General features: G+C 40.4%; 1 protein-coding gene and 1 pseudogene across 9 annotated transcripts; one reads left to right on the top strand and one right to left on the bottom strand.

Moving 5' to 3' along the window:
• The first annotated feature begins 31,628 nt into the window (after positions 1–31,628).
• LOC112207274 (small nucleolar RNA U3) lies at positions 31,629–31,708 on the top strand (annotated as a pseudogene).
• A 3,747-nt stretch (positions 31,709–35,455) lies between these two features.
• On the bottom strand, positions 35,456–114,233 carry VAMP7 (vesicle associated membrane protein 7). 9 transcript variants are annotated; one of them, XM_054676966.2, is made up of 8 exons: positions 114,040–114,175; positions 105,873–106,027; positions 99,791–99,848; positions 97,229–97,366; positions 94,887–94,977; positions 75,341–75,408; positions 55,436–55,528; positions 35,456–35,772 (listed from the first exon to the last, which is right to left on the bottom strand). In XM_054676966.2, the coding sequence occupies exons 2-8, from the start codon at positions 106,016–106,018 to the stop codon at positions 35,728–35,730; spliced, it is 639 nt and encodes a 212-aa protein (XP_054532941.1). In that variant the 5' UTR covers positions 106,019–106,027; positions 114,040–114,175; the 3' UTR covers positions 35,456–35,727. The 9 variants fall into 9 exon arrangements, with proteins under 9 accessions (XP_054532941.1, XP_063660846.1, XP_016800134.1 ...); XM_016944645.3 differs by lacking the exon at positions 35,456–35,772 and adding an exon at positions 51,461–53,343 and having other exon boundaries at positions 114,040–114,233; XM_016944650.4 differs by lacking the exon at positions 35,456–35,772 and adding an exon at positions 51,461–53,343 and having other exon boundaries at positions 105,852–106,027; positions 114,040–114,191.
• Positions 114,234–126,594: the final 12,361 nt, after the last annotated feature.

Genomic DNA, 126,594 nt, shown 5'->3' with positions numbered 1-126,594 from the left:
TTTCATCTTTGCCAATCTGATAGGCTAAGATATTTCAATGTGGTTCTAATTTGTACTTCCTTGAGTATTAGTCAAGATAAGCATCTTTTCATGTATTTATTACTTGTGTGTTCTTTGGGGTTGAATTTTAATCAGCTTGGCTCCAGTCTTATCTGCTACAAGCATATACTGTTCTACTCACTGGAGCCATCCCTGCACTAGTGTCCTTACCAAGACAGCTTCTTTCTGTCAGTGTGCCTTCTATCTTGCTGAAGCCAGAATTTACTAACTCAAGACCAGCAGACCACACTACCCATATCATAACCTCAGAAGCAGAGACCACAAGGGCTGGATAGGGAGAAAGGAAATTCTCAAAAGAAAAACCAGAGAAGAGAGGCCCAAATTCTACATCTAAATTCTACCCAAATCTCTGGATGACCCTTGAACTATACATCTGCCAGCTAACTCCAAGGAGCCCAGCTAAGGTTAAATAACCTGAACAGAAGTTTCAGCTGTTCACCTCAGGACACAGAGTTTTCTGCCTGCTAAAATAACAAACAAACAAAAACAAAATTAAAAAAAAATTTTAAACACCCTCCAGAGAAATATAACAGAACACACAGTCTCAACAATGTATACCATTCACAATTTCTAAGATAAAAACAAATTTATCAAACACATGAAGAAAGAGTACTATGTCACCCATGCTTAAGAGAAAAGATAATCAATGAAGATTGACTTCCAGGAATAAGTTGTTGGAAATAGCAAAGGTTTTAAAGCAGATACTCTTACTATGCTCAAATAGATAAAGGAAAATATGCTCCCAATGAATACATAGGAAATCTCAGAGGAGAAATAGAAACTATACAAAAGAACCAAGGCCAGGTGTGGTTCTATACAAAAGAATCAAGGCCGAGGCAGATGGATCCCTTGAGGTCAGGAGTTTGAGACCAGCCTGACCAACATGGTGAAACCCCGTCTCTACTAAAAATACACAGATTAGCTGGGCATGGTGGTGCACACTTGTAATCCCAGCTACCTGGGAGGCTGAGGCAGAAGAATCACTTGAACCCGGGAGGCAGAGGTTGCAGCGAGCCAAGATCATGCCACTGCACTCCAACCTGGCTGACACAGAAAGACTCTGTCTCAAAAAAAAAAAGAAAGAAAGAAAAAAGAAAGAAAAGAAAATATATAAGCAAAAAGTGCATCTTAAATAAAAGGAATAGGCCAGGCATGATGGCTCATGCCTGTAATAACACCACTTTGGGAGGCTGAGGTGGGTGGATTGTTTGAGCCCAGGAGTTCAAGACCACCCTGGGCAACATGGTGAAATCCCATTTCTACAAAAAAAAAAAATACAAAAATTAGCTGGGCATCGTGGTATGCACCTGTAGTCCCAGTAGGAGGCTGAGGTAGGAGGATTACCTGAGCCCGGGGAGATTGAGGCTGCAGTAAGCCATGATCAGGCTACTGCACTCCAACCTGGGCAACAGAGTGAGACCCTGTCTCAAATATGGAATAAATTATAACAATGCATACAAGAAGAAGAAACATTAACCTCTCTGAGCCTCAGTTTCCTTATCTGTAAGATGGATACAGAGAGGACTTGTTATATGTTAAACTACATAAATTGTCACAGCCCTATGAGGTAGAACAGAGGTCAGCAAATGACACGGGCCAAATCCAGCCTAATTTTTAAAACCTGTGAGCTAAGAATGGTTTATACATTTGTATGGATCCAGCATGCTTCCACTGGTTTATACTTTTTTTTTTTTTTGAGACAGGCTGGAATGCAGTGATGCAATCATAGCTCACTGCAGCCTCAAACACCTGGGCTCAAGCGATCCTCCTGCCTCAGCCTCCTGAATAGCTGGGACTACAGGTGTCCACCACCACACCTGGCTAATTTTTTGCTTTTATTTTAGAGAATGGGTCTTACTGTGTTGCCCAGGCTGGTCTTGAACTCCTAGCCTCAAGTGATCCTCCTGCCTTGGCCTCCCAAAGTGCTGGAATTACAGGCATGAGCCACCATGCTTGGCCATCTTAACCATTTTTAAGTGTACAGTTCAGTGATATTAACATATTAAGTACTATTATATTGTTGTGCAACCATCACCACCACCCATCTCCACAATCCTTTTCATCTTGCAAAACTGGAACTTTGTACCCTTAACCAACAACTCTCCATTCCCTCCTCCCCTCAACTTGACAACCACCTGTTAACCACCATTCTACTTTCTGTCTCTATGAATTTGACTATGCTAGGTACCTCATATAAGTGGACTTATATAGTATTAATTTTTTTTTCCAAAGTTTTTTTTTTTTTTTTTTTTTGAGACAGAGTCTCTCTCTGTCGCCCAAGCTGGAGTACAGTGGCACGATCATGGCTTACTGAAACCTCCACCTCCCAGGTCCAAGTGATTCTTGTGCCTCAGCCTCCCGAGTGGCTGGGATTACAGGCATTCGCCACCACACCTGGCTAATTTTTGTGTTTTTAGTAGAAACAGGGTTTCATCATGTTGGCCAGGCTGGTCTTGAACTCCTGGACTCAAGAGACCTGCCCGCCTCAGTCCCCCAAAGTGCTGGGATTCCAGGTGTGAGCCACCGCACTCGGCCTATACAGTATTAATCTTTCTGTGATTGGATTATTTATATATGGCCACTCCTGATCTCTTCTGGTTACTATCTGCATGACATGTCTTTCCCTATCCTTTTACTTTCATCCTATTTGTGTCTTTAGATCTAAAGTGACTCTTGTAGACAGTGTATACTTGGATCATTTTTAAATGTTATTTCTGTATTTATTTTTTGAGACAGGTCTTGCTCTGTTGCTCAGGCTGGAATGCAGTGGTGCAATCACAGCTCACTGACATCCTGGGCTCAAGTGATCCTCCCACCTCAACCTTCTAAGTAGCTGGGACCATAAGTGGGCACCACCACACCTGGCTATTTTTTCTTTTTGTATGTTTTGTAGGGACAGGGTTTTGCCACATTGCCCAGGCTTGGATCATTTCTTTAAGTGGTACATTGACAAATTATAATTGTATATGTTTACGGAGTACAATGTTATATTAGAATTTAGGAATATAAGGTGAAGTGCTTAAATCAAAGTAGTTAACATATCCATCACCTCATATACTTTTTCTTTGTTGTGAGAACATTTACTCTTAGCAATTTTGAAATGTGCAATAAATTACATTTATGGCTGGGCAGGAAGGCTCACGCCTGTAATCCCAACACTTTGGGAGACCAAGGCGGGAGGACTACTTGAGGTGAGAAGTTCAAGGCCAACCTGGTCAACACAGCAAAACCCCATCTCTTACAAAGTTAAAAATTAAAAAACAGTCAGGTGCGGTGCCTATAGTCCTAGTTAGTCAAGAGGCTGAGGTGGGAGGATCACTTGAGCTCATGAGTTCAACGTTACAGTAAGCTGTAATTGTGTCATTGTACTCCATCCTAAGCAAAATAGTGAGACCTTGTTGCAAAAAAGGCAAAAAAAAAAAAAAGCAAACAAAACCCTACATTCACCATGCGACCATGCTGTGCAATAAATTTCAAGTAAAACACTTTATTCCTCCCATCTGAAACTATACTCTTTGACCAATATCTTCCCCATTCCACCACCCACCTGGATCATGTTTTTTTAATCCATTCTGCCAATCTCTATCTTTCAATTGGAGAGTTTATCCACTTACATTCAAAATAATTACTGATAAGGAGAGACTCACTTATGTGATTTTGCCATGTGTTTTCTATATGCCCTATGGCTTTTTTTTGTGGTCCCTTACATCCTGCATTACTGTCTCCTTCTGTGTTTAGTTGATTTTTTTTTACAGTGAAACATCTAAATTCTCTTCTCATTTCATTTTGTGGATATTCTATAGCTAAGCTATTTTCTTTGTGGCTACCACGGGATTACATTTAACCTCCTAATATTAAGACACTCCAGTTTGAATTTATATCACTTAACTTCAATAACATACAAAAACCAGGCCAGGAACAGTGGCTCATGCCTGTGAGAACTTTGGGAGCCCGAGGCAAGATGATCACTTGAGCCCAGGAGTTTTTCGACCAGCCTGGGCACTATGGTGAAACCCCGTCTCTACTAAAAAATACAAATATTATCCAGGTGTGGTGGCATTCACCTGTAATCCCAGCTACTCAGGAGGCTGAGGCATGAGAATCTTTTAAACCAGGGAGGTAGAGTTTGCAGTGAGCCAAGATCGCGCCATGGCACTCCAGTCTGGGTGACGGAGTGAGACTCCATCACAAAAAAAAAAAAAAAAAAACAACCAGCCGGGCATGATGATGCACGCCCGTAGTCCCAGCTATTCGGGAGGCTGAGGTGGGAGTATCAGCTAAGCCCGAGAGGTTCAGGTTGCGATGAGCCATTATTGCATCACTGTACTCCAGCCTGGGTGACGGAGAGAGACCCTGTCTCCGAAAAAAAAAAAAAAAAAAAAAACTATGCCCCTGTACAGTTCCATCCCCACTCCTTTTCAGTTACTGATGTTACAAAATTACATATTTATACATTGTATGTCCAGAAATATAAACTAATAATTTTAAATTCATTAATCTCCTACATTATGTAGAAGACAAAATGTGAAGTTACAAATCAGTTACAGTAATACTAGCTTTTACACTAATACTCATTATCATGTATTAGGCTCTTAAATCAAGTAAAATAACAAAAAATAGAATTACAACCCAAAGTTAATAGTAGCTTTTATAACTGCTCTTGTATTTACCTTTACTAAGATCTTCATTTCTGGCCAGGTGAGGTGGTTCACGCCTGTAATCCCAGCACTTCGGGAGGCCGAGGTGGGAGGATCACCTGAGGTCAGGAGTTCAAGACCAACCTGGCCAACATGGCAAAACACTGTCTCCACTAAAAATCCAAAAATTAGCTGGGTGCAGTGGCGCTACTCGAGAGGCTGAGACAGGAGAATTGCTTGAACCCGGGAGGTGGAAGTTGTGGTAAGCCGAAATCACACCATTGCACTCCAGCCTGGGCAACAGAGCAAGACTCTGTCTCAAAAAAAAATTTATTTCCTTTTATGGCTTCAAATTACTGCCTAGTGTCCCTTCATTTCAACCTGAAGGACTCCTTTTGGCATTTTTTGCAGGGCAGGCCTAGTGGTAATGAAATCTCTCAGCTTTTGTTTCTGTGGGCATGTCTTAATTTCTCCCTCACCTTTTAAGTACAGGAGTCTTGGTTGACAGCTATTTTCTTCCACTGCTTTAAATATATCAGCCCACTACCTTCTGTTCCCCAAAATTTATGATTAGAAATCTGCTGATAGCCAGGTGCAGTGGCTCACACCTGTAATCCCAGAAATTTGGGAGGCCAAGGCAGGTGGATCATGTGAGGTCAGGAGTTCGAGACCAGCATGGCCAACAAGGTGAAACCCGTCTCTACTAAAAATACAACAAAAAAAAAATTAGCCTGGCGTGGTGGTGTGCACCTATAATCTCAGCTACTCAGGAGGCTGGGGCAGGAGAATTGCTTAAACCCAGGAGGTTGAGGTTGCAGTGAGCCCAGATCGCACCACTGCACTCCAGCCTGGGTGACAGAGCTAGACTCAGTATCAAAACAAACAAACAAAACCTAAAACTCCATCTCTACAAAATAAAAAAATAAAAAAATAATAATTAGCCATTTGTGGTGGCAAGTCCACTTTCACTGAACACTCTGTAACCCATGCCTTGGAAACAATAATCTCAACTCTTCACATTCCACTGGTTGTGGACACAATTTTGGATTCAACATCAGAGGCACCATATCCCAAGTTACGGGTGAGTTCTCCTTCCCATTAGGTTTGAGTTGACCACTCAAACAAGGGCACACCTGGCCTGGTCATCCAGGCAAGGGCAAGCCTTCTTTCCATGGTGGGACACCCTGGAATAGAGTGGGCCACAGGGAAAAGGGAGGTCCAAATCCCTCAGGGACACCTCAGGGATCTTGTAATCCCTTATCTAAACCCAACATGGGTCCAATTCATTCTTCAATTCATTCCTACTCGCCCTTGGGTTGCAGTCTTAAAAAGTGACCCCATTTTAACCCACAAACTCCCAAAAAGAAGTGTATACTTTTTTTTTGCATTCAGAGGTCCCACATGTTGAGGTCTTTTTGGCTTTATCCCCAAATCCCCAAATAAAAATTATCATATATGCTTCCAAGGAACTTCCTCTCTCCCTGATTCTGATGTCTTAGACGATCCTTCCTTTTGCATACCACACTCTCCTCAGCCTGCTCCTGCTTCACCTACAACCTCTCCATCTGCTCCATCCCCTAATCAACCCTTCCCATAACCAGATACTTTATCCCCCTCACATACTCACTCGGGAGTCACATATGCAACTCTAAGATTCCTCCAAAAATCCCAAAAATGTTTTGCCTGTCCACAAGATGGCAAATAGAGATTTGGGAACAATTTGAGTTCATGTCCCTTTTCCAATGTCTGATCTTTCACAAATTCAACCCACATTGGATTCATTTAGCCAGGATCCCTCTAAGTTCACTCAAGAACTCCTTTGATTTAACCTGACAAGACATATTCGTGCCATTCCCACAAAGAAAAATCACACATATGGTCTTTAGCTCAAGCGCAGACAAATAAAGTTCATGCTCATAATCCTAATGATAAAAGGGTTGAGGCAGAAGCTGTCCTCGACAGAGAACCCAATTGGCAATAACAAACGTTATCTCATCTGCCGATGAGATTATATAATAACGTGCTTGATGGAAGGAATGAAAAAGGCTGTGATAAAACCTGTTAATTTTTCTAAGTTACAAGAAATCACTCAGGAACCATCTGAGAACTCCACCCTTTTCCAAGCTGGACTGGTGGAGGCAATGCATAAATATACAAATTCACACCCTGAAAGCCCTAAGGGCCAATCCATTCTGGCTGTACAGCTTATAGGTCAGGCTTCCCCAGACATCAGACAAAAACTCCAAAAATTAGAGCAAGGCACTCACATTCCCTTCCCTACTTTACTAAATACAGCCTTTAAGGTTTTCAATGACTGGGAGGCAACCTCAAAAATAAAAAAAGGCTCAATTGGAGGAGGAAAAATGCCATTGCCAAGCGAATTACATGGCAATGGCATTGATACATTATTTTTTGTTAGCTAATAAACCCAAGACTCATCCCTATACTACTAACAGAATGGGGGCCTATCATCGCTGCAGGAATCCAGGACACTAGAGTAGAGAATATCCCAAACCTCCAAATTACAAGCTACCCCCAGGACCCTGTCCTCATTGCAAACAAGAGGATCATTAGAAGAGTAAGTGTCCCTCTCTCTCTCAGGAGAGGGCCACCTCTTCCTTCTAGGCTGTTACAGCCACAACCTCACCAACCTATCTGACAGGGGTGTCATGCAGGACAAGGATGAGGGCAAGGGCAAGGACAAGCACCTCTAACTCTATTCCTGGATTATGATCAAGCCTCTGAAAGTCATCCTCTAGATAACTGATGGGACATTGAGGCCTTCCAGGCTCCTATCTTTTCCATCTGTATGGATGAGCCTCAGGCAAATCTGATTGAGACTGAACTAGAGGTAATGTTCATTATAGATATGGGGGCCAGTTATTCAGCTTTAAATGTTTATTAAGGCCCAATGTGCTAGTCCTTCATTTTCCTCACGGGTATTGCATTAGTCCATTTTCACACTGCTATAAAGAACTACCTGAGGCTGGGTAATTTATAAAGAAAAGAGGTTTAATTGATGCACAGTTCCACACGGCTGGGGAGGTCTCAGGAAACTTACAATCATGATGGAAGGTGAAGGGGAAACCAGGCACATCTTACATGGTGGCAGGAGAAAGAGCAAATCAGGAAGTGCCACACTTTTAAACTATTAGATCTCATGAGAACTCACTATCACAAGAACAACATGGAGGAAATCTGCCCCCATGATCCAATCACCTCCCACCAGATCCCTCCCTGACACATGGGGATTACAATTTGACATGAGATTTGGGTGGGGACAGAGGCAAATAATATCATTCTTCCCTGGCCTCTTCCAAATTTCATGTCCTTCTCACATTTCAAATCTAATCATGCCTTCCCAATAGTCCCCTAAAGTCTTAATTCATTTCAGCATTAACTCAAAAATCCACAGTACAAAGTCTCATCTGAGACAAAGTAAGTCCCTTTTACCTATGAGCCTGTAAAATAAAAAACAAGTTTGTTACTTCAAGATACAATGGGAGTACAGGCATTGGGTATATGTTCCCATTCCAAATGGGAGAAATTGGCCAAAACAACGGGGCTACAGGCCCCATGCAAGTCTGAAACCCAGCAGGGCAATGATTAAATCTTAAAGCTTCACAATGATCTCTTGTGACTCCATGTCTCACATCCAGGCCACACTGATGCAAGGGATGGGCTCCCAAGGCCTTGGGCAGCTCTGCCCCTGAGGTTCTGCAAGGTACAGCCCCCACAGCTGCTTTCATGGGCTGGTGTTGACTGCCTGCAGCTTTTCCAGGTGCATGGTGCAAGCCATCAGTAGATCTACCATTCTGAGGTCTGGATAATGGTGGCCCTCTTTTCACAGCTCCACCAGGCAGTGCACCATTAGGGACTCTGTGTGGGGATTCCAATCCCACATTTCCCCTCCACACTGCTCTAGTAGAGGTTCTCACACTGCTCTAGTAGAGGTTCTCCATGAGGGCTCTGCCTGTTGGGAGAAGCTGAGTGTTGGGAGAGAAGCTGAGGCAGGGCTTGCATGTCTGACATAATGTAAAAGAGTCTTGGAACATTTCCAGGGTCCAAGGTCTAAAACCCCTCGTGGCCTTTGGAACACCAAGCTCTGTGGTAAAGGGTAGAAGGCTACCCTGATGCACCATAATCTAAGCCCAGGGCATAAAACCCCTCAGGGCCTCTGGAATGTGTCTAGACTTGCTGGCTCCTTGCTCCTTGCTCTCCCAGGATTGATTGTATCTTGAGTTAAAAGAACCTGCTCTCCATTATCTCAAGTAGCAGAGCATATTCTAAACCATCACAGCTGTAAATCTTGTGCTTAATGCAATGCGCCCTTTCAACCCCACATTCTCACCACCTGTTTCTTTGATCACCAATAAATAGTCTGGGCTTCCAGAGCTCAGGGCCTTCACAGCCTCCATACTCACATTGGCCCCCTGGACCCAGTTTCTCTCTCAAACTGTCTTTTCTCATTCCTTTGACTCCACCAGACTTCGTCACCCCCATGACCTCGTGTTGGGTCTGATCACCCCAACATCTGCCCCTGCAGCAGATTTATGCCTGGACGCCCAGGTGTTTCCATATATCCTCTGAAATCTAGGTGGAGGCTTCCAAGCCTTAACTCTTGCCTTCTGCATACCTGCATGCCCAATACCATGTGGAAGCCACCAAGACTTGGGGCTTTCACCTCTGAAGCAATGGCCCAAGCTGTACCTTGGTCCGTTTTAGCCACAGCTGAAGCTGGAGCAGCTGGGATGCAGGGTACCATGCCTCAAAGCTGCACAGACCAGCAGGGCCCTAGGCCCAACCCATGGAACCATTTTTTCTTCCTCGGCCTCTGGGCCTGTGATGGGATGGGCTGCCACAAATATCTCTGAAATGTCCTGAAGACTTTTTTCCCATTGTGTTGGCTATTGGCATTTGGCTCCTTGTTACTTATGCAAATTTCCACAGCCAGCTTGAATTTCTCCCCAGAATATGGCTTTTTATTTATTTATTTATTTTTAGATGGAGTCGTGCTCTGTCACCCAGGCTGGAGTGCAGTGGCACAATCTCAGCTCACTGCAACCTCTGCCTCCCAGGTTCAAGCAGTTCTCCTGCCTTAGCTTCCCGAGTAGCTGGGATTACAGGCGTGTACCACATGCCCAGCTAATTTTTGTATTTTTAGTAGAAACAGGGTTTCACAATGTTGGTCAGGCTGGTCTTGAACTCCTGACCTCAAATGATCCACCTGCCTCGGCCTCCCAAAGTGCTGGGATTACAGGTGTGAGCCAACATGCCTGGCTGGCTTTTTCTTTTGTACCACATGCTCAGGCTGCAAATTTTCCAAACTTTTATGCTCTGCTTCCCTTTTAAACATAAGTTCCCATTTCAGACCATCTCTTTGTGAATGCAAATGACTGTATGCCATTGGTAGCAGCCAGGCAACATCTTGAATGCTTTGCTGCTTAGAAATTTCTTCCACCAGATACCCTAAATCATGTCTCTCAAGTTGAAAGCTCCATGGATCCCTTAGAGCAGGGGCATAATGCTGCCAGTCTTCTTGCTAAAGCATAGCAAGAATGACCTTTGCTCCAGTTCTCAATAAGTTTGTCATCTCCATCTGAGACCACATCAGCCTGAACTTCACTGTCCATATCACTATCAGCATTTTGGTCAAAACCATTCAACAAGTCTCTAAGAAGTTCCAAACATTCCCACATCTTACTGTACTCTTCTCAGCCCTCTAAACTGTTCCAACCTCTGCCTGTTACCCAGTCCCAAAGTCACTTCCACGTTTTCTGGTATCTTTATAGCAGTGCCCCACTTTCCTGGTACCAAATTTCTGTATTAGTTCATTTTCACGCTGCTATAAGGAACTACCTGAGGCTGGGTAATTTATAAAGAAAAGAGGCTTAATTGGCTCACAGTTGTGCATGGCTGGGGAAATCTCAGGAAACTTACAATTATGGCAGAAGGCATCTTACATGGTGGCAGGAGAGAGACAGAGTGAACAGGGAAGTGCCACACTTTTAAGCCATCAGATCTCATGAGAACTTATTATCATGAGAAAAACATGGGGGAAATTCACCCCCATGATCCAATCACCTCACTAGGTCCCTCCCCTGACATGTGGGGATTACAATTGGACATGAGATTTGGGTGGGGACACAGAGACAAACTATATCAGGTATTGATGGAAAACCCCAACGAGGCTGTTTCACACCACCAGTCTCTCGTAAAAGGGAAGGTTATGTCTTTAGCCACTCCTTTTTAGTCATGCCAAGCTCTCCTGTTCCATTATTAGGTCATGACTTACTCACAAAATTACAAGACAATTTATAGCTAAGGCCCCACTTTCTAACTGTATGAACTCACACTTCACTAAAAGAGCTGCTACAGTCTATAGAACCTCACATTCTAAAACAAGTGCCGTTTGAGGTCTGGAATACTTCTATTTCTGGCCATTCAATATCAGCTGCTCCCATTATCATTCAGCTTAAAAATCCCAGTAAGTTCCCAAGAACCGCCAATACCCCTTGAAAACCAGAAGCCCAAAAAGTGTTAAAGTCCCTAATAACAAAATGTTTAACCCATGGATTATTGTGCCCTTGCAACTTGCATTGCAGCACTCCCATTTTTGCTGCAAAAAAACCAGATGGCTCCTACCAGCTAGTACAGGACCTTAGAATTATTAATGAAGCTGTTATTCCTATTCATCCTATTGTCACAAACCCTTAGTCTCTTTTGGACAAATTTCCTCCACTGCAGCTTGGTTTACTGTACTTGATCTTAAGGATGCCTTTTTCTGCATTCCGTATACAAGATAGCCAATTTTTGTTTGCTTTTGAATAGCAAGACCTAGATACACAAATAACTTAATAGTTAACTTGCACTATTCTGTCCTAGGAATTCAGAGATAGCCTCCACCGTTTTGGACAGGACTTAGCTAAAGACCTGTCCACCCTGCAGCTTCTCCCAGATAGCAATCTACTCCAGTATGTGGGTGACCTGCTGTTCTGTAGTCCTAACAAGGCTGTTTTAGAGCAAAATACAGTACGAGTACTGAATAAAATTGCTGATTGTGGATATGAAGTATCTCCTTCTAAGGAACAAATATGCACATAAAGGGTTCAATCTGGGGGTATTTTAACCCCTGGTACAGAGGGCCTCTCTAGCACTTGTAAAGATCTTATTTTACACATGACAACTCCAGTAAATAAATAACAGCTTCAGTCCTTTTTGGGTAGGGCCAAGTTTTGCAGAATATGGATTCTTTCTTTCAGATTAATTGTAAAACCTTTATATGAAGCCCTTAGGGGTTCTTATAACCCTAACCCTAACCCTAACTCTAATACCTAACCAAATCCCAACCCTAAACCCTGTAAACCCAGAAAATCCGAGACAGGTCTCAGTTAATTTAGAAATTTTATTTTGCCAAGGTAGAGGATGCGGGCCCCTGACACAGCCTCAGAAAGTCCTGATGACATGTGCTGAAGGTGGTCAGGGCACGGCTTGGTTTTATACATTTTAGGGAGACAAGAGACATCATTCAATATATGTAGGAAGTACAGTGGTTCCGTCTGGAAAGGCAGGGACAACTTGAAGCAGGGAGGGGCTTCTAGGTCACAGGTAGGTGAGAGAAAAATGGTTGCATTCTGTTGAGTTTCTGATAAGCCTTTCCAAAGGAGACAATCAGAATATTCATCTACCTCAGTTAGCAGAGGGATGACTTTGAAAAGAATGGGAGGCAGGTTTGTCCTGAGCAGTTCCGAGCTTGACTTATCCCTTAGCTTAGTAATTTTGGGGCCCAAGATATTTTCCTTTCACAACCCTGACCCCTAACTTTAACCCTAACCCTAACCCTAACCATAATCTCTAATTCTAACCCTCACCCTAAGCCTAATCTTTGCTCTGACATTCTAACTCCTTAACCCTAATCCCCAACGTCTATCCTACACTTAACCTTAGCCCATAATCCTTCAAAAATTCTGGGTTTTTTTTTTTTTTTTTTTGGTATAACCTCTAACCCTCTAACTGCTAACCCCTAATACCCTAAATAGTACACCAAGCCATACCTTTTTCTAACCCCAATCGAGTACTGACTCAAACATATGATGTCACCAGGACAAAAAAACTAAACGTTAATAAATCTCATAATGATAGACTTAATAATGTTTAACCAAATCATAGTAAGTGGAATTTGGTACATAGCGAAAACATTATACACCACAATGAAGAGGTCTTTTTTTTTTTTTCAGAAAATCAAAGGTTTTTCAACATACTAAAGCCATTCCTCTTCCGTATACTATATAATTAAAATGATGGAAAAAACACGTTTATCTCAACTGTTACAGAAAGTACTTAAAGATAATCAACGTATTTAATGATAAAAACCACCAATAAGCTGAAGATTCGAATTTTCTTCACATGATAAAACACCTTTATGCAAAACCCATAACAATCACCACCTGAATTGTTGGCACCCAAAGCTTTAAGATCAGGAACACAGCACTGATGCTCACTTTCATCATTGTATTCAACACTGTACTAGAAGTTCCATCCAGAACAATTAGAAAAAAAAAAAAAATATATATATATATATATACAAAGTCATTCATATGTGAAAGAAAAAAGTAAAACTACCTACTCACAGATCCCATGATCTCATACACAGAAAATCATAAGGAACCAACAAGAAAATGTTAAAACTAGTAAAGAAATTAAGCAAAGTTACAGAACAAAATATTAATACACAAAAATATATTTCTGTATACTAGCAATAAACGATATGAAAATGAAATTAAGACAACAATTTCATTTCTGAAAACTAACAGGCTGGAATACCTCCAACTGCCCTGGAACACACAGGGCAGGCAGCTTGGGGTGGGGGACAGCCTTGGAATAGGGGCTGTGGTGCTACATGGGGACTTGGCTGCAGTGGCTGCAGGGCTGACAAGAAACAACTGAAGTTCCTAGAGAATCAAAGTAGAATTCCTTAAGAACATAATGGATGAAGAGGAGAAAACGTACAGTGGCTGTGAAAGCCCTGATGCCAAGATGTCAAATGAATATCTTCTGAATCATAAATATGTTGTAAAAAGAGAACACGCCCAAACATCAGGAAGAAGGAAACCCATGTTGAGTGGCCCAGGTCATTTTGCTGAGAATGAAACCAATTAGGTCAATTTGAGAGAGATCTCTTCACAAGTGCTGCCAAAAGCAGGCACGTATTTTACCTAAAAGTTTCGCTATACCTACAGCTCCACAGAGATTCTTAAATTCCCATTTCACCTGAAATGACACTAGAACTCCTGAGGCTGTGAACTTCCTAGATTGTTAATAAAATAAATTGTAATAAACTGTTAGTTCTTTCAGTGTTTAAGACCTGTACTTGAGTTACTATTTTGTTTCATATATAGCATGTTCCTTGTATGCAATGGAGCTACAAAATTCATTGCAAAGAAGATTGTCTTCTGTTTTTTGCATGGCAGAGTTGAAATCTGTTTGCAACATCAACAAATTAAGGACATTTTCACAAACTGAGAGATAAACAAATATGTCAATTCATAGGTGGTTTTGCCTTATCCTTTGGATATGACTTTTAAAATCAGAGCAATGATGACATAGTGAATGCTGAAAATTAGTCATAAATGAACATGGTCTACAAGTAAATAATGGGGATAAGTGTTTTTATGTATTTAGTATTTTCTTTAGAAAACTATTTCGATCTTATAGCTGTCCATAGCATTACTAGAGTTATGCAAATAATTGCATTATAAACATATTAGTAACTTAGCCAAAAAATCGATTTGTATAACTTTCCAGAAATAAGTGTTGAGGCTGGGTGTGGTGGCTCATGCCTGTAATCCCAGCACTTTGGGAGGCCAAGGCAGGTGGATTTCTTGAGCCCAGGAGTTTGAGACCAGCCCGGGCAACATAGCAAATCCTCGTTTCTACAAAAAATACAAAAAAATTAGCCGGGTATGGTGGCTGAGGCTAAGACAGGAGGATTGATTGAGCCCTGGAATTAGAGGCTGCAGTCAGCCGTGATGGCACCACTGCACTCAAGCCTGAGCAACAGAGTGAGACCCTGTCTTAAAAAAATAAAAGGGAGGGGGGGGGAAGAAGAGTTGAAATTTCTTATGTCCTTTGATAAGCTTCAGTATTTTTTAAATGTGTCCTGTCATTTTTATTGCTACAATTTAAGAAGTTTATTTAAAAACAATTCTGGAAGGTTATTAGGTACAACTTGAAGAGGTAACTAAACTGTAGCCAGATGGTCAGTGAGTCAACTATACAACTTAGAGTTCTTATGCATTATGCCTCTTTTGGGCAATTCAAAAAGTACTATATTTTCATTGACTATAAAGCATCCTTTGGAATTTTCAAAACAGAAAGCAAAAAAAAAAAAAAAAGGCTGGGTGTGGTGGCTTATATCTTTAACCCCAGTACTTTGGGAGGCCAAGGTGGGAGAATTACTGGAGCCAAGGAGTTTGAAGCTGCAGTGAGCTATGATCACCCTACCACACCCTACCTGGGCAACAGAATAAGGCCCTGTCTCAAAAAAACAAAAAAAATCAACAGTAATAATGTTTTAAGAATAAATTTAACCAATATTCAAGACTTAGACATGGAAAATTACAAAATATTGCTGAAATAAATTCAAGAAACCCTAAGTAAATGTAAAGACACTCCATGTTTATGGATTAGAACACAAATATTAATAATTCATCTGCTTAAATATCTAAGCTTACTTTACTAATTGTCCATTGTATAGAGAAAGATATTTGCAAATATTTCTGTAGCTTGTCAAGATATACGCTAGCACTTTTGTCAGTTAACTGTACCTTTTGATTACATAAACATAAGTGTTTAAGCCTGAAATCCCTTGCAACTGCTAATTACTGGTGCATGCAGCCCCCAGTCACGTACTCCCTGCTTGCTCAATTGATCATGACCCTCTCACATGTACCCCGTTAGAGTTGTGAGCCCTTAAAAGGGACAGGAATTGCTTACTTGGGGAGCTCGGCTCTTGAGACAGAAGTCTTGCTGATGCTCCTGGCCGAATAAACTGCTTCCTTCTTTAACTCGATGTCTGAGGGGTTTTGTCTGCGGCTTGTCCTGCTACATTTCTTGGTTCCCTGACTGGGAAGTGAGGTGATTAACGGATGGTCAAGGCAGCCCCTTAGGTGGCTTAGGCCTGCCCTGTGGAGCATCCCTGCCGGGGACTCCAGCCAGCTTGAGCAACACAGATCCTGAGAGCGCTCCCGGGTAGGCAATTGCCCTGGTGGAATGCCTCGCTGGAGCAGCATGTGGCAGGCCCCCATGGAGGATCAATGCAGTGGCTGAACACTGGGAAGGAACTGGCACTTGGAGTCTAGACATCTGAAACTTGGTAACACTAGTCTTTGGAACTTGCCTACCCCATTTTAGTGGAAGTGTGGCCTGATCACCCACAGCGTGCCCGTGCCAGCACTTTGGTTTTTTGTTTTTGACTTGACTTGGATTGCTTGATACTTTGGTTTTGGTTTTGACCTGGCTTGGATTTCTTGATACTCTGATTTTGGTTTTGATTCTGGTTTGGTGTAAACTGTAAAAGTGTGTGTGTGCCCTTTTTACCTGTTCTTTGTTTTGTGGTGTGCGTGTGGTGTGAGCGTGGTGTTTTGTCTTGAGAAAACATGGGTCAGGCGCAAAGTAAGCCCACCCCACTAGGAACTATGTTGAAAAATTTCAAAAAGGGATTTTAAGGAGACTATGGAGTCAACATGACACCAGGAAAACTTAGAGGTGGGTTGGCCATCAGAAGGAAGCCTGGACAGGTCCCTTGTCTTGAAGGTATGGCACAGGGTAACCTGTAAGTCAGGGCACTCAGATCAGTTCCCATATATAGATTCTTGGTTACAGCTAGTTTTGGACCCCAACAGTGGTTAAGAGGACAGGCAACAGCAGTACTAGTAGCAAAGGGGCAGTTAGTTAAGGAAGGTTCACGCTCCACCTGCTGAGGGAAGTCAGCACCAGAAGTCCTGTCCGACCCAACACTAGAAGAATCATGGCAGGAATTGGTACCAGCAGTACCCCCTCCTTATCGAGAGGAAGGGCTCCCCACCCCTGAGCCCACAGCACCTCTACCTCCACCAGATAGCCACACTCCTAGACCACCCAGAGTAGACAAAAGAGGAAGTGAAGCTGCGGGAGAAACTCCTGCCTTGGTGGCTCACTTACGGCCCAAGACTGGAATCCAAATGCCCCTGAGAGAGCAGCGATATACTGGGATAGATGAGGAGGGACACATGGTGGAAAGGCGTGCCTTTGTGTATCAACCTTTCACCCCTGCTGACCTCCTCAATTGGAAAAATAATACTCCATCTTATACTGAAAAGCCTCAAGCTTTAATTGACTTGCTCCAAACTATTATACAGACTCATAATCCTACTTGGGCTGATTGCCACCAGCTGCTCATGTACCTCTTTAATACAGATGAAAGGCGAAGGGTACTCCAGGCGGCAACTAAGTGGCTAGAGGAGCACATCCCAGCCGATTACCAAAACCCCCAAGAATATATAAGAATTCAGCTGCCAGGAACAGACCCCTAATGGGACCCGAATGAGGGACCAGACATGGAGAGGCTAAGACAGTACCGTGAGGCATTAATAGAAGGTCTAAAGAAAGGGGCTCAAAAGGCTACAAATGTAAATAAGGTCTCTAAGGTCAACCGAGGAAAAGAGGAAAGTGCAGTGCAATTCTATGAAAGACTGTGTGAGGCTTACCGTATGTACATTCGTTTTGATCCAGATAGCCCTGAAAATCAGCGCATGATTAACATGGCCTTAGTCAAAGCACAGAAGATATCAGGAGAAAATTGCAGAAACAGGCTGGGTTTGTGGATATGAATACCTCACAGTTACTGGAAATAGCCAATCAAGTGTTTGTGAATAGAGATGCAACAAGCCACAGAGAAAGCTGTAAGGAAGGCGAACGCCAGGCCAGGCAAAACGCCGACTTACTGGCCACGGCCATTAGGGGAATTCCCCTGAAAGGAGAGGGAAAGGGGGGTTCCAGGAAGAACACCCAGTCTAATGGCACACGCTTGCAACGTAACCAGTGCGCCTATTGTAAAGAAATAGGACATTGGAAAGATAATTGTCCCCAACTGAAGGAAAAGCAAGGTGATTCACAACAAAAGACCTCAGATAAAGATGAGGGAGCTTTGTTCAATCTGGCTGAAGGGCTACTGGATGGAAGGGGACCGGGCTCAAGCGCCCCCAAAGAGCCCATGGTCAGGATTACAACTGGGGGCAAGGACATTAAATTTTTGATTGATACTGGTGCTGAACATTCAGTAGTGACCACCCCAGTCACCCCCTTATCCAAGAAAATCATTGATATAATCGGAGCAACAGGAGTTTCCACTAAGCACGCTTTCTGTTTACCACAGACCTGCTCGGTGCGGGGACCTGAGATAGTTCACCAGTTCTTTTACATGCCTGACTGTCCCGTGCCCTTGCTGGGAAAAGGCTTGCTTAGCAAGCTGACAGCCAACATCTCCTTTACAAAACAGGGCTCTTTACAGCTAAAGTTACCAGGAACAGGAGTTATCATGGCCCTTATGGTCCCCCAGGAAGAAGAATGGAGACTTTTTCTAACTGAGCCAGGCCAAGAGATAAAACAAGCTCTAGCTAAGCGATGGCCCCAAGTATGGGCAGAGGATAATCCTCCGGGACTGGTGGTCAACCAAGCCCCTGTACTCATAGAAGTTAAGCCTGGGGCCCAATCAATTAGACAAAAGCAGTATCCAGTTCCCAGAGAAGCTCTCGAAGGAATCCAGGTTCATCTCAGGTGCTTGAAAGCGTTTGGAATTATAGTTCCTTGCCAGTCTCCATGGAACACCCCCTCCTCCCTGTCCCTAAGCCAAGGGACCAAGGACTACCGGCCAGTACAGGACTTGCACTTGGTCAACCAAGCTACAGTGACTCTGCACCCAACAGTTCCTAACCCTTACACATTGTTAGGGCTGCTGCCGGCTGAAGACAGCTGGTTTACCTGTCTGGACTTAAAAGATGCCATCTTTAGCATCAAAATAGCTCCTGAGAGCCAGAAGCTGTTTGCCTTTCAGTGGGAAGATCCAGAGTCAGGTGTCACTACTCAGTACACTTGGACCTGGCTTCCCCAAGGGTTCAAGATCTCCCCTACTATCTTTGGGGAGGCCCTGGCTTAAGACCTGCAAAAGTTTCCTGCTAAAGACCTAGGCTGTGTCTTGCTCCTGTACGTGGACGACCTTCTGCTGGGACACTCCATGGCAGTTGGGTGTGCAAAAGGGACGGATGCCCTGCTTCAGCACCTGGAGGACTGTGGGTATAAGGTGTCCAAGAAGAAAGCTCAGATCTGCAGACAGCAGGTAAGCTACCTGGGATTTACTGTTCAGAAAGGGGAGTGCAGCCTGGGGTCAGAAAGAAAGCAGGTCATCTGCAGCCTACCGGAACCTAAAACCAGAAGGCAAGTAAGGGAATTCCTAGGAGCTGTGGGGTTTTGCAGATTATGGATTCCAAACTTTGCAGTACTAGCCAAACCTTTCTACAGGGTTACAAATGGGGGCGACTGGGAGCCTTTTGAATGGGGGCCTCTACAACAGCAAGCCTTTTGTAAGTTAAAGGAAAAACTTATGTCGGCCCCAGTCCTAGGACTGCCAGATTTGACAAAGCCCTTTACACTCTATGTGTCAGAAAGAGAAAAAATGGCAGTTGGAGTTTTAACCCAGACTGTGGGGCCCCAGCCAAGGCCAGTGGCCTATCTCTCAAAACAACTAGATGAGGTTTCCAAAGTCTGGCCACCATGTCTAAGGGCCCTGGCAGCAACAGCCCTGTGAGCACAAGAAGCAGATAAACTAACCCTTGGGCAAAACCTGAATATAAAGGCCCTCCATGCTGTGGTAACTTTGATGAATACCAAAGGACATCATTGGCTAACAAATGCTAGATTAACCAAGTACCAAAGCTTGCTATGTGAAAATCCCCGCATAACCATTGAAGTCCGTAACACCCTAAATCCCGCCACCCTGCTCCCAGTATCAGAGAGCCCGGTAGAGCATAACTGTGTAGAAGTGTTGGACTCAGTTTATCCTAGCAGACCTGACCTTCGGGACCAGCCATGGGCATCAGCAGACTGGGAGTTATACAAGGACGGGAGCAACTTCATCAATCCACATGGAGAAAGATGTGCAGGATATGCGGTGGTAACTTTGGATGCTGTCATTGAAGCCAAACCATTGCCACAGGGCATTTCAGCCCAGAAGGCTGAGCTCATTGCTTTAACTCGGGCTCTAGAACTCAGTGAAGGTAAGACTGTAAACATCTACACTGACTCTTGATATGCCTTTCTAACCCTCCAAGTGCATGGAGCATTATATAAGGAAAAGGGTCTGTTAAACTCTGGGGGAAAGGACATAAAATATCAACAAGAAATTCTACAATTATTAGAGGCAGTGTGGAAACCTCAGAGGGTGGCAGTCATACACTGCAGGGGACACCAGCGAGCCTCCACCTCAGTGGCCTTAGGAAACTCTCGAGCTGACTCAGAAGCTTGAAAAGCAGCATCTACCCCTTACTGGGCACCGGTAGCAACCCCCTTACTCCCTCAAACACCTGACCTGGTACCTACCTATTCTAAGGAAGAAAGACTTCTTCCACTCAGAAGGGGGGCAAGTAAAAAAAGGAGGATGGATCAGACTGCCAGATGGGAGGGTAGCTGTGCCACAGTTGCTGGGAGCCACAATCGTATTGGCCATGCATGAAACCACTCATCTAGCACAAGAGTCACTTGAAAAATTGTTAGGCCAGTACTTCTACGTCTCACACTTGCCAGCCCTTGCCAAAGCAGTAGCACAATGGTGCGTTACTTGCCCACAGCACATTGATAGGCAAGGCCCCACTGTTCCGCCCGGCATACAAGCTTATGGAGTGGCTCCTTTTGAGGATCTTCAGGTGGGGTTCACAGAAATGCCAAAATGTGGAGGTAACAAGTATTTGCTGGTTCTTGTGTGTACTTACTCTGGGTGGGTGGAGGCTTATCCAACACGAACTGAAAAGGCCTACGAGGTAACCCGTGTGCTTCTCTGAGATCTTATTCCTAGGTTTGGACTGCCCTTATGAATCGGCTCAGATAATGGGCCAGCATTTGTGGCTGACTTGGTACAGAAGACAGCAAAGGCATTAGGAATCACTTGGAAGCTACATGCCGCCTACTGACCTCAAAGTTCCGGAAAGGTGGAGCGAATGAATTAGACTATCAAAAATAGGGAAAGTATGTCAGGAAACAGGATTAAAGTGCATACAGGCCCTTCCTATGGTATTGTTTAAAATTAGATGCACTCCTTCTAAGAAAACAGGATACTCCCCTTATGATATACTGTATCATAGGCCTCCTCCTATATTATGGGAGCTTCTAGGCACTCCCTGAGAGTTAGGTGGAATTGAATTACAGCGACAGCTACAGGCTTTAGGGAAAATTACACAAACAATCTCAACTGGGGTAAATGAGAGGTGTCCCATCAGCTTATTCGCCCCAGTTCATACTTTCTCCCCAGGTGGTCTTGTGTGGATAAAGGACTGGAACTTAGCCCCTTTGCGGCCACAGTGGAAAGGACCTCAGACCGTCTTCCTGACCACCCCCATGGCTGTAAAGGTAGAAGGAATCCCAGCCTGGATCCACCACAGCCGTGTGAAACCTGCAGCCACTGAAACCTGGGAGGCAAAACCGGGCCCAGACAACCCCTGCAAAGTGACTCTGAGGAGGACGACAAGCCCTGCTCCAGTCACACCCAGAAGCTGACTGGTCTACGCATGGCTGAAGCATGAGGAGAATCATCAAAGGACTCATTTTCCTTATAATTTGGACTCGTATAGTAAAAATTTCCACTGATTTTCCCCACATGGAGGACTGCTCTCAGTGTATACATGAGGTTACCGAGGTAGGGCAACAAGTTAAAACAATCTTTCTGTTCTATAGTTACTATGAATGCCTAGGAACTTTAAAAAGAACATGTTTATATAATGACACTCAGTACAAGGTATGTAGCCCAGGAAATGACCGACCAGATGTGTGTTATGACCCCTCTGAGCCTCCCATGTCCACAGTTTTTGAAATAAGATTAAGGACTGAAGACTGGTGGGGACTCATAAATGATACAAGTAAAGTATTAGCCAGAACAGAAGAAAAAGGGGTGCCCAAATGCATAATCTTGAAATTTGATGCCTGTGCTGTCATTAATAGCAATAAGTTAGGAAGGGGATGCGGCTTTTTTAGTTAGGAAAAACGCCATATTACTGAAAATAAGTACATTTGTCATGAATTAAGACTGTGTAGAAATGAATGTGGATGCTGGTCTTGTGTCATTTGGGCCACTTAGATAAAAAATGAAAAGGATCCAGTCCACCTTCAGAAAGGAAAAAATGGCCCTTCCTGTACTAAGGGACAATGTAACCCCTTAGAGCTAGTAATAACCAACCCCCTTGATCCTCACCGGAAAAAAGGGGAGCGTGTGACCTTAGGAATTGATGGGGCCGTACTGGATCCTTGAGTAAATATCTTAGTTCGAGGAGAAGTTTACAGACGCTCTCCTGAGCCAGTGTTTCCAACTTTCTATGATGAACTAAATGTGCCAGTACCAGAAATTCCAGGAAAAACAAGAAATTTGTTTTTGCAATTAGCCGAGCATGTAGCCCAGTCTCTCAGTGTCACTTCATGTTATGTATGTGGAGGAACTGTAATGGGAGATCAATGGCCATGGGAAGCCCGAGAATTAGTACCTACAGACCCAGTTCCTGATGAATTCCTGGCTGAAAAGAATCACCCTGATAATTTCTGGGTCCTAAAAGCCTCAATTATTGGACAATATTGCATAGCTAGAGAAAGAAAAGAATTCACTCACCCTGTAGGACTACTTAGTTGTCTAGGACAGAAACTGTATAATGGTACCACAAAAACAGTCACTTGGTGGAGTTCAAATCACACAGAGAGGAATCCATTTAGTAAATTCCCAAAGTTGCAAAATGGGTGGACTCACCTGGAGTCCCACCGGGAGTGGACAGCCACCACTGGATTATACTGGATATGGGAGCATAGAGCTTACGCCAAATTACCCGACCAGTGGGCAGGTAGTTGTGTTATTGGCACTATTAGACCATCTTTCTTCCCACTGCCCACAAAAACAGGTGAACTCCTGGGCTTCCCTGTCTATGCTTCCTGCAAAAAGAGAAGCATAGCTATGAGAAATTGGAAAGATGATGAATGGACCCCTGAGAGAATCATACAATATTATGGGCCTGCTACTTAGGCACAAGACAGCTCATGGGGATACTGGACCCCCATTTACATGATCAACTGAATTACACGGTTACAAGCTGTCTTAGAAATAATCACTAATAAAACAGGCAGAGCCTTGACTATTCTGGCCCAGCAAGAAACTCAGATGAGAAATGCTATCTATCAAAATAGATTGGCTCTCGACTACTTGCTAGCGGCTGAAGGAGGGTGTGTGGGAAATTTAACCTTATTAATTGCTGTCTACACATAGATGATCAAGGGCAAGTAGTTGAAGACGTAGAGATATGACAAAACTGGCACATGTGCCCGTGCAAGTGTGGCATGGATTTGATCCTGCGGCCATGTTTGGAAAATGGTTCCCAGCGCTAGAAGGATTTAAACCTCTTATAATAAGAGTTATAATAGTAATAGGAACCTGCTTACTGCTCCCTTGTTTGCTACCTGTACTTCTTCAAATGATAAAAAGCTTCATTGCTACCTTAGTTCACCAAAATGCTTCAGCACAAGTGTACTATATGAATCACTATTGATCTGTCTTGCAAGAAGACATGGGTAGGGAGAATAAAAGTGAGAACTCCCACTGTTGAGTGAGATTCTCAAAGTGGGGGGGGAATAAGGGAGGAGACCACCCCTCATATTGTCTTATGCCCAATTTCTGCATCAAAAGAAAGAAGAAGTAAAAACTAAAAGGCAGAAATAAAATCCACAAGCAGACAGCCCGGCACCACACCCTGGACCTGGTAGTTGAAGATCGACCCCTAACCTAATTGGTTATGTTATCTATAGATTACAGACATTGTATAGAAAAGCACTGTGAAAATCCCTGTCCTGTTTTGTTCTGATCTAATTACCAGTGCATGCAGCCCCCAGTCACCTATCCCTGCTTGCTCAATTGATCACGACCCTCTCATGTGCACCCCCTTAGAGTTGTGAGCCCTTAAAAGGGACAGGAATTGCTCACTTGGGGAGCTCAGCTCTTGAGGCAGGAGTCTTGCCAATGCTCCCGACCAAATAAACCACTTCCTTCTTTAAGTCGGTGTCTGAGGGGTTTTGTCTGTGGCTTGTCGTACTACAACAGAATTAGCTGGACAAAGTCTTAGAAAATTTGATAAGGTTGGGGGCGCTGGGTGCATGGTTTAAGAGAACATGCATAAAATTCCTGAGACACCCACAAGCCTGCTATGTCCCTGTAATTGAAAGCAAATTGGACTGCAGGTAATTGGGGCTGACTGAATGGGAGAGGGGAGCAGGCAGGAGCACTCATGGGCCAGTAGACCATGGAAAGCCATATGGACCTTGTTCTAAGGCCAGTGGAAACCCATTAGGAACATTAAATCAGGAGAGTGACAGGATGAGATTTATGTGTGTATTTTGTCATTATCCAGTTGAGATCACCTGTGGTGGGTGGGTGGCTCTGTGTTCCTCCTGGTGGGCTGTACTGAGGAGTGCAGTGTTTGCAACTGCTCAGGAGGAAACAGGGGGCAGAAGTGAGAGGGGAGAAAGGAAAAAACCCGGTCAGGCAGGCAGTTAGGGTGGGTCCTCAGATGAATCCTTTCAAACAAAAGAACAGCCTGCAGGCACAGATAAGGGAACATGCACAAGGGGACTTGCCTAAGACATGCCTACAGCCACACAGATAAGAAAAGCTACACAGGTGACTTGCCCAGACATGCCCACAATGGAAAATTCTGTCCCCTGACACATGCACAGTAAGGGGAACAAAGCAATAGGTAGTAACTCAAGATAAGAGCCCGCATGTGCACTAGAAAGATGGGGTGGTGCCACCAGAAATTCATGCCTTATGCAAATGAGATACCAAGACCTCATCGGTTTCTTATAAAAGCCTTTGCATTCAACTGTAAAAACAGCAACCCTCTTCTGGGTCCCCTCTCCGTAGTGGAGAGCTTTCATCTTTGGCTTATTAAACTTTCACTCCAACCTCACCCTTTGTGTCTGCACTCCTTAACTTTCTTGGTCATGAGACAAAGAACTCCAGGTACTACCTCAGGCAAAGAGAAACTTCTACGTTGTGGTGCATTGGCAAAACTATGACAGAGGCAGCTTGGATTCATCTCTATTATTTAAATCTGCCAAGGTTGTGAAACCGAGAGATAGTCACAGGAACAGTTCCAGGAAAAGAAAACTGGATCCAAAGGGAAAGAGACATTTTTCTCACAGTCAGCACAGGCAGTAAAGTGAACTGGGTCAGCTGATTGGATTGTCAGGTAGAAACCATATTGATTTCCTGATTTGGAGGTTATGTGGTGGTTACCTGGGAGAGTGTCCCTGCTTTGAGTAAAATACAGTAGAGTATTTTGTGTGAAGTTGCAAATCTGGTACTGGAGTGACCACTGGGGAATCTGAGAGAAAGGATAAAAGGTATTTTGTACTGCCATTGCATGTTTCCTATAAGTATGAATTTACTGGAAAGTAAATTACTTTATAAAACAACCATATCAATACCATACCAGGAAAGTAGAGATGACATCAAACTTCATTATAGAGGCTCCATTTCAGCCAAAGCTGTGAAACCAATAATTCTCAAAAGAGTGTGAATTTCATTAGTGGCCACTGTGTGGACATGATTCCATCAGTAGTAGTGGCCACTGAGTGGATACTAACTACTAGAGGCCATTGTGTGAATATATATTGTAGCCACTATGTCTTGGACGTTGAGAATGATCTCAGGGTGCAATGGCAACAGTGGGATTTTGGGGTTATATTTTTCTACATGAACCCTTCCTGTGCAGAATCCTCTGAATCAGAATCTCCGCTACACTCCGAGTTGTGGACAGAAGCTTTTAATTCACCACTGAACAGTATCAAGTTTAGATCTCCGTCCTGGAGCCTTGAGGAAAATGAAGTTCTTGTCTCCCTGCTCCCACCATCTGAGGGGAGATGGTCAGAAGAGGCGGGTTCACATGCCATCTGGTGGCTGTCAGGACTCAGCACAGGACGCTCTTGCTCACAGTTTATCGGTGGACGTGGGCCCTCTCTTGGCTCTCTTGAAAAATCAATACAATTCAGCATTCATTTACTCAGTGCGATTATTTTGGAAATTCACTATCCCGTGTACTTTTCAAAAATAGTGATGGAACAATTATTTAGAAACCATATGGAATGAAAATAATGTACATGCAAACTAAAATTATGCAAAAATTCACTCACAATCATCCATAGGCTGAAATTTGAAATGCAAAACTATAAACATTCTAGAAGAAAGCCTGTGCAACCTTGGATTTGGTGCTGAGGTTTAACACATAATACCAAAAGCCACATCACAAAAGAAAAAATACTGATAACACAGACTTTATAAAACTAAATTTTCAACTCTGAGAAAGAGCCTATTCAGAGAACAAAGACAAGACACAGACTGGGAGAAAGTATTTACAAAATACATATCTGGTAAAAACAATTGTATTAAAAATATAAAAAGATGTTGGGTGGGGTGGCTCATGCCTGCAATCCCAGTTACTCGGGAGGCTGAGGCAAGAGGATGGCTTGAAGCTAGTAGTTTGAGACCAGTCTGAGCAATATAACAAGACACCGTCTCTAAAAATAATGATAACACAAAAAGAACTCTTAAAAAGAAGCAATAAGATAACTAAAAACCCAATTAAAATGAGTAAATAGCTAAATGGACACCTGACCAAATAAAATATAAAGATAGCAAATAATCATACAAAAGGGTGCTCAACATATCATTAGGAAATTGTAAATTAAAACAACAATGAGATAGCTGCACATCCTTTAGAACTGCTGAACTCTAAAAGAGCCCTGACAAACCACTTGCTGGAGGCTGAAGAACAATAGGAGCTGTCATTCATTGCTGGTAGAACGCATAATGGTACAGTCACTTCAGAAGACACTTTTGCAGTTTTTTTTTCCAAAGCTGAACAACTCTCACCTTATAATCTGACAATTGCACTCCTAAATTGCCTGTATTTAGACAACTGCTTTGAAAAGTTATGTTCAAACATATACCAGCATGTAATTATGTACAGCAGTTCTATTCATAATGGTCAAAATGTAATCAGAATTTCCTTCAATAGCTGACAGTTCTATTCATAATGGTCAAAATGTAATCAGAATTTCCTTCAATAGCTGAATGCATAATCAAATTGGGGTGCATCTATGCAATGGAGTACCATTCATAAATAGAAAGGAATAAACTATCTACGCATGCAAAGACATGGGTAAATCTTGCATGTATACTGCTAAGTGAAGGAAGCCAGTCTGAAGAGGCTACCCACCATTTCACCCCATTTTATATCATATTTTGGGAAAGGCAAAATTACAGAGATAAACGAATCAGTGGTTACATAGGGTGGGTATTTGAAGTATTCTGTATGGTACTTCAATGGTGGATACCTGACACTATGCATTTTATAAAACTGATATAATTTTACAGCCCAAAGAATAAATCACAAGCTATACAAATTAAATCAAACATTTAGGGTGCAGTAGTATCCAAGGATAAAATATAGAATGGGATCAGGAATCTAACTGTATTACAAATTTATGGAAAAACTCACTGCAGGTGATGGGCAGAAAGTGCTAACCTAAGTCACTTTGGAAATGAGTAGAATCTATAGTCTAAAAGCAGAATATACTGAATATAAATAGTGGACTCTATTTTATAAAGTTCTCTCCCCCAGGGGTAATAGTCAATTTTGAAACTACTATATCTGTAAAAAGAAAAAAAAAACCTGTTTTTCATCTATACTCTCAATACTTCACTTCTGACACCAAATATATGAGGGATTTTCCCATATCAACCAATTCTCCAACTTTCTGGACACCAGCTGGGTGTTACATAGTTCAATTATGACATGAACTAACTGGAGTTATTACATACCTAATAGTTTAAGGGCTCAGTAACACCAGACTGCCCCCCCCACCACTTCAGATGCCAATCACAACTAGTAAATCCCCAGTTTACTCATACTTCTGTATGACTTAGCTGCAAATTGAACAGTCCCACACCTCCTCCTCAGGATTGATAATTTGCTATGATGGCTCATAGAACTCAGGGAAACATTTACTTATGTTTACTGGTTAATATGATCTCAATGTTGGTGTCCCCCCAAAATTCATATGTTGAAACCTAACCTCCAAGAGGATGGTTTAAACAGGTAATTCATTGTCAAGTGTTGTGGGAAGTCAGAGACCCCAAACAGAGGGACTGGCTGGAGCTGTGGCAGAGGAACATAAATTGTGAAGATTTCATGGACATTTATCAGTTCCCAAATAATGCTTTTATAATTTCTTATGCCTGTCTTTACTTTAATCTCTTAATCCTGTTATCTTCGTAAGCTGAGGATGTATGTCACCTCAGGACCACTGTGATAATTGTGTTAACTGTATAAATTGATTGTAAAACATGTGTGTTTTAATGATATGAAATCAGTGCACCTTGAAAAAGAACAGAATAACAGCAATTTTTAGGGAACAAGGGAAGACAACCATGTCTGACTGCCTGCGGGGTCAGGCAAAAAGAGCCATATTTTTCTTCTCGCAGAGAGCCTATAAATGGACGCGCAAGTAGGAGAGATATCACTAAATTCTTTTCCTAGCAAGAAATATTAATATCAATACCCTGGGAAAGGAATGCATTCCTGGGGGGAGGTCTATAAACGGCCGCTCTGGGAATGTATGTCTTATGCAGTTGAGATAAGGATTGAGATACACCCTGGTTTCCTGCAGTACCCTCAGGCTTACTAGGGTGGGGAGAAACTTCACCCTGGTAAATTCGTGGTCAGACCGGTTCTCTGCTCTCGAACCCTGTTTTCTGTTATTTAAGATGTTTATCAAGACAATACGTGCACTGCTGAACATAGACCCTTATTAGTAGTTCCGCTTTTGCCCTTTGTCCTGTTCCCTCAGAAGCATGTGATCTTTGTTAGACCCTTACTAGCAGCACTGCTTTTTGCCTTTTGAAGCAGGTGATCTTTGTACCTACTCCCTGTTCTTACACTCCCTCCCCTTCTGAAACCCTTAATAAAAACTTGCTGGTCTGAGACTTGGGTGGACATCACGGTCCTACTGATATGTGATGTCACCCCCGGCAGCCCAGCTGTAAAATTCCTCTCTTTGTACTGTCTGTCTTTATTTCTCAGCCAGCCGACACTTATGAAAAATAGAAAGAACCTACATTGAAATACTGGGGACAGATTTCCCCAATAATCAAGGCTCTGCCCTCATGAATGGCACAAGTGCCCTTATAAAAGAGTCTGTAGGGAGCCTGTTTCTCTATTCTGCCATGTGAGGACATGGCTAGAAGGTACTATCTCTGAGAGACGAGCCCTCACCAGACATGGAATCTTCCAGTGCCTTGATCTTGGACTTTCCAGGCTCCAGAATTATATGCAACAAATTTATGTTGTTTAAAAGTTACCTAGTCTATGGTATTTTGTTATAGCAACCTGAAAGGACTAAGACCCCAGTTCATTATAAAGGATATGGTAAAGAAAACACATGAACAGCCAGATAAGGGGGTACACAAAGCAAAGTTTGGAAGTGCGGAAGCTCTGTCCTCATGGAGTTGGGGTTTGCCATGCTCCCTGCACATGGATGTATTTAACAATTTAGAAACTCTTTAAACCCCATCTTTTAGGATTTTTTAAGAGACAAAGTCTCGCTCTATCCCAAGCCTGGAGTGCAGGGGTACAATTATAGCTTACTGCAACCTTGAACTCCCGCCCTCAAGCAATCCTTCTGCCTTAGTTTCCCAAGTAGCTAGGACTACATGCACACACTACCACACCCAACTCTCTTATTTTCTGTAGAGATGGAGTCTCACTGTGTTGCCTAGGCAGGCCTCAAATTCCTGGCCTGAAGTGATCCTCCCACCTCTTTCAGGGATTTTTATGGAGGCTTTATCACATAGGCATGATTGATTATTAACTCAATCTCCAGCCCCCTTTCCCCTCAGAGGATAGGATATGAAGCTGAAAGTTACAAGCTTCTAATCATGGCTTGGTATTTCTGGTGACCATGCCCCATCCCGAAGCCATCCAGGAGCAGAGCAAAAGACATTCCTATTACCTGAGAGATTTTTAAGGCATTTGGGAACTCTGTGTCAGAAACCAGGGTCAAAGACCAAATATGAGAACAAAAAATGCTCCTAGCACCCCTATCACTCAAGAAATTGTAAGGGTTTTGGGAGCTCTGTACCAGGAAATGGAGACAGAGACCAAACATATATTTATTATTAAATCACAACTTATAATTTGAATCAACAACAATAAATTCGGTGTTTATACTGGAACAAGGGATTAAATAAATGGCAGATGGTAGAAGCTAATTCCTTGCTGTCAGAGTGAGAATTTACAGACAAGAAAGGCAGGGGAGGCTAGAATAATTCTTGTGATAATGGATCAGAGTCCATTGATTGGAGATATCAGTATAAACTCACATGTAGCTTAATATATACACAGATGGATCCACATAGAAATCTTTATAATTAGGCATGTATATGTAGGTTAGAACACACACATATATATTTCCTTGCATTGTCAGCTGTGAGGGACAAGATGCAATGAGCATATTTAGCTGCCAGATATAAGTTTTTAAAACCATTCTCTAATAAGGGAAATCAGTGCTCTTGGAAGAAATAGCTAAACTAGGGCTGAGACAGTAAATATATAAGCCAGGATACTCTTGAAGTGTCAGAAAGAAATTGTTAAAACAAAACAAAACAAAACATGCAGTTATGTCAAAGGAAAACAGGAGCCAATAGAAAGATCTCCCAATGGCCACAGGTAGGAAATCAAAGCAACAAAATACTGTACAATTGGATAATAACCAAAAGATTGAAGTAACTGTCTGGTTGTCCATACTGTTCTAAATAAATGATTAAATAAATACGCAAATTGGCCAAATAGAAATATCTTATACAGAAGAATTCCAAATACCTAATGTAGACACTCAGCCATCAAGGAGGTAGAGCTAACTCCCTACTCCTTAAGTGTGGGCTCTGCATGCTTATTTCCTCCAAAAGAATACATACAGTATGGACATGGGGAAAAAGTAACTTCACAGTGAGAAACCTGAAAACACTACCTCAGCCAGGTGATCAAAATTAACATTAATGGTGATAATGCATCTTGAGAGCATGAAGAGACTAGAATAGCACTACACATCTGATCTGCTTCCCCCAAACCCGTAACCCCAGTATAATTATGAGAAAAATACCAAGTAAACCACAATGAGATATATTCTACACAATACCTGACCAGTCTTTCTTACACTGTCAAGGCTATCAGAAGGAAAGTCTGAGAAACAATCATAGGCAAGAAGAGCCTGACATGACAACTAAATGTCCTGTAGGATCTGAGATGGGATCCCAGAATAGAAAAAGACAGAACTGAGGGAAACCAAATAAAACGTGGGCTTATTTAATAATAACATATTAATATCTGGTCATTAATGGTAACAAATGATGTAAGATGTTAAGAAGACATCTGATACATACTAATATGTTAATAAGAGGGAAAACTAGGTTGCAGCTACAGGGGAAATCTGCATTCTTCTTTCTAATTTCTGTGTGAATCTAAAACTAATTTAAAATAATAACTTTATTCAAAACGTAATTTTTTTCAAACATCTGCTTATTTATTTGTACTAATAATTAAGACTATACTTTCAGGGATCATTTCTATAGTTTGTTAATTATTTGTACTAATACTTAGTAGTAATTGACACTAATTAGTCCTACATTTAAAAAATAAGAACATTCATGATGCTGTGAAGTATATAATGCAGACTAATAAATAATTCCAAATAAGTGCCTCTTTTGCATGTTTTATGTTAAAATAACATACTCGTGTAAACTTATTAATCATATTTTTTACTTGTGGTGTGGTTCTGTCCTGGGTTCACTCTCTAGAAATCTGGTCACCTTAGACCAGGGAAAAAATTACATTTTAGAGACTATTTCAATTCATTGCTGAACATTTTCAAAAGTACAACTTTAAAAAATAAAAAAGGGCCAGGCACGGTGGCTCACACCTGTAATCCCAGCACTTTGGGATGCCAAGGCAGGTGGATCACGAGGTCAGGAGTTTGAGACCAGCCTGGCCAACATGGTGAAACCCGGTCTCTACTAAAAATACAAAAATTAGCTGGGTGTGGTGGCAGGCACCTGTAATCCCAGTTACTCAGGAGGCTGAGGCAGAATTGCTTGAACCCAAGAGGCGGAGGTTGCAGTCAGCCGAGATCACGCCACTGCACTCGAGCCTGGGTGACAGAGCAAGACTCCATCTCAGAAAAAAAAAAAAGTCCAAATGACAAATTGATTTATTGTGACTGGATCACTTATTGTAATAAATCTTTGTCTTTGTTTCCAAGCATTCCTTTTAACAGTAATACAACAGAAACAAATATTTGTCACTGCAAAAAATATTCAGAGAAAGGAAGAATATGAACAGATTTTGTGACCACGATCATTCGATGTTTCCTTGTGATGCTTTCTAAAACAGAAGAGTTTAAAGGGATATTCAAAGTCAATTTTAGAGAAATTGATGAAACTAGATAAACAAAAGTGGCAGGACATTCTATGAGTGATTTTAGATATTGCTATGTCTTGAGGAAAAATGTAATATACCTTTTAGAGGATCACAAAGGATTATTGGAAGCCCAGACTCTGGAATGTTTCCAAATTCAGTTGAAATTATGTCAATATAGGTAGTAATGAAGGTAATGATAAAATGGGATCTGTGCCTTATTTGTGTAATAAAATCCACAGAGTATTTAATGCTCCTAGGAAAACATGTTAGACTTGAAATACAGTTAATAATATCAAAAGCAAAATACACTTCTGTAAACCAAAAATAAAATTCTAAGGCTCCCAACCTTCTAAATGGACTTCCTCCTCAGCCAAGGCTCTCTAAAACTTAATCTGAGAGACTGTTTCAGGCCAAGACGGGAAGTGAGGGTCGGACATGCCTCATTATACCTCTTTGGAATTAACATCAACACAGACTTTAAGTATGATAAGAAACATTTTAAAACCTATTCTCTGTGAAGCCTACTGCCTGAAGACTTCCTCTGCAAATAAGAACTTGGGTCTCTACAATCCTTTACCTTAACCCAGACATTCCTTTCCATTGATCCCAGGTCTCTAGATAAATTCAACCAATGGTCAACCAGAAAAATTTTAAATCTACCTGTAAGCTGGAAGCCCCCCATTTCGAGTTGTCCCAGCTTTATAGATCAAGCCAATGTATTTCTTAAATGTATGTGATTGAAGTGCCATGTCTCCCTAAAATGTATAATAACAAGGTGTACCCCGACCACCTTGGTACATGTTCTCAGGACCTCCTAAGGGCTGTGTCCTAACCATAGTCACTCATATTTGGCTCAGAATAAATCTCTTCAAATGTTTTACAGAGTTTGACTCTTTTCATTGACACTTCCTTACATTTGATTGTACAACAGAAGTAGCTCATCAGGAACAAATGTACCATATTAAAGTATGTTCATATTGTTGACCTAAAGGAAGAAGCTGAGGCACAAAATAGAATTTTACAGTTTACTTGAGCTAAGATGAGGACAGCTGCCCAGAAGACTCAGACCTAAATATCTGTAGATATGAGCTCCATTCAACTTCTGTTACAAGCAGGTTTTTTAATTTGGCAGCCGGCACCAGGGCACCAGGGAGAGACAATCTCCTGATGATCCACAGCTGTTAACATTGAAGTGTTAATTGAATGCAAATGACAGGGAGAAGAAAGTTCCTGGGCATGTGCTTAAGAGACAAAATGGTGAAGTATGACCTTCTGGGGACACTCCACCAGAAAAGAGAGGAAAGCCTCAGATGGGCACGCGTACAAGCTTCCTAAAAAGACGGCAAGTGCTCAGTTCCCAAGGGTAAGGAGGGCACTGTGCATGCGGGCAGCCCACCCTAAGGGAAAAATCATGGGAAAGAGGTGAGCCTATAAAGTCCTAGGATCAAAGTTAAATGCTGTCTTTGACCTTCAGATGCCCACTTGGGTCTCTTCCAAAGCAAATTTTCCTTCCTTTCCTGTTCTAGCAAGCCTTTTTAAAATAAACTTACACTCTTCCTCTAAAACTCACCTTGGTCTCTTCTTCCACTTTATGTCCGTCAGTCGAATTCTTTCTCCTAAGGAGGCAAGAACTGAAGTTGCTGCAGACACATATGGATTCACTGTCAGTAACTCAGGGTAACTTGCATACCTGCCACTGGTAACAATAATGGAATAAAGTTTTCTTGACTTTACTGAAACGATGTGTTGATGAGAGGAGGTGCCAGCTGGGCTTCCTGGGTCGAGTAGGGGCTCCGACAGCTGTGAAACTCACTCATTTCCTGCAACAGGACTTACTTTGGTCCTGGATGAATAATATTGAAGATATATACTTAAAATATTCCTAACATCAGAATTTGTGCATGTGTTTTCTTCCCCAAGAAAGCTATAAACAGCGAAACTTTTGCTGTAAGCTTCCCTGTGTCCTCGCTCCCTCTCTCCCTTCCCCCTCCCCTGAAACTGAAAGGAATGTTAAAAGCCCGTTTTTCTGTGACCAGCAAACCTTATCTATGCTCCCAATTCCGATTCCTTGTAAACACAGTTTGTAAAATCCTGTGAGATCCTGTCTCCTTTGCCATGCCGCTGCAAGGTCATAAAGTAGATAAACCTTAAGTTACAATTCCGGTTTTCCTCAAGATCTGATACATGTTAATTGTCTTTGTTTCTCGCTCTGGTAACATCTTCCCGCCGCACGTATTTCCCGCCTTAAAGGGCTTAAAGGGTGATCAAAAAATCTAACACTGGCTACCGGCCCAGGACCCCTTCCACGCTGTGGAAGCTTTGTACTGCCACTCTGCTCAATAAAGCCTACAGCTTTTTTCTCTCAGTCTGATCCGTGTCTCCCTCTCACCGCGGGCTGCCGCCACACCAATTCTTTGGCATGGCTAAGGCAAGAACCTTTGACGTTACATTGAGACCAGAAACCCAAAATGATGGTGACTGAGAGTACTACTAATGCCCTATGTTATAAACAAACTGAAAATCTGACTTAGAAATCTGTCTTTATAACAAATAGCTGAGGCTAAACCAATCACAGCTGCCAAGAGTCAACCAATGGCAGGCGGCCAACTGTTCAAACTAGGTTCCATAAAGGCAAATCCAGGCTGTAACCAATGGAGCTGTCTCTGTATTTCACTTGTTTTCTGTATGTCACTTTCTTTTCTGTGGTTATAAATATAACCTGCAGATGTCATGTGGCAGAGCATTCTGGACCATTTTTGGTCCGGAGTGCTGCCCGATTCTAGAATCTCAAACAAAAGCCAATTAAGATCTGCAAACCTAGATGTGCTGTAATTTTGTCTTTTAACAGTTGGGTCCTGAAAATGATGGCCTATTAACCTGAGGTTAATTAAAAATCACTTAACGTCATCATTGGTGTCACGCGCGTCAGTGTGAAGAGACCACCAAACAGGCTTTGTGTGAGCACCAAGGCTGTTTATTTCACCTGGGTGCAGGTGGGCTGAGTCCGAAAAGAGTCAGTGAAGGGAGATGGGGTGGGGCCGTTTTATAGGATTTGGGTGGGTAGTGGAAAATTACAGTCAAAGGGGGGTGTTCTCTTGCAGGCAGGGGTGGGGGTCACAAGGTGCTCAGTGGGGGAGATTCTGAGCCAGGAGAAGGAATTTCATAAGGTTAATCACTCAGTTAAGGTGGGGCAGGAACAAATCACAATGGTGGAATGTCATCAGTTAAGGCAATAACTGGCCATTTTCACTTCTTTTGTGATTCTTCACCTGATCAAAAAAAAAAAGTGCAAAAGTAGATAGAATTAAGAATTCTGTACAAAACTAGTAAGAGAAGAGAAATCAAAAGTCAAATAAGGAGCCAAGTGTATCAAACTGGAAACCTAGAAGAAACAGGTGATTTCCTAGTAAAAATACACATTAAAAAATGGACTCTGAAATAATGAAACTATGAATATCAGCATAGAACAGCTTTGAATAGTGTTTAAAGATCTCCCACTGGAAAAGACCCCAGGACCATCTGAGTTCACAGCTTAATGTTAGCTGACTTTTTTAACTAATTCTGATTTTACAGTCACACATCATATACATAGGATGGTGGTCCTATGAGATTATAATGGAGCTTAAAAATTTCTTCCTAACCATCTTGTCATAACCTCATGGCTCACAGCATTCTTTTCTATGTTTAGATAGATACACAGATACTTCCCATTGTAGTAAAAACTGCATGCAGTATTCGGTACAGCACCATGCTGCACAGGTTTGTACCCTAGGAACAATAGGCTAGACCATATAGCCTAGGTGTGGCAAGGTGTAGGCTATACCATCTGGGTTTGTGCAAGTACACTCCATGATGTTCGCACAATGATAAAAGCACTTAAGGACACATTTCACAGAAAGCATCCCCCTCCTTAAGTGACATTTGAGTGTATTTTAAATGGCCAAAGCCTAGGAGAAAAGTGGGAGCTCAATTCATGTTACAGTTTAATAACAAAGCTTAATAGAGTTAACATATTTCATATAATCTAAGACACCAATGATTATAAGACACACATTCCTTTATGTACCATTACAAGTATGCTGCCAATTAAACCGACTTTGTGAATAACAACAACAAAAATGTTGTGAGTTTACTTCTATTAATGCCAGGAAAGTAAAATGAAAATGAATTATGGTTTTGACATGTTAAAGCAAATAAGGAGGAGGTCATTACCCTGAGGTCTTCCTAAGCAAACGCAAACTTAACTTGGAGGCATTTCTAGTAACTCACTTTAAAAAAATTAACAAACCAACTGAAGTCAATCACAAAGAGCCCAGCAGTTGGTTGGCTATAAGCCTAGGGATGCCCACAGAACCATTCCCCAAATCAGGCAGTCATCTAGCTGGAGCCAATCAGGCCATTTCTTCACTTAGCTTCCACCTCTAAAATCTCTCCTTACTCTGCGAGCGTGGAGCCCATAATGCGTTTTCTGTTTTGGTGCTTCTCAATTCATGAATCATTCTTTTGCACAAATAAACTCTGTTTAAATTTATTTTGCCTAAAGTTCTTCTTTTCACAGACATAAGTATACTATTCACACTTAAAACAATGTTGTGAGTTTTAAGACACTTACTCTTCAAAATTTTCAAGCAGTTTAATACGGTAAGATAAACGAGCCACTTAGACACAAATAAAAGCAAGTCTGTAGAGTGTATGTCCTGGGGGCTCTGAGGGGATCCCCTGTGTTGCTCTCAGGGTTTCCCCTTTCTCTGTACCAAGATTTTCTCCAGAAGCAAATCCAAATCTGGAAAAAAAACACTTGGGCTTGCTGTGATGATGAATACCAAACCCTCAACGAAGGGACACTTTTGTAAAATAAAATAAATATAACGTTGATGGCAGCGGCAGGTTGTCTGGAGCGGCTGCTGCCATCATGCCGCCTGCAGCAGGGAGGTGCGAGTGCTGGTGGCAGGAGCGGCTCCAGGAGCAACAGTGGTGGCAGTGGAACCCCTGTGCCCTGTGTCCCCTGTGCCCTGCATCCCTGAGGCAGTCAAATGTGCTGCCTCCACCCTCGCATGGCCGGGTGGGACCTGCTCCCAGGCCCAGAGACTCTACTGCTCCGGACCCTGACACCGTGTTGCTGCTCACCCACCACCACTACGGGGAGGGCACACGGAGGAGGCGGAGCTGGGCCTGGGGCAGTGCTGCACTCCATGGAGCCAGTAGGAGTCAGGGACCAGCTGGTGCCCTCCTGGAGCCCGGTGCCCTGGGAGCTGCCACGATGGGGCCAGGCTGAGCTGGCCAGGCTGTGATAGCACCTGAGCTCAGCCCCAATCCACCTCGCAGATTGGAGCAGGTACTGGGAGCCAGGAGAAGCCAGGCAGCAGGAGCAGACACCCCTGAGCCTGCGAGGGTAGAATGCAGAGGGTGCAGAGTGCAGATGCCCAGGTCCTGTGCCTAGGAGGGTGGGGCTCCCACTTGCTCAATGGCCATGTCAGCCCCCTGCCACCTCGGACCCTTCTGGACTTTGGGCACTGACAAGCGCTGGGGGGAAGCTGAAGGGGTGGGCTGAGGCTGGCTTGGTGCTGGCCTGTAGGTGCCCCTTAGTGCAGCAGGAGGCAGAAAGGCTCCTGGGTGGAAGGGGGTGGTTCCCTAGTGAGGCCCCACCTTCAGGCCGGAGAGGGCCTGGAGGCTGGGGGCTGGGCTGCGAGTCCTGCCGACCAGAGTGAGAACTTGTGGTGCCCATTCTGGGCCTGCTCATGGCCACACATGGACCAATTGCTTGCACTTCCTCCCCTCTGAGGCCCATAAAAGCCCCGGGCTCAGCCAGAGCAGAGCAGACAATGGGACAACCAGCTGCAGAGAGGAGCTACCCTCTCTGCTAGGAGCTGAACACTCTTCAGGACCCCCTACCTGTGGAAAGGAGTTACCCCTGTGGGTCTCCTCTGAGCTGTTCTATTGCTCATTAAAGCTCCTCTTTGTCTTGCTCACCCTCCACTTCTCTGTATACCTCATTCTTCCTAGTTGCAGAACAAGAACTTGGAACCCACCGAGTGGCAAGGCTAAAAGAGCTGTAACACAAACAGGGCTGAGACATGTCCCTTGCTCGCGACATTGTGAGCAAAGAGAAGGAGAGAAGAGCTGCAGCCCTTGGGGGAGCCCAGATCTGGGAGCTCCCCCAGCCAAGGCTGTGACTCCCTCTTTGGGGCCCTGTGATTCTCTGTGCCTCCAAGCTTCCGGTTGCCACCATGTTCCCTGGTGCCAGGTGTGGAAGCTGCTTGTGGTGTGCCTGGTCCAGCTACAGCCTTGCAGAGAGCCAGCACCCATGCCGGCACCCTGAGCTGCCTGCCCCACTGCAGCAGCTGGCGTGTCTGACTGTGCAGTGGCCAGACCCTACAATCGCTCAGACACCCCTCACCACTCCACGCCTGACTCGCCCTTGGCAGGCATGGGCTCCAGGCCAGTAGCATGAGCTGAGTGCAGCCTACCAGGCCAAGTGGGTAGAACGAGTCCAGCGGGCCAGGGTAAAACTGCAGCAAAGGCTCCACTAGCCACAAAGGTTTCCGGCCAGAAAAGTTACACCCCAAGGATCCCTAACAACATGAGAAAGTAAAACATATGGCAGCGTTCCCTCCTCTGCACTCAGGGCATGGACAGGAACCTTCTTCCTCACCTTCAGGTGTCCTGAAGCCAGGGTGCTTCCCCCGGTCCCTCCTGAGCAGAAGGAGGCTTGGGTCCTCCCTGGGCATGACCCCCAGGTGTTCCTTAGCCACAGAGGGGTCTCCCAGGTGGGTCCTGAGGAGAAGGAGATTTGGGTCCTCCCTGGGCATGGCCCCAAGCTGTCCTGTAGCCACAGCAGCACCTCCTGGGTGAAACCTGAGAACAAAGCTTGGTCCTCACTGTGGAGCTGCCGGATGTCTACGCGGGGAACATGGGGGCCTCATGAGGGTCCAAAAAGGTGGGTTTGCATGCCCCTACAGGCCGTTGGGGGCAGTACAGGATGCTCAGGCGCTCACGACTTAGCGGTGCCCATAGGCCTGCGGTCCTGCGGTCCCCGTGAATCTCTGAAAATCCATTGTTCTGATAATTCCATGCCATGATTTTGGAAATTAAAACTGAAAGAGAGCCTACCATCCCTTGCCTTGACCAAAATGGATAGAGATAAAAAGCAAAGTAGATGGTCAACGGACAAAAGTCAATTGATGTCCTACGTATCAGCAATTATGTATGGATAAAACTGGAATTTGAAAGCTGGAATACAGTATTTTAAAAAATCAATATCATTTACAACAGCAGGCCTCAAAATTAAAGTTCTTAAGTATAAATTTTTTAAAAAGGTACACATATGCATTCATAAAAACTAGAAACACAGTTAAAAGAAACAAAACGTAAATAAATGCAGAGATATTCCTTATTCACCATTGGTAGACTAGACATAGTTAAGATAAAAATTGCTTCAAAGTTGATCTATATATTCAGTGCAATCTCAATTAAATTCCCAGCAAACTGTTTCTAAACCTATAATAGACAACACTGAATAAACACAAACTTAAGGAACTCACACATCTGTACCCTAACACTTATTATAAAGCTAAACTAATGAGGAAAATGTGATAACGACCCTGACCCCAACACTGATCCAAAACCTAACCCTAACCCCTAAACTTAACCCTATGCTGACACTGACCCTGATCCAACCCTGACCCTGACCCCAACCCCTACCCAACCCAGATCCAGACACCAACCCCAACCCATATTTATAACCCAGACCCTGACCCTGACCCAATCTCTGACCCCTAACTTTGATCCTGACCTTTAACCTGACCTAGACTTCTGACTCTAACCCTAACTCAATTTTCCCCAGTTCAGCTTGAGTGCCTAAATCTGAAACCATAATCAAAACTCAATATTATCCCAAAGTGAAACTCAACATCAATTTCACCCTAACCGTAGTGGTAACACCCACCGTAAGTCCTAAACCAGAATTGAGCCTGTATCCTGAAATTGTAACTGAACCCAGGTTCAGCTGCTTGCTACTTGAAAGACAAAACTCAAGAGACAGGAGGTGAGAGGAAAAGCAGGTTTATTAAGAAAGCCAGCAAACCTAGAAAATGACATGCTAGCATCCTAAAGTATCATCTTAAGTCACTATAAATTTTAGGTTCTTTTAATGTTAAAGGCAAGAGGTAGAGGAAGGAGTTGGGATCTAGAAGTGACCAACAACTTCAGACATCTGGGCGCCAGTGAGGGCCCAAGGAGGTTGGGAAATTCTTTGTCCTTGGTCAGGTCACAATGCTCCTATAAGTCTTTTAACAAAACACAGTTAGTTGTTTACATGCTTTTTTCTTTAACCTCAGAGTTAGTTTTAAAAGCTACGTGATTGCTGTTTTTCCATATTATCTCAGTGCTCTAAAATTATCCTAGCCTATGTGCAGGAATGGGTAAATGTCCCTTAAACAAAAATAGAATTAGTTATGTTAGTTTTTTTGCTGTTTCACTGTTACAAAACCATCCCCACACTTGAACCCAAATCCAGAAATCTTGACACTTAATCCAAATGTAAACTAGGATCCAACTGAAACCTATTAACCCTATCCTGAGCCTAAGCCCAAGTCCCAACCACAATCCTAAACTCTTTATGTGACCTGTTTGTCAATCATAACCGTGACCCCAATACAAAACCACAAATCCTATCCACATCTGAACCCTAGTCCTAAACACTAAACCCTAACCCAAATCGAGGCCAAAGTCCTATACCCTAAAATCCAGCCCAAGTCAAGAGTCTAATCCCAAACCCCAACCAGATTCCAATCAGACACTGACATCAAACCTGATCCCATCCATAACATCAATACCAACCTGAACCAGAAGGTGAACTATGAACATGAACCAAAACCCTAATTCAACCCCCTAAACTCTAAAGTCAAGCTTCATTCAGAGCCTATGCACAGGCCAGGACATAAACTGCAATCCAAATCTGAATCAAACCCCAACTCCAATTCCAACCCTAACCCTTACCATAAACCTCGATCCCAAACTTGAACCCAAATCCAAACTCTGAATTCCAAACAGATCATGACCTGAACCCTGACCCCTACACCAATCCAAAATCCTTAACCAGAATTGAACACAAACTCAAACTTTAAACCAAATGTAACCTGACCCAAAACCTAAACTCTAAACCCAAGCTGAAACCTGAAGCCAAACATTGAAGCTGAATAAAACCTTAGTCCAAACTTCTAAACTTTAAAACCAAGCTTAAATCAGGAGCCCAACCCAGGCATAAACCTGAACCATACCAAGCCCCAAAGTCAAAGCCAAACCCAAACCTAACTCCAATTACAACGATTACTGTACCTCTAATTTTAACCATAAACACTAATCCCAAACTCTAACCCAAACCTAAACCCTTAACCATGAAACTGACATCTGGGCCTGTGGTTCTGCCCTCTGGGGGCATGGCTCATTCTTTTGTTCCCAGCTGCACCCACTGCTCCTCCATCTAAGGATGAGACTGCTCACCCTGGGCCTGAAGCTCAGGCCTCTGCCTATGCTCATGTGGCTCAGCCTTTTGTTTCCACAGCTTCACCATTTGGGGCCAGGCTGTTTCCTCTAACTCCAGGGCGATGCCACCCTTTAAGCTCAGGACCCCGCCCCCTGCACTCTGGGGTCTGCCCTCCTCTGGGTTAAATCTGCCTTCTACCATTGTGATCTTGGCTCTGGTCTTTGAAACACAACACTAAAACTGAACCAGCACACGAACCCCCCTATACATTGAAACTGAGCACAAGTGAGAGTCCAAGTTCAAGCTCAACCACAAACCCCAATCAAACCCAAAGCTGAACCCCACCAAAATCCCAGAACACTATACTTACATGAGAACCAGAACATGTACTTGAACCCCTAAACCCTAAAACTTAGCCCTAGAACCCCAATTCTAACATTGACCTGACAAACAAGCCAAACCCCAAGCCCATCCTAATACTAACCCTAATACTAAATCCCAACTAAAAGCCAAACACTGAACACAAGTCAGAACCTGAACCTGAACATTTGAACCTGAACCTAAAACCAAGCCCAAGTCAGAGCCCAAGCCTAAACAAGACAGAACACCAGTCCATATCAAGGCCAATGCTGTTCCCAACTTTGACTCCATGCCACCCTAATCCAACTGTAATCAGGCCCCTTGAGATTTCAGCATCCCAGCATTTTAGTGACTGAAATAATGAAAATTCTGATCAGACCACTGCTTAAACATGTTAACTACTCATTTTTGGCCCATTATTCCCTGTTTCCACAATATAATTATAAACTACTGACATATTCTTTCTTTGTCAAGCAGGAGGAGATAACTTCAGGGCCATGAAAAAAAAAATGGCAGAAGGAATGAATGTTTTGAAGGACATTGCAACCAGCTGTTGATGCCCAGAAGTCTGGTTGTTCCAGGTGTTATCTGAGATTGAAGAAACACAGACTTTGCCCTTCAGTTCTCTGAAATCCTCCCTTATTCCCTAGCTGCATAAAAACTCCTTGCTGCATCTTTTTGTTAAGGCAGATTTGACAGATCTTGCTCTCCCGCCTTCTTGCTTTGGCAAAATCTAATAAACCTTTCTCTATCTCCAAGAACTGGTGTCTCGGTGTTTGGCTTCAGCTGTGCATTGGGTACACGAGTTTGAATTTGGGGTTCCACGACACAATCACAATAATCCAAAGCAGCCCCAACTCAATCCTAGCCCAAGTTCTAGTCAAAACCAGCACCCCAACCCTACCTAACCCTAACCCAAGCCAAGCCAAGCCCTAGCTTCAGCCCTGGTACAAACCTGAGCATGAACCTAGACACTACACCAAAAGCAACCCTGACCACAACACCAACCCTAAACTTTAAAATCGTACTTGACTACTACTCAGACCTCACATCTAAACCCTAAAGACAAATCCAAAGGAGAACACAAACATGAACCCTAAACTGTAAAGCCAACTCAAACCCAAAGGTGAACTCTCAACCAGAATCTGAACCTGAACTTCAACCCTAAAATTAACCTTAACCCTAAACATGAACCAGGATCCAAACTGTAAACATGAACAAGAACTCATACCCTTAAATGCCGAAACCAAGCCTGAATCAGAGCTTGATCTGAATCCTGATCAATACTCCTGATGAAATTCCAACCCCGAACTTTGACCTCAACCCCAACCCTAATCCAAACATAATCAGAAACAAAAAACTCTAGTCACAACCTGAACCGTATCCCCAATTCAGGCTAAGCCTTAGCCCCAGTACATTCAAAGAACAGGCCAAGTCCAAGTGCCAGCTCCAGCCCATGCCAAGCCCCAGCCTGAGAACTGAGTCCAAGCTGAGTCCAAACCCTTACCCCAACCCCCAAATCGACCCTGACTTGAACTCTGTCCCCAACCGTTCCTAACCCCAACCACATACCCAACCTTAAATTCTTAAAACCAAAAACTCCAACCTCAACCTCCAATCTAAACCCATATACACAAACCTGAACTAGAACCTAACTCAAATTTCTAAAGCCTGAACCCAAGCTGGAATCCCTAAACCCCAAAACAAAGCCAAGTCAGGACTCAAGCCTGAGCACCATAAAAAACCCAATTCAAATCCTGCCCCCAACCCCAAACCCAACCCTGACATCCCACACCCACACTTGACATCAATCCCAGTCCCAGCACCAGTGAGAGCTTGAGCTGTCAAGCTAGAAATAGAGCCTGAGCTTGAGCCAAAGCCAAATCCCAAAACCCATTTTGAACCAAACACCAACCTGAATCCCAACCACAATGCTGACTTCAACCCAGAACCAAACCTGGGTTCCAAACCCTGTCCCCAACCACAACTACACCAAACTAAAGCCCTAAACCTGAAATATAACCTAAATCCAAACTCTGAAATTAAAGCATAATTTACTCAAACTCTAAACATTAAAGCCTGACTCAAACCTAAAGGCAAAACCTGAACCCCAATCAAAATCCTAATCCAAAGCCCTTAGCCATAATATTGAAATGGAGTCAAAGCCCAAGTCTGGGCATGAATGTGAACCGCAATCCAAAGTCTGAATGTGAACCTAAAATTTAACTCCGAAATCCTGAACTAGAACCTAACTGGAACCTAACTACACCCCAGCCCAAGCCTGAATCCTAAAACCAAACCCAAACCTAAACCCTATGCCTGAGCTACACCCTGACTTCAACCTAGCCCCCAAAAGAAGGCCTAAGCATGAACCCAAACTCAAACTGATACTCTAACCCTAAACTCAAACTCCAAACATGACTAGAACACTGCACCTGACCACTAACCTGAATTCAAAACCCAAACTCTAAAACCAAGTCTGAGGCAAGGCCCAGGCTGAGGGATCATATCCTGACTTAATTCCAAACCCTGACCTGATCCTTTACCCAAATCCTGATCCCAACACTAACCTCAACTTCAACCTTTTCCATGGTCCCAAACTCAAACCCAGCCTCAACACTGGCCCAAACCCCATCCCCATCCATGGCACCAACTCCAGTGTGAGCGGAGCACTAGTTCAAACCTGAGCCCAAAACTCTAACCTGAACCACATTCCAAAACCAACCACAACCATAAATTAGAGCCAACATTGTCCTCAGCCCAGACCCCTGAATCCAAACTTGAACTCAAGTCAACCCCTGCATCCAAACGAGACCACACCCAAACCCGGACCTCTATTCCAATCATATACCTAATGCCTGACCCATGCCCTGAGTTTGACCTGGAGCCAAATAGCAACTCTAACCTGAATTCGTACCCAAGCCTAAATCCCTGAACATAAAACCATTGCCAGAGTCTGAGCCCAAGCCCACGCCCAAACCATAAATCCAATCTAAACCTAAACTCAAAACATGACTTAAACCGTGAACTCAACCCTAACACTAACTGTAATCTGAAACCAAATTCCAATCAAATTTGCTCTTAAATTCTGACATTGAATGAGAGTGATACCTCAGGCTTAAGACTTAAAACTAAACCTGAGTGAGAGCTCAAGCCCAAATGTGAATCACTCCAGCACTGACTCCAAACCTAAATCATAATCCTGAACCCAAACCCCAAATTGTAAATCTGAATCCAGACCTGAACCTTGAACCCAAACTACTAAACTCCAAACCCAAGCTAGAGCCTGAACCTGAACATGAAAACCCTAAATCCAAATCTGAACCTGAACTAGAATCCAAACCTAGCTAATCCCAATCCCATTACCATTTCCAGCCCCAGCCATAAACTTGCATAAAGCAGGTTCACTGTGCACTGCTTACCAACTTGTCTGGGTCTGGTGAGACAAGTTATATGATGAAGCAAATGTATTAATTACAAATAGGCAGTAAGAGAAAACAGAAGCCTAGGATTCACTGTGAGCCAGTCCCCCAAGGTTCAGGAAAGCTGCTCAGGGCAGATAGAGTCTTGTCTGTGCATGCCTCACTTGCACTGCAATTGAAGGATCCTGGAAAGCAGTTTGCTCTGGATTTTATACCCTGGGGAGTACAGGAACTACTTGTCTAAAGCGTCGTATGACATCCTGTTCTGGGTGAGGGGCACTGGAACAAAGCCTGGGCTGTTCCAACTAGCTCTTCCTTATCTCAGGGTGTTGCATTCCCAGACATTCTACAATTATTCTTGAAAATTACGAGTGAGAAAGAAGGGAGAACTGGGATGGTCCAAGGATATCTGGAGAACTATCCTGCACCTAGCTCCATCCTAAGCCCCTGCCCTAATCTCAATCTCAGCCAGAGCCCAAGCTCTAGTCCAAACTGAGCTCTAGTCAGAGCTCCAACATGAACTGGACTCAGAGCCCGAGCTTCAACACAGACCTCAAACTGAACCAAATCCCTACCTTAACTCCAGCCCAGAACCAAACTGCATTTCAATAATGTCCTTTAATCCAACCCCAAATCCTAACACAAATACAAATCCAAACTCTGAACCTGAACCAGAACCCAAGTCTGAATCCATACACCCTAAAATCAAAGTCAAGTCAGAGTACAAGCCTGAGCCCAAACCAAATTTCAAACTAAGCCCAAACCTCAGACTCAACATCCACACTAACCCTAACCCAAGCCTTATACCCTAAACCCTAACCATAAATATAAACCTTAATTCCAAACTCAAAATCTAACCCAGACTTGAACCCAAATCCCTAAGCCATAAAACTGATCCAGAGTCTTAACTTGAAATGGAACCCCTAAACTCTAAGCCTAAACTCACCTGAGCTAGAACCTTACCAAAACCCCTAAACCTGAACCCATGCCTGTAACCTGATCAATCCTAAACCTAACCAAACCCTGACTATGACCTCAATCCTAAATTTGAACTTGATTCCAATTCAAAACCTTCAATCTGGCTGGGTGCGGTGGCTCATGCCTATAATCCCAGCACTTTGGGAGGCCGAGGCAGGTGGATCACTTGAGGTAAGGAGTTCGAGGCCAGCCTGGCCAAGATGGTGAAACCCTGTCTCTACTAAAAATACAAAAATTAGCCAGGCGTGGTGGTGTGTGCTTGTAGTCCCAGCTACTTGGGAAGCTGAAACAGGAGAATTGCTTGAATCCAGGAGGCGGAGGTTGCAGTGAGCCAAGATTGTGCCACTGCACTCCAGCCTGGGTGACAGAGCAAGACTCTGTCTAAAAAAAAAACCAAAACAAAAAAAAAAAACCCAAAACCTTCAATCTGAGTATGAATCCAAACCTCAATAATAATCCCAACCCAATCCCTGATGTCAGCACTAATTCTAAAACAGAAGCTCAAGCTGAACTCAAACCCTAACCTGAACTCAATTTCTTAATCCCAAAGCTTACACCTGAACCTGAACCTTAGGAAATAAAACACCGCAATTGTTTTATAACACCAAGTTTTGGGGTTAGGGTTATTTTGCACTGGAGTTCAAATTCTGGGCAAGATGGAGAAAGCACACTCTATTGTGTCTCTCCCACAACTATAAATCCTAGATGGAATGTATGGAGCAGCTAATTTGAAGACTAAAAATGTATGTTAACAGGCAGATTGAAGATCAGAATCTGAAGTACCACCAAGCCTGAAGTATTTCATTGCTTTTTCTTCTCAGACCATGCAGGCTCCAGAGGAAGCCCAAAACCTAACTCCTAGATTTTAAACTGGTAATCCTAATCCCCAACCTTAAACCCTAAAAACCCTGACACCTGATGAATTTACCCACTTATCATTATGAAACAATCTTCTCTATCCCTGGCAATATCCTTTGCTCTGACATCTACTGCAGTTTTCTCATTACTGTCTGCATGGTATATTTTCCCATGCTTTTACCTTTAACCTATATTAACATTTTAAGTGAGTTTCTTAAAGGTAAGAGTTGACTCTAAAAATACACTTTGACATTTAACACTTTATCTTTTAATTGATGTGTTTCATTTGGAGAGTTTCTATTGCTTAGTCTTCAAGGTCAGTAATTTCTACTTCTGCTGTGTCTACTAGGTCATTAATCCAATCCTGTGTATTTTACATCTCAGATATCCTAGTCTTAATTTCTAGAAATTAAATGTGCCTTTTTATTTCATGTCTCTGCTTACCTTTTAGAACACATGGAATACAACATTAATAGCTGTTTTTATATCTTTGCTAATTCTAACATGTCAGTTCTCCATTTATTTAAATTGATAAATTTTTTTATCTTATCGTTGGTCATATTTTCCTGCTTCTTTGTGTGACCGGTAATTTTGTATTTGCTGCCTTACACATTGAATTTTAATTTGCGTGCTGTGTTTGTGTTTCCATAAATATATTCTTGAGGTTTGTTGTGGGATGCAGTTACCTGGAAAACAGTTTCATCCTCTCAGGTCTTACTTTTAAAATGTATCAAGCTGGATGAGAGGTGTGTTTAGTCTACAGCAATGGTTCTCAATCAGGGACAATTTTGTCTTCCCAACTTTGTGAAATCATTTGGAACGTTTTTGGTTGTCAGAACTGGGAAGACAGTGGCCCTGGCATCTAGTAGATTGATGGCCAGGGATGCTGGCAAAATACTATAATACAATGCACAGGACAGCCCCACATGACAAAAAATATCTGGCTCCAAATGCCAACAGTGCCAAGGTTGAGAAGCTCTGGACTAGGGTTATTTATTCTCCATTACTGAGGTAAGACCTTTCTGGGTACTCTATCAAATACTCTGTGATTCATGAAATTTTCCAGTTTGAATGCATATACAGGCACTACTTCTGGTACTGCGTGAGTGCAGGAAACTCTTCCGTCTAATCTTTTTTCGGGTGGTTCTTTCTCTGCCATTGAGTAGTTTCCTCAGATCTGGAGTCCTTTCTGTGCAGCTCTCTCCTCTCTAGTACTCTATCCTGCAAAGACATCTGTCTTGATCTTCCTGGAAATCTCAAGTCACATCTCAACCCAGGGAATCTGCCAGGCTCTGCCTGGGTTCCTCCTCATTGTATTATGACCTAGTTACTCTCTCTTCAGAATAAGCTGGTACAATTGTAGGATTCAACTCTTCGAAATATCACTGTCCTTTGTTGCCTAGTGTCCAGTGTCTTGAAAACTGTTGCTTCATATATTTTGTCTTTCCGGGGGTGTTATTTCACGCAGGTAGGTAAATGCCCTGTATCTGTTACTCCATCTTGGCCAGCAGTGAAAGTCTGTAAGTTGCAGTCTTGAGTTCAATATTCTCTATGAGACTTCTTAAAGTTTTCTTTGTGCTTTTCTAAACTTGCAATGGGGATTTAAAAAGAAAAAACATGGTGTCAGCCCGTGCATGTTAGTTTTCTTATACAGAATATTGCCATGATTTTTTTTCTCTTTGGAAGAGATGTAAAAAGTCACAGCATTTTGGATTTAGATTGTTTGGGCTTAATAAATAGCACGAACCCAAAATAATTTTGTACAGTGTATTCTGACCAGAAGAATGCTTTAACTTACCAAAATTGTCTTGACAAAGCAGTAGAGCCAATACTATGAATGAGTCTAGGAGGAACTGGGCTATGCTAGACTGGCACCATTGCTTTTGCCAGAAGCTGAGAATTTCATAGAATCCCCTTACCCTAGATGGTTTTAGGGTTAGCTTTTCTCAGTGAGTTGCACTTATATGAGACTTGGAAAGCAGAACAAAAGTAGAGGCCAGTACCCTTCAAAGGATACAAAGATGCTTAGGTGCCTGGTGTGTCGCAGCTTTTCCTCAACCTTTTCCATTCCACATCCAACTCATTCTGTGGACTGTTAGTCATGCTAACCAACTGGGGCTGCAAGCCTACTACTTGGTACTTGGCATCAGATCTACTGAAGCTGTGGCTTCCATAAACCTTTCCACATGTCTCTCTTCACACACCAACTTTGGCAAGTGTATTAGTCTTCTCTCATACTACTGTACAGATACTACCCGAGACTGGGCAGTTAATAAAGGAAAGAGGTTTAATTGACTCACAGTTTCGCAAGGCTGGGGAGGCCTCAGGAAACTTACAATCATGGTGGAAGGGGAAGCAGCCACCTTCTTCACAAGGTATCAGGAGAGAGTGAGTGTGTGAAGGAGGAACTGTCAAACACTTATAAAACCATCAGATCTCATGAGAACTCCCTCACTATCATGAGAACAACATGGAGGAAACTGCCCCCATGGTCCAATCACCTCCCACCAGGTCCCTCCCTGGACATGTGGGGATTATAGGGATTAAAATTCAAGGTGAGATTTGGGTGGGGACACAGCAAAACCATATCAGCAAGCAGACATACAGGGATTCTTAGGTTTTCCAGCAAGCTCCGACCTGTCTGCCTATGTCACTGCCTCAAGTGAAAGTACTAGGACTGTTCTTCTGATCTTCTGGTACCTGCCTTCCAGACCTTCACTTCCCAGTTTGTCACACATTTTTGTAACCTTGAATCCTATATTAAACTCTTTGTTTCCCTAACACTTGTCTTGCCTCTGCTGTCTTCACTGGATTCACGCTGATATACATGGCAACCACAACCACTACTTCCACCCTGTTTATTATACTTGAGAAGATGGCATTGCAAGACATAGACTTGCTTCTAATGTAGAACACTTTGGTAGGGTCTAGGGTGCTGCTGTTATTGTTGTTACATTCATTTCCATCAAGATACCCTGGGAAGCAACCCAGTATCTTTGTCTATCTTGAGGCCAGAAAAGATAGATACCAAGAGTCAAGCAAGAAGAAACCATTATCTAAAGGCACCTACATTCACTATTAAGGAAACTTTTGGATTGTAACACTGTTTTTTTTTTTGCCAAGGGTTTGAAGTAAAGAGAAATAGCTGGTGTCACTTCTTTCTTTATTCATAACCAAATAAATAACCATCTTTTATTTTTCTCTAAGTGTCTGTTAGAGAATGCACATTTCAGTTGAAATCTGGATAAAGCCTAGGGAGAACTTAAATAGGCTGTTCTTAAGTTATTGCAGCCTGTACAAAAATATATTCTATACCTGACTTTAGCCACCTTACGTTCAGAGGTCCCAAGTGACTGATTATTTTGTTGTGACCTATCTATTTGTATATTTGATTTGTGCCTGTTTTTCTTTTATTTCTGTTTAGGTAACCCTGTTTGCTATAATGAATTATTCCCTCCCACCATTATGCCTTCCGCTTGAGTCTCTTTCAGAACCAGTCATTTAACTTTAGATGGAAAGATTTTTCAGAATTGTGCTAAACTGGATGAAAATCCCTGGGGTTCTTTTTCAGTTCTGTCTAAATCATGCACTCAGGATGATAGTTGTGAAGGCTGTGTGATCATTTCAGAATCTTTCATTGGTTTCAGCATGGGCTATATATTTTTTAAGTTCATTTGTGTCTTTTGAAGAAATTCTACACACCTGAGACTATGCTACAGATCTTTACTGGAAGTCTCCAGGTAACACTTCTTAATATATTTTCCGCATAAGTAAAATACTTTTGTTCTGTAAACAATGGCAAATGTCATCAGAAGAAATTAGGTTCCAGAAAGAACTTCTAAAACAAGCAAATCATTGTATTACTCTTAAATTTTATTAACGTCTTCAGTTTGTGCGTCATTTAAAATGAGACATGTGCTTTAAAAAGCATTCTTATACATAAATAGACCAAGGAACAGTTAGGTAATTGATCCCTAAAACATGCACATCAATTTTATTCAGGTGTGTATAAGAAAGGGAAATAAGCTTTAAACCTTTTTCTTTGGATTAAACACATTTGGAAATTATTCAGGAATGCCAAATGTTTTTCTGGAACAGATGTATTTTCCAATAGGAAATACTGATGCAATTAAGAGGCATTAGTGTTGATAAAGAAGACTGGAAAAACGTTTGTGCTATGCTAGATAAACAAGAAAAGAGTTCAAGTGGGCCTAAGATCTATGTCAAATAAATGAATCAGGTAGCATGAATTGAAAGGTTTGGATAGAAGAACAGGTACCATGAGCCAGATTATGGGACACATATATGTTCAAGGCACATGACTAGGCTAAACAGGTGGCTAGATTCTACAGACTAATTTGTTCATTCATTGAGAAAGTGTAAAATGTAATATAATTTCAATTTAATGGCACTTATTGATAAATAAATGCAATTGGATCTAGGGTAGAAAATGTCTTCCTTTCAGATACACACCAGAAATGCATACTAGATAACAGATGCCAGTAGCAATATGATTACAGTCCAATTTTCTTACACTGCAGTTAAATGGTTGTTAAACTGTTTTGTATTAATTCTATATGTCATACTGTCTATTCTCTTTCGAGTTTCACAAAAGAATTCATCAAAACTAGGCAGATTTAAGAATTTATTTAACCACAAAGAATGCTCAAACTATTATTCAACAGGAGTCAAGCCCAAACCCTGGAGTTGACTGCTGACCGTATTCGGTTTGGGCTTTTCCCAGAATGGAAACACTTTTCCAACACTACCTCCCTTTGCACAGCTAAAATGCTAGCATATCCACTGTGGTTCCCTTCTTTTTCTTTGGCAAGTCAGAGGAATTTACCTCCCCACCCCCTCTACTACATATTCTATTAGCGACACGATTGCCCTAAATATTCACAGAAGAAAAAGGAACACATTTAAAAAACTGCAACTTTCAACAATATTTAAACCTTCATCTTCTCAAATCAACTGCAATGGGAAAACAGAAGATATCAAGCTATCCACTGTATTGTGAATGATCAGCACACCGAACTTTATTCCTGAAAGTCAATATTAGGAGGACAAGGATAATTCTGTGTGCTTCTAATGGGCTAGCAAAATGTTCCCCATCTAACTGAAATAAGAATGTTTCATACTTTACTTGTCTGAGCTCTTAGAAGGAAGCAGCACCAACATCATTACAATTCCCCAAATAACAACTATTATCCATTTATATTGTTTTGAAGCACCTAAAACTTCTCAATAACAAAAGACATTAAGATGAGATGTTAGCAATACTGTCTCTTGAATACTTTTGTGTGCACATACAAAGTTTCTCCATAGTTTTAGTAGATAGCTCATAAGACTAGCGGCGACAGCTTTGCGCAATTAAAAACAAAAATGTTTCTCTAAATAGATGACACTAGTTAACAAACCAAAGAAATAAACAAAAGCCTTTTTAAGGCTACTGCTGCAATGAATGGTTCAATCTGAAGTTCACAGGAATAAACTGGTAGATAAGACAAAGATAAACCTGGAGGCATGGAACAAGATTTTAAAAAGTGAGAAGAGGGTTGAAGAGACTGGCAGATACCATCTGTCAGTATGTGAAAGGCTTGAGTCACATGGATTGCTTTTAACTCCTTGTTCTCTCATATCCTTGGTTAATGGTAACTTCTTCTTTCCTATTTCTTCACACAGCTTGGCCATGTAAATCCACCACAGAGAGGTGAAACAATGATATAGATGAACACCTGGAGGGAGGAGGAGAGCAATTTTCTTTTCTTGAATCAATCATATTATTCTAAATAATATATATAGGAAAGTAGACCCTTATTAAGAAATACTTCTGATTCCATTAGAGTAGCAGTTATGTAGTAATGGAACACACTAAACAAGTATTTTCCAAGACAGAAGTGTAGTTAACATTGTCGTTTTCGGTATAACTCACACCCACTTGAATTCTAGCGTTTCCTTCAGTGGGAGAGAAAGCAGTGGGGTTGTTGCTCTTCACTGGTAACTCGGCAGAATCAAGGCTAAATGAGCAACTCATACTGATGTGTCATTAACAAGTCATAAAAAAATCACAAATAACCATAATTCTCCTGAAGTATGGTTTCATTAATTATATTTTTAGGTTTTGCACATGAATTTTATTTTTGATTAATATAAGAATATATTTTAAAAGCCTGAGTAGAAGGCTTTCATCTATATCACTTATGAGCAAGAACACTGCTACGAACTGTTCAGTGGATAATGACACAATAATTACGATGACCAAAACAATGAAAAGCAGATGATGTAAGTAACACTGCAAAAATACTGGTGCTATTACAGATGTGTTTGCTTTTTAATTCTAGATTATAATTTTAAATTATATTATAAAAGTCACTACTTGTTCACATTATTATATCACAAAAAAATAGACTTTAAACATTAGGTTCACTGCATTAGTCACTTTATTTTATTTATTTTTTATTTTTTATTTTTGTAGAGATAGGGTGTCACTATGTTGACCAGGCTGGCTTCAAACTCTTGGCCTCAAGCAATCCTCCTGCCTCAGCTTCCCAAAGTGCTGGGATTACAGGCATAAGCCACTATGCCTGGCTTTATTTTGCTTTAAATTACAACTTTTTGAGATCTTTAAGTGACTGATTTCATTATTTGCAAGCTTGGAAAAGGATGCATTTATGAATTGCGTGCCCTTTGCTCCAAAAGTGAGCAAAGCATTTTGCCTTGTAGGGAACTATAAATATTGCCAGGGTTGGGGGGCAGATTACAGCAGATTCTGTTTATTAATGAATAGGTTGAACTTCTGACATCATATTCACACATACACACACATACTCACACATACACATGCCACAAATGTAAAGTTTACCAACTTGATGTAAAGTTGACTATTTGTCACAGCTGTAATATAAGGATTTTTCAAGCTGAAGTACATCTCGTTAGGTGACAACACCTTTTGGCAAAGATTGATATTGCATTTAGAGCTGTGCTCTGCATGTAATAAGTAATCAGTAAATATATTCTGAATTTAACAATAATTCAGCTGCACAAATCAACCTAAACTCCCAGACCAAATAATAAGTAAGAAGCTAAGCTCAGGAGCCTAAAATGTGATATTAGAAAGAGAAACCTGAGCAAGGAACCATTCAAGGCCATGACAATTACTTCCAGTATAAAATCTACAGATCTATGACTGCTCTTCTCTTTTAGATAAATCCAGCTGTCTAAGGCAGAGGACCCTCAAGCTGTGGTAGAGGAGAAGCAGGGTCAGAGTTATCTGCTTGGAGGTAACTTTGGGCTTCTGGACATGACTGGAGGATGGGGAGGAAAGGCAACTTTATCTGACCATGAACAGGGTAAAGCACCCCCCACCTGTTAGCAATAGTTTTTAAAGTTGTGGTTTAGGACCTCTTTACACACTCAAAAATTACTGAGGACTCCAAAGAGTTCTTGTTTGAGGGGGATTATAATTATCAGCATTTGCCATATTAGAAATTAAAACTTTAAAAATACATAATTAATTTAAAAATAAAAACAATAAACCCATTACATATAAACAGAAATGTCTTTATTTAAAATAACTACATTTCTGTGAGGTCAGTTTTATAGGTCTCTTCCTATTGAGAATATATAATAATTCTCAATAGGAAGGAGGGGTTTAAGTAGAGATATTTCATAGTGACTTCATAGGAAAGCCACTGCCTGGTCATGTGTTTCACTATTAAAAGACATATGTAGCTCATTTCAGAGTGTTAATCATTGAGAAATAATTCTAGTACCTAATTTCTTAGAGATTGAAAAATAAAGCCATACACTAAAAGGACAAAAACTTACAATTGATACGATGATGATGATAATAGTGAGCTTGAGGTTCTTCATACACATGGCTCGAGCAAGATTTCTGCTGGTAGTTTTGAAGGTGACAGACTAGAAAAGAGGCGAGAATTGTTTAACCCCTGGCACTGACTACATGAATGATTTGCAGTAACAACCTGTGAACATTTTACTTCCATTAATTCCATTTAAGTCCAATGACCTCTCTTTACAAGTAGAGACTGGCCATTCATACTCAATAGTTGCCAAAAGCAAGACTCTGCCAGGCCTATCATAAGCAGTATGAGCCCAATGAAAACGCTTCCCTCTTTTTTCTTCTCCACTGCAGCAATGCACATGATGTTGAGCACCAGAAGTGGTTCTTCCCGCTAGTGGAAAAGAATTTTCCTCTCTATACTTCCAATAAGAAAGGCTCTTTTAAAGCCAGCTGACTGCAAGCACATTCACCTATTCTGCCCCGTATAATTCCGGGGCTTTGAGCCATAAAAACCTGTTTGATTTCTGTAGGAAGATATGTATTTACTTTTGTGAGGGCCAAAACCCATAGAACTTCATTCCTTCTGCTATCCATTTTCTTTTGCATCATCAATTTCTCAGTATCTACTGAACAATTCCCACCAGGACACAAGGAGTTTAAAACAAAAAGGCAAACAACCAACCAACAAAACTCCCTAATAATCCAGCAATTCCACTCTGGGTATGTACCCAACAGATGTATGCACAAATTCACCAAAAGACATATAAAAAAATGTTTTGGACAGCACTACTTTTCATACCTTAAACTGGAAACCACCCAAATGCCCATCAACTGTACAATGCATAAATTACAGGAGAGTCATAACATGGAATACAATACAGTAATGACAATTCACAATCTACTACTACATTTATACAATTTACCACAGATGAATCTCACAAACATCATTTTGAGCAATAGAAACTTGACATAAACAGAATACCTGCTATATTTTATTATTTATTTTGAGACAGGGTCTTGCTCTGTCGCCCAAGCTGGAGTGCAGTGGCACAATTACGACTCACTGCAGCTTTGACCTCCTGGGCTCAAACGATCCTCCCACCTCAGCCTCCTGAGTAGCTGGGACTATAGGTGTGTGCCACCACTCTTGGCCCCTGCTATGTTTTATTAATCTATGTGGAGAAATCAGGACAGTGGCCACCTTTGGAGAAGAGTAGTGACTAAAAGAAGGCAGAAGGGAGCTTCTGGGGTACTGTTCGTGCTCTAGTTCTTAATCTGGGTGTTGGTTCTACATGGTATGTTTACTTTGTGAAAACACAACATGTTGTACGCTTACAGTTGATGCACTTATGTATATTATACTTCAACATATTGGTTTTAAAAAATCCACTCCCTTAACCATAGATTCATCTCCAACCACATACTCCACAAAGTCTCTGCAGTAGAACAACTGACAGGGGCACCAGTCTTTGGGTTTCACTTCATGAAGAGTGCACAGGATGCCACCTGGAGGCACATACCAAAACTGATTACATCTAGAGCTAAATATATATGTTGAATAGAATATATGCATTGACTAGAACTTTTGAGAAGAAACAGCAGTTAAAGTGAGGAGACAAAAAAAGCAATGAGGGCAAACAGTCCTTAATGGAACAAAGTTAATATGGGAAACAAGATAGAATAACAGTAATAAAAAAATTTCTAATAAGTATCCTCAGATACAAGACATAATTGAACTAATCTTAAACAAAGTCATCAGAGGACATAAAAAATTAGATAACATGACAACATTCCAAAAACTATATTTTAATAAAATGGCATAATTTTTTAAAAGCAGAACATAAATGAGCAAAAGCAGCCTCTGCAGTAACAATTCAAAAAATTTGTTCTGAAAACAGCAAAATGTCTAGGTTGTAAATCATGAAAGAAGATGTAAGATACACGGAAAACTGATCAAGCAAATCCAGGATCAATTTATACGATCAACAGATATTTAACATGTGCTTATTATGTGACTGGTACTGATTTACACACCTATTAGCAGTCACAGGAGAGAATACAGCCAAAAGAGAAGGATCAATAATCAAGGGACTAACCGAAGAAAATATCCCCCAAATAAGAAAGACTTGAATCTTCAGACTAAAAGGACCTACCCACCATGTGGCAAGAATATTGAAAAAAGGAAAATGTTACACTTTTAGTAACATTTCAGACCTCCAAGCTTTTGTTTCTACTCTAATTTTATTTTTTTCTGCCTTGAAGTATAATTGGCAAATAAAAATGGTATATATTCAAGGTATACAATGTGACATTCTGATAAATGTATCCATTGTGAAATTATTACCACAATCAAGCTAAGTAAAATATCCATCACCTCACATAGTTACTTTTTTGGGTATGTGGTGAGAATGCTTAAGATCTATTCTTATAGCATATTTCAAATATTCACTACATTATTATTAACTATAGTTGCCATGCTGTATGTCCGGTATCCAGAACTTATTCATCTTACAACTGTAAGTTCATACACTTTGACCAACATCTCTCCAGGTCTCCCACCCACTGTCAACCACTGTTTTACTCTCTGCTTTTATGAACTGAACATTTTTTTTAGATTCCATATATAAGTGAAATCATACAGTATTTATCTATCTGTGTCTAGTATATTTCACTTAATATAATGTCTTCTAGTTTCATCCACATTTTAGAATTTTTTTTTCTATTCTGTGAAAAATGCCATTGGAATTTCAACAGGGATTGTGTTGAATCTGTGTATTGCTTTAGGCAGTATGAACATTTTAATAATATTGATTCTTCCAATCCATAAACATAAGGTATCTTTCCATTCATTTGTGTCTTCCTGAATTTCTTTCATCAATGTTTTATAATTTTCAGTGTGCACATTATTACATCCTTGGTTAAATTTATTCCTAACTATTGTACTCTTTTTGATGCTATCATAAATGGGATTTTTAAAAAATTTCCTTTGATTCCTGTTCCAAGATGGCCAAATAGGAACAGCTCCAGTCTACAGCCCCCAGCGTGAGCAACGCACAAGACGGGTGATTTCTGCATTTCCAACTGAGATACCGGCTTCATCTCACTGGGGCTTGTTGGACAGTGGGTGCAGGACAGTGGGTGCAGCCCATCGAGCGTGAGCCGAAGCAGTGTGAGGCATCGCCTCACCCGGGAAGCACAAGGGGTCAGGGAATTCCCTTTCCTAGCCAAGGGAAGCTGTGACAGATGGCACCTGGAAAATCGGATCACTCCCACCCTAATACTGCGCTTTTCCAACGGTCTTAGCAAACAGCACACCAGGAGATTATATCCCGTGCCTGGCTTGGAGGGTCCCACACCCACGGAGCCTCGCTCATTGCTAGCACAGCAGTCTGAGATTGAACTGCAAGGTGGCAGCGAGGCTGGGGGAGAGGCGCCCGCCATTGCTGAGGCTTGAGTAGGTAAACAAAGCTGCCGCGAAGCTCGAACTGGGTGGAGCCCACCACAGCTCAAGGAGGCCTGCCTGCCTCTGTAGACTCCACCTCTGGGGGCAGGGCATAGCTGAACAAAAGGCAGCAGAAACCTCTGCAAACTTAAATGTCCCTGTCTGACAGCTTTGAAGAGAGTAGTGGTTCTCCCAGGACAGAGTTTGAGATCTGAGAACAGACAGACTGCCTCCTCAAGTGGGTCCCTGACCCCCAAGCAGCCTAACTGGGAGGTACCCCCCAGTAGGGGCAGACTGACACCTCCCACGGCCGGGTACCCCTCTGAGACAAAACCTCCAGAGGAACGATCAGACAGCAACATTTGGTGTTCAGCAATATTCACTGTTCTGCAGCCTCCGCTGCTGATACCCAGGCAAACAGGGTCTGGAATGGCCCTCTGACAAACTCCAACAGACCTGCAGCTGAGGGTCCTGACTGTTAGAAGGAAAACTAACAAACAGAAAGGACATCCACACAAAAACCCCATCTGTATGTCACCATCATCAAAGACCAAAGGTAGATAAAACCACAAAGATAGGGAAAAAAACAGCAGAAAAACTGAAAATTCTAAAAATCAGAGCGCCTCCCCTCCTCCAAAGGAACGCAGCTCCTCACCAGCAACAGAACAAAGGTAGACAGAGAATGACTTTGACGAGTTGAGAAAAGAAGGCTTCAGATGATCAAACTTCTCCGAGCTAAAGGAGGAAGTTTGAACCCAGCACAAAGAAGCTAAAAACCTTGAAAAAAAGATTAGATGAATGGCTAACTAGAATAACCAATGTAGACAAGTCCTTAAATGACCTGATGGAGCTGAAAACCATGGCACGAGAACTAAGTGATGAATGCACAAACTTCAGTAGCCGATTCGAACAATTGGAAGAAAGGGTATCCGTGATTGAAGACCAAATGAATGAAATGAAGCGAGAAGAGAAGTTTAGAGAAAAAAGAATAAAAAGAAACGAAAAAAGCCTCCAAGAAATGTGGGACTATGTGAAAAGACCAAATCTACGTCTGATTGGTGTACCTGAAAGTGATGGGGAGAATGGAACCAAGTTGGAAAACACTCTGCAGGATATTAGCCAGGAGAACTTCCCCAACCTAGCAAGGCAGGCCAACATTCAAATTCAGGAAATACAGAGAACGCCACAAAGATACTCCTCGAGAAGAGCAACTCCAAGACACATAATTGTCAGATCACCAAAGTTGAAATGAAGGAAAAAATGTTAAGGGCAGCCAGAGAGAAAGGTCGGGTTACCCACAAAGGGAAGCCCATCAGACTAACAGCTGATCTCTCGGCAGAAACTCTACAAGCCAGAAGAGAGTGGGGGCCAATATCCAAAATTCTTACAGAAAAGAATTTTCAACCCAGAATTTCATATCCAGCCAAACTAAGCTTCATAAGTAAAGGAAAAATAAAATCCTTTACAGACAAGCAAATGCTGAGAGATTTTGTCACCACCAGGCCTGCCTTACAAGAGCTCCTGAAGGAAGCACTAAACATGGAAAGGAACAACACATACCAGCCACTGGAAAAACATGCCAAATTGTAAAGACCATCAAGGCTAGGAAGAAACTGCATCAACTAACTAGCAAAATAACCAGCTAACATCATAATGACAGGATCAAATTCACACATAACAATATTAACCTTAAATGTAAATGGGCTAAATGCTCCAATTAAAAGACAAAGACTGGCAAATTAGATAAAGAATAAAGACCCATCAGTGTGCTGTATTCAGGAAACCCATCTCACGTGCAGAGACACACATAGCCTCAAAATAAAGGGATGGAGGAAGATCTACCAAGCAAATGGAAAACAAAAAAAGGCAGGGGTTGCAATCCTAGCCTCTGATAAAACAGACTTTAAACTAGCAAGGATCAAAAGAGACAAAGAAGGCCATTACATAATGGTAAAGGGATCAATTCAACAAGAAGAGCTAACTATCCTAAATATTTATGCATCCAATACAGGAGGACCCAGATTCATAAAGCAAGTCCTTAGAGACCTACAAAGAGACTTAGACTCCCACACAATAATAAAGGGAGACTTTAACACCCCACTGTCAACATTAGACAGATCAATGAGACAGAAAGTTAACAAGGATATCCAGAAATTGAACTCAGCTCTGCACCAAGCAGACCTAACAGACATCTACAGAACTCTCCACCCCAAATCAACAGAATATACATTCTTCTCAGCACCACATCGCACTTATTCCAAAATTGACCACATAGTTGGAAGTAAAGCACTCCTCAGCAAATGTAAAAGAACAGAAATTATAACAAACTGTCTCTCAGACCACAGTGAAATCAAATTAGAACTCAAGATTAAGAAACTCACTCAAAACCGCTCAGCTACATGGAGACTGAACAACCTGCTCCTGAATGACTACTGGGTACATAACTAAATGAATGCAGAAATAAACATGTTCTTTGAAACCAATGAGAACAAAGACACAACATACCAGAATCTCTGGGACACATTTAAAGCAGTGTGTAGAGGGAAATTTATAGCACTAAATGCCCACAAAAGGAAGCAGGAAAGATATAAAATTGACACCCTAACATCACAATTAAAAGAACTAGAGGAACAAGAGCAAACACATTCAAAAGCTAGCAGAAGGCAAGAAATAACTCAGAGCAGAACTGAACGAGATAGAGACACAAAAAACCCTTCAAGAAATCAATGAATCCAGGAGCTGGTTTTTTGAAAAGATCAACAAAATTGATACACCGCTAGCAAGACTAATAAAGAAGAAAAGAGAGAAGAATCAAATAGACACAATAAAAAATGATAAAAGGGGATATCACCACCCATCCCACAGAAATACAAACTACCATCAGAGAATACTACAAACACCTCTACACAAATAAACTAGAAAATCTAGAAGAAATGGATAAATTCCTTGACACATACACCCTCCCAAGACTAAACCAGGAAGAAGTTGAATCTCTGAATAGACCAATAACAGGCTCTGAAATTGAGGCAATAATTAATAGCTTACCAACCAAAAAAAGTCCAGGACCAGATGGATTCACAGCCAAATTCTACCAGAGGTACAAGGAGGAGCTGATACCATTCCTTCTGAAACTATTCCTATCAATAGAAAATGAGGGAATCCTCCCTAACTCATTTTATGATACCTGGTACCTAAGCCTAGCAGAGACACAACACAAAAAGGGAATTTTAGACCAATATCCCTAATGAACACCGACGCAAAAATCTTCAATAAAATACTGGCAAATCGAATCCAGCAGCACATCAAAAAGCTTATCTACCATGATCAAGTGGGCTTCATCCCTGGGATGCAAGGCTGGTTCAACATACACAAATCAATAAATGTAATCCAGCATATAAACAGAACCAAAGACAAAAAACACACGATTATCTCAATAGATGCAGAAAAGGCCTTTGGCAAAATTCAACAGCCCTTCATGCTAAAAACTCTCAATAAATTAGGTATTGATGGGACGTATTTCAAAATAATAAGAGCTATGACAAACCCACAGCCAATATCATACTGAATGGGCAAAAACTGGAAGCATTCCCTTTGAAAACTGGCACAAGATAGGGATGCCCTCTCTCACCACTCCTATTCAACATAGTGTTGGAAGTTCTAGCCAGGGCAATCAGGCAAGAGAAAGAAATAAAGGGTATTCAATTATGAAAAGAGGAAATCAAATTGTCCCTGTTTGCAGATGACATGATTGTATATCTAGAAAACCCCATTGTCTCAGCCCAAAATCTCCTTAAGCTGATAAGCAACTCCAGCAAAGTCTCAATACGAAATCAACGTGCAAAAATCACAAGCATTCTTATACACCAATAACAGACAGAGAGCCAAATCATGAGTGAACTCCCATTCACAATTCCTTCAAAGAGAATAAAATACCTAGGAATCCAACTTACAAGGGATGCGAAGGATCTCTTCAAGGAGAACTACAAACTACTGTTCAGCGAAATAAAAGAGGACACAAACAAATGGAAGAACATTCCATGCTCATGGATAGGAAGAATCAATATCATGAAAATGGCCATACTGCCCAAGGTAATTTATAGATTCAATGCCATCCCTATCAAGCTACCAATGACTTTCTTCACTGAATTGGAAAAAACTACTTTAAAGTTCATGTGGAGCCAAAAAAGAGCCTGCATTGCCAAGTCAATCCTAAGCCAAAAGAACAAAACTGTAGGCATCATGCTACCTGACTTCAAACTATACTACAAGGCTACAGTAACCAAAACAGCATGGTACTGGTACCAAAACAGAGATATAGACCAATGGAACAGAACAGAGCCCTCAGAAATAATACCACACATCTACAACCATGTCATCTTTGACAAACCTGACAAAAAGAAGAAATGGGGAAAGGATTCCCTATTTAACAAATGGTGCTGGGAAAACTGGCTAGCCATATGGAGAAAGCTGAAACTGGATCCCTTCCTTACACCTTATACTAAAATTAATTCAAGATGGATTAAAGTCTTAAATGTTAGACCTAAAACCATAAAAACCCTAGAAGAAAACCTAGGTAATACCATTGAGGACATAGGCATGGGCATGGACTTCATGTCTAAAACACCAAAAACAATGGAAACAAAAGCCAAAATTGACAAATGGGATCTAATTAAAGAGCTTCTGCACAGCAAAAGAAACTACCATCAGAGTGAACAGGCAACCTACACAATGGGAGAAAATTTTTGCAATCTACTCATCTGACAAAGGGCTAATATCCAGATTCTACAAAGAACTCAAACAAATTTATAAGAAAAGAAACAAACAACCCCATCAACAAGTGGGTGAAGGATATGAACAGACACTTCTCAAAAGATGGCATTTATGCAGCCAACAGACACATGAAAAAATGCTCATCATCACTGGTCATCAGAGAAATGCAAATCAAAACCACAATGAGATATACCATCTCACACCAGTTAGAATGGCTATCATTAAAAAGTCAGGAAACAACAGGTGCTGGAGAGGATGTGGAGAAACAGGAACACTTTTACACTATTGGTGGGACTGTAAACTAGTTCAACCACTGTGAAAGACAGTGTGGCGATTCCTCAGGGATCTAGAACTAGAAATACCATTTGACCCAGCCATCCCATTACTGGGTATATACCCAAAGGATTATAAATCATGCTGCTATCAAGACACATGCACACGTATGTTTATCGTGGCACTATTCACAATAGCAAAGACCTGGAACCAACCCAAATGTCCATCAATGATAGACTGGATTCAGAAAATGTGGCACATATACACCATGAAATACTACGCAGCCGTAAAAAAGGATGAGTTCATGTCCTTTGCAGGGACATGGATGAAGCTGGAAACCATCATTCTCAGCAAACTACTGCAAGGACAAAAAACCAAACACCACATGTTCTCACTCATAGGTGGGAACTGAACAATGAGAACACCTGGACACAGGAAGGGGAACATCACACACCGGGGCCTGTTGTGGGGTGGCGGGAGGGGGAAGGGATAGCATTTGGAGATATACCTAATGTAAATGATGAGTTAATGGGTGCAGCACACCAACACGGCACATGTTTACATATGTAACAAACCTGCACGTTGTGCACATGTACCCTAGAACTTAAAGTATAATAAAAAATATATATATTTATTAAAAAAAAAAAAGAAAAAAGAATTAAAAGAAAAAAAAATTTTTTTTTTTTTTGAGATGGAGGTCACCCCTCTGTAACCCAGCCTGGAATGCAGTGGTGTGATCATAGCTCTCTGCAGCTCTGAATTCCTGGGTTCAAGCAATTCTCCATCTTCAGCCCCCCAAGTAGCTAGGACTACAGGTGCACCCAATCACACCTATTTTTTTTTTTTTTTTTTTGGTTTTGTAGAGATAAGGTCTCACTTTGTTGCCTAGGCTGGTCTTGAACTTCTGGATTTTAGAGATCTTTCAGCTTTGGCCTCCCAAAGTATAAGTATTAGGATTATAGGTATGAGCTACCATGCACAGCCTTGATTTATTTTTCTAATAGACTGTAATCTAGATAGTAACAATGTGATTTAGGGTGGGGAAAAGACACTCCAGAAAAAATGACTATGTGATTTAGGAGGCTTTGGATCACACCAAGTGGAGCTGGAGACTGAGATCAAGCCAGAGGGCAGTCAGTCAATAATGCCTACATAATGAAACCCCAATAAAAACTCTGAACACTAAGGCTTGGGTAAGCTTTCCTGTTAGGCAATGCTCTGTACATTTTGTCACACACTGATGCCAAGAGAGCAACATGTCCTGACTCCATGGGAAGAGGACAACAAAAGCTCTACATTTGGTATCTTCCCAAACTCCACCCTATGTACTTTTTCCCTTGGCTGGTCTTACTATGTATAATTTGCCTGTAATAAGCCATAACTGTGAGTATAATAGTGCTCACAGAGTATTATAAATCCTTCTAATGAACTATCAAATCTGAGGGTGGTTTGGGGAATCCCCAAACTTGCAGTTGGTGCCATTAAGTGAGGGTGGACTTGAGTAAACTGTATAGTTGTTCATGCCATGGCTCCAGCGTGAGTGGATGGCTTGACTGAGATCCTGTTGCTCTGCTCCTCTGTGTTGCCAATCAATTTGGCCTTGAGACCTCACTAAGTTCTTTAAGCCATAGTACCTTTTTTACGTCTTTCCATCCAACACGGGACAAGAATATCTGGGAATAAGCCTCCCCAGTGACATGGGATAAACTTATATCTAAAATGCTGATCATCAATGCTTTCAGAAGAGAAAAATTTTGATCAAAAGGGGGAAATGAGAAAAGAAAAACAGCTCAGAGCAGCCTGAGCTATGTGAGGTATATAAAATTTATCAGGCCCAGAAGACATGAGTATGGGGACTTCAGTCACACCCCCCACACAATGCCCAGGGGGGGCAACTGTTTAAAGGCAATTTGTTGCTGACTAGCTGCCTCAACCATTATCTTCATGTTCCTGGAATTTGTGATACAAAGGACAATGTATAGCAATCAATAGCTTATGCTATTTTAATGTAAATTCTTGGTAAACAAATTAGATACTGCCTCTCCTTTTTTCCTTTAAAAACCTACTTGTAACTGCTGCTAATTAGAACATATATTCAGAGCAACTTGAATCTATGCTCCTGGGTTGCAGTCCTCAAACTTGGCCCAAATAAAAAACGTGTAAACTGTATAGTTGTTGAACTTCTCAGATGCCTAAATTCTTCATGCACTGAAATGCAGCAATATTCAGAGAATTTTGAGAGAAAATGATCTTAACCCTAGAATTCTACACCAGTCAAAAAATTGTTCAAATATGAGACCAAAATAACACTTTTGTTCTTGAAGGGATTATCATCCACAAACTCATATGAAGAAAATGTGTGAGGATATACTACAAACAAAGACTAATTCACAATAAATAATTCAAGAAAGAGAAAGATGATGTAGATGAGAAAAAGCAGTGAGGAATGAAACTAATAAATCCGAACATAGTTGTGTGATTCAACAGGTTGTAATGGAGATTCCTCCACCACCCTCAGGTCAACATCTGAACAATGACAAACCATCTGTTTAAAACAAGTTCACCTATAAAGAACAATTGTTAAATGTTTCCCTAAGACATGCCTGTGTCCTAATCCCTATGAATGTGACATATGTGATATTATCTGGAAAAGGGGTCTTTACAGATGTGATTATGTCAAGAATCTTGAGATGAAGAGAGTATCCTGGATTATCCATATGAGCCCTAAATGACATCACAAATGTCTCTATAGGAGGAAAGTAGATGGAGGCTTGACACACATGCAAAGGAGAAGGTAATGTGAACATAGAGGCAGAGACTACAATGATACAGCCACAAGCCAAGAAATACTGGCAGCCACCTGAAGCTGGAAGAGGCATGGAACAGATCCTCTCCTAGAGCCTCTGGAAGGAGTGTAGCCCTGCTAACACCTTAATTTCAGCCCAGTTAAACTGATTTTGAACTTCTGAAATCCAGTAGTGGGAGAAAATAAATTTTTGTTGTTTTAAGCCACCAAGTTTGTGATAATTTGTGATAGCAGCCACAGAAAGCTAATAACCATATATAAAAAGTTGAAAACCAAATACAAAAAGACTCTTAAAACCAGCCAAAGGGGGCCAGGTGTGGTGGCTCATGCCTATATTTCCAGCACTTTGGGAAGCCAAGGTGGGAGGATCACTTGAGCCTGGGCATTTGAGACCAGCCAGAGCAACATAGGGAGACCCGTCTCTAAGAAAAATTTAAAATATTAGCTAAGTGTGATGGCGCATGCCTGCGGTCCTCCTACTTGGGAGGCTGAGGCAAGGCAGGAGGATCACTTGAGCCTGGGAGGTGGAGGCAACAGTAAGCTGTGATCGTGCCACTGCACTCCAGCCTGGGTGAGAGAGAGAGACTCTGTCTTAAAAAAACAAAACAAACAACAACAACAACAACAACAAAAGCCAAAGGTGGGGTAAGAATCATTATTTTTCAAGTAAGACTAAGAGAAATGACAATCTCTTCGAGAACATATGAAAGTCAAAGAAAAATGGAATGGCATTTTTAAAGCACTCACTTCAAAAAAAAAAAAAAACTGCCATTGTGAAAAACTAAAAAACTCTATGCAAAGAAAGTATTCTTTAAAAAAACGATGAAACAGATTTTCAGACAAAAGTTTAGAGAATCTCTCATCAGTAGATCAACATAAGAAACAATAAAAGAACTTCTTCAGTTTGAAGCAAACAAAATCGTACACTGAAACAGAACTGCAGAAAACAATAAAGAACAACAGAAAGAATTACAGGCATATCTCCTTTTATTGTACTTCACATTATCGCACTTCATGGATGCTTTTTTTTTTTTTTGGCAAATCGAAGGTCTGTGGAAACCCCATGATGAGACTATCAGCACCATTTTTCTGGTTTTTTTTTTTTTTTCCTGCTTGGCCTGCACTTTTTGTTTCTTTTTATTATTATTATTATACTTTAAGTTCTAGGATACACGTGCAGAACATGCAGGTTTCTTACACAGGTATACACGTGACATGGTGGTTTGCTGTACCCATCAACCCGTTATCTACATTAGGTATTTCTCCTAATGCTATCCCTCCCCTAGCCCCCACTCCCCAACAGGCCCCAGTGTGTGATGTTCCCCTCACTGTGTCCATGTGTTCTCATTGTTCAACTCCCACTTAGGAGTGAGAACATGCGGCAGCACCATTTTTCTAACAGCATGTGGTCGCTTCATGTCTGTGTTTTGGTAATTCTTATAACATTTCGAACTTTTCATTATTTTCATTCTATCTGTTATGACGATCTGTGACCTCTGATGTTACTATTGTGATTGTTTTCGGGTGCCATAAACTGTGCCTATATAAGATGACGGAGCTAACGGATAAATATTGTGTGTTCTAACTGTTCACTGACCAGCTATTCTCTTATCTCTCTCCCTCTCAGGCCTCCCTATTTGCCGAGACACAATATTGAAATTTGGCCAATTAATAACCTTACAATGGCATCTATGTATTCAAGTGAAAGGAAAAGTCACACATCCCTTGCTTTAAATCAAAAGATAAAAATAATTAAGCTTAGTGAGTAAGGCATGTCGAAAGCTGAGATGGGCCTAAAGCTAGGTGTCCTGTGACAAACAGTTAACCAAATTGTGAATGCAAAGAACAGTTCTTGAAGGAAATCAGGAGTGCTACTCCAGTGAACACACATATAAGAAAGCAAAACAGACTTACTGCTGATATGGAGAATGTTTTAGGGGTCTGGATAGAAGATTAAACCAGCTATAACATTTCCTTAGGCCAAAGCCTAATCCAGAGCAAGGCCCTAACTCTTTAACTCTATGAAGGCTGAGAGAGGCGAGGAAGGTGCAGAAGAAAAGTTTAAAGCTAGCAGAAGTTGGTTCATGAGGTTTAAGGAAAGAAGCCAACTCTATAACATAAAAGTACAAGGTGAAGCAGCAAGTGCTGAGAGAGAAGCCACAGTAAGTTATCCAGGAGACCTAGCTAAGATCATTGATAAAGGTGGCTATACTAAACAACAGATTTTTCAATGTAAACAAAACACCCTTCTTTTGGAAGAAGATGCCATCTAGGACTTTCATAGAGAGAAGCCAATGCCTGGCTTCAAAGCTTCAAAGGATAAGCTGACTTTTATTAGGGACCAATGCAGCTGATGACTTTAAGCTGAAGCCAATGGTAATTTACCATTCTGAAAATCTAGGGCCCTTAAGAATTATGCTAAATATACTCTGCCTGTGCTCTTGAAATGGAACAACAAACCTGGAAGATAGCACATCTGTTTACAGGATGGTGTACAGAAGATCTGTGGAGATCTGCTGCTCAAAAAGAAAAGATTCCTTTCAAAGTATTACTGATCATTGACAATGAACCTAGTCACTCAAGAGCTCTGATGGAGACTTACGAGGAGATAAATGTCGTTTTCATGCCTGTGTGAAAGGAAAATAAATCTTGGGGCCTCCAAATCACTAAGCTAAAGGGAAAAGTCAAGCTGGGAACTGCTTATGGCCAACCTGCCTCCCATTCTATTCAGTCACCCCTCTGCTCACTGAGATAAATGCGTATCTGATTGCCTCCTTTGGAGAGGCTCATCAGAAACTCAAAAGAATAGAACCATTTGTCTCTTATCTATCTAAGACCTGGAGGCCCCCTCCCCACTTCGAGCCTTCCCGCCTTTGCTTCGAGTTGTTCCGCCTTTCCAGGCCAAACCAATGTTCATCTTGCATATGTTGACTGATGTCTCACGTCTCCCTAGAATGTATAAAACCAAACTGGGCTTTGACCACCTTGGGCACATGTTGTCAGGACCTCCTGAGGCTGTGTCACGGGTGTGCGCTCTCAACTTTGGCAAAATAAACTTTCTAAATCAACTGAGACCTGTGTCAGACTTTTGGGGTTCACACCTGCTAATACAACATCCATTCTGCTGCCCATGAATCAAGGAGTGATTTCAACTTTCAAGTCTTATTATTTAAGAAAAACATTTAGTATAGCTGCCATAGATAATGATTCCTCTGATGGATCTGGGCAAAGTAAACTGAAGACCTTCTAGAAAGGATTCACCATTCTAGATGCCATTAAGAACATTCATGATTCATGGGAGGAAGTCAAAATATAAACATTAACAGGTGTTTGGAAGAAACTGATTACAACCCTCACAAATTACTTTGAGGGGTTCAAGACTTCAGTGGAGTGAGTAACTGCAGATGTGGTAGAAATAGAAGAGAACTAGAATTAGAACTGGAGCCTGAAGACATGACTGAACTGCTGCAGTTTCTTGATAAAACTTTAATGAATGAGGAGTTGTTTCTTATGCATGGGCAAGGAAAGTGGTTTCTTGAGATGGCAACTATTCCTGGTGAAGATGCTGTGAACACTGTTGAAATGACAACAAAAGATTTAGAAAATTACATCAACTTAGCTGATAAAGCAGTAGCAGGGTTTGAGAGGATTGACTCCAATTTTGAAAGAAGTTCTATTGCCAGTAAATTGCTATCAAACAGCAACACATGCTACAGAGAAATCTTTTGTGAAAGAGTCAATCAATGTGGTAAACTTCACTGTTGTCTTATTTTAAGAAATTGCCACAGCCACCACAACCTTCAGCAACCACCAGCCTGATCGATCAGTCAGTAGCCATCAACATCAAGGTGAGACCCTCCACCAGCAAAAAGATTAAGGCTCATTGAAGGCTCAGGTGATTGTTAGCATTTTTTTTTAAGCAATAAACTATTATGCTTAGTGAAATAAGCCAGACACAAAAGGGCAAATTTTGTATGATCCCACTTATATGACATATCTAGAATAGGCAAATTCAGAGACAGAAAGTAGATTAGAGTTACCAGGGGCTGAGAGTAAGGGGAATGGGGAGTTATTATTACTTAATGGTTACAGAGTTTTTGTTAAGGGGTGATAAAAAAGTTTTGGAAATAGCTAGTAGTGATGGATGCACAACATTGTGGATGTAATTAACATCACTGAATTGTGCACTTTAAAAAGGTTAAAATGGCAAAATTTTATGCTATACATATTTTACCACAATTTTAATAATGTAATATACTAAATTCCACTGAAGTGTACCCTTTAAATGGGCAATTTGTATGGTCTGTGAGTTATTTCTCAATAGAAGTGTTAAAAAACAAATAGAGATGGTTAAAAAACAATTTAAAAAGTACTTGAGTAATCAAAATAAAAAAGAAGAGGACAGGGATGCGGCAAATAAAAAACAAAGAGCAAGATACCTACACCTAACTCTATCAAAATTTGCATTACATGTAAGTGGAATAAGCACTTCAATTATAAATATACTTCATATACTCAAGGTAGAGGAAAGTATGCACATGTTAAGGAGACACATGGAAGATATAAAAAAGATCCAAAACAAACTTGTAAAGATGAAACATACACAGGACAGAAACAGCAGATTGCAAACTGCAGAAGAAAAGGTAAGTAAACTTGAAGACATAGCAATAGAAACTATTCTAAATGAAACATAGTGGAAAAAAGACTTAAAAATGAACAAAGCATCAGTGAGTTGTGGGACAGCTTCAAGTGGCTTAATACAGATGTCACTGGAAGCCTAGAAAGAGCTAAACATTTTCATAATTTGACGAAAACTACAACAAACTCAAAGCCAAAGAAACATAAAGAAATATATACCAAGGCATATATATTATAATCAAATTTCTTAAAACCAATGATAAAGAGAAAATCTTTAAAGCATCCAGAAGAAAAAAAAATACACTTTATGTATGTAAGAATGACAGCAGAATTCTTGTCAGAAACAATGTAAAAGACAGTGATGAACCACCGTTCATCAAGTATTAAAAGAAAGAAAAATCACTGACCTAGAATTCTATACTCAGTGAAAATGTCTTTCAAAAAAAAAAAGGAAGTGAAATAAAAACTTCTCAGACATACCAAACCTGAAAGAATTCATTTCCTGTAGACCTACACACTTGAACTACAATGGAAGATTATATGTTAAATTAAAGCATACAGGCAGAAAGAAAATAACATCAGATAGAAACTCGGCCTACACAAAAGAATTAAGAGCACTGAAATGGTAGCTGCATGGGTAAACAGAAAAGACTTCCCTTATTATTTAAATCTCTTTAAAAGATAATCAACTCTTTAAACAAAAACAACAACAATGTATTATGAAGTTTTTAATACATGTGTAAATAAAAATATTCAACAATAGCATAAAGGCCAAGAAGAAACAGCTAGAAGTATACTATTATAAGGTTCTTATCTATTCATGAAGTGGAAAAATGCCACTTTAAGGGAGATTATAAATCAAAGACATACTGTAAACCCTAAAGCAATCAGAAAATGACAAAATGGAGCTATAGCTAATAAACTGACAAAGGAGACATAATGGAATAACAAATGTACTAAATCCCATGGAAGGCAGAAAAAAAAAGGGAACAAAGACTAGATGGGATAAATAGGAAACAAACAGCAAGATGGCAGATTTTAAATTTTCCAACGAAGAAAACTCGAGGCCCAATCTGCTTTACTAGTAAATTCTTCCAAACATCTAAGACAGATAATACCAATAGTACCCAAACTCAGAAGATAGAGAGGTAAGATTTCCCAACTTGTTTAATGAGGCCAGCATATTCCTGACACCAAAACCTAAAGAGAAAAATAAATTACAGACCACTATCTCTTATAAACATAGATGCCAAATTCCTGAACAAAACAATAGCAAATCCAATAAAGTGTTATATAAGAAGGGTAGTAAGTCATGACCTTGCAGGGATGCAAAGTTGGTTTAACACTGAAAAAATCAATGTAATTTGCCATACTAACTGAATAAAGGAGAAAAACCAAAGATCTCAATACATGGAGAAAAAGCATTTGATAAAATCATGAATACAACTCTCAAATGAGGAATTAAAGGGAATTCTTCCACCTATTAAAGGGTACCTACAAAAAATCTACAGTTAACCGCAAACTTAACACTGAATTTATTTTTTTCAAAAAGTATTGAATTTTTCCCCACAAGATGGTCAATAGGCAAGGATGTTCACTGTTATCACTTGTATTCAGTATTGTGTAGAAGGTTCTAGCCAGAATAAGGGAAGGAAAATAAAAGGCAGGAATGTACAAAACAGTAACCAGAACTGGTAAATGAATTTTTCTAAGGTTGCAGAATACAAACAAGGTCAATATACAATAACCAACTTTATTTCCATATACTAGCAATAAAGAATTAGAAACAAAATTTTAAAATTTGTTACACAATACAAAAGCATGATATTCTCAAGGGTAAATTTAACAAATATGTGCAAGACCTGTACACCAAAAACTAAAAAATACTGCTGAGAAAAATTTTTAAATCCTAAGCAAAAGCAGAGATATGTCACGTTCATGGACCGAAAAACTCTATACTGTCAAGATACCAATGTCCCCTAAAGTGACCTATATATTAAATGCAGTCACAAAGATACACATTGTTGTGGGGTCAAGAGATGGAAAACAAGCTTATTCTAAAACATATATGGAAATGCAAAGCACCTAAAAGAGTGAAGACAATATTGGACAACAAGAATATAGTTGGAAGACTTACACTACTTAATTTCAAGAATTCTATTAAGTTATACTAATCAACACAGTGTGGTACTGGCATAAAGGTAGACAAACTGACCAATGGAACAAAATAGAGAATCCAGAAATAAAGCCCCACAGAGAAGAACGGATAAACAAATTGTGGTAGATTTGTATAATGGAATAATATAAAACAATAAAAAAGAATAAGTGATTACTATAATAAAAAACGTGGATGAATTTCACAGGCATAACAGTGAGTGAAAGAGGCCAGACACAAATAAATTTTAAGAACAGGCAAAACACTATCTATGGTGATATAAGTCAGAAACATAATTACGTCTATTGGGGATTATTAACTGGAAGGGGTATGAGGCAGCCTTCTGGGGTGTTGGTAATGTTTTCTATCTAGATCTGGGTGGTGGTTACATGGGTATAGATATACATAAAAAATAATTGAACTATACACTTAAAAGTAGTACACTTGATACAATTTGCTGCACGTATGTTATTCTACCATAAAGAGAGATACCTGTTAGTTCATTAGTACCTTCTGTTTTCAGTCATGAAGTCAACAAAATTAAGACTTTTATTTGTAAAGTACAGATTATACTACTATTGGTCAAAGACAGACCATTCCCCCTAAGCAGGGTAATCCTCAAGAATTAAGAATAACTAAGAGACAGCCTGGAAGTATCAAAGAAATTGGTCTGCAGATCTGGAATCAGATACTTCTCTGTTTTCTTTGCTCCCCAGCAATGGGTCACAAAGTGAGATCTAGAACCCAGGTGTTTTGACTTCCTGTATGGTAGCATCCTTCCTCCAACTACCACATGCTTTGATGAAAAAACTGTTTATAAACTCCTAGAAAACCTGATAGTAGACTGTATATACTAAAACCTGCTGCTAATAGATGTCCCTGTAAAATTAACAATAATGATGAACATTTAAATAGCTCTTACTATGTATCAAATACTGTGTTAGGCACTTTACATGCATTATCTGATTTAATCCTTAAAATGCTCTGAAGTGGGTACATCTTCATTTTACAGAAGATGATGACTGAGGCACAAAGAGGTTAAGTCATTTGCCTAAGGTCACACAACTAGTAAGTAGCAGAGGTGGGATTCAAATCCAGGCAACCTGATACTAGAGCCTGTGTTCTTAACCACTACAATCCAGCTGTCAGTCACAACGAACATAATCAATCACTGTTTTCTTTCAAGGTGTAAACCTGTACTGTACATTTAAATTTATAATTGTGTAGACCCAAATTGTAGCTGATCTCTGCCCTCCTTCTGTTCACCATATATCTGTCATCTTTCCTTAAAACTTTCATCCACAGTAACTGCATTGAAAATGTGAGGACATACGGAACCATAGTATAAGCAGCTCACAAGGACACACTGTCTCCTTTAAGGCTTATTGGCGCTTTCCAATCGATGTCTCTTGATTGATACAAGGCAAGATGAAACTATCAGTGTAAGCAAAAAAGTGAATTGTCCAGTTTTCAAGATTCATACTGGGTCACAAACGGCTTGCACATTTGTTTCATGTTTTACAAATTTGTAAAGGGAACAGACTGTTACATGCAGTTGAGGTGCTAAATTATATAGGCCTCAATCCAAAGCTTTAGAAAATTGTTTCTGTATACTGAGTATGTTTTCCAAACCAAAGCTACCTTAATGGCTATTAGGGGATGATGTTTCTTTTCTATGCCTCATTGTTATCCTCATTATTACAAAGTAATCACACAATGGAAACGAGAAAGAAAAAAAAAAACCACCAAATATTTGAATTTAAGGTATTTCCCAATTATGTTAGCCATCATCCATAGTTTCTCCACTTTACGTCAGATTCCATATTATCAGATTCCATACTTACAGAATCCACAAGATTTTCTGTTTTGTCAATCAATAATTCCAATCTTTCTCCTCGCTGAGCTACCAGATCTGAAAATATTGGAAAAGTAGAAAAGGTCAAGTTTTCCATTGTAGAATAAAATAAACTTTTTTTAAAAAAGTAATATAACTTAATGAATACACTGTCCTGGGGCCAAAGGACAGGCATGCTTCACCCACTGGTGACACCACTCGAAAACAAGGACTAGCCCACCTGAAATCCCCATGCCCATCAAAACTTCACCACAGCCTCCATAACAACTACACCCTAAGCCACTAAGAAAAATACAGACATGGCTGATGCTGTTTATAGCTGAAGAAATTATACAGACTACACTACTGAATGTACCCATAATCAAAGTCTAAGTGCCCTGCCCAACCAACACCATAGATATATCCTCAAGAAAAAGTCCTTGCATATTAAAGCAAATCTAAAAATTGGAAGAAGTGACCATAGAAATACTATTAACAACTATATGCTAATAAACTTGAAAACCCAGAAGAAATGGATAAATCCCAGGACACATGCAACCTACCAAGACTGAATCAGGAAGAAATAGAAAACCTGAACAGGCCAGTAATGAGTAATGGGATTGAATCAGTAATAAAGTATAATCAGTAATAAAGTCTCCCAACAAAACCAAAACAATGCCCAGAATCAGCTGGCTTCACTGGAGAACTCCATGAAACTTACAGAGAAGAACTAATATCACTTCTCAAACTATGCCAAAAAATTCAAGAGGAGGGAATTCTCCCTACTCATTCTATAAGGCCAGCATTACCCTGATACCAAAACCTGATAAGGACTCAACAAAAAAACAAAACTGCAGGCCAACAACCCTGATGATCACAGATGCAAAAATCCTCAACGAAATACTAGCAAACCAAATCAAACATCACATCAAAAAGATAATACACCATGATCAAGTGGGATTTATCCCAGGGATGCAATGATGATTCAATGCATGCAAATCAATAAACATGAAACATTCCATCAATAGAATAGAGAATAAAAGCCACATGATCACCTTAATAGATGCAGAGAAAGCATCTGATAAAAAAAGCATTTGATAAAATTCAACATTTCAGGGTGGTTGGCAAGATGACCGAATAGGAACAGCTCTGGTCTGCAGCTCCCAGTGAAATCAATGCAGAAGGTGGGTAATTTCTGCATTTCCAACTGAGGTACCCGGCTCATCTCATTGGGACTGGTTAGACAGTGGGTGCAGCCCACGGAGGGCGAGCTGAAGCAGGGTGGGGCGTTGCCTCATCCAGGAAGCACAAGGGGTCGGGGAACTCCCTCCCCTAACCAAGGGAAGCCTTGAGGGACCGTGCCGTGAGGAATGGTGCACTCTGGCCCAGATACTATGCTTTTCCCACAGTCTTCGCAATCTGCAGACCAGGAGATTCCCTTGGGTGCCTGTGCCACCAGGGACCTGGGTTTCAAGCACAAAACTGGGCGGCCATTTGGGCAGACACCAAGCTAGCTGCAGGAGTTTTTTTTTCATACCCCAGTGGCGCCTGGAATGCCAGTGAGACATAACTGTTCACTCGCCTGGAAAGGGGGCTGAAGCCAGGGAGGCAAGTGGTCTAGCTCAGTATATTCCACCCCCACGGAGCCCAGCAGGCTAAGATCCACTGGCTTGAAATTCTCATTGCCAGCACAACAGTCTGAAGTCGACCTGGGACACTCGAGCTTGGTGGAGGGAGGGGCGTCTGCCATTACTGAGGCTTGAGTAGGCAGTTTTCCCCTCACTGTGTAAACAGAGTGGCCAGGAAGTTTGAACCGGGCAGAGCCCACCGCAGCTCCGCAAAGTCCCTGTAGCCAGACTGCCTCTCTAGATTCCTCCTCTCTGGGCAGCGCATCTCTGAAAGAAAGGCAGCAGCCCCAGCCAGGGGCTTATAGATAAAACTCCCATCTCCTTGGGACCGAGCACCTGGGGGAAGGGGTGGCTGTGGACTCAGTTTCAGCAGACTTAAACGTTCCTGCCTGCCAGTTCGGAAGAGAGCAGCGGCAATCTCAGCACAGTGCTCAAGCTCTGCTAAAGTATAGACTGCCTCCTCAAGTGGGTCCCTGAGCTCCATGCCTCCTGACTGGGAGATACCTCCCAGCAGGAGTCGACAGACATCTCATACAGGAGAGCTCTGGCTGGCATCTGGCAGGTGCCCCTCTGGGACGAAGCTTCCAGAGGAAGGAACAGGCAGCAATCTTTGCTGTTCTGCAGCCTCCGCTGGTGATACCCAGGCAAACTGTGTCTGGAGTGGACCTCCAACAAACTCCAGCAGACCTGCAGCAGAGAGGCCTGTTAGAAGGAAAACTAACAAACAGAAAGGAATAGCATCAACATCAACAAAAAGGATGTCCACATAGAAACCCCATCCAAAGGTCACCAACATCAAAGACCAAAGGTAGATAAATCCATGAAGATGAGGAAAAACCAGTGCAAAAAGGCTGAAAATTCCAAGAGAACAAACTGGACGGAGAATGAGTTTGACAAATTGACAGAAGCAGGCTTCAGAAGGTGGATAATAACCAACTCCTCCAAGCTAAAGGAGAATGTTCTAACCCCATGCAAGGAAACTAAGGACCTTGAAAAAAGGTTAGAGGAATTGCTAACTAGAATAGCCAGTTTAGAGAAGAACATAAATGACCTGATGGGACTGAAAAACACGGCACGAGAACTTTGTGAAGCATACAAAAGTATCAATAGCCGAACTGATCAGGTGGAAGAAAGGATATCAGAGATTGTAGATCAACTTAATGAAATAAAGTGTGAAGACAAGATTAGAGAAAAAATAATGAAAAGGAATGAACAAAGGCTCCAAGACATATGGGACTATATGAAAAGACCAAACCTATGTTTGATTGGTGTGCTTGAAAGTGACAGGGAGAACAGAACCAAGTTGGAAAACATTCTTTAGGATATTAACCAGGAGAACTTCCCCAATCTAGCAAGATAGGTCAACATTCAAATTTGGGAAATACAGAGAACACCACAAAGATACTCCTCGAGAAGAGCAACTCCAAGACACATAATCGTCAGATTCACCAAGGATGAAATGCAGGAAAAAATGTTAAGGGCAGCCAGAGAGAAAGGTCAGGCTACCCACAAAGGGAAGCCCATCAGACTAACAGCAGATCTCTCGACAGAAACCCTACAAGCCAGAAGAGACTGGGGGCGAATATTCAACATTCTTAAAGAAAAGAATTTTCAACCCAGAATTTCATATCCAACCAAACTAAGCTTTATAAGTGAAGGAGAAATAAAATCCTTTACAGACATGCAAATGCTGAGAGATTTTGTCACCACCAGGCCTGCCTTACAAGAGGTCCTGAAGGAAGCACTAAATATGGAAAGGAAAAACCAGTACCAGCCACTGCAAAAACATATCAAACTGTAAAGACTATCGACACTATGAAGAAACTATATCAACTAACAAGCAAAATAACCAACTAGCATTATAATCACAGGATCAAATTCACACATAACAATATTAACCTTAAATGTAAATGGGGTAAATGCCCCAAATAAAAGACACAGACTGGCAAATTGAATAAAGAATCAAGACCCACCCATGTGCTGCATTCAGGAGACCCATCTCATGTGCAAAGATACACACAGGCTCAAAATAAAGGGATAGAGGATTATTTACTAAGCAAACGGAAAGCAAAAAAAAGCAGTGGTTGCAATCCTAGTCTCTGATAAAACAGACTTTAAACCAACAAAGATCAAAAAAGACAAAGAAGGGCATTACATAATGGTAAAGGGATCAATGCAACAAGAAGAGCTAACTATCCTAAATATATATGCACCCAATACAGGAGCACCCAGATTCATAAAGCAAGTTCTTACAGACCTACAAAGAGACTCAGACTCCCACACAATAATAGTAGGAGACTTTAACACCCACTGTCAATATTAGATTGAGACAGAATATTAACAAGGATATTCAGGACTTGAACTCAGCTCTGGACCAAGAGGACCTAATAGACATCTACAGTACTCTCCAAGCCAAATCAACAGAATATACATTCTTCTCAGCACCACATTGGACTTATTCTAAAGTTGATCACATAATTGGAAGTAAAACACTCCTCAGCAAATGCAAAAAATGGAAATCGTAACCAACAGTCTCTTAGACCACAGTGCAATCAAATTAGAACTCAGGATTAAGAAACTCACTCAAAACTGCACAACTACATGGAAAATGAACAACCTGTTCCTGAATGACTACTGGGTAAATAACAAAATTAAGGCAGAAATAAATAAGTTTTTTGAAACCAATGAGAATAAAGACACAACGTACCAGAATCTCTGGGACACAGCTAAAGCAGTATTTAGAGGGAAATTTATAGCACTAAATGCCCACAGCAAAAAGTGGGAAAGATTTAAAATCAACACCCTAACATCACAATTAAAAGAACTAGAGAAGCAAGAGCAAACAAATTCAAAGGTAGCAGAAGACAAGAAATAACTAAGATCAGAGCAGAACTGAAGGAGAAAGAGACATGAAAAACCCTTCAAAAAGAATCAATGAATCCAGGAGCTGGTTTTTTGAAAAGATTAACAAAATAGATAGACTGCTAGCGAGACTAATAAAGGAGAAAAGAGAGAAGAATCAAATAGAAACAATAAAAAATGATAAAGGGGATATCACCACTGATCCCACAGAAATACAAACTACCATCAGAGAATACTATAAACACCTCTATGCAAGTAAACTAGAAAATCTGGAAGAAATGGATAAATTCCTGGACACATACACCCTCCCAAGACTGAACCAGGAAGAAGTCAAATCCCTGAATACAACAATAACAAGTTCTGAACTTGAGGCAGTAATTAATAGCCTACCAAACAAAAAAGGTCCAGGACCAGAAGGATTCACAGCTGAATTCCACCAGAGGTATAAAGAGGAGCTGGTACCATTCCTTCTGAAACTATTCCAAACAACAGAAAAAGAGGGACTCCTCCCTAACTCATTTTATGAGGCCAGCATCATCCTGATACCAAAGCCTGGCAGAGACACAACCAAAAAGGAAAATTTCAGGCCAATATCCCTGATGAACACTGATGCGAAAATCCTCAATAAAATACTGGCAAACCGAACCCATCAGCACATCAAAAAGCTTATCCACCACGATCAGGTCAGCTTCATCACTGGGATGCAAGACTGGTTCAACATACGCAAATCAATAAACGTAATCCATCACGGAAAAAGAACCAATGGCAAAAACCACATGATTATCTCAATAGATGCAGAAAAGGCCTTCGATAAAATTCAACACCGCTTTATGCTAAAAACTCTCAATAAACTAGGTATTGATGGAATGCATCTCAAAATAATAAGAACTATTTATGACAAACCCACATCCAATATCATACTGAATGGGCAAAAGCTGGAAGTATTCCCTTTGAAAACCAGCACAAGACAAGGATGCCCTCTCTCACCACTCCTATTCAACATAGTATTGGAAGTTCTGTCCAGGGCAATCAGGCAAGAGAAAGAAATAAAGGGTATTCAAATAGGAAGAGAGGAAGTCAAACTGTCTCTCTTTGCAGATGACATGATTGTATATTTAGAAAACCCCATTGTCTCAGCCCAAAATCTCCTTAAGCTGATAAGCAACTTCAGCAAAGTATCAGAATGCAAAATCAATGTGCAAAAATCACAAGCATTCCTATACACCAATAAAAGACAAACAGAGAGCCAAATCATGAGTGAACTCCCATTCACAATTGCTACAAAGAGAATAAAATACCTAGAAATACAACTTACAAGGGATGTGAAGGACCTCTTCAAGGAGAATGACAAACCACTGCTCAAGGAAATAAGAGAGGACACAAATGAATGGAAAAACATTCCATGCTCATGGATAGGAAGAATATGGCCAAACTGCCCAAAGTAATTTATATATTCAATGCTATCCCCATCCAGCTACCATTGACTTTCTTCACAGAATTAGAAAAAAACTACTTTAAATTTCATTTGGAACCAAAAAAGAGCCCATATAGCCAAGACAATCCTAAGCAAGAAGAACAAAGCTGGAGACATCACGCTACCTGACTTCAAATTATACTACAAGGCTACCGTAACCAAAACAGCATGGTATTGGTACCAAAACAGATACATAGACCAATGGAACAGAACAGAGGCCTCAGAAATAACGCTACACATCTACAACCATCTGATCTTTGACAAACCTGACAAAAACAAGCAATGGGGAAAGGATTCCGTATTTAATAAATGGTGTTGGGAAAACTGGCTAGCCATATTCAGAAAACTGAAACTGGCCCCCTTCCTTACACCTTATACAAAAATTAACTCAAGATGGATTAAAGACTTAAACGTAAGACTTAAAACCATAAAATCCCTAGAAGAAAACCTGGGCAATACCATTCAGGACATAGGTATGGGCAAAGATTTCATGACTAAAACACCAAAAGCAATGGCAACAAAAGCCAAAATTGACAAATGGGATCTAATTAAAGCAAAGACCTTCTGCACAGCAAAAGAAACTATCATCAGAGTGAACAGGCAACCTACAGAATGGGAAAAAATTTTTGCAATCTATCCATCTGACAAAGGGCTAATATCCGGAATCTACAAGGAACTTAAACAAATTTACAAGAAAAAAACAACCCCATCAAAAAGTGTGTGAAGGATATGAAAAGACACTTCTCAAAAGAAGACATTTATGTGGCCAACAAACATATGAAAAAAAGCTCATCATCACGGGTCATTAGAGAAATGCAAATCAAAACCATAATGAGATACCCTCTCACACCAGTAAGAATGGCGATCATTAAATGGCAATCATTAACAAGTCAGGAAAGAACAGATGCTGGAGAGGATGTGGAGCAATAGGAATGCTTTTACACTGTTGGTGGAAGTGTAAATTAGTTCAACCATTGTCAAAGACAGTGTGGCGATTCCTCAAGGATCTAGAACCAGAAATACCATTTGACCCAGCAATCCCATTACTGGGTATATACCCAAAGGATTATAAATCATTTTACTATAAAGACACATGCACACGTATGTTTATTGCAGCACTGTTCACAATAGCAAAGACTTGGAACCAACCCAAATGCCCAACAATGATAGACTGGATAAAGAAAATGCGGCACATATACACAATGGAATACTATGCAGCCATAAAAAAGGAGGAGTTCATGTCCTTTGCAGGGACATGGATGAAGCTGGAAACCATCATTCTCAGCAAGGTAAGAAAGGAACAGAAAACCAAACACCGCATGTTCTCACTCATAAGTGGGAGTTGAACAATGAGAACACATGGACACAGGGAGGGGAACATCACACACTGGGGCCTGTTGGGGGTAGGGGGGCTAGGGGAGAAATAGCATTAGGAGAAATACCTAATGTAGATGATGGGTTAATGGGTGCAGCAAACCACCATGGCATGTGTATACCTATGTAACAAAGCTGCACATTCTGCACATGTATCCCAGAATTTAAAGTATAATAATAAAAAAAGAGCAAATGTGTAACATAGAAATTGCAATGGGTCAGGTTGAAGTATTTCCATTTTCATCCATAATTTTAGCAGTATGATGACAAAGCTCAAAAGGAAAATAGGATATTCTACTTTTATATATTCAAATAAAAATATATAGTTCGAGGTATCAAAAAAAATTCAACATCTCTTCATGATAAAAACTCTCAAAAAACTAGGCATAGAAGGAATATCCCTCAACATGATAAAGGCCATTTATGACAAACCCACAGCTAACATCATACTGAATGGGAAAAACGAAAAGCCTTTCCTCTAAGAAATGGAAAACTCTCACCACTCCTATTCAACATAGTACTGGAAGGATGCCCAGTTTCACTACTCCTATTCAACACAATACTGGAAGTCCTAGCCAGAGCAATCAGGCAAGAGAAAGAAATAAAGGGCATCCAAATTGAAAAAGAGGAAGTCAAATTATCCCTCTTTGCAGATGATATGATCTTATGTCTAAAAGACCCAAAGACTCCACCAAAAAACTCCTAGATCTGATAAATATATTCAGTAATGTTGCAGGATACAGAATCAACATACAAATATCTGTAATGTTTCTATGCATCAATAATCAACTTGGTGAAATAAAACTTTATGAAATCAAGAAGGTAATCCCATTTATAATAGTTATGAACATATAAAATATTGAAGAATAAATTTAACGAGTAGGTGAAAGACTCCTACAAGTAAAACTACAAAACACTGATGAAAAAAACTGAAGATGACACAAAGATACAGAAAGACATCTTATGGTCATGGATCATAAGAATGTATATTATTAAAATGACCACAAGCCCAAAGCAATCTACAGATTCAATGCAATCTCTATCGAAGTACCAATGTCATTTTTCACAGAAACAGAAAAAACAATCCTAAAATTAGTATTTCAGGAACCAAAAAAGAGTCCAAATAGCCAAAGCAATCCTGAGCAAAATGAACAAAGCTGGAAGCATCACACTACCTGACTTCAAAACATATTACAAGGCTACAGTAACCAAAACAGCATGGTTTAGTATAAAAACAGACACAAGGTCGATGGAATAGAATAGAAAAGCCAGACATTGATCCACGTATGTATAGCCACACATATATAGGCAACTGATTTTCAACAAAGGTGCCAAGAACGTACACTGGGGAAAGGACACTCTCTTCAATAAATGGTATTGGGAAAACTGGATATCCATATGTGGAAGAATTAAACTGGACCTCTGTCTCTCATCACATACAAAAATCAACCAAGATAGATTAAAGACTTAAATTTCAGACCCAGAACTATAAACCTACTGGAAGAAAACATAGGGGAAACACTTCAGAACACTGCTCTAGGAAAAGATTTTATGGCTAACACCTCAAAAGGACAGGTAACGAAAAGAAAAATAGACAAATAGGACTATATTAAACAAAAAAGCTTTTGCACAGCAAAGGAAATAATCAAGAGTGAAGAGACAACCAGTTGAATGGGAGAAAATAGTTGCAAACTATTCATTTGATAAGGGAATAATATCCAGAATATATAATGAACTCAACAGGAGATATACAAATAATCCCCTTAAAAAGTGGGCAGAGGACATGAGTAGCCATTTCTCAAAAGAAGACATACAAATGGCCAAAAGGTATATGAAAAAATGCTCAACATCATAGAAATGCAAATAAAAGCCAAAATGAGATATCATGTTACCCCAGTTAGAATGGTTACTAAAAAGATACAAAATAACAGATGCTGGCTAGTATAAGGAAAAAAAAAAAACACACACTGTTGGTGGGAAAGTAAACTAGTGCAGCTACTATGGAAACCAGTGTGGAGATTTCCCCAAAAACTAAAAATTAAACTACCATATGATCCAGCAATCCTACTACTGGGTATTTATGCAAAGGAAAAGAAATCAGTGTATAAAAGGGATATCTGCACTTGCATATTTATTGCATCCCTATTCACAATAGCAAAGATATGGAGTCAACCTAAGTGTCCATGAATGGATGAATGGATAAAGAAAATGTGGTTTATAAACACAATGGAATACTATTTGACCATGAAATAGAATGAAGTCATGCCATTTACAGCAACATGGATGTAACTGGAGGTTATTATGTTAAGTGATATAAGGCAGGCATGGAAAGACAAATATCACATGTTCTTACTCACATGTGGGAACTAAAACAGCTGATCTCATGGAGGTAGACAATAGCACAATAGATACCAGAGGCTAGGAAGGGTGTGGGTATGTGGGGCCGAGCAGGGAATATGAGAGGATGGTTAATAGGTACAAACACACAGTTAGATAGAAGGAATAAGTTCTAATGTTTGATAGCAGAGTAGGGTGACTAAAGTTAACAATAGTGTATTATATATTTAAAAATAGCTAGAAGAGAGAATTTGAAATGTTCCCATCACACAGAAATAAATTCTTGAGCTGATGGACACCCCATATATCCTGACTTGATCATTACACAGTCTTTGCATGTAACAAAATATCACACGTACCCCATAAATGTGTACAAATATTATGTATCAATTAAATAAAAGACACTAGACAGCTAGCTCTCTTTTCCTTGCCCGATGGGAGAACAGAGAGAGAAGATGCTGTCTGCAAGCCAGGAAGAGAGCCCTTACCAGAACCTGACCATACTGGCACCGTGATCTTGGACTTCTAGCCTCCAGAAATGTGAGAAAATAAATTTCTGTTGTTTAAGCCACTACATCTATGGAATTTTGTTATGGCAGCCTGAGCTAAGACAAATGATCTCAAATTAACAACCTAACAACTTAACTTTCTACCTTATGGATCTAGAAAAGAAGGGTAAACTAAATCTAAAGCTAGCAGTGGGAAGGAAATAAATATTAGGGTGAACAAATTAAATAGAGAACAGAAAAACTATAGAAAAAAAATCCATGAAACTAGAAGTTGGTTCTTTAGAAAGATCAATAAAATTGACAAACCTTTACGTAGAATGACCAAGTAAAACAGAAAAAACTTACATTACTAAAATCAGAAATGAAAGAGGAGACATCACCACCAAACTTACAAAATGAAAAGGATCTTAGGGGAATTCTATAAACAGGAGTGTGTAAATAAATTAGGTAACTTAGATGAAATGCACAAATTCCTAGAAAGATACAAACTGCTAAACAGACTCAAGAAGAAATAAAAAATCTGAATAGCTACAGCAAGCATAGAGACTAAATCAGTAATTTTAAAACTTCAGGCCGGGCATGGAGGCTCATGCCTGTAATCCTAGCACTTTGGTAGGCTGAGGCAAGTGGATCGCTTGAGCCCAGGAGTTTGAGACTAGCCTGGGCAACATGGCAAGACCTTGTCTCTACAAAAAAACCAAAAAACAAAAATTAGCCAGGCGTGGTGGCACATGCCTGCAGTCCCAGCTGCTTGGGAGGCTGAGGTGGGAAGATTACCTGAGCCCAGGAGGTCAAGGCTGCAGGTAACCCTCCCACCAAGGGAATGAAAGAGGAATTAGAGAGGATCGTGTCACTGCACTCCAGCCTGGGTGACAGACAGACCCCGTCTCAAAAAACAAAAAAGCTTCACACAAAGAAAAGCCCAAGCCCAGGTGGCTTCAAAGGTGAATTCTACCAAACATTTCAAGAATTAATACAAAACTTTCACAAATCTTTCCAAAATAGAAGAAAAGGGGAACACTTCTTGACTCATTCTATGAGCCCAGCATTACCCTGGTATCAAAACCAAACAAAGACATCACAAGAAAAGAAAATGGCTCTCCCTCTCCCCCTCCCCCTCCCCCCTCACTCTCCCCACGGTCTCCCTCTCCCTCTCTTTCCAAGGTCTCCCTCTGATGCCCAGCCGAAGCTGGACTGTACTACTGCTATCTCGGCTCACTGCAACCTCCCTGCCTGATTCTCCTGCCTCAGCCTGCCGAGTGCCGCCACGCCTGACTGGTTTTCGTATTTTTTTGGTGGAGACGGGGTTTCTCTGTGTTGGCCGGGCTGGTCTCCAGCTGCTAACCACGAGTGATCCGCCAGCCTCGGCCTCCCGAGGTGCCGGGATTGCAGACGGAGTCTCGTTCACTCAGTGCTCAATGGTGCCCAGGCTGGAGTGCAGTGGCGCGATCTTGGCTCGCTGCAACCTCCACCTCCCAGCCGCCTGCCTTGGCCTCCCAAAGTGCCGAGATTGCAGCCTCTGCCCGGCCGCCACCCCGTCTGGGAAGTGAGGAGCGTCTCTGCCTGGGCACCCATCGTCTGGGATGTGAGGAGCCCCTCTGCCTGGCTGCCCAGTCTGGAAAGTGAGGAGCGTCTCTGCCCGGCCGCCATCCCATCTAGGAAGTGAGGAGCGTCTCTGCCCGGCCGCCATTCCATCTAGGAAGTGAGGAGCGTCTCTGCCCGGCCACCCATCGTCTGAGATGTGGGGAGCGCCTCTGCCCCGCCGCCCCTTCTGGGAGGTGAGGAGTGTCGCTGCCCGGCCGCCCTGTCTGAGAAGTGAGGAGACCCTCCACCCGGCAGCCGCCCCGTCTGCGAAGTGAGGAGCCCCTCCGCCCGGCAGCCGCCCCGTCTGGGAGGTGTACCCAACAGCTCATTGAGAACGGGCCATGATGACAATGGCGGTTTTGTGGAATAGAAAAGGGGGAAAGGTGGGGAAAAGATTGAGAAATCGGATGGTTGCTGTGTCTGTGTAGAAAGAAGTAGACATGGGAGACTTTTCATTTTGTTCTGTACTAAGAAAAATTTTTCTGCCTTGGGATCCTGTTGATCTATGACCTTACCCCCAACCCTGTGCTCTCTGAAACATGTGCTGTGTCCACTCAGGGTTAAATGGATTAAGGGCAGTGCAAGATGTGCTTTGTTAAACAGATGCTTGAAGGCAGCATGCTCCTTAAGAGTCATCACCACTCCCTAATCTCAAGTACCCAGGGACACAAACACTGTGGAAGGCCGCAGGGTCCTCTGCCTAGGAAAACCAGAGACCTTTGTTCACTTGTTTATCTGCTGACCTTCCCTCCACTATTGTTCTATGACCCTGCCAAATCCCCGCCTGTGAGAAACACCCAAGAATGATCAATAAAAAAATAAAAATAAATAAATAAATAAATAAATAAAATGATATACCAACAACTCTTAAAAATACAGACATTTAACAAATCCTCAACAGACTACTGGCAGGATGAATCCAATAATATGCAAAAAGGACTATACACCATGATGCAGTGGGATTCATTTCAGAAACACAAGGTTGATTTAATATCTGAAAATCAATTATTATAATACATCATATTAATAAAGAACAAAAATCATCATTTCAATAGAGGTAAAAAAAATTGACAAAATCCAACACTGTTTAATGATAAAACCACTCAACAAATAAGAAAAAGAAACTTCCTCAACCTGATAAAGGACATCTATGAAAAACCCACAGCTAACCTCATACTTAATTGTGGAAGATTCTTCAAGATCTCCCTAAGAGCAGGAATAAGACAATGATGTCCACTCTTACCACTTCTATTCAACATTACACTGGAGGTTCTAGCTAGGGCAATTAAGCAATAAAAAGAAATGAAAAGCATCCAGATTGAAAAGGAAGAATTAAAACTATCTCTATTTGCAAGTAGCATGATTCTATATAGAGAAAATCCTAAGGAAACTATTAAAAAGCTATTAGAACTAATAAATGAGAACAAGGTTGTATGATACAACACCAATTTATAAAAATCAATAAAATTTCTATACATTAGTACTGCACAATCCGAAAATGAAAGAGAAAAATTCCATTTACAATAGCATAAAAAAATACTTAGGAACAAGGCAAGAAGGATGTTAGAAGAGATATTGTTAAAGAAAAATTATTCTGACACTGGTTAAAAAATGGTAAGGCAGATTTTGAGATTACTGCAATAGGGGTCAAGGCTATCACAATGGAGGGGAGAGATTGAGCTCAACTCCTAACACAACCAAGACCAGTGGGGATTTGTGGCCAATGAACAGAGTGAGGGGGTCAGAGGATGGAAAATTACTAAGAGGAGGCATCAAGGGCAAGGGGATTCTCTCTAAACTGGCCTAACAGGATTCCTGCTAAAAGCTGGCCGGACTTATATATCAAATATAGGGGACAAGGAACTTGATCAAGGGTGGGGTATTAGCAGGATTCTTTGCTAAGACTTCCTTAGGCAGGCCAAGGACAGAGCCTGAGGATGAGACCTAGTTTAACAGAGTGCTCAGAGGAGCTTGTCTAAAATTTGGTGAAGCAGAGTCTTTGTCATGTAAGACTTGCACACTGAAAACTACAAAACATTGTTGGAAAAAATTAAAGAAAACCTAAATGAATAGAAAGAAAGCCCATGTTCATGGATCAGAAGTTTAATATTGTTAAAATGGCTCCCCTAATTGATCTACAGATTCAACACAATCCCTATCAAAATCCCAGATAGCTTTTTTTGCTATCTGAAATTGACAAGCTCATCCTAAAGTTCATGAAAATAAAAGGTACCCAGAATAGTCAAAGCAATTTTGAGAAAGAATAAAGTTGGAAGATGAATATTTCCTGATTTTAAAACCTACTACAAAGCTATAATAATCATGACAGCCTGGTACTGGCATAAAGATAAACTGAACAGAACTGAAGGTCCAGAAACAAAGCTATACATCCATTGATGACTAATTTTTGATAAGAATGCTAAGATCATTCAACAGGGAAAGAAAAGCCTTTTCAGCAAATGGTTCTGGAACAACTGTATATACATATTCAACAGAATTAAGTTGGATCTCTTCTTTATTCCATACATAAACATTAACTCAAAATAGATCATAGATAGAAATGTAAGAGCTAAAACTAGTCTTAGAAGAAAACAAAGTAGTAAATCTTCATGATCTTGGCTTAGGCGACGGTTTCTTAGATATGTTATTCAAAGCACAAACTAAAGAAAAAAATAAATTGGACTTCATAAAAACTGTTGTGCTTCAAAGAACACCATCAAGAAAATGAAAAAGACAACTCACAGAATAGAGCAAAATATTTGAAAATCATGTATCTGATAAGGGTCTAGTATCCAGAATATATAAAGTACTGTTATAGCTCAACCATAAAAAGACAAATAACCCACTTAAAAACAATATTTTTAAATAGACATTTCTCCAAAGGTAAAGAAAATATACGAATGGCCTATAAGCACATGAAAAAATGCTCAACATCATTAGTCATCAGGGAAATGCAAATCAAAATCACAATAAAGTACCATTTCACTAGACTGGGTATAATCAAAAAAGATACGTTTTGGCAAGGATGTGGAGAAATCAGAATCCTCATACATTGCTATTAGGAATGTATAAAGGTGCAGTCACTTTAGGAAAGTTTGGCCCTTCTTCAAAATGTTACAAAGTTGCCATGTGATCCAGCAATTCTATTCCTAGGTATGTAAGCAAGAGAACCAAAAACATATATATATATAATATATAATATATATAATATATATAATGTTACATATAATATATATTATATATTATATATATTATATATAACATTATATATATTATATGTTATATATAACATATTATATATATTATATATAATATATGTTATATATAACATATTATATATATTATATATAATATATGTTATATATAACATATTATATATATTATATATAATATATATTCTATAATGTTATATATAATATATAAAATATATAATATATATATTGTTATATATTATATATAATATATATACATGCTCACACAAAAACCTGTACACAAATGTTCATAGCAGCATTATTTACAATAACCAGACCATGAACTAATGAGTAGATACATAAAATGCATTAATGCATTGGAATTATTAGTCATAAAAAAGAATTAAGTATTGATTTATGCTACGACATGAATGAATCTCACAATCATTAAGCTAAGTGAACGAAGACACAAAAGGCCACATATTACAAGATTCCATTTATACGAAATGTCCAGAATAGGCAAATTTATGAAGAAGAAAAGGGAATTAATTGTTGCTTAGGTCTGAGAGTTGAGGAGAAATGAGGAGCAACTGCAAATGAGTACAGGGTTTCATTTAGGGATGATAAAAATGTTACAAAATTGATTGCAGCAATGGTTGTACAATTCTGTGAATATAGTAACCACTGACTGTATACTTTAAATGGGTGAATTATATGATATGTGAATTATATTTCAATTAAGCTGTTAAAAAAATGAAAGGGAATTAACTAGGAATGTTCTTGTCACATTTTAAATTTGCTGTTTTTTTTATTTTATTTTATTATTATCATACTTTAAGTTTTAGGGTACATGTGCACAATGTGCAGGTTTGTTACATATGTATACATGTGCCATGCTGGTGTGCTGCACCCATTAACTTGTCATTTAGCATTAGGTATATCTCCTAAAGCTATCCTTCCCCCTCCCCCCACCCCACAACAGTCCCCAGAGTGTGATGTTCCCCTTCCTGTGTCCATGTGCTCTCATTGTTCAATTCTCACCTATGAGTGAGAACATGCGGTGTTTGGTTTTTTGTTCTTGCGATCGTTTACTGAGAATGATGATTTCCAATTTCATCCATGTCCCTACAAAGGACATGAACTCATCATTTTTTATGGCTGCATAGTATTCCATGGTGTATATGTGCCACATTTTCTTAATCCAGTCTATCATTGTTGGACATTTGGGTTGGTTCCAAGTCTTTGCTATTGTGAATACTGCCGCTATAAACATACGTGTGCATGTGTCTTTATAGCGGCAAGATTTATAGTCCTTTGGGTATATACCCAGTAATGGGATGGCTGGGTCAAATGGTATTTCTAGTTCTAGATCCCTGAGGAATCGCCACACTGACTTCCACAATGGTTGAACTAGTTTACAGTCCGACCAACTGTGTAAAAGTGTTCCTATTTCTCCACATCCTCTCCAGTAACTGTTGTTTCCTGACTTTTTAATGACTGCCATTCTAACTGGTGTGAGATGGTATCACATTGTGGTTTTGATTTGCATTTCTCTGATGGCCAGTGATGGTGAGCATTTTTTCATGTGTTTTTTGGCTGCATAAATGTCTTCTTTTGAGAAGTGTCTGTTCATGTCCTTCGCCCACTTTTTGATGGGATTGTTTGTTTTTTTCTTCTAAATTTGTTTGAGTTCATTGTAGATTCTGGATATTAGCTCTCTGTCAGATGAGTAGGTTGTGAAAATTTTCTCCTATTTTGTAGGTTGTCTGTTCACTCTGATAGTAGTTTCTTTTGCTGTGCACAAACTCTTTAGTTTAATTAGATCCCATTTGTCAATTTTGGCTTTTGTTGCCATTGCTTTTGGTGTTTTAGACATGAAGTCCTTGCCCATGCCTATGTCCTGAATGGTAATGCCTAGGTTTTCTTCTACGGTTTTTATGGTTTTAGGTCTAAATGGTAAAGGGGATATCACCACCGATCCCACAGAAATACAAACTACAATCAGAGAATACTACAAACACCTCTACGCAAATAAACTAGAAAATCTAGAAGAAATGGATAAATTCCTCGACACATACACCCTCCCAAGACTAAACCAGGAAGAAGTTGAATCTCTGAATAGACCAATAACAGGCTCTGAAATTGTGGCAATAATCAATAGCTTACCAACCAAAAAGAGTCCAGGACCAGATGGATTCACAGCCAAATTCTACCAGAGGTACAAGGAGGAACTGGTACCATTCCTTCTGAAACTATTCCAATCAATAGAAAAAGAGGGAGTCCTCCCTAACTCATTTTATGAAGCCAGCATCATCCTGATACCAAAGCCGGGCAGAGACACAACCAAAAAAGAGAATTTTAGACCAATATCCTTGATGAACATTGCTGCAAAAATCCTCAATAAAATACTGGCAAACCGAATCCAGCAGCACATCAAAAAGCTTATCCACCATGATCAAGTGGGCTTCATCCCTGGGATGCAAGGCTGGTTCAGTATACGCAAATCAATAAATGTAATCCAGCATATAAACAGAACCAAAGACAAAAACCACATGATTATCTCAATAGATGCAGAAAAGGCCTTTGACAAAATTCAACAACCCTTCATGCTAAAAACTCTCAATAAATTAGGTATTGATGGGATGTATCTCAAAATAATAAGAGCTATCTATGACAAACCCACAGCCAATATCATACTGAATGGGCAAAAACTGGAAGCATTCCCTTTGAAAACTGGCACAAGACAGGGAGGCCCTCTCTCACCACTCCTATTCAACATAGTGTTGGAAGTTCTGGCCAGGGCAATCAGGCAGGAGAAGGAAATAAAGGGTATTCAATTAGGAAAAGAGGAAGTCAAATTGTCCCTGTTTGCAGATGACATGATTGTATATCTAGAAAACCCCATTGTCTCAGCCCAAAATCCCCTTAAGCTGATAAGCAACTTCAGCAAAGTCTCAGGATACAAAATCAATGTACAAAAATCACAAGCATTCTTATACACCAATAACAGACAAACAGAGAGTCAAATCATGAGTGAACTCCCATTCACAGTTGCTTCAAAGAGAATAAAATACCTAGGAATCCAACTTACAAGGGATGTGAAGGACCTCTTCAAGGAGAACTACAAACCACTGCTCAATGAAATAAAAGAGGATACAAAGAAATGGAAGAACATTCCATGTTCATGGGTAGGAAGAATCAATATCATGAAAATGGCCATACTGCCCAAGGTAATTTATAGATTCAATGCCATCCCCATCAAGCTACCAATGACTTTCTTCACAGAATTGGAAGAAACTACTTTAAAGTTCATATGGAACCAAAAAAGAGCCCGCATCGCCAAGTCCATCCTATGCCAAAAGAACAAAGCTGGAGGCATCACGCTACCTGACTTCAAACTATACTACAAGGCTATAGTAACCAAAACAGCATGGTACGGGTACCAAAACAGAGATATAGATCAGTGGAACAGAACAGAGCCCTCAGAAATAACGCCACATATCTACAACCATCTGATCTTTGACAAACCTAAGAAAAACAAGCAATGGGGAAAGGATTCCCTATTTAATAAACGGTGCTGGGAAAACTGGCTAGCCATATGTAGAAAGCTGAAACTGGATCCCTTCCTTATACCTTATACAAAAATTAATTCAAGATGGATTAAATTTGCTGTTTCTATAACTCTAAAAATAAATAAGTCATTGAAAAGGAGTCGATTAAAAACGTTGATTTTTCTGGAAACTTTATGCATCTGCAATAAATAATATTGTAGCAATTGTCTGCCTTCACTTTCGGGCAAAATAAATACATTTGGTGACAAAAAAAGAGTAAAAATAAATAGTAGTTGTCTCAACAGATTCTCTAGTCTCTATCTAGATATATAATTAAGACTAAAATCAATTAAAGGAAATCACTTTAAATAGCCAAGACGTACATATCAAGAACCACGAAAACGTTTGCGCATTTTGATTATTAATCCCATTCCTGATAATTAATCTCAAGAAAATAAGAAAAACATAATAGGCACAAAAATATAACAGTACGGTTACTACTGTAGGATAAACTTCTAAATCAGTCCTACTTAAGAGTATTTGCAACTGGTTTACTAAGTCTCTAAGCATACTGTTCAGTCCAATTGACATTTTCATAGCAAGAGGGCCTCAGTGAAGGAAGCACAATATTGATTGACATTCTTCAGCAAGCTCCTCATCTGGTTGCAAAACAGCACTCTAACACTGTGCTAAAGAACCTATGCGTCCAAAATTCAGGCAAGGTTAGGTAACCCGTGATACATTAACTCAGTGAAATACTGTACAATCACACTGACCAAATTATTCTAAACTGCTGAATTATCATAAGGTTCTTAGAAATTAGTCTTGTTAAGCAAACTAGTAAATTTAGAATGAAGAATAGTTGCAAGGACAAAGAAGAAACCATTTGCACAAGCAGACAGTATCACAGTTGTCTCAGCTGACAATTAACTTCCAATGGTAAGAATAAGGAAGTGCTATTTTGGCTTCTCTAGAATAATTTGACCCCAGTCAAGTAATCTTTATCATTTTTGCCCACATGCATGAAACTATGCCATGAAACATACCTATGTTTCTGACCATGATTCCTTTCAGTTCATCCACTTGGGCTTGAGTCTCCATCACTTTGTCTAGGCCCTTATTCTCAGAGTGATGCTTCTATAAGAAAATAAGTTTTAACTTATGGTACCCAGACATTATTTACAATAGGAAAACAAAAATAAGGGGAATGACAATTTACACTGAGGAATGCTATAAAATTATGTCTCTATTGATATAAAAGATACATGTCACTTCACTGGAAAAATGTTACAATACCCAGGAAAAAATATGGGCAGCATAAAAAATGCTTCTATACAAACTATAAGTATGTAGTCTAAAAATTACCTTATTTTAAATAAAATAAAAATAAACATTATATCAAATATACATGTGACTTGTGGGGCAGAGATTGGGGAGGATAGATAATCTGTGCTCAGACAAGGAAGAAAGGAGAAAAAGAAGACTGTAGTTGGGGCAGTGGGGGAAAGAATGCTGCAAAATTGTTCCCCACTTCTTGAGTATGATGAGGTAGGGGCTGGCCCAGCTTCTCAGCATCTGTTCTTGTATCTGCCAGGATCACAGCATATAAACTATTTTTATTGGCTTCTCACAGGATCTAGAATCTAAGACACTGATAATATATAGTTTGAAATTATTTATCCGTAGCTAGCAATTATGGGGTGCTTAATACACAATGTTCCAGTCATTTCATTGTGTTAAGTGCTTCAAACGGGATATTATTTAATCCACCCCAAAACTCTATGAAACGATGCTATTATTATCTCTATTTACAGACGAAGGAACAGGTAGAGATTTTGTTCAGAAGGTCACACAGATCTAGAGCTAATGACAAATTGGTTAATTTGAAAGTTTTGTTTCTAGCTGACCCTTTACTTTTGACTAAGTACTGGTATTTTTGTTGTGGGTAGTGTTTTATACAGTTTTACATAGATGAACATTTCCTAGTGGGGAGTATGAAACAAACCAACTGCTTGAATAATAAAGGTTTATAAGTAACCAATTTAAAGGGACTTTATTGCCAGAAGAGTATGTGTGTGCGTGTGTGTGTGTGTGCATAAAATTTAGAAATGTAATACTCAGAGTATTAAAACCACAGGAGAAGTGAAAGTATTCCATTACAATACAGCTTTTTTTTTAACTCACAACAAAATCATAGCTAGAGCTTACGTCTTTATACTCAAATAGTTTCATGGATAAAAGGGAAGCATTTCGAAAGGTGTCTGACATCATGAAAACATAAATTAAAACCACAATGAGATACCATTACACATCAACTGGAATGGCAAAACTTAAGACCACATCAAGTACTGGCAAGGACGCAGAGACACTGGAACTGCTGGTGGGAATATAAAATGGTGCGACCACTTTGGAAAAAAAAAGTGGTGATTTTTTTTTTTCAATTACACATCACCTACCATATGACCCAGCAATTCCATTCCTAGGTATTTATCAGAGAGAAATAAAAACATATGTCCACACAAAGACTTATACATGGAGGTTAACAGCAGCTTTATTCATGATAGCTGAAAACTGGAAGCAACCCAAATATCCAGCAACAGGTGGATGGATAAACAAATTGTGGTATATGCATATACTACTACTTAGCAAAAAGGGGAACAAACTACTGATTTATACAACATGGAAGAATATCAAGAGCCTTACACTGACTGAAACAAGCAAGACACAAAAAAGTACATACTGTATGACTCCATTTACAGAAAGTTTACATACGGTATGATTCTATTTACAGAAAGTTCTATAAAAGACAAAACTAATTTATAGTGATAGAAAACAGATCAGTGGTTGCCTGGGGCAAAGTGTAGGGGAGGGGACCAACTGGTAAGGGATATGAGGGAATTTTTAGGGTGATTAAAATGCTGCCTTAAGTACAGTGGTATTTCACAGGTATATACACATGTAAAACCTCACTAAGCTGACAATTAGGGATTCATACAGATGAGGAGAGTTTCAAATTATTAATTTGGGTTGTTAGAAAATTAAATTTCCCTCATGGAAGGGTAGAAGGTTTATGTATAGTTTAAAAGATCATTTGGCATGCTGAACACATTTAAGCATCAGATGGGTAGTTCAACTAGATGATCTTTAATGCTCTTCCAATCATGAGACACTGTGACCACTATTAATACAGATAATAAAGACTATCACTGTTTTCTACCCTAAAATGGCCCCTTTACATTTTTTTTTTAATCAGGGAAGTTTTATTATGTTGGCTTACAGTAACACAATCAGAAAACTATATTGCAGGTCAGGGCCCCCTAGATTCATAGTGTTTGAAGGTAATGAAGAAGATATAAATCAAAATACCTTATCCTGAGAAAGATCTTACCAGCTGTGCAGCTAAGACACTTGAGAACTCGCTATTCATGGCATACGGAAGTGCTGTCTGTGCTCTTGAACCATAAGTAGTCTGGAACCTCTTCTTTATCTCATTCAGAAAATTAAAGGCTCGGGAACGTTCAAAATCCTGAAAAGAGATCAACACAGAACTCACATTTAGAAAGTAAACAAAGATGATGTGAGTGATTAAGAACAACAATAAAAAACAGCTAACATTTACTGAGCAATGATTATCTGAGGAGGAACTAGCATTGATCCTATCTTAAAGATAAGTAAAGGAAGGCTCTGAAAAAGTAACTAACTTGTCCAAAGGTCCAACAACTAGTAAATGAAAGAGCTGAGAATGAATCCAGATATATCTGGTCATTGACAACTGAAGATAATGATACCTAGGTTATCAACTTCTTGACATCAGGAATTGAATTTTACTTCCTCCATATATTTCATAAGATCTATTAGAAGGCCCAGCACAAGAATATGTTTAATAAATCCCATAATAATCATAGAGTCTTTCACACATACAGATACTACTACTGATATTAACTTCAAATCGAATTTTTTCAATAGTGGTGGTATATTTGAAAAGATCAAGTGACATACTCATGTCTAATCCCAGCCAGCCAAAAAGTATGTGTGTTCTCTGTAAGAATACCTTAGAGGAAAAAAATGAATGTGTGTATGTGTGTTTATGTATACATGTATATGTGTGTATCAAATTATAGCTCAAGAAATATGAGGCTCGACTCTAACTATCCCAGATTTCATTAGTATTTTCCTTCTACTACAAGCTGTTTCACATCAGTCATTTCACATATAGCTAGATTTTTTTGTACTTTTGGAAAATATTGTGAAGCCAGAGATAAAAATCACTGTGATGATCACTATGGTTGACAGTCATTTCCCTTTCACCCAAGATGCTTAGTCTAAGCCAAGGGTTCTTAAATTGGGGTCAATGGTCCAAATTCAAGGGGCCTTTGAACTTGGATAGAAAAAAAGAAAATCACATCATTATTTTTATCAATCGTTAACTTATATTTCAATTGTGAATATAGGTTGTATATTCATAATCGGGGTAGTATTAAACAGTACCTGTAACTGTCACCAACAGGAATCTTTTTTCGTATACCATCACAGTTACAGATATCTCAAAATATTGTCAACACCCATCACATCAAGATTATTAGTTATTAGACCTATGACTAGATCTTGTTAATGAGTTCATAAAGAAGCATATATATTACTACATCAAGTTTTTAAAATATTTTGAATACTATATATATATATTTCAATATAATTGGCTTTGTTAGAATTGTGTGTGTGTTATACATTTAAAAGCATTCTGGAAAAGGAAAATTAAAAAAAGAAAACAAAAACATTCTGGGAGTGTCCCACAAGTGACGAGTCTGTGATACAATAAAGATTAGGAACCCTGATCTATGGCAACCATGCCAATTCCAAGTCTCTTTGTCAGTAGGCAGTTTAGAAATGAGCATGCAGCCAATAAGACATGAAAGGAAGTTCACTTTGAAAGCAGGGGGAGGGGAGGGCATGCAGCTGGGAAAAGCTTCCTCATTCCTACAATAAGACACTCAAGAAGACACAGTCCCTCTTCTCCGGACATGAATAAATAAGTATGTAGCTCTACGTAACCATAATGGCAACCTGTCTGGGAAGAAGGAGACATGGAGAAGAGAAGAGAAAGGACCTTAATGACATCATTAAGTTACTGAGAATTTTGGGCTGAGAGCCGACAAACAGTCATACCTAACCAATGTAAACTACAGGTTTATATAGCTGATCATAATGTATTGTAATTTTGTTTTTCCAAAGTTCACATACATTAAAGGATTCATTAACTACTGATAGAAGAAATGATGCTATCTAATTTAACATTCCACGTAAACAATTTTTGAGAGGTTTTGATATCAAAGAATTATAATTATGAACATCAATTCTCACTACAAAATAGAATAAATATAGAAGTTGCAAGAGGCTAAGCTAAAACTCTACCAAAATTGAGTTGATTTGCACATACCCCAGTATCAAGTTTTCTTAACATTTGCTGCTCTATATGACAAATGCAAAATACTAACAATTCCAGCTATGTAAAGTTCGCATCACGTTTGCCCACTATAGGTACAGATCAGCAGTCCCCAACCTTTTTGGCACCAGGGACCGGTTTTGTAGAAGACAATTTTTCCAAGGACTGGGGGAGGGGGAATGGTTTCGGGATTAAACTGTTCCACCTCAGATCATCAGGCATTAGATTCTCCTAAGGAGCATGCAATTTAGATCCCTCAGATGCAGAGTTCACAACAGGGTTCACACTCACATGAGAACCTAATGCTGCTGCTGATCTGACAGGAGGCAGAACTCAGGTGGTAATGCTCATAGGCCACTCACCTCCTGCTATGTGGCCTGGTTCCTAACAAGCCACAGACCTGTACCGGTCTGCAGCCTGGGGGTTGGGGACCCCTGGTATAGATAATTAAGAACTGGCTGTATTAACAGTACACATAGTTAAATAGCAATATGTCTTCAAGTTACTTACATCATCAGTGATACAAAGATATACAATCCTGTCTTGGCAGATGTAATGAAACAAATAACTGTAGAATAAAAGATATAAAACTTACTGTGGTTATAAGCAACATCACTTTTACTTCTATCTTCTATCTATGTATAAGCACGTTCAGTACTGCCAATGTCACCATATTACTTACGGATACAGTCTATTCTCCCTCTTCCCCTTCCCAATATACCTGTTTCTTTCAAGTCAAACTGATAGAAGTACATAAGAAATAAAAAGATCTCTATTCTAGCTACATAGCACAACAGCATGAGTATTACCCATTAGAACGATAGCTGCAAAAGCATAATTGGACTCTTAAAGCATGAACAAGAGATGACATCTTAGGAGGAGCATGTAATTAAGATTAACCCCCAATAGGCCATATGGTTTTCTTTGCTTTTTCCTAAGTTCTTAAAGCAAACATCTTTTCTACCAAATTCTCAACATTTGAGTATCCACTTTGAGTTAGTTACTGTGCTGGATGCTGAGGATACAAAAAAGCAAAACCACCAAGTCCCAGTCTTCATAGGGATCACAGTGTAAGGAATTACAGTGCAGCATGGCAAACAGGATGACAGGAAAGTTAAAGGCAGTACATGGTGCTCTGGGGACATATTAATAGATGAGGCACGAAATGGAGATTTGCCAAAGGGTAACCAGAAAGACTTCCCAGAACAAGTGATGTCTGATTTAAGACCTGAAGAATAAGTAACAGATGGCAAGGTAAAGAGTGAGTGAAAGGCCAGGCGTGGTGGCTGGCTCATGCCTGTAATCCTAGCACTTTGGGAGGCTGAGGCGGGCAGATCGCTTGAGCTCAGGAGTTCAAGACCAGCCTGGGCAATGTGGCAAAACCCCGTCTCTACATAAAATACAAAAATTAGCCAGGTGTGGTGGCACACGCCTACAGTCCCAGCTACTTGGGAGGCTGAGGCAGGAGGATCGCTGGAACCCAGGAGGTTGAGGCTGTAGTAAGCTGAGATTGCGCCACTGCACTCCAGCCTGGGTAACAAAGTGAGACCTTGTTTCAAAAAAAACAACAACAAAAAAAAGTGAGCAAAGAGTTTTTCCAGAGAGGAAGCAGCAAGCATAAGGGCCTAGAGGTAAAACAGCACCTAATAGATTTAGGAAAGTAAAATTGGCTCACATGACTAGAGTACAGAATGTGAAGAAAAAGTGAATTATCTGGACAGACAAGACTGGAGAAGTAAGCAAAAACCAGGTTATACAAGACTTTATAAACCACACTGTGCATTATCCTAAGAATAATGAATAAACATCCAAAAGTTTTAGCCTAGGGAGGGTGTGATCAGATTTGCACTTTTAAAAGGACACATTAAAAAAAAAAAACAAAAAAAAACAAAGGACACATTGGCTAGAGTGCGGAAAACTGACTCAAAGGAGGACCAGACAGGAGACTACTGCAGTATACCGGGTAAGAAATGAGGAGGGAAATAAACTAAAGTAGAATGGGTAATAAAGAAAAAGGGACAGAGAAGAGATAGGAGGCAGCATTTATAGAACTTGGTGACTGGCATGAGACAGGTTAACTAAATTTTGCCTCCCACATTTGTACCTTGGGCAAGTGGATAGATAGGGGTACCTGTTGAATTATATTAATGTTCACAGAGGACTGACATGAATTACAAGGAGATACAGGAACTCAGGCAAAATCTTTTCCTCCAATACTCTAAAACTATTTGCACCATTTCCACCAATGACTTCCACATTGCCATATCCAGTGGCTCTCTCTGAAACATATGATAGTGTTGACCACTTCCTTTTGGAAAGTGTTTTATCTTCACTAGCTTTCTTGACATCAGGCTTGCCTGGTGCTATAGACTGAACTGTGTCCTTTCAAAATTCATATGTTACAGTGTGACTATATTTGGAGACAAGGCCTTTGGGAGGCACTTAAGATTAGATGAGGTCATGAGGGTGGGGTCCTCGTGATGGGATTAGTGGCTTTAAAAAAGAGGAAGAAAGAGATCACTCTCTTTCCACCACCTGAGAACACAGCAAGAAGGTGGCCATCTGCCAGCCAGGAAGAAGGCCCTCATCAAGAACTGAATTAGCGGGCACCTCACCCAGTCTCCAGAACTGTGAGAAACAAGTATCTGTTGTTCAAGCCACTCAGTCTATGGTATTTTGTTATAGCAGCCCAAGCAGGCTAATATACCTGGTTTATATCATAGTCCCTTTCCCTCTACACTAACGTTTTCTAGCTTCCTTAGCCTCCTGCTTTTTTCACACTTACTCCCTGGAGGGCAGCATGCACTCTCATGTTTTGTTGTAGTTTGTTTTCAGCTACCACAATTATGCCAATGATTCCCAAATCTCCATCTGACCTATCTCCTGAGCTCCAGGACTACCTACACTACTGTCTACTAGACATATCCAACTGGACATACCATAGACAGCTTAAACATGACATGCCCAGAATGAAAGTCATCACTTTCCCCATAAAATTTGTTTCTCCTAAACCAGACTTGTAAGTCACTTGGTGCACAGGCCACAAAAGGTAACAAGGTATGATCCCTGCCATCAAGAAGCCTACAGTCAGGGTACATAAATAAACAATCATTTCAATTATAATACAGTCTGAGGCCAGGCACGGTGGCTCATGCCTGTAATCCCAGCACTTTGGGAGGCCGAGGCAGGCGGATTGCCTGAGGTCAGGAGTTCGAGACCTGCCTGGCCAACATGGTGAAACCCCATCTCTATTAAAAATACAAAAATTAGCCAGGCGTGGTGGCACACGCCTGTCATCCCAGTTACTCGGGAGGCTGAGGCAGGATAATCACTTGAACCCAGGAAGTGGAGGTTGCGGTGAGCTGAGATTGCGCCATTGCACTCCAGCCTGGGCAACAAAAGCGAAACTCCGTCTCAATAATAATAATAATAATAATAATAATAATAATACAGTGTGAAAAGTGTTACAATATGAACAAACTAGATGCTATGTAGACACATAAAAAGAGTGTCTGATTGTGGTGCCTGACTCAGTGTTAATGTTCAGGGGTTTCTGGAAAAGGAAACATCTAAGCTCAGGCACACAAAGTGAGATTTTTTAAAAATTAAGTAGATAAATATATTCCAGTAAAAGGTAACAGCTATTGCAAAGGCTAGGAAGAGAGAAAGAACCTAGCATTGAATTGTAAATGGCTAAGTATGAAGTATGGCTGGAAAGCAAAACTGAGGACTAAAGTAGTAAAAGATGAGCCCACAGAAGGAAAAAGTGGCAGATCTTGAAGAATATTCCAAGTCCCGTTAAGGAATTTTACCTCGAGGGCAGACAGTATCTGTTGAAGGAAGGAATATGATCAGAACTGCCCTTTTAGAAGCATTAAAGTACAAATTAAGAAAGTATTTCGCTTGGGACCTGTAAAGTGAGCAAAAGTTTACAAGGAGGCTTAGGGGGAGAACAGCATTCCTAGAAGATAACAAAAGCATGAAAAAAAAGGTACCAAAGCTCGAAATAACACAGCTAGATCAGAGACACAGGCAGAGAGGCATGGCAGACAGATAACATCTCCTTCTACTATAACTGCATTTTAATTGGATTACATATTCTATACTCTCTTAAAGCTACATATGGCTGTGACTAAATTCTGGCTCATAATACATGAGTGGAAGATATATGCCCTATTTCCCAGTCTTGCCTCTAAAAGGACGACTACATGTGCTTTCCCTGGACATTTTCCCAGGAACTGCCTAGAAACACAAAGACTGTAAGTCTAATACATTTTTAGAGAAAGTATAAAGCCAAAATCATAAGAAGCTAAGATTATTTAACCCCTAACCTCTAGGCCCACAAACCTACACTGGCAGCAAGAGGACTACAAAATGTGTACAATTCCCAAAGATGATATACTCTCTAACTACCATTTTGGATGTGGCCAGAAAGGAAAAACTTCCTGGAGAACAAAGCCAGGAGTCAGGGAAAAAGGGTGAGGGAGTTCCTTCAAGAAAGCAGAACCACTAACCACTTCCTGGTCAGAATAGGGAGTCTTTGAAATTGTGTGAGGCAATTATTTGATCATTACTGGAAAGCAATGACTTCTACATGTTTCTCATTCTTCCCTTTTCCAAATGGGAGTTTGTAACTCTCACTGTGATGATCCTTTTCTTATTTCACCATTGTCTACTGGGTTAGGCTGGGAAAGCAGGGAAAACATATGACTTATCTTTTACTTTATGGTCAGTGGACCACAGGAGCCACACCAGGGCCTGATGGATAGGACTGTGTACCACCTAGACATGCTGGACTTGGAGCCAAACACAGTGACTAGATAGGTCTTTGGAGCTACCTCTCTCAGAGAAGAGGCGTATTCTATGTTTGGGAAGAAAGGTTCACTGAAATATCTGGGTGGCCAGAAGAGTAGGCTGGAAGACTGCAAGTCATCCCCTGATATCCTATAACTTCCTCCAGAGTAACAGAGTTTTAGTTGAGCCTACGACTGCATAGCCAGAGATGACAATTCCTGGCCTCCCTTCTGGCTATGCTAGCTACATGACTGTGTAGTGAACAGTAAGATGTAAGTGGAAACTTCTCAACAATATCAGGCCACTTCTGGGCCCTGCCTTTAAAATTACTGGGCAAGCACTGGGATATAACAAGCACCAAAGGAGCTGCCTTGGCCAGAAGTGGAAAGCACTAATTGCTTTGGGAATTAGGGAATTGGAAATGGCAGAGCCACCCCAACATCCCAAACCACTCATCTCTGGACTATCTCATTAAAATTAATACTGTATCTTGGGGGTCTCTCTCATAGTAGCTTAGAGTACACCTTAAACTGTATAAGGGGTTAGCCATAGAAAGTAATAAGGACCTCATTCTGAGATAAGAACTAAGGAAGTAAGGCTGGGTTAAGTAAGAAAAGATTTTTAAGTGCCAACGGGGAAGGTTGAGGCACTTTTTAAAACTAATTACTAAGATTTCCCAACTATGGCCACTCTAATAAGCCACCAGAGTGATCTTTCTAAAGCAAAAACTGACCGAAGGGCCAGGCGCAGTGGCTCACGCCTGTAATCCCAACACTTTGGGAGGCCAAGGCAGGCGAATCACCTGAGGTCAGGAGCTTGAGACAAGCCTGGCCAACATGGTGAAACCCCAACTCTACTAAAAATACAAAAATTAGCTGGGCATGGTGGTGCACGCCTGTAATCCCAGCTACTCAGGAGGCTAAGGCACGAGAATCATCTGAACCTGGGAGATGGAGATTGCAGTGAGCCAAGATCGCACCACTGCACTCCAGCCTGGGTGACAGAGTGAGACTCTGTTTCTAAATAAATAAATAAATAAATAAATAAATAAATAAATAAAACAAACCTGACTGTGTCACACCCTGGCTGAAAACCTTCAATGCCTTTCCACTGCCCACAAGGTAAAGTCCAAGCTCTTAATATGGCCTACAAGGCCCTACATGACTTTTCTTCTACCCATCTCTCTAGCTTTATTTTCACCATCCTGGGCACCAGTCACAGAGAACAGTCTGCAGTTCCCTAAATATGCCCGCCCTATGATCTCATGCCTCCATACTTCTCTACCTGCTGTTCCTTCTACTTGGAATACCATTCTCCTATCTACTACTTCCCATCCCCCCAACCCTTGACATCGTGGATTTGACTTTCTCCCTCATTAAACTATAACCCTTATGAGGGCAAATACTACATATCTTGTTATATCCCCAGCACCAAGCAAAGTGCCTGGCAATAGTTAAGTGCTCAGTAAATATTTACTGAAAGAATGAACAAAGGAACATTATCTATCTTATCTGAATTATTTCACATATCACACAGCTCTAGAGCAAAGTCATTTTTACATTTAACATTTCCATCTTTCTTCAAAATAAAATATCACTTCAATAATAGAATAAAATAATTACAAGTTAAATTTATAAGTAACAAAACCAGATATATTTTCTAAGTTGGTGAAGGTTACTATTCTGTCAGCTTATTCAAATTATGTACCTAGAAGCTTGTTTTCTACTTTTCTACCATTCTGATTAGAGTAACAGAATTCCCTTCTTTCATCCCTTACCACATGCAGAACAGAACTCACTTGCCATGTGAGTACGTTAGTTTGTTATTTTCAGAAGGTATCTTAGCCAGAATCTGCTCTGTCACCTCCAGGAAGTTTCCTCCACACCAAGCATGTTTGGCAAGGATAGTGGTCCCCCTGGCAACAACAGCAAAAAGAATCGCCATGGCTTCAGTCTATCAAAAGGAAAAAGACACAGATTTAGAATATTTCTTTGACATAATCTTTCAAAGGTAACTTACTACCATTTATCAACATACTACCTGGAGATAGTATCTAACGAGGCACTACAACATGAAACTTAATAACAGACTTAAGAGCAGGCTTAAAAAGAAGGTCAAAGTTTTCTACAAACTTACAACCTAAGCCATGCTTGTATGCATTCATATAAAGAGACATACAAAACACATACACACACACACACCATTGATAGATTGCATTTACAAATTATTACAGCACAAACAGATATCACTCTTTTGAAAAGCAATGACTATAGATAGCAAAGGGACATAAAGATGTCTTCATTCTTTAATGTAGAAATTCCATCCTGAAAATTTATCCTAGAGAAATAGTTCAACAGAAGTTAAGACTCTAGATTCACAAAGATAACTATTAACAATAAAAATAGCCTATATTTATTGTTTACTATGTGGCCAGGTACCATTTTAAGTACTTTATAATTATTAATCCATTTAATCCTCACAACTCAATGAGATTATACACTATTATGATACTTCTATTATAGATGAGAAAACTGAAGCACAGATGACTTAAATAATTTCCCCCAAATTACAGAGCTAGTAAGTGTGGAGCTGCAATTTAAACCTAGGCAGTATGGTTCTAGAGCTCATAATCTTACCCTTTTACTGTACACTGCCAGTATAAAGGCATTATCCATAACAGAAACAAAGTGAAAATAACTCAAAGCTTCCACAAGAAAGGAATGGTAAGACCCTTCATAAACAAAACATTACTAAAACCATATGGCATGAGTTTAAGATTATTTTCCTTATGTCTGCCTATGAATATGTGCTATTATTTCCCACCTAACAAGCCCAGCTTCTCTTATTTAATGGCATAAACATAAAAAGAGACGAACAAATCCTTTTCTAGTCTTCGATTAACTGTTAAACCTACTCTTATTTCTTAACATGCTCAGTACCCAACATACCAGTGGTTCTCAAACTGTAGTGGGAATACGAATCATCTTGTGTGGCAGAGTATGAGTCATTTGCTAAAAATTCAAACTCTTGGCATCACTTCCTGAAATTCTGATTCCGTAGGCCTGAGGTAGGGCCCTGGAATCTGTATTTAATACAAGTCTGTCTGGATGCAGGTGATTCACACAAACATACTTTGTGAAACACAACAGCAAACTATAAACTGTTTGAGATCAAGGAATGTGCAGATTCCTTATTGCAATCCCAGCATGGAAGGACAGCACACAGAGCAGAAGGTGCTCATCTGTCTCTCGGGCTGAATGCCTTTTGGGGATCTCTTTTTCATTCCTACTCTCTAACTGAAGTTGTTCCCCAGGGTTGTGATCTCAACCATCTTCTTTCTAGAATTCTCCTTACACATATGCAGTAAGTTATAGTTTCCAAATTGCTGTCTTATACTTTATCTCCCTTGATCCTAAAGCCTCCCTAACTGTGGATCCTACTGTTCTGTTTCTTTTCTTTTCTTTTTTTTTTTTTTTTTTGAGACAGGGTCTTGCTCTGTCACCCAAGCTCCAGGCTAGAGTGCAGTGGCACAATCTTGGCTCACTACAGCCTCCACTCATCAGGCTCAAGTGATCCTCCTACCTCAGCCTCTGGAGTATCTGGGACTACAGGTGTGTGCCACCATGTCCGGCTATTTTTGTATTTTTTTTGTACAGACAGGGTTTCACCATGTCACCCAGGCTGGTCTTGAACTCCCAGGCTCAAGCGATCCACCTGCCTTGGCCTCCCAAAGTGCTGGGATTACAGGCGTGAGCCACTGTACCTGGCCCTGTTCTGTTTCTTCAAAGCATCGTTACGCATTATCTCTGCTCCTCTGCCTCCTTTCAACTCTTCTACTTACTATAATCCAGCTTTTGCCCTTAAAACTCCAGAAAACCATGCTTCCTAAGGTCACCAACAGCCTCTATATTGCAAAATACAGTGGTTGCTTCTCTATTCTTACCTTACTTGACCTCTTAGGCACAGTCAACACTGCTGACCGACCCTCCTTCTTGAAATGCTCCTACATCTCTGGCTGCTCTTTTTGTCTTCTTGCTGACTCTTCCTCCTCTACCTGACCTCTAAATGTTGACTTTCCTCCGGGACTGATTCTGTGCCCTTTTATTCCCAGATGAGCTCAGTTAGATCTGCCATTTTAAACATGATTTATTTGCTGAAGATATATTGCATACAGAAAAAAAAAAATAGTGCCAAAGATAAAACCCAAAGCACAACCAACTGTTGAGGGAAAGGTAGATAAATAGAGACTCACAAAGACTGAGGAGGACCAAATGGGAAAGCCAAAAGTGTGGTGGCCCAGAAGCCGAAAGGAAAGAAAGAGAATGAAGACTGTAAAACAATCAGTGAAATTTTATAACAAGGAAGGAGGTCATTGCTTAGGGTCAAAGAGACACAGTAGAGAGGAACAAAAACACAAAGAGAAACAGAGATAAGAAATCATATGGTCCCTGGAACAGAGAGATGAAAAAGTAGCAGCCTCAGTCCCTGTGCAGGTTCAAGAAGAAAACTGACCTTGGCAACAATTAATACAAAAAGATCTAGTGTTTCAGTGGACTGTAAGTTCATTATGAACCAACGGTATGCGATATTGCTTAAAAATGCTTACATAATCTCAAAGTACATTAAGAAATAGGGTGTCTTGACCTGTTTAAGTACTAGTCCCATTACACTCTGTGCTGGTTAGAACATATGTAAAATACTGAATTCAATTCTGGGTAGAATATTTAACGACTGGCCAAAAGGGAGGCAATACAATACGGGTGAGAGACATGGAGACTGTGTCATCTGAAGACTGGCTGGAGGAACTAGAGATATGTAACATGAGAAAGAGAGGACTTAGAGGGAACATGACAATAGTTTTTGAGTTTATATAAAGTACAGTCACCTGGAACAGGGAGCACATTATTCGGAATATAACTAGGAACAATGAATATAAGTTATACGCAAGTAGTGTTTCTTCCAATAAAAGCAGTCCCCAACTTAAAAATGACTGTTAAACAGTGGGTACATAGCAACAGAAACTTTACTTTCCTTCCAGATGTCACTAATAGGAATTCCTTCCTCTCTGCTATACTGCTAAAAATCCCACCTATGAAGTCTTACCTGCCCCCATTGTAAGTGTCTTGTAATAGAATCCATAACGTCTTGATGAGTATTGGGATAACAGAAACAACTGTGGCACAACGAACACTGCACTTGAAGTTAGAAAACCTGGCTCTGCTAATTATTAGCAGTATGTAAATGCCTAATAAACCATAAAGTGCTATATAAAGATAAGATCCAAGAAGAAAAAGAATGAAAAGATAAGCCAGAGAGAGAAGGGAAGAAAAAAAGATAATGCAACATAAAGGAAAGCCCCATATCAACACTGTTCCTCTTTGTTCTCCTATTCACTCCCCACTTGGTCCCACAGCCACCATCCCAATTCTACTTTATTCCTGCTAAGAATCCTGTATTAGTTTCTTGTAGCTGCAGTAATAAAGTACCAAAAACTTGGTTGCTTAAAACAACAGAAATGTATCGCCTACCAGTTCTGAGGGTTAAAAGTCCAAAATCAAGATGTTGGCAGGGCTATGCTCCCTCTGAAACCTGTAGAAGAGAATCTTTCCTTATCTCTTTCTAGCTTCTGATAGTTTGGTGGCAATCCTTGGTGTTCCTTGGCTTGGAGGTGCAGCACTTCAATCTTTACGTCTGTAGTCACATGGTGTTCTCTGTATCTGTGTCTTCACACTGCATTCTCTCTGTCTCTCTTCTTTTATATGGATGCCAGTCATATTGGATAAAGGGCCCACTCTACTCCAGTATGACCCCATTTTCAATTACATCTTAATTACATCTGCAAAGATCCTATTTCTAAATAAGATCCCATTCACAGGTACCACGGGTTAGGACTTCAACAGAGCTTTCTGGAGGACACAATTCAACCCACAACAAACCCCCATTTTAAACTGATACTACACCTGATCTTAGCCAAAAGGCTGACAAGCAATGCAAACTTCCATTTTAGAAACTCACTGTTCATCCCAAATAAATCCTACCCTTCCCTTTCCAGATACTCATATCACCCAACTTGCCTCCCTCTCTAAAACCTCTGTCCCTTCGTTTTCCTTGCTCATATTGGAGGACTGTCCTTAGAGCTAAGGGCTAGAAGGGTCACCCACAACAGTTTGGAGTTAGAAAAGCCTGTTTTTACTATGTTAAGGGACTAAAGAAAGGATATTTTTGTTCTAGTTGTTGGGTTTCTAAAAAAAGATATGCTATAAGGGAATTCAAATGAGAATTATAAATGCAGTTTTTTAATAGAGGAATTATTGTAAATTGTGGGGAAGGTCTTCGAGTCCACTAAATTAAAAGTTAATAAAATGATACTGGTTGGCATAACAATGTAAATGTCATGGATAGCATTATTTATAGAAGGAAATGCATCCAGCGTTCCAAACAATAAGCTTACAACAGTACTTTTAGAATATATCCATTTGTAAGTAAGAAATTGCCTGTATTAAAAAATTTGGTAATAACATAGAACAGCAATGATGAAAATGCTCCTCCTCAGCAGAAGCATCTTCAAGTAGAGGCTGAAGACAGTTTCAGGTAACTGAGTAAGGGGAAAGGCCAAGTCCATGTGTTTTGAGAAATCTTTTAATTCTGCATTTGTATTTTGATAACACTGAAAAATGTATAAGAATATTCTGGATCATCTACATGTGTATCTTATAAACAAGCAATGGCACACAATTCAGTGCTGCACTTGCATTCCTGTCTATAAAGGAATAGGTGTCAATAAATCACCTAAAATAACAATGCTTAATGTTTACATCTTAGAAGTATCTGGCTGATCTTAGGTTGGCACATCCTAAATTCACGACAGTCATGACTCAAGCACTCTTGTACTGCTGTTGTTTTTAATCAGTTATAAAGACAAAATTTGTCTTTTGCAGTAATGATTTACAATTGAAAGATACCTGCATGGAATAAGACTTTAATTTTGGCTGGGCGCAGTGGTTCATGCCTGTAATCCCAGCACTTTGGGAGGCTGAGGCGGGCGGATCACCCAAGGTCAGGAGTTCGAGACCAGCCTGACCAACATGGAGAAACCCCGTTTCTACTAAAAATACAAAATTAGCCAGGCGTGGTGGCGCACGCCTGTAATTCCAGCTGCTCGGGAGGCTGAGGCAGGAGAATCGCTTGAACCCGCGAAGTGGAGGCTGAGGTGAGCCAAGATCATGCCATTGCACTCCAGCCTGGGTAACAAGAGCAAAACTCTGTCTCAAAAGAAAAAAAAAAGTTTAATTTTAATACTTGAGGCTTTTATCTGACATCCTGAAAATGACAATGTGGCAGAATAACATTACCACTTAAATTACCTCAGGCTGAGAAAGTAATACTCAAAGATGTGTTTCTTGGCCGGGCATGGTGGCTCATGCCTGTAATCCCAGCACTTTGGGAGGCCGAGGTGGATCACCTGAGGTCAGGAGTTCGAGACCAGCCTGACCAAAAATGGTGAAATCCCGTCTCTACTAAAAATACAAAAAAAAATTAGTCAGGCGTGGTGGTGTGCACCTGTAATCCCAGCTACTCAGGGGACTGAGGCAGGAGAATTGCTTGAACCTGGGAGGCGGAGGTTGCAGTGAGCCGAGATCGCGCCGCTGCACTCCAGCCCAGGCAACGGAGTGAGGCTCCGTCTCAAAAAAAAAAAAAAAAAAAAAGATGTGTTTCTACCAAGTAGAAACCAAATGATACCAAAACATGCTGTGTGAACAGAGGTTATACAACTGTTCAAATAAAGTAGTAGAATTAACTCATTACATAGCACATGGTGATAGTCAATGCAAAATTTTTAAAAAGTATTCTGTATCATTATATTATCGCAGGAGGATCTATTATGTTAATTCTTGCAAGAGTTCATTGGCAGAATGTTTCATAGGAAATATAAAAAGGAAATTAATTTTTTTCCACCCCTGTATCATGAGCAGATTATTAAATTAACTGGCCCACTAAATTAATGGAGGGAGGTACACAAGGTGCTTGGGAAGAGATGGGAGATCCTTTTAGGAGGGATGGATGGAAGAAGAGAAGGCACTGAGAGCAAGGTAAAGAAGGTACATAAGCTAGCCTGATAAGATGGAATGGTCCACCTTTGGTGAATGAGAAGGTTGAGGAATACGGCTGATGGCCTTACATAAAGAAGGCCTTGTATAAATCATGTCATTTAAATTTGATCAAATAGGGAGTCTATTTCAGTTCAACACGTATATACTGGTGGGTTACTATATGACAGTCAAAGTAGACACTAGAGGTATAAAGTTAAGGAAGAAGGGACTCCTATACTTGAGGGAGCCATAGAACAATGGGGAAGACAGATATAAATAAATGCAATAAAGTATAATAAGTGAATAATCTAAGAATGTCCACAATTGCTCAGGAAATGTCTTAATGTTTTGTGATGATCTCACCTCGGATGAAGAACAGGAATGCAGGTGTCAGCCTATGCCTTAGAAATTTCCTCAGTATACTGTTAGGATTATTTCTCCTTGGAAGAGAGGTCAAAGTGTCTATTTTACCCTATTTTCCCAGTGCTCAGCACAGTGCCTACCATCTAATATTCCCTCAAATATTTGTTGAATAAATGAGTGAACATTGAGCATATTTTGGTTTTAAATATACTATAAATGGTAGATAACTTTATATTCAGAAGGACCTGGTAAGAATAATATTTTCACAACCAAACTATCTTTCTAAGTAAGATAAAGCAGTTGAGCTAATAGTAATCCAATCCCCCACTCTTCTCTCTGGGTCTTAGAAGGAATAAACCAACTACAGATAAACCATGAATTCTGATGCAATAACCTTGGAGGAGATAGAAGAATGAAGAATAAACACTGCTTAGATAGGGGAAAAGAAGAGGTGTTTACGAAAAGTCATGTTACAGATCAAGATTATTCCTGTTGGTATTACAACTATTCTTTCTGGACGATGCCCTGACCTCTGACTTTCTTAGGATAGGGTCCCATCCTTTCAAGTCAACCACCTGTTTTATTTTGCATTAACCAATACATAACATAATCCTGATTATTCCTGTTTTCCCCTCTAGACACAAACATGTAAGTTCCTGAGAGTAGCAACCTCCTAAGTCTTGTTTACAGCTGTATCCCCTGCACTTAAAAGAGTGTCAAGCATATACCAGCCGTTCAATAAATATTTGTTAAATGTATGAATGGATCTGCTCTCAGCCACAGGTATTCAAAGGGAATTAATATCCTAAACATGACTGTATCCTCTGGGATCAAGGGAGGGATAATGGAGATACAGGTAGTTGAAAGCAATTAATGAGGCCAAATGAAGACAGTTGGTTGTTTGTGAGAGTTATGGCAGAGGGAGATGTAAAGCATTTACCAAAGTACGCGGTCAGAATTTGATAAACATTGGCCATTAATAAAAACACCAAACAGGTCTGAAGCTGAGGAAACGGGTCTAGGCAGAAATACAGTTCCTGAACAGAGGAAGAAGGGGACTGTCAATACTGAGCAGTGGAGGAAGGGCGAATAAGGGGCTAGGAACCCACGAAGGAGCATAAACAGCCAGAAGTAGAAGGTGAAGCAGAAAGTGACGTCACCGAACAAGGACGTAGAGAGTTTTTAGAAGACTCGGGCGATCTCAAGAGATTTAAATGCTACAGAAAGGTCTTGTAGAATACAAACTGAGAGAAAGTTAACATTTTTTCCCTCCTGTAATGACAGCTTAAGTGACGCATTCTGACACTCTTTAACTCGAGGCCTTTCCAGTGGCATAAGACGCACCTCGCCAAAACCGGTCCTGCCCGACAACTGAAACTGTCGACACCAGAGAAGCCCAAGTCACCCCTGCACTGCCTCCTCGCTCCACCCCAGCACCTTTCCATCGACACCTCCGCCCTCCCTCCGCAGTTCTCTCCCCGCCTCCCGCAGGGCGCACCCCACTCCATTTACCTGTCCGGGCACCCTCTGAGGGCGCGCGGGCTCGGGACGGAGGGACGCGGGTCAGTGCAGGGTCGCCAACTGCCCGCTCCCAGAGGAGGCTGGGACCGGACGCCGCTGACTTCCGCATGAAGCGCCCCGTCTACGCGTGGCCTCTTGGGAGTGGGAGCGCTCCTCCAATGGCAGCAGGCGACACGGCTAGGCCTGCTGGGTTCCCAGCCCCCCGCACTTCCCAGGAGCCGTACTGCATTCTGGGAGTAGTAGTTCCGATTGGAGTATCACTGAGTGTTTCACGTTCGTTCGACAGCTCTTGTGGTAAACAGCGTCAAATGCCGTATAGGGATCCAGGAAAATGAGAGGATGCAGGCTAGATAAAGAATCTACCAGCAATGAGTAGGCGGCATAAATGAAGAGCCAAGCTTGCCCCGTCTCTCCTGCTTAGTCTCAGTAGGCAGCGTCGCCCGTTTCCTCACAGACAAAATAGAATTCATCTGACAGGAACTGCCTCTACTTTCGCCATGACATTTTCTAATTTTCTTGTACCCCTCACCAATCCTTTCTCCTATTCTTTTTGCAATAATAATAAACGACTACTCTCCTTTGATCTAAGCCAGCCCTCTTCCATCCCTATTCCCTGTTGCCGACTCAGAGCCAAGCTCCTCTGATGAACCCTTCCGTTGCATGACTCCTCAACGGCTCTCTGCTAACTCGCTCTTTACTATCAGGACTTAAAGGCTGTCAAAATTTCTCTCATCTAAAACATTCCAAAGTCACCTTTCTTAACCCCATACCCCAAGCCCTCTCATCAAACACAGACCAAACACAGATAAGCTAGTGGCCTTTCTCTCACCTCTCCTTTACAGACAGAATTCTCAACAGTGTTGCTAAAACAAATAGATACTTTTAAGCCATTACCGTATTTCAACTCTGCAGGACTTTAGTTTGATTATTCCTTTTTTTTTTTTTTTTTTTTTTTGAGATGGAATCTCACTCTGTTGCCCAGGCTGGAGTGCAGTGCCGCGATCTCGGCTCACTGCCAGCTCCGTCTCCCGGGTTCAAGCGATTCTCCTGCCTCAGTCTCCCAAGTAGTTGGGACTACAGGCGTGCGCCACCACAGGCAGCTAATTTTTTATATTTTTAGTAGAGACGGGGTTTCACCATATTGGCCAGGCTGGTCTCGAACTCCTGACCTCGTAATCCACCCGCCTCAGTCTTCCAAAGTATTGGGATTACAGGCATAAGCCACCACACACGGCCCTTATTCCCTCCTTTTTGAACCCCTTTATTCTGTTAGCTCTTTCCAAGAACTACACCCTGCTGGTTCTCCTCCCACCTCTGTGGCAGCTCTTCATTTTCTTTAGAAATGTTCACATTCCATAGGGTTCTGCCCTATGCCATCTTCTCTTCTTACTCTTCACACTCTTCCTGGTGATCTTAATCATTCCCCTTGCTTTATCTCCCCTTTGCAAAGGTTCGCATTTGGTATTAATATCAACTTAATTATATTGTATTCAATATCTATTCTTTAAGAGGCAGCATAGTATCCTAGAAAAAGAATGAGTTTTAGAGTCAGAGAGATCTGAGTTACTAAGCTGTGTGAACTCTAAATATCGCCTCTCTTTAGAGCTTTCAGGACTCTAGCAAAGCCCCCCTCTTACTCCATATTCTCTCCTAAAGTAATCTTATTTACACCCTAAAATTTGTAGTGTAATTATCTGGCCATGTAAGATGTGCCTGCTTCCCGTTTGCCTTCCACCATGATTGTAAGTTTCCTGAGGCCTCCCTGTCAGAGGTATGTGAACCAGAACAACTTTATCTTGAATAGGAGCTGGGTAAAATAAGGCTGAGACCTACTGGGCTGCATTCCCAGACAGTGAAGGCATTCTAAGTCGCAGGATGAGATAGGAGGTCAGCACAAGATACAGGTCATAAAGATCTTGCTGATAAAACAGATTGCAGTAAAGAAGCCGGCCAAAACCCACCAAAACCAAGATGATGACGAGAGTGAATGTACACAGGCTAATTTCCTTAATATGGTTATTTTCAGCATCTAGGGTTACCATAGTGAATGGTGGGGCACTGATAAACATGGCTATCTAGACATTTAGAAATAGCTCCTGTATAAGTGTTCATCCTAGGGCTGGCAAATGCAGACCCTAGAAGGGCAGGCCAGGAAAGCCCTATATTCCAGTGGGACAGCAGAAATATTTGCCTCCTGGCAATTGGATCAAGATTGGATCCTGGCAATTGGATCAGGGTTTGCCTCCTGGCAATTGGATCAGGAATCTGATCCAGTTCTCCCTTGATGGGACTGAAGTAAGTTACTAATCTTGGAGCCTTAGTTTTCTCCCCTGTAAAATGGAGATAATTCTATCCACCAAGCCCTAGCACGATCAGATGAGATAACAGAGATGAAAGCAGTCTGTTGACTTTTAAAGGGCTGCCAGATGTTCTAAATTATTACTATGCTAGGCAGTGCTGCAAATATGCATCTTAGATTTAGCAGTTTGTCCTCTATCCTACTTATTTTTATTTTATTATAAGTTCTGGGGTACATGTGCAGGATGTGCAGGTTTGTTATACAGGTAAACGTGTGCCATGGTAATTTGCTGCACCTATCAACCCATCACCTAGGTATTAAAGCCCAGCATGCATTAGCTATTTTTCCTGATGCTCTCCCTCCCCCAACCCCACCCCGACAGGCCCCAGTGTGTGTTGTTCTCTTCCCTGTGTCTATGTGTTCGCATTGTTTAGCTCCCACTTACAAGTGAGAACATGCAGTGTTTGATTTTCTGTTCCTGCATTAGTTTGGTGAGGATAATGGCTTCCAGCTTCACGTGATGTGTTATTTTGTGGTTTACAAACAAATCTAGTGATTCTGTTGCTTTTGAATCAAAATCACATGATTGCAGTGTATCACCGATTGCCATTGCTGTTCATGCTTCTTTTCTCCTGGATGTTTGGACTTAGGCAACTTTTCTTCCTCTTATACTATGCTCAAAACAGACCTACATCAAGGATACCTGTTCTCTTTTGAAATTCACAATCCGTAGAGGGAGCTAACACATTATCGATAGCTATAAACTAATTGACATTTGAGTATGGGACATATTTTTGGTTGCAGCTTATTCCAGTTAGAGTCGTCACATATCTTCCTCTGTTCATCTGAGCCATCTGTGGTTCTAACATGAACTTTTGCAAAGCAGTTGTGAATAATTATTTTTTTTCTTTTTTTCTTTTTTTTTGAGACGAGGTCTGGCTCTGTTGCCTAGGCTGGAGTGCAGTGGCACGATCACAGCTCACTGCAGCCTTGAACTCCTGGGCTCAAGCGATCTTCCCGCCTCAAACTCCCTAGTAGCTGGGACTACAGGCACGTGCCACCACCCCCAGCTAATTACTTCCGAGGTGTCTGTGTTCCACATAGTAGTAAGATTTCTCATTACATCAAGAACATGCCATTTCTTTATATCTGTGATAGGAACACTGCTTCTCATAATGTGTCAAGCACTTCCAGCATCCACATTTTGATTATTTATTATATCTCAGTTTAATAGCTGCTTGTAGCCATGGTGCTGGCAGGCAAAAAAGTTTTTTAAAGGCCACAGATGTGTTTGATTTAAACCTTCAATGACTATGTGCAGCTATTGGTAATAGAGTGTTCACGTTCTGGCAAGCCATTTTTCTCTCTAATTATAGGAGCCATTCCCTAAACAACCTGCTAGATATCAGTGCATTTTTGTTAATTTTATATGCACACAGTTAAATTGTGTATATAAAGGAAATTTTAAATTCTTCATATAGATGATTTAAATTTCTTGTTCTTCTCAGCACTCTGGCAAAAGAAGGCTGATGACCCAACTCTCTTTATATATTTATTTTTGTCCAAAGAAATATTTTTCTGTCAGAGAATGCCTCTGGTTTGGTTGCAGATTACAGAGGTGTAGTAGATGTGCCCCATGGGTACCTCTATTCAGATTTCACTTCCTACTTTCAAGATCTTCAGCAAACAGAGTTATTGTAGATTCTTCACCTTTTAGGTGAAGTGACATGATATTGCGATAATGCCAAAAGCATTGTCACTTGCCATAAGACTTGACATCGACTCCCACCTGGAGAGCAGTTTCATTAGCCTTTTCTAAAAACTCGTGAGCATGCAGATATAGAAATACCTGCTCTGATGTGGCAAAGTTATTCAAGTGTTTTATTTACTAAGTTAGCATGTTTTGCTCCTCTCATTCTGTTAGCAATTTCACCTCCCCTGGCTGCTTGTTTTTTTATCTTTTCCTAATATTTAAGAAACCTATGGAATATTCATATAGAAACTCCAAATTCTGAGACTATTTCACTTTTTGACTTCTCTTTCTTACCGAGTAACTTGTAGCTCTGGAGAAACTGGGAGCTAATTTTTCTCTTTAAAGCCACAACTAACGCATTGCATGGAGAGTAACAGAAAAGGCCTGCTTCACAGAAAACGAACATTCTAAAAAGGAAAGCCTAAGGGCAAGCCCAAGGCTTGGTGCAGAAAGTGGAAGTGTAGCAGTGAAGAAGCAACTCATTTTCTTAAGTTTCAAAGTTTCTAAAAATAGCAAAGATGATGTCAACTTCACTGGAAGGGCTAATTTGAATTATCTTAATAACCAAGGTATACTAATGACTTTGAGATAGATACTGTTGCTATCAGATATTGAGTGATTAGTTTTAAGACATAAAATGATGAAACTGAAGGACAGCACAGTTTTTTAAATTATCTTCTCTTAAAATTTTGATGGAAAATTAAGAACGATTCCAGTTCAAAGTTCTAAGCATAAAATGAGGGTATTCCCATCTGTTGGTTCTCTTCTTTGATTGATATTAATAATCCATACTCTTATTTCAATCTTAATGTCCATGTATACCCACTGTTTAGCTCTCACTTATAAGTGAGAACATGTAGTATTTGATTTTCTATTTCTATGTTAATTCCTATTAACATAGAAATTATTTCTATGTTAATTCCTATTAACATAGAAATAATTTCTATGTTAATTTCACTTTCTTTGCTAATTCACTTAGAATAATGGCCTATGTTTTCTATTTCTATGTTAATTCACTTAGAATAATGGCCTCCAGCTGCATCCATGTTGCTGCCAAGGACATGATTTCATTCTTTATTATGACTGCCTAATATTCCATGGTGTATATGTTCCACATTTTCTGTATCCATTCCACCGTTGATAGGCACTTAGGTTGATTCTATGACTTTACTATTGTGAATAGTGCTGCAATAAACATATGAGTGCAAGGTTTCTTTTTAATAGAGCAGTTTCTTTCCCCTGAAAAACTACCTTATTGGGTACTATGTTCACTATTTGGGCAATGGGTTCACTAGGAGCTCAAAGTCAGCATTATGCAATATACCCTTGTAACAAACCTGCACACATACCACCTGAATCTAAAATTTAAAAATTAAATAAATGTTTTTAAAAAAGAATGCATACTCTAATGGAATGGTAAACCACAAAACTGGTGTCCTCATGAAAAAGGTCTGTAACTTGGCATTAGATTTTTTTCCGCCTTGGCTTATTTCCAGTTGTTCAGGATTTTGGCTAAAAATCGTTCAGCATTTAACGAATTATCTGTTGGTGAAAGGTGCTGGATCTGTTTCTCTGCACATATACTGATCTTTGTCATCAATCACTTTAATAATGAGAAAACAGCTGGGACAGGTTCCCATATTTTCCCGTTCTTCAACTCTTGGCGAGAATGAAGATGCCCATATAAATTGTCCCTACATGTGCAGGGATAGAAATACATCTTTAAGTCATTGTCACGTAATAAGTGCATGATTTTCACCTTGGAACAGACCAAGCATGCGCTCACCTTTGAGTTTTTGCGTCAGCTGTTTACTCTGCACTGAATGCTGAACCGGCTTGTTATTCAGGCCCCTCCTCAGATGGACTTTCCGTGACCACTGGCTTTTCATTAGCCACTTGCCACATGTTCACTCTGTACATATTTTCTTGTTTTATTTTCTTATGATAATTAAAATAATTATGTTTTTATTGTTTACTAGCTTATTTTTCATTTACCATCATTAGGATATACATTTCATATGGGCAGGAACGTTATTAGTCTTGTTCACCACTCTTATCTCCTCAGGGTAGCACAGAGCTTGTGCTCAATTACAGTTTGTTGACAGAATGCATACTAATGACAAAGGCTAACACTCCTCAGTACCAAACAGTATTCTAAGATAGATATATGTTACTGCATTTAATCATGGCAGTAATGGTGTGAAGTAATTATTATTATCAGCAACTCCCTTCTCCAGATAAGGAAAACCGAGGCTTCTAGCCTCACAGACAGCGAGGGGGCTGAGATTTGCCTCCCACGCTCTTGGCTTCCTGACTCCGCCCCTCTCGAGCAATTTTCAGAAGCTCTTTAAGAGGGAACACAGAGGAATGGGCAATCAGTGTTGGTTGACCAAAGCGAACCGTTCCAGTTGGGCACATAAAGTGTTTGCTTCTGCGCTCCTCCTTCATTTCGGTTCCTGCCTCCTCCCAAGATGGGGACAGGGAGCACGGAGCACGCATTCCACAGCAAAAAGGTTGGAAGTCAGTGAGTAAATACTAGCAAGGGGCGGAATGCTTCAGAGTGTACCTCCCAGGGCCCTCATCAGAAATGCCCCAGCAGCTGCAGAGCTTGAAGCGAGCCGGGGACAGGGACCGGCGGCAGCTGCTCTGGGAAGGCGTCCTCCCCGTTGTTCTCTTCACTCCGGCGGGGAGTGGACTCGAGGACCCCGCTACCTTTAGATGCTGAACGTGACTTCTGATTGCGAGGTCGTGGCCCGGGACTCCGGAGAGCGGCGGCAAAGCGACGGATCGTGTGACCTTTTTCGAGATGCAAGGAGACCAGATTGGCTTTGGTTTTCTTTTTTCTCCTCCCCACCCAGCTCGAGATTCACACGGAGCACTTCTCTGAAAGAAAGGAGACTGCGGTTAAAATAATGGGGGGAAAACCAGCGATGGAGTGCACCCCCATAGTCTAAAACAGTAAGGCCCAAAGGCGTTGCTCTAAATCACCCCCGAGTTTGGGGCCACGGAGGTAGGACTGCAAGTCCAGCCAGAACGCAGCTGCCTGCTGGACCCTTACTCTCTCCAACACATTCCCAGCGATTTTTTTCCTGATACTACTGCCCTCAATTTTATTTCAAATCTGTGCTTGCGGTGGTTCCCTGTAAGGAAAAAAACAAAAACTTCAGGTAGCTCGAATGCGAAGGTCATGGTTTTCATGTTATGTTTGAGTGTTCGAAAGCTATGAGTCCATATGTGACACGAATGAAATCAGGGAATGTGTGTGTGTTTTTCAAATTGTTCATCTTCCTACATTGAACATTACTACATCTTCTTGACACAGCTGTGCAGATCATTAACTTTGTTGAGAGATGGAAATACTTTTCGTAAGAAGACAGTAAATTTCTAAGTATAATGGAAAGTCACACAAATTTAAGAGACGTGAAGAATATTTATGCATGATACAATGATAGTTGATATGAAATATATTTTATTAACAAAGTAGGCAGAGGAAGGAAGGGAAACACATGAGCATTATTTGTTGAGTTTCTGCTATGTCCAAGGCACTAATACAACAGTACACAAAACAAACTTCCTGTCCTCTTGGAGACTGCATTTGTTGAGTTCCCCTTATATGTCAGGCAAGATTTCTTACATTCTGTTTTTTGAAAAATATACATGGTTTCAATGAATATTCCAACAATCCTGGGTAGTATCATCTTGAAGTCCATTTCTTGAAATTCCAGCAACAAGTAGAATTTTAGAAACAATCCATAGACATGTCCATGGTGTAGATATATCTAAGGATATAGTGAACAATGCTGAGAAAACTTAGGTTTAAAGAGGTTAAGTACCTTAATAGCAAAGCTGAAAATCAAATGCAACTCTGTTTTGTCTCCAAAGTACCCTTTATATTAATACAATGCAGCTTCCTCTGTGGCCAAGCGCAAGCTGACTTCACAGCAAGCTGACTTCACAGCAAGCTGACTTCACAGCAAGCTGACTTCACAGCAAGCTGACTTCACAGCAAGCTGACTTCACAGCAAGCTGACTTCACAGCAAGCTGACTTCACAGCCGAACTGCATCTTCAAGGATGAGTGGGGGCAGAGATGTAATAGGGAAAACGTCACTGCTTACGTAGTAAATCCCACAAAAGGGACTTCTCTTTTTTTCAGTAATTAAGGCAACATAATTCAGTTGTCCCAGATTTATTGAGAGAGTTATTCATACAGCTTTACTCCGACAAATTAGAAAGGCCAACATTCTAGGTAAATATGTTTAGAAGCTACCACCATGACTTTAATTTTTACTACTTGGAGTTTAAACAGAGCATTCAATTCAACAAACTTTTACCCAGGCATCATGTGCCAGGAAGTGTGCTAAGTAGTAGAGATACATGCTCTCAAGGAACTCCAATAATATTCATAATGGATTCATTAAATACATGGTAAAGTGGGAAAACACACAAGTGTAAGAGTACTTGTGTCCTGGTTTTTGTAACAACTCTGCCACTATCATATGACTTCATTTCTCTGACTCTCATCTGTAAAATTATGAGGTTGAATTAGCTGGTCTAAGAATTCTTTCACTTTTAAATTTTTTATGATCTGGATGTATTGGAGTCTGACAAAAGGTTTGCTTTAAGTGACTGCTTTTCCCTTTCAAATTTTGCTGCATTCTATTTTTTGGTGCTTGATACTGAGGAGTAACACTGTTGATTCTCACTTTTTTTTTGGTTGGGAAGGATAGGCAGTTGATACAAGTAGAAATTGTATCACAATTTGTATTGCCCAAAGAGGACCATACCCTAGGAAACTCTCTGTTATGTGATCATGAAGTGAGTGTAAATGTTCATTCACCAAGGGCTTGGTGATTTCTTCCTAGAACGATTGGCCTAAAACATTGATTCCTAAACACGGTTGTATCGATAAGCTACTTCAGAATCACCTATGGTTAGCTGATATTCCTGGCCTACAAAGTCACATTTTTGAGGGTGCAACATGAGGATCTGTATTTGTAGCAAGAGACCCAGATGATTCTGATAAGCAACATGGTTTAGAAAATGCTGAAAAAGCAGAGACTATGACAACCTATTTATTTAATCCTCAAATCTCAAAATGGGATTTGATTTAATTCTAAACTGGAGTCAGATTTTTCAGTTTGCAGTCATGCTTCCAGAATTAACAACATGAACTGTCAGAATATTCTTTAGTAAATATAACCTTAATCTCTCATGTTGTAGTTTCAAGTCTGTTATTTGTCCCTAGCAACTGGTACCCTGTAATTTTGGGCTTAATGACTCTAGAATTACACGACTACCAAGGTCTAATTTCAGTTGCCAGTTTGTAATACAAATGCAAATGAAAGCTGTCACCAGACAGGGACTATAAACCTCATTGTTTTCAAACACTATTCAAAGCCTACTTTCATTTAATAAGTCATGATAGTTTATTTATACAAGTCATGCATGACCAGTAATAGAAAAATCAGAAAATGTTCACAGGAAATAAGAAAAAATTCAGAAAATGTCACAGGAAATAAGAAAAATATAAAAATCAACTTTCATCCTGCAATTTGGGGCCTCTATCTCACAAGACTTTATATATACATGTGTAGACATGTGCATGTGTGTATGTGTATATACAATTATTTTTAATTTTTTTCTGAGTGCTTATAAGTTATGATGTATAGTAAAGAAAAATCCCTTATACCATAGAAATTTTCACCAGTAAATTAACCACTTATAAAATTAGTCCTCCTCAAAAACCCCTTTCTGCTAAACAATAGCACGTATTATTGTCCATCATATCACTGGTCCTCTGTTGACTATTGAATGTTAACAATAAAAAAAAGAAATTAATTGCAATGTAGAATTATAAATCTTGGAAAAGACACAGGATTTCATAAAGTTGAAAGTGGTATTGGATAACTATTTCAATATGTCAAAGCCAATGAAAAATGATTTAAATCAGTTAAGTTGAAGTGAAAAAAATCCACTTGGATGATGAGTGATGGGTATTTTGAATATCCAATTAATGAGAGACCTTTGGAGGAAACAGTGAATTGTTCAAACATTTTGGTAAAAATAACCCTATTTATGAGGTAAAGGATACTGTATCATTCAACACTTTTATCAGAGAACTACCCCAAATCCCTCAAATAGTTCTTATTTCATTCTTTGTCCATTCTAAAAATTATTGCATAGCTGCAATTAAAATTAAATTTTAAATTAATTATATTTTAATATAATTATATTAATTATTTTAAATATAATTATATTAAATATATTTAATATAATTATATTAATTATTTTAAATATAATTATATTAATTATATTTAATATAATTATATTAATTATTTTAAATATAATTATATTAATTATATTTAATATAATTATATTAATTATTTTAAATATAATTATATTAAATATATTTAATATAATTATATAATTATATTAAATATAATTATATTAACTATAATTAATATAATTATATTAATTATATTTTAAATTAAAATTTAAAATATTTTAAATTTAAATATTTTAAATTAAAATAAGATTAAATAAGCTTAATTTAATAATTTTTGGTTTTAGTTTTCTAAAGTCCCAAATAAAACTTCTTTTCTATCATTTCTGATGAAATTTTGTTCCCCTATTAAGTTGATTCCCTTCTGGTGGCATTTTCAGTGCCAGCTGTCCTTGGATAATGGGAACTTTCTGTGTATGTGTGTGTGTGACATTTTTTAAAACAAACATTTATTAATTAGATGCCAGAAATCATAAATGTCAGAGTTACAGATATAAATTTGGATGTTATGAGCACATAGTTGGCATATAAACCCATGGACAGGAATGAGATCATCCAAGGTAGAAATGTATACGAGAGGGTCCAGCATCTAGCCCACAGGAATTTCGATATTCAGAGGTCTTATCGAGGAATAACAACCAGAACAGGACAAGTCAATAAAGTGTGTAGAGAGGTAGGAGAAAAAACAGGTGAAAGTGGCCTCACAGAAGCTGAAATAGGAGAGTGTTTCAAGAGGAGCTTGGTCAGATATACATATGCTGCTAAAAGGTTGAGTAACAGTAAGATGGAAAATGTTAACTTGACTTGGGACCATGAATCATATTATTGTTGATATTTTCAAGTGTCATTTTATTGGAATTGTGGGGATAAAAGTGTATACCAAAAATAAAATTCTAAGGCCCCCTCAACCATCTAAATGGACTTCCTCCTCGGCCAGGGCTCTTAAAATTTAACCTGAAAGACTGGTTCAGGCCATGAAGGGAAGTGGGGGTTGGACACGCCTCATCATACCTCTCTGGCATTAACATCAACACAGACTTTAAGTCTGATAAGAAACATTTTACAGCCTGTTCTTTCTGAAGCCTGCTAGCTAAAAGCTTCATCATTTGCATGATAAAACTTTTTGGTTACTGCAACTTCTCATCACAACCCAAGCATTCCTTCCTATTGATCCCAAGTCTTTAGACAAACTCAATCAATTGTCAACCAGCAAATGTTTAAATTTACCTATGGCCTGGATCCCCCACCCCCTTCTTTGTGTTGTCCCGCGTTTCTGGACCAAATCAATGTATTTCTTAAATGTACTTGATTAATGTTTCATGCCTCCCTAAAATGTATAAAACCAAGCTGCATCCTTGGGCACATGTCCTTAGGACTTCCCGAGGCTGTGTCACGGGCATGCATCCTCAACCTGGGCGAGAGACCTGTCTGACATTTTCTGGGTTCACAAAACCCACATCAAAGAGGTGACGAAGTAGAGATAGCTTGTGTAGATAACTCTTTTGAGAAGTTTTTCCCTGAAGGGAGGAAGAAATTTAGTAGCTAGATGGAGATGTAAGGTCCAGGAAAGGATTTTATTTAAGCTAGGAGATCCCAGAACAAATTTGCATGTAAGAAGGATCTAAAAGAGATGGGAAAATTGGTGATGCGAGCAAGGGAGGGCAGCAGGGGGAAGACTAAAGGAGAAAAGAAGGTAAGAGGGGATGGTGAGAAGGCATTGAGCTTTAAGCAAAGGATAGCTCCTTCATTTTAAGAATATGACAGAAGGAAAGCAAGTTCATTGGCTCAGAATAAGTTGGGAGAGGTGGTATTGGTGGTTTGAGGAAAGAGAAATACTTATGGACTAATCAGCTCAAAGAGTGGGAAGAGTAAACTTGGGGAAAAGTGGTAAGATTGTCAGATAATATGTTGATTTGAGGTTTGTGAACATGAATTTATTATAAAACATGGTGGGGTTATTTTTTCCTGTGATATTCAGCAAAAGTAGGGCAGGCACAGAGAAGGCAAACATGGGATGATACCATTCATCATATTTTGTAATATATTTCTCTCACTCAGTAATGTATTATGAACCTCTTTCCATGTTGAGTATAGTTTTACAGATCACCTTAAGTACTACATAGTATTCAATTATGTAAGTGTGTTACAGTACTTATCACCTACTGTTGAACAATTAGATTTCTGGCTTACCTATGTTGTATACAATGTG

Source organism: Pan troglodytes, chromosome X (genome assembly GCF_028858775.2).
Source record: "Pan troglodytes isolate AG18354 chromosome X, NHGRI_mPanTro3-v2.0_pri, whole genome shotgun sequence".
NCBI lineage: Eukaryota > Metazoa > Chordata > Mammalia > Primates > Hominidae > Pan > Pan troglodytes.
This window is presented reverse-complemented; position numbering and strand designations above follow the sequence as displayed.

Coding starts and splice junctions, on each gene's coding strand:
- VAMP7 (XM_016944644.3), bottom strand. CDS start 106,018: ATGGCGATTCTTTTTGCTGTTGTTGCCAGGGGGACCACTATCCTTGCC. Junction 55,529..94,886: donor AATCATGGTCAGAAACATAG/GTATGTTTCATG, acceptor CCTCTTTTCTAG/TCTGTCACCTTCAAAACTAC. Junction 53,344..55,435: donor TCATCATCATCGTATCAATT/GTAAGTTTTTGT, acceptor TCCTCCCTCCAG/GTGTTCATCTATATCATTGT.